Source organism: Pleurodeles waltl, chromosome 2_2 (genome assembly GCF_031143425.1).
Source record: "Pleurodeles waltl isolate 20211129_DDA chromosome 2_2, aPleWal1.hap1.20221129, whole genome shotgun sequence".
NCBI lineage: Eukaryota > Metazoa > Chordata > Amphibia > Caudata > Salamandridae > Pleurodeles > Pleurodeles waltl.
In genome coordinates, this window is record NC_090439.1 from 442,162,892 (window position 1) to 442,307,070 (window position 144,179).

Genomic DNA, 144,179 nt, shown 5'->3' on the forward strand with positions numbered 1-144,179 from the left:
CCAGACACAATACCCCAGGAGGAAAGAGAGGGCATGGAAAGCAACTATGAGACAAATGTAGCCACTGGGAACCTCTATGGTTAACGCAAAGACTGGAACCAGTCTGGCTATTAGGATGCAAGCTCTTTCAGGAACAAACATGAACAAGGCAAATACACAGTGAGCAGACTCTGACTGGGACAAGCAGGAACAACACTGTGGGAACAAACAAAAAACAGTATCTGCTGTGGTCTGCACTGTTACACAATCCCCCCAGGGCTCTAGTACACACGTGATTTGTATGCCAATGCACAACAAGGAGATTCAGAAAATGACAGCTTCTAAGCAGTTCCAGGCTGCAGCAAGGGCAGGGCAGGTCCAAATGGCTGGTCTGCATGGAAGTGCTCATAGGTGTGTGCAGCTTCAGTCTCTCACAAGTCCTGGAGTTGAGAATCAAGTTCAAAGGGCCAACTGGACCTTTCACATGGGAAGCAATGAACAGCTGATTACAGGTCTTACAGACTACCAGGCAGTGCATTATCGGACCTGAAGTCCATGCAGACTGATGAACTATGACTATGGCATGCCATACTGAAGAGGGAAGCACACAGGAGTCAGAATGGGAGTCTGGGTGTGCGTAGATGAAGATTCTCAGGGTACAGATAGTGCATTTACAGCGCCCCCTAGAGAAGGGTGGGAGAGACTTAAAACATGGCAGTGGCAGGACTTATTACCTGGGATGGACTGCGGAGGACATGTCTTGTGAGCAATGCTTGTCATACCTGGGGCACTTGTGCTATCCATTTTCAGGTTTGAGGCATTTCTTGTCACACATGCTCCTTGCAGAGATAGCTGATGTCACACTTACTGCTGTCAAGCGTCTGGTCATACATTCCTGTTACCAATGCAATTGCACATCCACTGCCAAATGTATGAAGCACTTTTTAACCTTATGATTGATGGTGTCTTAGTTGGGTGTAATATGCTGCAATGGACCATGTTGGCAACATGGATATGCCTCATAGCTGTGGTCCTCTGATATTGCCCTTCAAGTGGGAAATAGCCCGGATATATGACATTAACACTGTGTGTGATTTTTGCTGTACATTCATACCCATCAAATGTGATGTGGCTTTTTCTGTATGCAAATTTGGATTTCTGCAATGCTCCATGAGGCAAAACTCTGATTATGATTCCTAGAGATCATGGGGGTCATTACAACATTGGTGGTCTTTTTACAAGACCGCCGAGGGACCACCGTGCTGAGGACCGCCAGTGCAGGCGGTGTTCCGCTCGGCGCATTATGACTGCTTGCAGCCCTCCATCCTTTTCTGGATGGAGAGCCGCCAGCAGCCATACTGGCGGTCGGTGGGGAAGTGGAGGTTGCTCCACCTCCACCGCCACGTCAACAGAACACCGCCCACCGAATCACGTTCTGTGATTCGGCTTGGCGGTGTTCTGTTGACGGGGTGCTGGCGGCGGAGCAGCCCCCGTGGATCCCGTCCCCTCCCGGAGGATCAACGGAGCAGGTAAGTTGATTGTTCGTTAGAGGAGGGGGGTGGGTGAGGGTGTTGTGTGTTGTGTGTGTGCATGGGGTTGTGCGTGTGGGTATGTAGAGGGGGTGTGTGAGTGCTTGTATGCATGCTGGGGGTGTTGAGTGTTTGCAAATGTATGTGTGGCTGTCTGTATGTATGTCTGTATGGATGTGTGCGTGTATGTCTGAGTGTTGGTGTGTGTGTATGACTGTGTGTGTGGCTGTTGGCATGTTTGTTGGTGTGTGTGCGGGTATGTGTGTTGGTGGTGCCTGCGTGCGTGTCGGGTGTGAATCAGTAATGTGATGTTGGGGGTGGGGGAGGGGAGGGGAGGGGGTCCTGCCACCTTTGTGGGGTGGCAGGGTTGTGGGGGGTGTCGGGGAAGGACTCGGGGTGGGGGTGGGGAGACCCAATCAGTGTCAGGGAAGGAATTCCCTGGCACTGATAGTGTTCACCGCCATGGATTTCATGGCAGTTCCCAACCCCATGAAATCCATGGCGGTGAGCTAGGTCATGATACCGGCGGCGGTATTGTGACGACCACCGGGCTGGAGAACCAAGTCTCCAGACCAGTGGTCGTCTCCGCCCTGGCGGTCTGATCAGAGAAGTGGCGGATGACCATGGCGGTAACTGCCATGGTCATAATTCCCAAAATTTTAACGCCAGCCTGTTGGCGGTAAAACCGCCACTTCTCCACCAACCGCCATGGTTGTATTGAGGGCCCATGTGATGCATAAATAATTACCCAGATAATGATTGAGTGTTGAAGTGAGGTGTTTAATAACATATGATAACAAAGTGGTGATGGTGACTATAGTTATAAGAAGTTTTGTACGATGTGTGGTCTCCGACGCAATCCTGCAGCTGTGTTTGGATGTTCCCCCTCATTTTCACGGACAGCATCCTCCTCTTCCTCCTCTTCAGGCATTTGTGGATCCGGTTCATAGAGGGGAATGTTCCTCCTCACACACATTTTGTGCAGGATGACACAGGTCAAAATGATCTTGCAGACCATTTCAGGGGAATATAGGAGGCTGCCTCCGGTGATGTCCAGGCACCTGAATCTGGACTTCAGGATGCCAAAAGTCTGCTCAACTATGGTGCGTGTCCTACGATGTGCCTCATTATAGGCACGCTCTTCTGCTGTGCCTGGGTTGGCAATTGGGGTCATGATCCATAGCTGGATCCCGTAACCCTGATCAGCTGAAAGAGAAAATGAGGGTAAGTATTTGGCTGTTGGTTGCACCGTGATTGTCACTTTCCATGGCAGTTGTTATCTTGTGTCGTTTGTGACTCATCTGTGTTTGTGTATTATGTGGGATCCTAGGCTTCTGTGATGTTCCCTTTGCATTGGATTGTTTGACTATCAAAACAGGTGTTTGGCTGGTTGACATGATATCAGTGGTATATTTAGAAACCTGCTGTTCAGTGTGTATCTCCCATGTATTATGTAATGTGAAAGAAGTGTCCATGTGCCTTCACTGGAGGTGACATGATACCCCCACACACACAATTGATTCCACTGTAGTGGTAACATTATTGCACTATATGGCCTGAACATCCCATTCAATTAGACATATAGAATTGCAGGAGAAATGCAACAGTGAGGCCCTTTGATTTGGCTAGGTGGCAATGCACAACACATCTCCATAAGTTGGCAGCACTGAAGTGTTCACAATTGACAATGCACAATTATCCCATGTGTTACAAGTTCTATAGAAAACCTATTTTTGTGCCCTCACTGAGTTGGCTCATGTGCAAACGTGTACCTACACTACTGAACTTGTTCCAGGTAACCTGGCTAACTTGGTTGTGGGGGTGAATGTTTTAGTGTAGGAACGTCCATCTGCCTGTACATCTGTTATGTATATGGGAAATTATCTCAATCCGTAGGTGTAGCAGTGTGCACGTTGCATTAGTGTCACATCCACATGTTTTCATAGCACAGTCCACTTCCTATTTGTTAGTTGGAAATGTCACCCCAGGAGTGATGTGAGATGTTGGTACTGCCTTAATAATTCCATGTCACCTTCATTGAGTCATGCTATGTGTTTCATGGTGTTTGACCTGCAGCAACACACAGTACACACCCCTTTAAGGACGTATTGCTTTGAAGGGTGTGGGATTGAGTGTTATTGATGTGATATTGAAAGGTTCATCTTCCAAGTTGTACTGCCAGTTAAGGCCATGTCATTGTCACTGTGTGGTTTTAAATTGGTCCTGTGTGGCTCTAGAGTGTCATCTCTTGTTATTTGCATCTGTCATTTGTCCATAGGTGTGTATCCTATTGGGTCAGGATATCAAACATGACTATCAGTGTCACACCTCAGTGTCTTCATGGCCATGTGTCAATGTAGTGGTGTATGTGTTGTGCGTCCTACAGGGTTGCTGTGCTGTGTGTAAAGTACTAGGTTTCTGTACTTACCAATAAGTAGGCCATGGCCATATCGTCCATCCTGGAAGTGCTGATTGATTGTGCTGTGGCGGAATATGAATGAATCATGTACACTCCCTGGATACTTTACCATGATGTTGGTGAACAATCCCCAGTGATCCACAATGGCCTGCACATTGATGGAGTGTGTGTGCTTCCTGTTGTGGTAGAGGTGCTCAGTTGCAGCAGGTGGCACAGTCCGGACATGTGTGCAGTCAATGACATCAAGCACGTGCGGGAAGCTATTGATTTGGTAAAACCCCTGTTTGATCTCCTGCTGCTACTGCTGTGTGTTGGGGAAGCTGATATGGCGGGGTGTGAGGGAGATGATGGCATCAAGTACTTTGGGAAGAAAGGCAGAGAATGAGGGCTATGAGATCCCGGCAACCAGGGCACCAGTGGTTTGAAAAGAGCCACTTGCCAACATGTGCAGGACAGCTAGCAGCTTGGTCTCCGGTGGAATGATGTGGGGTGTGTGCAATCTGGCTGCCAACTGTGGCTCAATGTGGTGCAGCAGCTGCTGTATGGCTGCCAGTTTAGTCTGTACCTCTGGATGATGTCATGTTCCCTGAGGCCCTGAAGGGTGGTCCTGGTCCTGAATATCCTCTCCTGCCTTCTGGATTGCCTTTGGGGTCCATGTTGGTGTGGTGGTAGCTGATGCTGTTGCTCCTGTGCTCTGCGTCTTCGTGCATGCTGCATGAGTAGCACCTAGATGTCTTCCTTTTTGAGCAATGATGTTGTTTGTGTGAATTTTCCTTAAGTAGTGGTGTGTTTGCCCCATTTTAACGCCTGCCCTGACCCAGGCATTAAAATTTGGCGCAAATCGGGATTTGCACAATTTTCCGGCTCCACCTACCAGACGTGTGCCAATTTTGCACGGGTGGATAAATATGGCGCACAGGAGTTTAAGTAATTTTTTGGATGGGAACGCCTGCCTTGCATCTCATTGACACAAGGTGGTTTTAAGCATCCAGAAAATGGCACACACTAGGATATTTTGTCGTTAGACGGGTCTAGCGTCAAAGTATAAATATGGTGTTGCGTTTGCGCCGGATTAGCGTACAATTTTTTTTTACGCTAATCTGGTACAAAGGGAATATAAATATGGGCCTAAGAGTCTGATTTATATTTTGGCGGATGCGCTACTCCGTCACCGTACTGATAGTTTTGATTGCAAAAAAACAAATTGCAGTGGGTGGTCATTTAACCGACATCAGGTATAATAATGAGGTAATGTTGTAAATTGGGTTTTTGGTTGGCAGAGGTATTCACTCTGTCCAATCTGGAACCACAGTACTAGTCAGGGTAAGTCACCAGCACACCCTAAATTAACCTTTGCTCACTCTGTGGTAGCTTGTCACAGAGCAGCCAGGCTTAACTTAAGAGGCAATGTGTTAAGTATTTGTACGGAAAATGTTGGACAGTGGATTACTTGCAAGGGCAGGTAAGTACCTACACTTAGCAATAGGCCACTAACCCCTACTGGGTTCAGTTAGGTCTCAAAAAATTAACCCGAGCTCAACCCCTGGTAGCTTGGCAACGAGCAACAAGGGTTGACTTAAGAGACAAAGGGGGTCATTCTGACCCCGGCGGGCGGCGGGAGCCGGCCGCCTGGAGGGAGCCGCCATATGGCCGCTCCGCGGTCGAAAGACTGCGGAGGCCATTCTGGCTTTCCCACTGGGCTGGCGGGCGACCGCCAGAAGGCCGCCCGCCAGCCCAGCGGGAAACCCCTCCCCACGAGGAAGCCGGCTCCGAATGGAGCCGGCGGAGTGGGAAGGTGCGACGGGTGCAGTTGCACCCGTCACGAATTTCAGTGTCTGCTGAGCAGACACTGAAATTCTTTGTGGGGCCCTCTTACGGGGGCCCCTGCAGTGCCCATGCCAGGGGCCCCACGACACCCCATACCACCATCCTGTTCCTGGCGGGCGAACCGCCAGGAACAGGATGGCGGTATGGGGTGTCGGAATCCCCATGGCGGCGCAGCAAGCTGCTGCGCCGCCATGGAGGATTCCTCAGGGCATCGGAAAACCGGCGGGAGACCGCCGGTTTTCCTGTTCTGACCGCGGCCAAACCGCCGCGGTCAGAATGCCCTGCGGGGCACCGCCAGCCTGTTGGCGGTGCTCCCGCATCCCTGGCCCCGGCGGTCCTTGACCGCCGGGGTCAGAATGACCCCCACAGTGTAAAGCATTCAAGTACCACAAAACAGTAATTGAATAAAACACAGGAAACAATGGAAATATCCAAAACCAATTTATAAAAGTAGGAAATGTTTTTATCTTTAAAATGACACCAAACCGAAGAAAATCGGATAAAGGGAACACGAGATATGAATTTTTAAAGAATGAGTGTTTTTTAGCACATAGGAACGAATAGCGCCAATCTGGTTAGCTGGTCTCACCTCGACCGGGGCAAAGACAAAGTTTAAGACCGACCGCGATGGAGCCCTGCTCAGCTACAGCAACCGGGAGGCCTCAGTATAAAGTTTACCTTCGGACTTAGTTGATTTCTAGAAGATTTTCTTCAGCCGGATGAAGTTGCCAGTCCGATCCGACCTCCCTGTAGCCCTTCCTTGGATACATACACATTGTGGGAGCCCTCGGTGAAGATTTCCATGTTCGGACTTAGATGATTTTTCGAGATGAAAATCCTTCAACTGGGGCAAACCTGAATCTTGATCTGACGTTCCTGGAGCCCTCTCTGGATAAATTTCTACGTTCGGACTTAGTCACTTTTTCGGGGATTTTATTCAGCAGGACATACCTGCTGGGTAGCAGTTGAGGCAAGCCAGCTAGAGTTCCCGGGGTGGGTCGGTCCCTTTACAAAGCTTTTTCCAAAAAGTTCTCCAATCTTCTCCAAGCTTCTGGATCTTCTTCCAGAAGGCCTTTTAAGGTTCTTTTGGAGTCCACAGCTCAGCCCAAGGTTCCAGAAGCTCTGAGTTGGTCCTTGAGGGGTGCGCCTGGCACAAACTCCAAATTGGCCACTGGACAGTTGGTCAGCTGGTCACTTTCTTCAGGATCTAAGGCAGGGGACTCTGGTTAGCACTTTTTTACCTGTAGCAAATAGGTAGTCCCTCCTTGAATCAGTTGAAGCCAGGCAAAGTCCTTCTTGTGGTGAAGCCCAAGTGTGCAGCTGGTACAGTCCTTCAAAGTGCAGTGTCCAGGTGCAGATCAGGGGTCCAGCAGGCTAGTCCTTCTTCTCCTGATGTTCTTCCTTGTAGATATCTGAGGTGTGGGTGCAGCTCTGCCATATTTATCCTGGCTCCTGGATGAAAAACAGGGGGGTCCTGGTTCTCCAGTCAGATGCAGGGTCCTTCCCCCTGTGAAGATCGCTTCCTAGGAAGTGTGGCAAAAATCAATCTCAGGAAACAACATTCTTTAAAAATCCATCATGGCTGAAACTGATTTTTGTACGTTACATCTGGCTGAGCCCACCCACTGGTGTGGCTAAAAATCCTAAACACACCCTTCTCCTGCCCTCTCCTAATCTAATCAAGAGGGCAACTAATTATTGTCTGTGGTTGCAGGATGTGAGGGTGGTGCTGGGTTGCGCCAAATGTCTTTCCCTGCCTTTGAAGACCAGCTTGCCAGCTCCCCACTTCCTGCTTCCCCATCTGCTTGGGTAGTTCTCCATCCCAGGCACATCCTTTGTGATCAGCTCAGACCACTTCACACCTCATCAAGTCAGCCTGAACAGGCTGCCAGAGGCTGGCCAATGAAATGACGGCACTACAGAGCTGAAGCTGGCAATTTTCAGGTAGAGTTCAAAACTCTTTACCTGAACTAGTTCTATTCAATCCCCCAATTGTAAGTTGTGGGATGTATTATATCAATTAATTTGATACCAAACTTGAGTCATCTGACACTACAGTGAGGAAAAAACAAATTTTGCTATTTTACCTAACCAGGGCATATAAAACAATTTGTATAAGGTCCCTGCTTATAGTTACATGGCACCCAACCCTAGGGGCACATAGGGCACACCTTAAGGGTAACTTATATGTAAAAATAAGGTAGTTTAAGACTTTGGAAGTACTTTTAATTACAAAGTCGATTTTGCCTATAACTTTAGTTTAAAAGCAGCCAGCAAGGCAGGCAGGCGTTTACAATAACACTGGGCACCTCAACAGTGCACCTGTGGGTGCACTACCTATGCTGGGGTCCCTAAACCCACAGGCCCTACCATATATTAAGGACCTATAGGTAGGTTGATACTGCCAATTTTAATTAGCCTAATTTGCATATCCACTTTACACAGAGCACTGGCCCAAGGACTGGTGAGCAGTACACAGGGCACAGCCAAGAGTCAATAACCACCAGTATGTGTCCAAAAGGTTTGGGGGTGACCACAGCAAAAAGGAGGACTTTCCTACACTGCCCCCCCTCTCCCCCAGATGAAAGGTGATGGGTACTAACCTACACCCCGGTAGTCCTCATCAGCTAAGTAGAAAAATCTGAAAGACCACCTGCATTGGCATAGGCACTCCCAGGTCTATGTTCCACTGTGAAGTCCATCCCCTGTAGGAAAATGGACCACCTTAGCAGTTATGGGTTCTCCCCCCTCATTTGCATCAACCATCTGAGAGGTCTGTGGTCAGTTTGTACACAGAAGTGAGTGTCAAACAGGTATGGCCTCAACTTCTTCAGGGACCAGACCACAGCAAAGGCCTCCCTCTCAATGGCACTCCATCTTTTCTCTCTGGAGAGTACTCGCATGCTGATGAAGGCAACTGGCTGATCTTGGCCCTCTTCATTAACTTGTGCTAACACTGCCCCAATCCCTTCTTCTGAAGCATCTGTTTGTACTATGAACTCTTTGCTATAGTCAGGGGTCAGTAACAATGGTGCTGAACACATAGCCTGTTTCAAAGTGTCAAAGGCTCTTTGACACCCTGGGGTCCAAATGGTTTTCTTGGGCTGTTTCTTTGAGGTGAGTTCAGTCAGAAGAGCCACTAGGGTCCCATAGTTTTGGACAAACTTCCTGTAATACCCAGTCAGGCCATGACAGGCCCTGACTTGAGTCTGGGTTTTGGGAGCCTCCCAATCCAGGATAGTCTGGATTGTGGGCTGGAGAGGCTGTACATGGCCTCCACCAACAAGGTGGCCCAGGTACACAACTGAACTTTGCCCTATCTGGCACTTGCTTGACTTGCTAGTCAGGCTTGCTTGAAGCAGGGCCTGAAGCACTTCCTTCCGTGGGCCTGGTGGTCCTCTCAGGTGGAAGTGAATACAGCTTTATCACCCAGAAAAGCTGTACTGAAAGATTTCACCCCAGACAGGACTCTATTCACCAACCGTTGGAAGGTAGCAGGAGCATCTTTCAGGCCAATGGGCATCTTTTAGAACTAAAAGTGGCCTTCTGGTGTGGAAAATGCTGACCTCTCCTTAGCTCCTGGACTTAAGGCAATCTGCCAGTATCCTTAGGTTCTTGTCAAATGTACTCAGGAACTTGGCAGCCCACAACCTATCAATGAGCTCATTAGCTCTAGGTACGGGGTGAGCATCAGTCTTGGTGACTATATTTAGATCTCTGTAGTCTACACAGAATCTCAATTCCTTTTTCCTACCTTGGGGATTGGGTTTTGGTACCAGTACCACTGGCCTGGCCCAAGGACTATCAAAGGGCTCAATTACCTTGAGATCCAACATCTTAGCCACTTCAGCTTTGATGTTGGCCTTGACCTGATCAGACAACCTGTACAACTTGTTCTTGACAGGTAAGCCATCACCAATGTCAATATCATGGACACACCAATTGGTGAGTCCAGGGGTCAAAGAAAACAGACCAGTAAACTGTTCCAAAACGTCTTTGCAGTCTTTCTGCTGCTGGGCTGTCAACTTAGTAGAGACTACCACTCCCTCCATTGACCCATCTTGTGCATTTGTGGAAAGGAGGTCTGGCAGAGGTTTACTCTCCTCCTTCTTCTACTCATCTGTGACCATCAGCATGGCCATGTCTGCCCTGTCCTGGTGGAGTTTTCAGTCTGTTTACATGCAGAATCCTATGAGGATTCCTGGGGGTGCCAAGGTCCACCAGGTAGGTGACCTCACCCTTTTTCTCCAAAATTGGATAGGGCCCAGTCCATTTGCTGAAGTGCCCTAGTAGCCAAAGGCTCCAAAACCCACACCAGCTGACCTGGGTGATACTCAGGCATGTTAGCCTTCTGGTCATGCCAGAGCTTCATGAGCTCTTGGCTGGCCTCCAGGTTCATGCTTGCCCTCTTCATGTACTCAACCATGCGTGACCGCAGGCCCAGCACATAGTCTAGCACATTCTCCTTGGCTTCTTTGAGAGCCTTCTCCCAAGACTCTCTCACCGAGCATAATGGGCCTCTTATGGGTTGCCCAAACAGTAACTCAAAGGTGCTGAAACCAACCTTTTTCTGTGGCTCCTCTCTGTATGCAAACAGCAGGCATAGTAGGAGAATATCCCATCTCCTCCTGAGTTTGCCAGACAAACCCATGATTATGCCCTTCAGGGTCTTTTGAAATTTTTCTACCAGGCCATTGGTCTGGGGATGATAGGGGGTTGTGAACTAATAGGTAACACCACACTCATCCCACATCGCTTTCAGATAGGTTGACATACAATTTGTGCCCCTGAGACCTCTTCCTTTGGGAATCCCACTCTGGTGAACACACCAAGTAGGGCCCTAGCCACTGTGGGAGCAATGACTGTTCTGAGGTGAATTGTCTCAGAGTACCTGGTGGCATGGTCCACAACCACCAAAATGTTCATGTTTCCTGAGGCAGTTGGTGGGTCTAGGGGACCCCCACCCTCTCAAAGGGAGTCCCAACCACTGGTAGTGGTATCAAGGGGTGCCTTTGGCTTTCCCCCTGCCTTGCCACTGGTCTGGCAAGTGACACAGGAGCTGCAAAACTCCTTGACTTTCTCTGACATTTGAGGCCAGTAGAAATAACTGACCAGCCTGTTCCAGGTCTTGGTCCACCCCAAATGTCCAGCTAAGGGAATATCATGGCTCAATGTAAGGAGAAATTATCTATACTTCTGTGGGACAACTACTCTCCTGGTTTCCCCTGGTTTGAGGTCCCTGACCTCCGTGTAGAGAACTCCATCCTCCCAATAAACCTCCTGGGTCCCACTGGTATCCCCTTGTTCTTGCCTGGCAGCAGTCTGCCTTAGGCCCTCAAGAGTGGGATACTCTCTTTGTCCCTGGCACAATTCTTCTCTGGTGGGCCCATCTGCCCCTTGCAGTTCTGTCAAGTCAGGCAGAGCTTGCAAGAGAAGGGGCCCTCCCTCAGAGGTCAGATCCTCCCCCTCAGGTTTGTATTCCTCCTGACTCTCTGTACTTGTTGGGGCTGGCAAGCCAGACCCAGTGCCCTTCCTCTTCTTCTTGGAGGCTTGGCCCATTGTTCCAGGGTCCAAATGTCCAGCACTTCCCTGTTTTGCTACCTGTGACCTGGTCACAGCACACATCCATTCAGGGAGGTCCAGCATCTGTGCATAGACCCTTATTTCCACCTCTGACCATTCAGATGCTTCCAGATCATTTCCCAGCAGACATTCTACTGGGAGGGCACGAGCTACAGCTGTCTTCTTAGGGCCAGTCACACCTCCCCATTCCAGGCTCACCATGGCCATGGGATACAATTTGGTTCTACTAGCTGCATATATTACTTAGTGGAAGACACCAAGTAAGACCTGCTCTGGAGAAACACACTTCTCTGTGGCCATTGTCACACTAGCCTCCTCCCCACTTAGGGTCAGAAGCCTATCCCTCCCAGAGTTGGGACCAACTCCCATAGAAGTGAAACCCTGTATTGAGGCTTACCTTTCCTCAGCTGGAGGGACCTCTCAAAGCCCCCCAGCCACTTGTCTATATCATCCTCCTCTACATAGATAAGAACCACCCCCTTCAGTAAGCTGGGGCAAAACCCCCACCAATGGACATCTCAGCTTCTCTGTCACTGCCACCATCTCTTTTCTCTTCCCTTGCCCACTTTTTCTTTTCTAGGGCCACCTTTTCTGCCTCCAACGCAATGTATGCTAGCTGGGCCTCCAGCTCTCTTTCTTTAAGGGATAGGGTCTCTCTTTCTGAAGGAAACCCTTGCTCCAGCTAGCTTTGAGACACTGTTGTAGATCAGATTTTGTGACTCGCAAATTGCAAGTTGCTCTGACTCGCAATTTCGAGTCGCAAAACCTGATTTTTGAACATGTGGCCCCTAGTGATTTTCTTGAAGATTTTCTTCAGCGGGACGAAGTCGCCAGTCCAATTCGACCTCCCTGGAGCCCTTCTGCAGATATGTGTCGTGAGAGCCCTCGGTAAAGATTTCTACATTCGGACTTAGACAATTTTTTTAGATGAAAATCCTTTGACTGGGGCAAGCCTGAATCCTGATCCGATGTCCCTGAAGCCCTCTTCGGATACACTGTGCGGCAGGTCCCGGTCAACTTTCTACGTTCTGACTTAGTCACTTTTTTTGAGATTTTCTTCAGCAGGATGAACCTGCAAGTCAGACTGGGTTGTGGTTGAGGTGAGCCGGCTAGAATTACTGCGGCAGGTTTGTCCCTTTATGTAGCTTTTCCCAAAAAGTTCTCTAATCTTCTCCAAACTTCTGGATCTTCTTCCAGAAGGTCTTTTTAGGTTCTTTTGGAGTCCACAGCTCAGCCCAAGGTTCCAGAAGCTCTGAGGTGCTCCTTGAGGGGTGCGGATTTCAACTCTCAGAATGCACCTGGCCTGGCAAAAACTCCAAATTGGCCACTGGACAGTTGGTCAGCTGGTCACTTTCTTCGGGATCTGAGGCAGGGGTCTGTGGTTAGCAGTTTTTCACCTGTAGCAAACAGGGAGTCCCTCCTTGAACCAGTTGAAGACAAGCAAAGTCCTTCTTGTGGTGAAGCCTAAGTGTGCAGCTGGTACAGTCCTTCAAGGTGCAGTGTCCAGGTGCAGGTCAGGGATCCAGCAGGGTAGGTCTTCTTCTCCTGATGTTCTTCCTTGTGGGTATCTGAGGTGTGGGTGCAGCTCTGCCATATTTATCCTGGCTCCTGGATGAAAAACAAGGGGGAGCTGGTTCTCCAGTCAGATGCAGGGGCCTTCCCCCTGTGATGACCGCTTCCTGGGAAGAGTGGCAAAAATCAATCCCAGGGAGCAATATCCTTCAAAAATACATCATGGCTGAAACTGATTTTTGGAGGTTACATCTGGCTGAGCCCAACCATTGGTTTGGCTAAAAATACTAAACACACCCCTCGCCTGCCCTCTCCTAATCTAATCAAGAGAGCAACTAATTATTGTCTGGGGTTGCAGGATGTGAGGGTGGTGCTGGGTTGCTCCAAATGTCCTTCCCTGCCTTTGAAGACCAATTTGGCTGCTCCCCCCACTTCCTGCTTCCCCATCTGCTAGGGTAGATCCCCGCACCAGGCACATCCTTTGTGTTCAGCTCAGACCACTTCAGACCTCATCAAGGCAGCCTGAACAGGCTACCAGAGGCTGGACAATCAGAGAAGGGCACAACAGAGCTGAAGCTGGCAATTTTTCAGGTAGAGTTTAAAACTCTTTACCTGAAAACATTCTATTAAATCCAACAATTGTAAGTTGTGGGATTTATTATAACAATTAATTTGATACCAAACGTGAGATATCTGACACTTAAGGGGACTTTGTTAATTAAAATAAAGTCTCCCCATTCTATCCAATGGAGGTCATTCACTACAGTGAAGGAAACATGAATTTGGCTATTTTACCTCAGCAGGGCTCATAAAACAATTTTTATAAGGTCCCTGCTTATAGTTACCTGGAACTCAACTCTAGCGGCACTCAGGGCACACCTTAGGGGTGACTTATATGTATAAATAAATAAGGTATAGTTTAAGAGCAGCCAGCAAGGGAGTTCTGCTTTAAAAATGACACTGGGCACCTCAGCAATGCACCTAGGGGTGCATTACCTATGCTGGGGCCCCTAAACCTACAGGCCCTACCATATGCTAGGGACCATTAGGTAGGTTGATACTGCCAATTTTAATTAGCCTAATTTGCATATCCACTTTACACAGAGCACTGGCCCTGAGACTGCTAAGCATACCCAGGGCACAGCCAAGAGTCAGTAACAACCAGTATCTGTCCAAAACGTTTGGGCGTGACCACGGCAAGAAGGAGGACTTTCCTACAGACACACATAAAGGGTTTGGGAGGAATTGGATAGTCTGTGTACAACCTCCCTAAACTTAAAAATATACAAGGTACACAGTTCAGAGAAGGGTCCACCCATCGCCAATTCGGGGGGGGGGATCTCCACAGGTCAACAGACATCTCAGAAGTTCAGGATCGCATGCAACATATTTGTACAACACTTCAAACATTGAAACAGTGAAAACACTACAAAAAAGATACCACACCTGGTTAGATGAAATGTACTTAATTTAAAGAACAAAACACGATCAAAATGAAATAAAATCCAAATAGTAGTAATTTAGTTCGAATTTTTAAAGTATACAACTAAAATGTAGTGCTTGAAAGCACCAACCGGGGCTATCTGGGCATGTTTAACCAGGTTAAATCTGAAAAGTCAGGCTGCCCGTGATGGAGCACGGGTCAGATACATGGACCACACTTAGCCCACTGAAAAGTACCTTGGTAGCATCAACATCAAGGAGATGCAAGGAGTAGAGGTAGTGACATGTCATCATTGATACCTCGGATGTAGGGGACGTGTAGTTTCTGAGCCGAAAAAAGTGTAAGATGCATCAAAACTGGAGGTGACGCACCATGCCGATGGCAATGTGATGTCCTTTATCCTCACAGCAGTGGTAATGCTTTGGAATTGATGGAGATATGCTGGTTCCGACCGGCCAAACTGCATTAATGCATGGATTTGGACTTGAGCATCATTTTATACCCACTTCAGAGGGTCCAGGACTATTATTCATGGATATACCAAAATGTTAAGTCCTATTATTACAGGCCTCAGTATCCATGTTCCCCATCTACTCAACCAGGCAGCTAGTGAATCCCATAAACTCTTTCCATTATTTCCTGCGACTCTTTAGTGATGTAATGGATCATATCTATAGTATGTCAAATATTAACACAATTGCCAGGAAAGTATGTACAGCATGTCTCCCCAATTACCTTCCTCACTACACTCTCCTTGGCCAACAAGTTATTCAGTGTCATTCTGTTCTGAATAGCTGCAGTTTTTATGGCTGTTATTGCTCCTGAATAGTGTCTAAAGCAGCTGTTATGTAGTCAGACAGATCCTACATTAATTTGGTCAACTTATGTATCTGATGACAATTATGATGTTTCATAAGTGGTGGTATTATTATCCCAGGCCTGTTAACCTCCCACTAAGCCATCTTACCATGGGATTTAGCTTCACACTTGCTGTGGGTCGCACTTTAGGCATACATTGGACAAGGAACATAGTGGGTATAAGAAAATAAAATAGATAACAGCTCCATACCATGCCTTGGCAAGTGAATGTGAGATGTCTGTCCAAAAAGTATTTCCCTCTATATAATTTATCATCGGGAGAAAGACCTAGTTCCAGTTCTTGCACTTCACTTGATGTTTGTAGATCTATTTATTCTTTGTTTCTTACATGTATATTCTTATCGTGGGGTCTCTTCTTGGTCAGATGCACCAGCTGACTAATGGAGCCAGAGTTCATAGTGGTGATCTTGTTGAGGCCAAAATCCACCAGAACATAGGCAGCTTGTACTCATAGTTGTGATACCAGTTGCTGTATCAGAACTCAAGGACCCCCTGCATTAATCAGGTGCAGGGAAATTAGAACAGAAAAAAGAGGAAACACTCCCATCTTTCCTTCATTTCCTTCAACTGTTAAATGTTTTTTTTTTTTACAACAAGCTGGGCATACTTTGAGATGGTGGTGAGTAGTTGTTACACAGAAGGTGGAGAATCTTTTTAATTGAGTTACGAGTAATGATTTCATTTTGTTGGCTCACGTTCAGAAGATTTCAATACTATAAAATATATCTGAAAGTGATATCTTCAGCCACATATCAGGAATATATATGTGACCTATTGTCAACTATGTAAGGACTATACATGGTCTTCAACCATTGACGAATATATGAAAAAAATGTGTCAGGTCATTGAAGAAATGTATATGACCAATATGTATTGAAGGAAAAATTGTAAATTATTCTCCAATATTGCTTCAATGACTTGTTTCACTGTAAAAGATGAATTTTGTATTACAGGTGGATGTTTTTATTGCATGCAAGGTGGTAGTGAATGGGACGGATTGGTTGGTTGTGACTCGATGGTGGTGACCCAATGATGCTGATTGTTGTTGGAATGGATTTATTTAGTTAAGGTGATATGATCAGCAGATCTTTGTATTTTATGGTTGGTTACAAAGTTGTAAAGTTATCATCTACTATTGTCTTAATATGTGTAATGAAAATGGTGTAAATTGTGTAAAGGAAATTGTACAAAAATACTTTTCATATGCAATGATTTTGGAAAAATAATAGGTAATAAAGTAAATGCATAAAAATTCGGTTTTCTGAACATTGTAAAAATGTTGATTTAATGGTTAAAGTAAATAAAGGGAAGACAGGGGTGTTCTCTTTCTTTTCTAATGCCACCAGTTGCTGTTCCATTCTCAATTTAGTAAGTACCTGTCCACCTTCTGACATCCCCAAACTATAGCTCTTGATTCCTGCCCTGTCAATTCTATCACACAGGACTGTCACAGACATTTCTTCTGCTTTCATTCCCATTTATACACCCGTAGGGGACTTTCCTTATTGGCTAATCAGCTTTGTGACAATGGGTTGTACTTTTCTCATGGAGATGTGCTTTTTTGCATTCTAAAATATTTGTTGCATAAAGACATTGTACTACATAATAAGTCATGTACTCCTCAGTGCTTACTGGAAGATGTGTTCAAACATAACAACTTGAGACATTCATAACTGCAACATACTTTTCCAAAAGTGCAACATACTTATTTCCTTCATACTGCTGCCCGAACAGTAGGGAAGGTCATGCATTCATTCAGTAATGTTCATATGTCCTTCTCTTTCATTGATCTCCCAGGATATTCATATGTTCTTTAAAAATGATGAGCAAGGCATTTACTATTATTACTGGCACAAGGATAGAGAGCACAGCTTCCAGTCAGGGTCAATTTCTGGTGCTTCTTGCTGAGATCCCAACAATCAGGCATGGGAAGCTCACCAAGTACTTCGCATACACTTCTCTGACTCACTTGACCTTGATTGCAAACAAGAAGGCTTCTTTGTCCTTAGGTTGCAACCTGTTCATGTTGTCAAAGGGACAAGTAGCTTATCCTTAGAGCTAGTGGCCTGTTGCTGATGCTCAGATGGGACTGCTTTTTTTGTGTAAGAGCCATGCACCCAAGAGGCTATACCTACCAACTTCACTGCTATTCCTGTTGTTAAAAGGACCTGAAAAGGACCTTTCCAGCGAGGATACAGACAATAATGTCTGGTGTGCGCCTTGATGAAAATCTAATCTCCTGGTTTTAAGAATGTCCTTATATTGTCCTGGTATTCTCAGTGGGTTTGGAAGGACCTTCAGCACCTGGTGATAAAGACAATGTAATGTTTCTGTTAGTTTCTTGCAATATTGTAATACCAATTCATCAGTTATTGGTAATGGAACACAAGTCATGTGGCCTAAATAGTGCATGGGCAGCCCAAATAAAATATTCTGAGGGCTTAATTTAGTCACTCATTCAGAGGCAATTATTATTGTCATCAGAGAAAGTGGTAGTGCACCAATCTAAGACAGTTCAGTAGATGCACAAAACATTCACATTTTATTTTTCTGTACCCAATAGGTGGAAAATGACCTGATGCAGTGTGCATGCTCTTACCATATTGTATTGTACAAATATAATACAGTTTTGCAAAGTCTTTTTGCTTCTTGTTGGAATTCTGGGTCATACCAACAAAAAATCCTGATAATACCCTTCATGACCAACATGCCCAACATGTGAAGGTCTATGAAAGAATTATGTCATGCATGGAAGCAACTGCAACAACAAGAAAATGAATGGAATGCTTGAATTAATCTCAGTCACTGGCAGTCATTCAAGGCCACACTCCATGTCTTGCATAAATAGTCTCATCCTTTGTTTGAGTGGTATGTCTAATGTTAGACAAATGCACATGCTGTTCTGGCACATCCTTATACTACAAGTGAGATCCTCTTGAAATTTAGTAACAATCTGAGATCATGGCTAATTACCAAAAGTTTGCAATGGTTCTTCGGTAGGCCATTTCACTTTGTTTCCGCAATCCCTACATAAATCTTTGGGGACTATTATATCACAGGGAACATTTCAATCTTTCCAAAGGAGGCCCACATTGCAGTAAGTCTATTGAGCTCTAAATATCATTGCTGTGGTTCCTCCTGCAATTTGGGGAAATCCCTGGTAAAGGACATTAGATCAGTAGGTGCCCAATTGACAAGAATGTAGGTTGTGGCATGATCGTCTTCAATCCACAGGGACTTGATGCAGAATCTAGAGAGCATAGACCTTGTAATTCATTGTGGAGGACAAATAGGAGGGAACCATCAGTACAAATTTGATATTAATAGTTTCCAGTTTAAATTCTGTGTAGTACAACAGAAATCCTTTATTTTGGCAACTACGTGCTGAACTTGGAAAGTAACTTCTGAATGTCTAATGTGTGCAACTGGGCCCTACATCAATCAAAAACTTCAAATACCTATCTGGTATGTTTTGATCTGTAAATTGTGATTCTGATAACGCATCAGGGGTGTGGAGATTTGGGTCATTAATGAAATGAAAAAGAAAAGAGACAGCAGAGGCCCATTCATGTTCTATTTTGAATATTCAAGTCAGCTTGTTTTCAGAGAATGAGGGAGGCAATTTGGAAATGTCCCAGCCCAATTTGACAAATTTTTGTAAGAGTGCCTGTAGGAAGCTGGCCTGGTTTGTAGTGGGTACCACAGGTACTGGCACCTTATACCAGGTCCAGTTATCCCTTATTAGTGAAATGTTGTCAGTGTCTAGAAGCCATACTGTCTAGAGGTAGCTGTAGGCAGAGCAGCCAAGGTTGAACTAGGAGACATGCAAAGCTCTTGCAATACCACTGTAGTCGCAAGAAAGACAATACTCAGTGTTACCAAAAATAAAGGTACTTTATTTTAGTGACAGAAGCCAAAAATATTTTAGAGGCCATACACTCTTAGGAGGTAAGTATTATTCACAAAATATACACTAGTAACCAGAAACAGGTAAGTAAACAGTCAGAAAATAGTGCAAATAGTAAAGATCACAATAGGTTGCAATGGGGCTGGGGGAACACAAACCATGTACTTAAATAGTGGAACGTGGAAGTCGGTTTCTCACCTAGGCAAGTGTAGTATGTAGAGGGGTGCAGGGAGTGTAAGAAAACAACAAAGGTAAGTAAAATACCCCACCCCAGAGCCCAGGAAAGCAGGAGTGAAACACAGCAAGTTTCATAAAACACAATAGAAGTCGTGTTAGAAGATAATGGAAGAACCAGAAGGGACTTCAAGATACCAATGATGGATTCCTAGATCTGAAGACCTGTGGATGAACGAGACCAAGTCCAAGAAGCACTGAAGAGTCCTGGGAGAACAGGACCCCCTGCTAACCCGGATGAAGGTGAAAAAGAGGAACCACCGGTGAGAAGAAAAAGCCAGTATTGCACCGAAGATACGGGTTCATGGTTGGTGCAGAAGATGTCCCACGCCGGTTGGATGGATGCAGTCTGGTTTGATTTGCAGGATTCTGCCAACAAGCCTTGGTAAATGCAAAGCATGTGTTTTGTGAAAAATGGCGCTGCCCAGGCCAGGTCAACTCTACTCAGGACGAGGAGACAGAGGGGGCTCTCAGCAACTCACTGAGTCCTCAGAAGACCAGGCAGAATGCACAGGAGTCCCACCAAGGGGACAAAGGAGTTGCAAATGGCTGTCATTACAGCACTACACAAAGAGATCCCGCACTGCCGGGGAAAAACTCAGGGAGCTGAGCATCACAGGGTGGAGTGCTAGGGACCTTGTCTATGCTGTGCATGAAGGATTTCTTGTAGAAGTACACAGAAGCCATATGAGTTGTAAGACACTTGGGCCCATATTTATACTTTTTGATGCAAAACTGCGCCGGGGCAGTTTTGCGTCAAAAATATTACTGCCGGCTAACGCCATTTTGGTGCGCCGTGCAGGCGTCATATTTATACTTTGACGCACGGCGGCGCAAACAACAGGTGGGAGTCATTATTTTTTACGCACACCGTGGAGTCAAGTCTTAAAGGAAAACTACGTTAACGCAGCAGAAATGACTGTGGGTCGATTTACGACACCGCAAACCGGATATGCGCCGTTTTTTTGGACGCAATAGTGTCAAAAAACACAGTGAACACAGCCATTTCACCAGAGGAGAGCCAAAATGGATCCCAGACGCCACTACAGACCCCAGGAAGATGACAGCAGACCAGGAAATAGCCAGGAGGCCCCACACAAGAACCAGGACACTTTTAAAAGAAAATAAAGTGTTGCTTTAGTGCAGAGGAGCAGGAACTTCTGGTTAAAGAGGTGACGGAACACCAGCACCAACTGTTTGTCACATCAAAGTTGCCAATCAGTAGGAGAGAGGCTATATGGCAACAAATTGTCGACAAGATTAACAGTGTGGCTGAAGTACGCAGAACAGTCATCGAGTGCAAGAAACGCTGGCATGACTGCAAACGCAGGACCAAGGAAAAGATGGCAAGGAACAGGAAGGCAGCACTGCAGACTGGAGAGGGGAGTCCAGCACACCAGGAGGCCCTGGACCACATGGAGGAGATGGTTTCAGCCGTCATCCCTGAGGAGATCGTCACAGAGATTCAAGGACAGGACAGCGCAGACTACCAGGAGACAACGCACATGCACGGTAAATCGCATGGAGAATTATAATGCAATAATGTTAACTGCAAGCGGGGGGGGATACCGACGACAAAATGCATGGAAGTCAACATATACATGGAGTGGCATGGGTAAAGGGGCATGGCATTGGGGCATGGCCTGCACAGACAGAAGCTGGGGTACACCATTACACTACACCAACAACAGTCCCATGGGGGCATGCTGTCATGCCAACGATGGAGCAAAGGGAAAGCCACGCCAGGAGGGAAGGGCACAACGTCAAACTGACATCCTGCCACACGTCAGCCACCATACCCCCTACATTAACTAGGGCCCTATTAGCAATCCTCTAGCCAAACCGACAACTGCAATGTAACTGCGACAACAGTTGCCACTACCACCTCTGATCTGTGTGCACATACACACCTAAATTAGGGGGTGAGGATGACATCTGCAACAATCCCCTGAAACAAGACAAAGGCCCCAGTACACTCAAATGTCAATGCCCTTAGTTGTCACAAACATCAGCCAAAGTAAACAACAATAGGAGCGACACAGCACTAAGGACACACCCATGCTGCATATGTCAGGGTCCATCCTGTGCCTGGGTAACAATGCAACATCACAAATGTCATACTGCTCAGACAACAGCATTGAGGAGGGGACACATGTAACTGGTCACTGAAATACACCTGCACAGTCAGAGGATGAAATAGGACACTGATACAATTATCAGGGCAATCCAATGTAACACACATTCCCCACCATCAGCAGGACACATTACCAATGTCAACATCCATATCAGATCATAACATTGCCATGCATAGGATATGCCACATGTCAATTACATTTAAGTGGATGTGAAAGATCAGAGATTGGGGCAGGTCCAGTTTGTTAAGTGTGCTGCCAAGGCCGTCAGAACATCCACAGCCAGTTAAAGGTCTCACCATAAGAATGGATGTACACGGAGGGTCGAGTAGGAAAAGAAGGTGACAATTCTCTATTTGGCTAAAATCAACACCTAGAGGCGATGAGGCTGACAAATCTAATAACTCAATAACATACATGTGACACACAGGTGGGCCATAGGCCTCAAACAATGCCCATCTGAAGGACTGCAGATATTAACACAAAACAAGATCACAAAGTGAATTCATCAAAAGGCAGGCACGTCACATCAAAATTGCCACAACACAGACACACTAATTGTACCCTGTTTCATTGCAGAGCAAGATGGAACTCCTGCCGATATTCCTGTCCCAGATTTCCCTGATGACATGGATGACGAGCCGATAAACATTCCCCAGGAGACTATCCAAAAGGTCCTTGAAACCCTCCAGACCCCACCTTCTGTCACAAGGAGGAGAACAGAACAAGCAGCCATCGCAGAGGACCCACCCACCACCCCATTTGTAAGACCTGCCAGCTCCAATACAGCTGAGGACTCAGACGACACTGGCACCAGCTTTGAGAGAACTGTAGTTGGAGTACAGCGGGAGCTGGCCAAGGAGGTGCGGGTGGGGATGCAAAATATGGCAGCTAGCCTTGAGGGGGTGCGTTCGTGCATGATGTCATTTGCAGATCAGGCAGCAGCTATGCAAGCCCTAACATCTATCTTGCAGGAACTGCAGAAAACCCAGAAGGAAATCAGCACAGCTGTAATACAGTTGACCCAACACCTACAACAGCAATCCTGTCAACGCGTGCACGAATGCAACATTGAACCCCTCAGGGCCGACCTGGCTGCCTACCATCGTGATGTGGCTGCTATTCTCAAGAACCAGCAGGCCCTCCTTGCAGCAGTACTGCCCTTAAGACCTTCAGAGGGAGCAGTGACCGGGATGTCTGACTCCACATCTTCTAACACTGAGGTGTGTATTGCCCCTTCACAACCAACAACAACAAGGACAAAGCAGACAACACACACATCAGAAGAAGAAGACATGGAACAGATCACATTCACAAGGAAAAGTACCCGGAAGCACTAGTCCCTGCCACATGGCCAACTATTACCAAAGTCCTGCGTTTTGAAACATGACAGTCTTACAACAACTGTACTCAAGCACTGTTCTGCTAACCACTGTATATCTTGTAACCCAGCCCAGTGATTGTCTCTCTCCTACTCATTGGCTAAGTCTGTCCCACTGCACTGTCTGAAACAGCAACCCCAGCATGACAAAAGCATTTAGGTAAACCCTTGTGTTATATCACAATGGAAAATATCACTATAATGGACTCACAATCATGGACAATGTACATATAGCACTACAGCACTTTTCAATAAATAGCCCTTACACAACAAATCTGTCTCTGGGTAATGTGGCATATCAACTGTGGAGTAGATAACTGAAATGTGCCTACTGTCAAATTACGTAGCTTGTCAATGCAACTGTCCTGATATTATGTGGTTAAAGCAATCTGCACAGTGACCATGATTGCATCATACTCTGCCCATCCTGAGGGAAATATCTGATGAAGTGAGAAACCATACACCACCATGCTGTGTAGGACAGAAGAATGCTTCCTCAGGGGATAACTAATTCATCAAATAGTGCCCGCTAAATGTTGTCAACATGCAAAAATAACACAATAAACATGCCACACTAATCTAAGTAAATACAAAAACAAAACTGCCCAAATGAAGGTGTCTGAGTTTACATACAAATAGGTAATCATGCCGAACTGTGTCACAAATGATGTATGAGGGTCATTAAGACAAGAATACAAGATTGCCAATGAGAACTCATCTTATAAGGGTGTGCGTGATCATCACACTGCAGTCAGACCTAAAACTGTTTCCCGAATATCAAGTCTGGAGGCACTGTTAGTGACTTTGAAAACACACTTATCAACAGAAACACATTGGGAACCATATTAACTGTGATTGGTGGCTGCAACAAAGGGTAGACACTTTGCAAGGTAGCTCTGGGCTAGCTGCCAATCGTATAGCTCAGTTGGGATTTGTTTGTAGCATAGGACACAGATGTTATAGTACAAAATTGATGTACACTGAATCCAAACCCACGATCAAGTACCATTCAACACATACTATTAAGGGGTAACCAAATATTTATTAAAAGCTAACCATAGATGAGGAAACTGAAGGAAAAATCTTACCTACCCTAATCTACCCTGACTACTCATTACCCACAACTGTCCCTAGCTAACCTAAGCTACACTTACTAATCACATGTAACAAAACGTTCTAAACATCTACCCCCCACCCCCTTTATGAGATGGGACACATTGAGGACAACACATACTAACCTAAACATATACTACTCTATCCTAAACAAATATATATATATATATATTTTTTTTTGTTGTTGTATTTTTTCTTTTTTTTTTTTACACACAAGAACCCCAACATAGAAACAAGCAGGACCCCATACCCCCACCCACTAACACTAACTAAACTAACAGCCTATACTAACCTAACACTAAGCCCCCTAAGCCCACTAACTATTAGAACAAGGAAAGAGGAGGGAGGGGAGGGTATCATGTCCATCAATTCAACTGTCTGGAGGTTGGCCCTCCGGAGGGTCCTCTTTATATCCTTGACCCGCCGTTCAATGTGCCGCACGTCCCGGCTCAGGTGGCTCACCTTGCGCAGCACTTTGTCCATCTTATGTTCAAGTCTATTGAAGGCTGCAGGGTCAACAGCTGGAGCAGTGGCAGTCTGGGTACCGGTGGAGGAGGTCTGTGTGGGCTGTCCTGCACCGGGGGCAATGCTGGGGCCAGGAAGTCCAGCAGATGTTGGATCAACAGAGGCAGCTGTGGGTGGGGCCACCTGGCTCTGATTGGTGGTTGTTTCTGTGGTGGCTGTGGTGGGCAAAGTAGGCCCACCCTGTGGGAAGGCTCGCCTTGCCCCGGAGGCACGTTCATGGCGATATCGCTGGGCCATCCTCCGGAACCCCGACCCCACAAGCAGGATGTGCTGGTATCGCATGGCCCGACGCTGAAATTCACGGACCTGGTCTGGAGTCATGTTAGCTACTGTGAAGACAAATGCAGATATGCAACATTAGTAACTGCATTGTGTGAAACGGCACAGCAAGTTAATCAGACATTTCATCTACTGTACTTGTAACAGCTCATATCACGATACAGAGCATTGAATGTCCCTGAGGAAGTATATGGCAGGCCAGACAACAAAGGTCACATCACACAAAGCACATCCATAACCCACAAGATGGGTAACAACTGGCTTTGACTTACAATCTGAGTTCTGACAGTTAACATCTAAGAATCATGCTGCATATCCTCCACCAAGAGCTGAGCTACAAATGTCAGTGTACGGAAAGCAAAACTAAAGCCACATGGTCTGCAAGTTGTAACTGAACTTTCCAGTATGGTACCAAGTGCCAAACCTGAGTGTGTATACTAGTATGCAACCAAACCGTCACTTATTCACAGGTATGTGTAACATACTGGTAGCCTCAATACTAGGTACCCCATTCACAAACCCATGGCCGTGTTTGAGGGGGGGCGGTGGATACACAACCATAATTTGCCAACAACATGTACACCGAGGAGTGTATAGGCAACTCCACACATGTTTGTCTCTACAGACACACCACAGGTAAGGTCTATCTACAATTAGGAGTCAGCAAACCCTAGAGCACTCATAGGGTCAGACATGTTAGGAAATGAAGAACTTAGTACACAACATATACTTCCAGTGAGGCCTGACTTACATCATACACAGAGTTGCTAGAACACCCATGATCATGAATTGCATGCACACCTAGGCCATTACACTCAGGTTCCACAGACTTGATGCACTACATGTGGAAGTACATGCTGCTAGGAGGTTCTACCTACTGTTTCAAACTTACGTAGGTAAATAGTGAAGCAGATGTCTATTGGGAAGCTATTAGCTCCACCAATCTTAGAGAATGTGGGTCTGACAGGCTGACTAAATAGGCGCTGACTTCCATTGCGACTTTTGGTGATACAAGTGTCAGACACATGACTATCCCCTGTACTCACAGTGGGGACTACAGGGATGTCCTACAATCCCTACATGATACCATTGGATACGCATTGGCAAACTCAAAACATGTGAGAACTGCATTCCCACTCATGGAACAAGTGAAAAACTTGCCCAATGCATCACACTTTGCTATGCGTCCAACTCACACAAGCCCATAACCAGCAAACACAACACATAACAGACATATCAACACTTACTGGTGTGGTCGGGGTCCTCAAATGTCGCCACCTCTCCCTCAGAGTAGGGTGCTGGTCCACCTGTAAGGTATGGAAGGAAGAAATGTGCTCAAAATCTGTGCACAGTGCAACAATTTCATAATCATTTACAATGTGTAGGCTGAATAAGGACATGGCAGCCATTCAGACATGATGGTACTGCATCTGATCTTTCACGGCCAACTTGTATATAGCATGGGTCTCCTGTGACAGTTACACACATATCTGCACACATACATTCGCCCTAACTATCATGTGGTTGCAAACTTGCCCCATAATTGGTGAGCACTAAACAATATGGAGAGTAATCGTCTCATCATGTGCATCCAAGAGAACCATCCAACGCCTGGTTACTTGAGGACTGCATTACCAGTCAAACATGCCTTGTGGCCATGACACATTTATTGCACATAGGCCCAATGTACAGTGGGAGGGGCAGGGACTCCTGTAAGCCATCCTGTTGTTACAGAATAGTCAATTGATGTGGCCCAGCTGGGGGATTTGCACCAACCATAGAGATGTGAAGCCATGTGCTTACACTTGGACTGCCATCCATATTTGGATTGTGGCTCAACTAATTCCAACAAATATCTTAAGATGTTAGCTGAGGGCACCTTACACCTTTTCACAATGTTTTCAAATCATGAACTGACATGTATCCAAAAAGATCAAGAAACACAATAATCCCACACATTCATAGTACTTCTGTGAACACTTTCCTTCCACACTCACCAGACTAACATGAGACCAGTGTTTGAGCCACTTTGCTATTATCAATTGACGTGAAGGCAGCACTCATTTTCAGCATCATGTAGTGATTCTAAAGTCAGTCTAGCAATTGCGTCAACATAGTTGGCCTAAATGTTGGTACATCTGTACTTCTCTGTCAATAATACCCTATATAAACATGATTGGCTCCTATTTTGTTAGCTGTGCTGACAAAAAGGCCGCACCAATTTCCTTCATGGTAAAGTTACCTGTAAGTTTGCTGAGCACGTGCTACCTGAAAGCTAGCAATTGTGATCCTTGCCATAGGGCATCAATGATCCCCTTATATTTCCCCAGCATTACACACAGTCATCAAGTTAGCTGGCAGACATTGTACTAATCCCCTGATGTCACTACAGAGCATTTAATCGTGCACATCACCAACAGTGCCACCAATCATGATTCCCAGGTGGTCCAAGAGATCCTGCTCCCTGGTGATGAGGTCAGCCCACTGGTGCTTCAGCTGGTGGTCACTCCTCTTGCTGGCATACACATGCTGCAGGTGATGCAGCACCTTTCCCCACCGGATTCTGCGTGCCTCTGTCGGGTACCCCTGTATGACCCTGCCCCCTGCCTGGATCATGAGCGGCAAGAAATTTGTCACCAGCCAGATGAAGCCCCCCGACTCCTATTCCCCCATACTGCCAAGACGTGTCCTACCAGACATACTTATAGTTGAAGATAAGGAATAGGGGTAAAAGAAATAGAAAGGGGAAATGGGTGAAAGTAGGGGTAAAAAGACAGAAAAAAAGTAAACCTAAACACTAAAAGAGCCCAACTATCCCCAAACTAACACTACCCACAACAGACTCCCACAAACAAGAAATACACAAGATAAATGGACAAATGTAGACAAAACACAGTACTACAGTATACACGAACAACATTTATTTCACAACAGGACTTTACAGATAGCACACAGGACAAATACAGCACAAAATCTCTGGACAACACTCTCTACACAGCCACACAGTCTAGAAGGATCATAGACTGCGAAGTGAAAGTGAAAGTACACCCACTGTACATGATCTGTAAACAGGATATCCTATTACATCACTTCCTGTATGAAAAGTCCCACCTTTTTTGCGTTATGCGTCATTTTTTGTTGCACAAAACTGTATTTGCGTCATTTTTTTGGACGCACAGACGTGAATAGTAAACCGCATCCACATAATGATACATGGACTGTACAAATATCTGGATGCGGGCTAAATTTAACTCCTGTGCGTCAAAAAAAATGACACAAATACAGTTTTGGTCAACAAAAAATGATGCACACCGCTAGGGACGTCAAAATTACAGTGCATTAACTGGTTTGGGGCATTTTTACTTGTTTTTTGGTTATTTTACATTTGGAACACCTCAGAGATTGGCTAATTGAAGACAGTATGGTGTTGATGGTGTATGTTCACATGTGCGACATCATACTGCAGCGGAACATCATCCACTACACCCTTCACAGTATGTGTACAGTTGGCTGACGTCATAGATGGTCATAAGTGTGGCCTACATATATGTGTGGCACAAATTGTGCATGTTTGTCATAAGGAGAGGATAGCATTGTGACGCACATATCTACAATACCTAAATGCCTTTGGCTCAAAGTGTGTGCTTTGACAACTAATGTGTTGGTTGACCAAGTGTGTGTGTAGATCACATGAAGCATTATTGTACATATGGTTGTATGAATGTGACGTCCATGTGTACAATCCTAAGATGCAAGTCAAATTTGGAATGAGCAAGGGCATGTGTTAGTCATACATGTAACAACACCCGTAAAGTATACTTCCAAGTTTTAGGGTCACGTAGACACCACATGTGACATAGCATGCACCAGATGGATGGCAGACGCATGTTAATGTCAATGGTCCACATTTTATACATCCTATCTCCTAGAGTATTGGTAAGAGCTTCCTAGGCACTAGTTGACTAATCCCACAGTAAGTCATACACATGCATTGAGGAAGTGGGTACCATGTTGTTTGCACAGACAGACAAGGGTCAATCTCATATGTATGATGACACCACTGTTGAGGCCATAGAAGTAAGTCCCAACTATCAAGTGACTGTGGTGGACCAGCATACAAGACAGCACGTGTCCACATATTTCCAGTGATCAATTGCACATAGGTGTCTTGTTCATGTGTGTGGTCCAATGATGATCCTGTAGATTGTTTGGGGTATAATTTGTCACAGTTCAGACCAGGACTCATCATGAGTCAGTGGCAGCTATTCCTGTAACTACTGAGTATCCTTTGTTGATCAATGTGAGTAAAATAGATGTGGACATGTGAACCAACATGTGGATGGTCCCACCCTGTCACTAAAGACATGTAATGAGACAGTCAACAGGGCAACCTTGGTGTGCTGAGTGAGATAATGTCTCAATTGTCATGTTCCGGCAGGTGTCATTACAACATTTGTACACAGGTTGGCCTCTGCACTTCCCACTGCATCTGGGAACATCATAGCCTCTGTGCTGTTTATTCTCGCAGCTATTCACCACACACGGCCCATCACTATGTTGTGCGCACTGTGATGCTGTGTGTGAACTGTCATGGTTCTGACATTTGTGTATTATTCATGTACATTATCAGAGGTTGCTGGTTGTGCTGAAAACCCAGTACCCAATCCCTGCCTATGACCCTGGGACACTGTCACACTTTGTCATTCATGCATAAATGTAACCCAGACAAGGGATGGGCCATGAATTTTGCATTTCCAAAAGGATGTAACTCAAATGGTACAGTAAAAGGCAGATGATGCTATACAATGTATTTGGGTATGCATGGAAGAAGCCCATGCCCAATGCCCCCTGATGAATGGGAGGTTTTCTTACGCACGTGTGGTACATATGTAGACACAGGGATACTTTAGTGGGACGCACAGACAGTTGCCAGTCAGGCTGACAGAATGCAAGGTGATTCAGGAGCCAGCTACTGGACAAGTTACATAATCAGTGGTCTGACTGAGACTGTTTGGAGGACAAACTAGACAGTTGACATGTCAAACTGTGTACGTCCTGTGTTTTTGAGCTGACAAATGAACCCAAGGGCTATGTTACATGGCTTAATTAGTATCAATGGTTGACGGTGTATTTGACATAATGGCAACTCCTATGCTGTTCCAGGCATCATCAGGGGCAGTGCTTTTTGAAATGGGTGGTGTGCATGGAGGTGATCACAGGTGTGGGCTGCATCTGTTTCTCACCAGTCCTGTAGGTCAGACTTGCATTCTAAGGGCCAACAGACATTTTGACAAGGGGAAGCAATCTACATGTGCTAACAGGGCTTTGAAACTAGAAGACAGTGTATAAATCAACCTGACGTCCATGCAGTCAGATGTTCTATGACAATGGCATACCTTAGGAAAGGGTGTAGCACACTGGTTTGCTAATGTTGGTCTGTGTGTGTAGAGGAGCTATTATCAGGGTACCCATCTTAGTATTCCAGGGACCTCTTCCGACAGGTGGGTTGTGACCAGGTGCATGGGTGTGTTAGGAGTTAGGAAATGGGCTGACGTGCATGGAATGTCATGTGCGCAATGCATGTCATATGTGTGGCACTTGTGCTCTCTATGTTCTGCTTCTATGGAGCTCTAGTCACAGATATTCCTTGCAAATATTGGATGCAGTTGGACTAACTGCTGTCAAGGGTCTGGTCAGGCATTCCTGTTAGTGATGCCAAAGCACATTGACTGCCTCATGTATGAGGCTTGTTTTCCCCTTATTGAGTGATGGTGTCATAGTTGTGTGCCATATGCTGCGTTGGAGCTTGCTTTCAACATGTATGTGTGAAATGGTTGTGGTCCTCTGCTATTGGCCTTCAAAGGAGATATGTACATGATATATGTCATTAAGAGTGTGTGTGTATGTGACCATTGTATGTTAGGCATCACATTTGCTCTGGGATGTTCCGTGTCCTACTCAGTATCTCAGCAATGCTCCATGAGGCAACACTCTTATTCTGATAAGTAGAGATGAAGGTGTGCAAAAAGGAATAGCCAGACCATGATATGGTGATTATAATAGGTGTTTATTTAAATTAGTTAACTAAAGTGGTGAAGGTGAACATGTTCAGAAGAAATTATTTATAATCTGTTGTTGCCTGCGTATACCAGCAGCTGTGTTCTGTAGTTCCCCCTCCTGTTGCAGGCCAGCATCCTCCTCTTCCTCCTCTTCAGGCATGTGTGGGTCTGGTTCCAGGAGGGGAATGTTTCTTCTGATACAAATGTTGTGCAATATTGCACATGTGAGGATGATCCTACAGACCATCTCGGGGGAATATAGGAGGCTACCACCAGTGATGTTGAGGCAGCGGAACCTTGACTTGAGGATGCCGAAGGTCCGCTCGACAATGCTGAGTGTCCTTCTATGGGCATCGTTGTATGCACGCTCTGCAGCTGTACTTGGGTTGCCAAATGGTGTCATAATCCATGGCTGGATGCCATACCCCTGATCAGCTGCAAGAGAAAATTTATGGGATCATGTTGATGTAGCTGGCACTATTGAAAAGAACTTTAATGGCAGTAGTTGTCTTGTGTTGTCTGTGACTCTTTTGTGTTTCTAATGTGACATCCTATGCTTGTAGGCTGTACCATCTGCATTGTGTTGTTTCCTTGGCTGAACGAGTGTTTGTCTGCTGACCGTTTGTCATCAGTATGTTTTGGGATTTGCAGTACAGTAGGCCCTCCCTAGCATTGTGACTTGTGATACAGGTGTCCGTGTGTCTTCACTGGGGGTGAGATGATAGTTCCATGCACAGTTAAAATTTAAAGTGTTGTTAACACATTCATATCAAAGTACCCTGGACATCCCATACCTTGAAACTTATGCAATGTATTAATGTAAAGGTCATTGGGACACTTACAATTTGCAAGGTGACATTTAGGCAACCACATTCATTGACGTCTTCACATTAGGCTGTACAGTAATTTCCAATGTGTGACAGGTTCAATGGTGACTTAAGAAACATGGCTAGCGATGTCACGACCTCAGTGTGTTCCTGTTGACATGTTGCTGTTGTGGTGTATGTGTTGTGTGTCCTAGAGGGTTGCTGTGTAGTGAGTATATAAGTAGGTTTTTGTACTTACCAACAAGTAGTCCATTGCCATACCGTCCATCCTGGAAGTGTTCATTGATGGTGCAGTGACGGAAGATGTATGAGTCATGTACACTCCCAGGATATTTAGCCACGATGTTGGTGATCAATCCTTGGTGATCGACAATGGCCTGCACGTTGATGGAATGTGCGTGCTTCCTGTTGCGGTAGAGGTGTTCAGTTGCAGCAGGTGGCACAAGGCGTACATGTGTGCAGTCGATTGCACTAACGACGTGTGGGAAGCCACTGATTGGGTAGAACCCCTGTTTTGTTTCCTGCTGCTTCTGCAGTGTGTTAGGGAAGCAGATGTGGCTGGGTGTCAGTCGAATGATGGCATCCAGTACTTTGGGCAAAAAGGCGGAGAATGATGGTTGTGATATTCCGCCAACCAGGGCACCAGTTGTTTGAAAGGAGCCACTTGCCAGCATGTGAAGTATGGCAAGCAGCTTTGTTTCTGTTGGGATGGTGCGGGGTGTCACCAAAGTGGGGGCCAACTGCTGTTCAATGTTGCGCAGCAGCTGTCGAATGGCCTGCCAGTTCAACCGGTACCTCTGTATGATGTCGTGTTCCCTGAGGCCCTGAAGGGTTGTTCTTGGGCGGAATATCCTCTCCTGCCTTCTGCGCTGCCTTTGGGGTCCCTGCTGGTGTTGTTGTAGCTGCTGTTGTTGCGGCTGGGCTCTGCATCTGCGTGCACGCTGGATTAGAATCACCTCCATGGCTCCCTGTTGCTGCTCTGCTGCTCTGCTGTTTGTTCTGTGTGTTCTGATTAAATACAGGTGTGTTTGCCCCATTTTAACGCCTGCCCTGACCCAGGCGTTAATTGTTGACGCAAATTGGGCTGTGCGTCATTTTCTGGCTCCACCTCCTGGCCGTGCGTCATTTTTGCCCGAAAGCATAAATACGAAGCACGGCCGTTTAAGCCATTTTTTGGACGGGAACGCCTACCTTGCATATAATTAACGCAAGGCGGGTTGCCGCATCCAACAAATGACGCACACAGCAGAATTTTGTCGTCCGCTGGCTCGGGCGTCAAAGTTTAAATACGGGGCAACGTTTGCGCTGATTGTGCGTCAAACTTTTTTGACGTACAATCGGCGCAGAAGGAGTATAAATGTGCCCCTGGGTTCACAGGGGTACTGTCTGGCATGGGGAGGCAAGCTCTTACCTCTACCAAATTTTGACAGCTGGACCTTTGGACAGTTAGGGTCATTTTCGTCCACCACCTGTGTTCCTGGATCCACGCTCGTCATTGGGAGAGGGGGCCAAGAGTACCGGTGGTTTCTACAGAGAGGTGCCTGCTGAAGCAGGGAAGTGACTCAGTCACTCCACAGGAGATTCATTTGATTCTTCTGGTGCAGGATGAAGACAGGCAGTCCTCAGAGCATGCACAACCTGGAAACTGTTGCAGTAGCTGCCAGGAGCTAAAGTTACAAAGTTGCAGTAGCCTTCTTGGATACTTTGTTGCAATTGTCGAGCTCCTGGAGCACTTCTGCTGCTGATCCGATAGTAGAAGATAAAGTAAAGGATGCAGAGTATCCCTGCTGGAGTCGTGCAATTCGAATCTGAGACAACACTCAGAGGAGAGACCCTAAATAGCCCTCTCAGGGGGATTGGTCACCTAACCAGGTATGGACCTATCAGGAGGGGTCTCTGACGTCACCTGCTGGCACTGGCCACACAGATGCTCCCAGAGTTCAGTGACCATCCTGAAAACAGGATGGCAGAACCCAGGGACACTCTGGAGAGCTCTGGGCACCACCCCTGGGATGGTGATGGACAGGGGAGTCATCACTCCCCTTTCCTTTGTCCAGTTTCATGCCATAGCAGGGACTGGGGTCCCTGAACTGGTGTAGACTGGTTTATGCAAGGAGGGCACTATCTGTGCCCTTCAAAGCACTTCCAGAGGCTCTGGGAGGAAACCCCTCCCATGCTTGTAACACCTATTTCCAAAGGGAGAGGGTGTAACACCCCTCTCCTAAAGGAAATGCATTGTTCTGCCTTCCTGGAATTGAGCAGCTGGACAGAAAACCTGTCTGTGAGGTGGCAACAGCTGGGACTGCAGTGAAAATCTCAGAAGGCTGGTATGGCAGTACAGGGGGTCCATTGTGGAACCCCCAGGGTGCATGGAATTGGCCCCCAAATACCAGAACCAGATTGGAGGTACAATTTATCAATCCTAGACACCTCACATGGCCATATTTGGAGTTACTATTGTGAAGCTACATATATGTATTGACCTATATGTAGTGCACACTTATGAGGGCATCCCCACACTCACAAAGTCTGGGAAAATGGGCCGCAATGATGTGGTGGCACCTCTGCTCATGCAGGGGTGCTCTCAAACACAGGTACTATGCATCTAGCCTTCAAGGTCTGAAAGTAAGATTACCACTGAGAAACTGAAAGTTTTAATAAACGTGCACAATAATGTTCATTTATATTGCTTTCATGTGTTCATTATTCACATTTTACATGTACCCTTTAAGTTACATCTGTTGAAATAAAAGGTATTTCTTTTATTCATGTTTGCAATTAATTTATAAGTTGAACATGTACAGGTATAACCATGTATTTGAGATGCACATTTAGGGCCTCATTTACAAGAATCTGACACATCGGCTCCAATAATTCAGATTTCTTGCACTGCCCTGAGACCCCATAATGATGCCATTGATGCACTGTATTTACAATACAGAGCTCCATGGCGCACTTTTCCGCAGATAAGTCAGAAATTCAGATTCATCTGTGGTGCTAAACTCAGGCATTGCTGGACTAGCATAAAAAATTACCCTACCCCAGCAATGCAAGGAAGGCTCTCATGTTAAAAAGCCCTACGTCAGTTTAATGTCTACTCTGAGCTGGTGTTAAATCCACTACATTTTTGATGCACTGAAATTGCAGAACGACGCAAATGAAATGTAGTCAACGTCACTGCACCAGTTCTTTGTGACTCTGCCTGGGAATAGCTACCTTGCACACATTATACCTGACACAGGAATAATGTGGTCCCATTGCGCCAGTTTGTAAATGTGGGGCAGTGTAGGTGACTGCTTGTGCCACCGCAGCGTAAAAAAAAGTGATGCTTTGGCTGCAAAAGAGACTTGTAAATAAGCCACTTCGTCCCATATTTATAGTTTTTTTGCACCGCATTTGTGCCATTTTGTGTCTCAAAAGCGGTGCAAACTTACAAAATATAATTGTGTTTTGTAAGTTTGTGCCACTTTTGCATAAAAAAATTATGTAAATGCGGCGCAAAAAAGTATAAATATGGGTCTTAATGTTTGGTTAAGGTTAGCCTGATTAAAGGCCTTAAGTGTCAAATGCATTTTTTGTTTGGATAGCGTGTTCTTTCTTTGCAGGTGTGTTTTTAAAGCTTCAGTAGCTACAGAAAAGGACTATGATTCCGTGTATTGGATTCACTGATATTAAGTCCTGAAAAGAGAAATGTTGACAAGAGACACAAAAGCCTAATGAGCAGCTAACGTCTTCTATTCATTGTGTACCAGGAATGGAGGCTGTTCAAGGTTGCAGTAGCTGTCTAAAGTCCTGTTGGATAAAACATTTAGTTGATGTTGCAATTTCCCACAGTGGCCAATGAGATGATTTGTTCCGGAAGGGGAGGGAAAAAATACCATAGACGTTGAAGGTTCTGTTTTTTAATTAATGTTTACATTGTTAGAAGTAGAGGTAGATTCCCTTGACTTTTCAGGGGTACATGCCTCTCTGCTTCCTATACTTGCATATGTGAAGCTTTATGCTAAACACTTAGGGGGTCATTACGTCTCCGGCAGTCGGCGTTAATATGGTGATAAGTACTGCAACAGGGTGGTGGTACTTACTGCCTTATTATGACATTGGCGGGTTGGCTGAACCTAACCTGCCTATATACCACTCCGACCGCCACGTCAGTAACAGCCGGCAGACTGGAGGAATCCCTCTCCAGCCCGGCGGGCGTCATTGTTCCGCCTGCAGAATTATGACCTTGCCTACTGGCATGGTTTCTGTGGTGTTCATAACATTCCTTCCCTGTCACTGATAGGGGTCTCCTCCCCCTCACACTCCAGTTACCCCAACCTCTCCAAAGCCCCCTCCCCACCCCACTACATTCACACCCCCTTTCACACACACACACCCATTTCCACATGCTTACACGCATGCATGCATCCAGTCACACACACACTTTCAAACATACACGCAGACACGCATTCACATAACACAACATGCACACACTCACACCTCCATATATGCACACATGCATTCATTACGCAACACACACCCGCAGCCACGCACACAGAAACATTCACACACCCCCACACACACACACACTCAACACCCCCCTCCCCCTTTCCCGGTCAGAGACACAACTTACCTGTGTTCATGGGGTCCTCTGGCAGGGGACGAGGCGCTGCTGCCACCAGCAGCGCCCGCCAGCAGTACACTGACAGGCCATATTATTGGTCATAATATGGCTGGTGGCGATCTACTAGTGTGGCGCTGCTGGTGGCAGCAGCGCCACCTTACCGCCATCCGCCGGCATGGCCACAGCCGGATTTCTACCATTGTTGTGGCAGAAATCCAGCTGTGGTCATTATACAGTGGACGGCTGGTAGCTGCTGCGACGGTTTTTTGGCAGCCATCACCACATCGGTAGGCGGTTTTTACCACCAATGTCATAATGAGGGCCTTATTCCTTTCTTGAAGGCTTCTACAGAAGTCTTCACTATGCTGACACCTTCTAACATTTCCAGTTTTTCCAAAGACTTGTTTCAGACCATTCCTATTTCTTACTTAGAAAACTGATTAGGTGATTTTAGAATTATTTCATGTTTAGGAGAGAGAACAGGAGTTTCTTTATGAAATAACTATTAATAATTCTCAATTTCTGTATTTCCGTAGCTGTTATTGCTTTGCATCGTAATCTATTGAGTCGATTGCGACATTTCACCTTGCCAGCTTTATTTCTGTGTGTATTTAATTTGTTCATGACCTGCATATATATGATCATTGATTGCAAATGAGCTTCATGAAATTCTAATTGTTTTATTATTGTTATCTCCTTTTGTGTCTAAATCAACGTAAAAAAATCCATCAGATGAGAGGTTGTAAAATGATGCTCCTGCAATCTCTCAAATGGTAGCATGTTAGATGGTTCTATTATTGAGATCATGGGAGTTACTGTACTCATGTAAGAGCCCAGTTTGTCCCAGGTCCATTTCTGAACCCAAAGCCCATGTCCTGATTCTGAGGAGCAGTGGCATTCCAGAAGCTTGGAATGAAGTTGTAGCAGTGAAAGAGTGCGTATCAATAGGGTTAAGTGTTGCAATTGCTATTGTCTAACTTGCGGCATTTTGCTGAGGTTGCATGGTACGATGTGGTTATCTTTTAACTTGTTGTGCAGATGTGGAAGCACTTAATGCTAGGTTGAAGAGGTTATCTGGCTCGACATAGGCTACCATCCTGTGATAGTAATAAGCCATATTAATATTCTTCCGGACCTGGCACTTTGGCTCTAGGAACTAGATGCCCCTTCTCTTGCTGACCCCTTGTTTGGTGAGGACCTCCTCAATTAATATCTGTTCCTTCAAAAACTATGGTAACATCATCACCAGCACTCTGCAACCATTTACACCTGACTTTTCCCAGTAATGTCCAAAGAACCCTCTCTCAGCATAGTCCATTCTATATCACTAACTCCGTTAAACTGAATTTCTTTTTTAATTTCATAAGGTGTTTTCCCAACTAACTACAAACGCAGCCTCTGCACTCTTTATTAGTATGTGGTTTGAGGTATAATGATAAGGATTGCTGCTCCACAGGTTTGCTTCTTGGATCATCATAAAGGTGTTTTATGTTAGAAAAACTTCAGAGCCTGTTTAAGAGCCCCTAATGCCACGTTAGCGCCGCCATAGCATAATATGTGTTATGCTAAGGCGGCGCTAAAGTGGCATTTTCCCTGTATTGCATCACATTGTAAACCCTTTCACCAAATTTTGCCTGCACCAGGCATAATGTATGCAAGAGGGGCGTTCCCCAGTTAGGGGGGGGGGCAAATAATGGCACAAGGAAATCTAAGAGATCTCTATGAGATTTCTCTGCTCAGAGAAGACGTTAAAAGGGGGCATACCATTATTTGTAATGGCCCCTATGCACTCTGCAGGAGTAGTGCCAGAATTGTGGTGCTATTTCTGCAGAATACATCAATAGCATAAAAAAAATTATGCTATTGCCCCCTACCCTGTGCCATGGTGTGCCTTATTTTAAATACGGTGCACATATGGTGGCGGTAGGGGGGCTCTAAGAGGTGCAAGGGAAGTGGTGCTGCACTGGGTGCAGAGCCACTTTCTTTAAATCTGCCCCTTCGAGTGCACATACACCCAAGCATGTTTTGGTGCTGTGACCACGAGGAGGGAAATGAGAGAGGTCTCAAACTAATCGAAACCTTGTTTGAAGAGCCAGGCCTTCAAAAGCTTCATGAACCTCCTGAAGTTAGGCTCCAGTCTGATTGAGGAAAGGAGAAAGTTCTTTAATATGGTTGCCAGGTCAGAGACTCTCCTTCTCCGACTTTCTGTGACTTGATCTGAGGGATCCTCAACTGATTGTCAAACGAGAATCCGAGAGCTCGAGTAGAAACCTATCTCATAATTCTTCTTGCTACAAAGGCTAGAGCCCAGTCATGAATGGATTTGTAAATAACATAAGCTGTTTTAAAAGGATGTCTCTGTTTGATGGGGGCTATTTAAACTTTGTTAAGGCAGGAGAGAAATGCGCATGTCTATTCAGTTTACAAGAAATTCTTGATGCTATATTTTGAATAATTTGTAGTTTGTGTAAAGAAGTTGCAGGGAGAACCAAATACTGGAAGTTTGAGTAGTTCAAGTTGGGCACAATTACTGCTGCAATAGCTAATTTCAAAGCCAAGGGTGACAGTAGAGGAGCAACCCTCCTAAGGGATTTCAACAGGGAAAAACAGTTTGTCATGACTGCTTTGTTCTTGCGGATAAGGGACAGTTAAATGTCTTGTACGATGCCCAGGCTTTTGGCAGAGGCTGCTGAGACAGGAGAGACACCAACCTCAGAGGGCCTGTAGGTGGTGGCCAGAGACCTGTCTTGTGATTAAGAATGACCAGCATAGCCTGATCTTCATTTAGCTTGAGGGAGTTAGTGCCCATCTAGTTCCAAATGAAATTCAGGGTAGATTGAAATTCCTAATGGTATTAGGCAGCACCCTGAATCCATAGAATGAGCTGATAGTTATCAGCATAGTTGTAGAACTGGGATCAGTGGGCAGGTGTAAACATTAATCAGTAAAGAAAAATAAAATAATGTTAAGCCCTGGGTGACCCGACAGATAACATGGATCCTAGAAGAGGAAAATGGATCTAACTGCACATCCTGTGTGCATCCCCCTAGGAAGAAGGATATCCAACTCAGTGCCTGACCTGACAGACTGCTCACCTCCAGACGATTAAGCAGAATTGCAGGGTAAACAAAATCGAAGGCGGCTGATAGATCTAGGTGAGCTAGTGTGGACACATGTCCTGAATTCAATTTCCATTGTAGTTAATGAAAGAAGGAAAGTGTCACTGCTGGTGGACAGTGGGTTGGGTGGAAAATAGCCTGCAATTAATTTAAAAAGTTGGATGAATGGAGGAAACTCCTTAGCTCCTAAGTAATAAAACATGCTAAACTTTTGGCTGGAAAGTGAAGTGTGATAATTTTTCAGCAGCTTAGGATTGTCTGGCACCACAGTCCACATTCTCCCCAGCTTGTTGAGGCAGATAAGCAGATAATGCTTTCTTTAATGGATTTAATTTTCTCACTTAAAAAGGGCTAAGTGTTTCACACAGTTTGGGAGGGTTCTATCTAGTGTGCTACTTGCTCAGGACTAGTGATTTAATTTAATATCTTAAATGTTTCCTTTTGTTTTTTGCAGATCAATTAATGTGGTTAAACTAAAAAGAGGATTTAAGGTGAGGAGCAAGGTGAGGAAAAAGCTCTCATACTTCTTCAAACCCTCAAAAAAACATTTTAACATGCCAGAACCCTTGTGCCCCTCCCTTTCAATTTAGCGTAAACTGAGCTTTACCACTTTCAATTCATCACTGAACCACAGAGCTTGTTAGGAAGAAGTCTGTATCATTCATATATGTTCTGGGACTTGTACATCATGAGCGTGCTGCAGCCAGTTAAAAAAAAAAACAACAGAAGTCTGTTTAGCAAAGGGTTTGAGGACAGAGCAGGTATCACTGAGCGTATTGCCCCTTTCCTGGAGGTCAAACTGCTCTAATTACAGAAGGTGATCGGGCACACATTTCTCAATGTTGTGCCAGTCCTAAGAAATGCTTCCCATTTAATGTGGTGGTGATCTGAACGTATACAAGAGAAGACTGACACCTTCTTGATAGGTATTTAGTGTGACCACACCAAATTGAAAATATACCCCTTAGTATGAGTGGGTAATTGGACCAGTTGCATGAAAGATAAAGAAGACATAGGTCCAAGAACTCCTTGGAATCTGCAGAAGGATTGTTCTATCAAATGATAAATTCACCAATTGCCAACATATGGTTATATGAGATACCAAGGCTACATATTGATTCAAAGAAGGAGTCAGTAAAATTGGGCATGCAGTGTGATGGTCTGTATATGATCATTCACACTAGACCGAAAAAGGGGATTTAAATTTTCACTGTTATAATTTCAACTTGAGCAAAAGTGGTAAGAATCACAAAAGATGAGTTAAGGGCAGAGCAGGAGAAAATGGCAACCTCTGGTATTGAGCAGACCCATAGGTAGAGGATGATGGGAGTTGTAAGAAGGGCAGACATATGAGAACTGACAAAGGGGAAGTAGGTGGGCAAAGACCAGAGAGCACTCAGCAGGGGGAAGGTTTATAACTAAGCCTGCTCTCTCCACAGGGTATCAGCAAGGAGAGGACTGATCTGCTTTGAAGTGTGAAGCTCCAAGTCCAAATAGTAAAGAAAACTGGCAGAGTCCAAGGCCCATGGTTCCTGATGGGCTCGTTTTTGGTGTTGCTGCTGCACACATGTGCTGCCCTGCACACTTTGAAGGGCTTCTTGTTAGCAGTACAAGAATTAGACTGCTACTATCTTTCGTGACAGCGGCCAAAAAAAAATCTAAAGAGAGCAAGGTAAAAAAGAGAAAACAGACTTTTAAAGCACACAGTTACAAAAAATTGCCATTTGCGGATGAGTTGCACCATTGCAGATGTGGCGGATGTCCTGCCTCCTGTATTGCAATCTCCATAAGCTGTTATGGGATTGTGATGTAGTGAAAAGGATGTCCGTTGCTTTTCTGACGAAGTTGCCCCCTCCGCCAAGGTCTAAATCAGGCCTTTAGGCCCATATTAAGGAAAAATTAACTCCATATTTATATTTTGATGCTAGACCCATCTAATGTCAAAATATGTGAGTTAGAGTAATTTTCTGGAAGCCCCAACCCACCTTGTGTCGTATTGCAACAATGGTATGCAAGGTAGGCATTGCCTTCCAAAAAATTACGCCAGCCCCCTAGCGCCATATTTACCTCCCTATGCTAAAACGACAGATGGAGCCACAAAATTACGCTAATGCTGATTAGCGTCAAAATTTAACGCCTAGTTAAACCAGGCATTAAAAGGATGTTAGGCACATTTTCAAATGGACACACCATGGAGTCCACCATTGTGTCACTACTTTGGGCACATAGATGCCCACTCCAACCCACAGCATCACCACCCACACCACAGGAACACTACGAGCGGAGCGTGCCCATCCCAGGTAAGTATATGTGCTTAACTGCTGTGTGCCACTGGGGGCCACTTACATGGGGCCTCCGTGCTGGCACTGGTTCTGTTGAGGTTGTCCTGGGGACACTGGTCCCCTGTGGTGGACACCGTGGTGTCGGAAATGTCTTCTGTCCATGCTTGGACAGGTATCATTTTCTGCCTGCTTGTGCAACCAAAAAAGGACGCTAGCGAGTCTAATATCATTCTTGGCCCACTAGCTTCATTTCTCTGAACTCCATCCAGCATTTGCTAGCGTCATTTTTAATGACGCTAACCATTCCTAAGCACCATTGTGCATCTTTTTTTAAATATGGTGCACGGATGGCACTAAGGAATGGCGTTAGCTCACGTTAATATTTTTGATGCACAACTGCGCTAGAGCAGTTGTGCGTCATGTTCCTCAAATATGAGCCCTGGTGTCTCAGAGCACCAAACTAAGGGGCATATTTATAATCCCCTAGCACCACCTTGCGCCACATTAGCATAATTATTTTTGAAGTTAATGTGACCCAACAAGGTTGAAATCCCTGCACTGTATGTACAGAGTGGCGCAATGCATGCATTGCACCACTCTGTAACCGTTTGTTCTACATTATGCCAGCGCCAGGCATAATGTATGCAAAAGGGGCATTTTCCAGGTGGGGGAGCTGAAAAAATTGTGCAAGGAAATCTATAAGATTTCCTTGCGACACTTTTAAGGCACTTTAATGCCTGCTCAGAGCAGGGGTTAAAAAGGGGCTTCCATTCCTTAGAATGGGCCCACATGGACTCTGCAGGAATAGTGCCAACAGTTTGGCGCCACTCCTGCAGAGTACATCAATAGCGTCACATTGAATGATGCTATTGCCCCAACCCTGCGCCATGGTACACCCTATTTTAAATACGGCGCACACATGGTAGCAGTAGAGGGGCACTTGGGGGTGCAGGGAAAGGGGCTATGCACTCGGTGCAACTCTACTTTCCATAAATCTGCCCCAAACTGTCTCCCTAGAGTTTATGCTACTCTTTCCACAGCAGTCTTGATTCTACAGTTGTTTAAACAATAGGTACTATTACTGCTTATCTCACTTTAGCTTACTTTATCATCTCTAAACATGACTAAAATGGTTACAGGCATCTGAATTTATGATCTCCAAGGTAGATTTGTAGGTGCACCAGGAACAATAATCTAATGAGCTGTACTACTTTTTTTTAATTCTGTAGCACTGAGCATTCAAGACCTTCTTGTTTGTTATTGCATTTCTTTTTTTTTCATAGAGACCAACTTGTATTGCTCTTCTTTTTTCAAGCAGACATCACTGACTTTGTCTTTATGTGGCAGAGGTAATGCTGTTTTCGTAACGTGGAGTTTTATAAGGGATGCTTCTTTTAATGTAATCTGGAGGCTTCAGTTGTAACGTCTCACTGTGGGGTTTAATATGTTGTCACACCAACCAGCACTCAGAATCTGTGAGTTCTTAACTCCTAACTCTGTTATCAAGCTCACAGACTTCATTTTGGGTGGTGCTCATACATCGTCCCACAAACAGAAGCAAGACTTGACTTTTAGGTCTTGCCTACTGACTGCTTTTATCCGTGCTATTGTTGAATACCTATAGTGTACAATACCAATACTTAGCATTTGTCTGCATTGATGGCTTGTGTATTAAGTCCCCTGTAGGGGACCAGGGCTTTACAGGAATTAAATGAAGGAGTGTCCTGGTGGTGAAAGAGTTTTAAAATGGAGGTGGTTTACCCCTACTCGAGTATAATTCAGGTCTTATCTGCTGTTGGAAAATGGGTTATTGGTAAGGGAAGGTAGGTACCTTCACTTAGCAATAGGCCACTAACCTCCACTAAGGTCCAGTTAGGTCTCAGTAAATTAAACCCAGCTCAACCCTTGGTAGCTTGGCAACGAGCGTCAAGGCTTGACTTAGGAGACAGAGTGTAAAGCATTCAAATATCACAAAACAGTAATTAAATAAAACACAGGAAAAAGCTTAAAAATCCAAAACCAATTTATAAATATAGATTATATTTTTATCTTTAAAATGACACCAAAACGAATACAATCGGATAAGGGGAACCGGAGCTATGAATTTTTAAAGAATTATTATTTTTTTAGCGCCTTGAAACAAAAAGCGCCAATCGGGTCATCTGGTTGCACCTCGACCGGGGCAAAGTCAAAGTTTCAGGCCGACTGCGATGGAGCCCTGCTCGGCTACAGGCCGCAGGAGGCCTCGGTTAAAAGTTTACCTTCACACTTAGTCTCTTTTTCAAAGATTTTCTTCAGCGGGACGAACCTGCCAGTCCAATCCGACCTCCTGGAGCCCTTCTCCGGATACGCGATGCGGTGGAGATTTTTACCTTTGGACTTAGTCGTTTTTTCGAGGTGATAATCCTTCGACCGGGGTAAACCTGGATCTTGATCTGACGTCCATGGAGCCCTCCTCGGATACGCTGGCTGGGAGGTCCCGGTCAACTTTTTACCTTCGGACTTAGTCTCTTTTTTGGAGATTTTCTTTACCGGGATGAACCAGCAAATCAGGCCGGGTCGTGGTTGAGGCAAGCCGGCTAGAGCTGCCGCGGCGGGTCAGTCCCTCTATGGAGCTTTTTTGCAAAAGTTCTCCAAACTTCTCCAAACTTCTGGGGCTTCTCCCAGATGTCCTTTTAAGGTTATTTTGAGGTCCACAGCTCACCCCAAGGGTCCAGAAGTTCTGAGATAGTCCTTGGGGGGGTGCAGACTACAACTCCCAGAATGCACCTGGCGCAAACTCTTATTTGGCCACTGGACAGTGGTCAGCTGGTCGCTTTCATCAGGAGTTGGTGCAGGGGACTCTGGTTAGCAATTTTTCAACTGTAGCAAACAGGGAGTCCCTCCTTGAACCAGTTGAAGCCAGGCAAAGTCCTTCTTGTGGTGAAGCCCAAGTGTGCAGCTGGTGCAGTCCTTCTGAGTGCAGGTTCCATGTGCAGGCCAGGGGTCCAGCAGGGTAGTCCTTCTTCTTCTGTTGTTCTTCCTTGTTGGATGTGGTAGGGAACGGAGGTGTGGGTGCAGGTCTGCCAGTTTTATCCTTGCTCCTTGGTGAAAAGCAGGGGGTCCTGGTTCTCCAATCAGGTGCAGGGTCCTTCCCCCTGTGATGACCACTTCCTGGGAAGTGTGGCAAAAATCAATCCCAGGAGGCAACATTCTCTAAAAATCCATCATGGCTGAATCTGATTTTTGGAGGTTAAATCTAGCTGAGCCCACCCACTGGTGTGGCTAAAAATCATAAACACACCCCTCTCCTGCCCTCTCCTAATCTAATCAAGGGGGCACCTAGTTGTCTGGAATTGCAGGATGTGGGGTGTTGCTGGTTGCTCCAAATGTCCTTCTCTGCCTTTCAAGACCAGTTTGGCAGCCCTCCCCCTTCCTGCCTCACCATCTGCTGAGGGGAGATTCCTTCCCACAGGCACATTCCTTTGTGTGAAGCCAGGCCACTTCACACCTCATCAAGGATGCTTGGCCAAGCTGCAAGAGGCTGGCCAATCAGAGCACAGCAGCAAAAACAATGCAGGGCTGAAATTGGCAACTTTTCAGGTAAAGTTTAAAACTCTTTACCTGAACAAGTTATATTAAATCCAACAACTAGAAGTTGTGGGATTTATTACAACAATTAATTTGATATCAAATTCTTGGGATGCATCATTTAAGGAGACTTTAAAAATTAAAATAAAGTCTCCCCATTCTAGCCTATGAAGGCCATTTACTACAATGAGGGAAAAACGAATTTGGCTGTTTTTACCTCACCAGGGCTTATAAAACTATTTTTATAAAGTCCCTGCTTATAGTTACATGGCACCCAGCCCTAGGGGCACATAGGGCACACCTTAGGGGTGACCTATATGTAAAAATAAGGTAGTTTAAGACTTTGGAACTACTTTTAATTCCAAAGTCGAATTTGCATATAACTTTAATTTAAAAGCAGCCAGCAAGGCAGGCTTGCCTTTAAAATGACACTGGGCACCTCAGCAGTGCACCTATGGGTGCACTACCTATGCTGTGGTCCCTAAACCTACATGCCCTACCATATACTAGGGACTCATAGGTAGGTTAACTTAGCCAATTATAATTAGCCTAATTTGCATATCCATTTTACACAGAGCACAGGCCCTGGGACTGGTTAGCAGTACCCAGGGCACCATCAGAGTCAGGAAAACACCAGCAAAAAGTGGAAAATGGAGGCAAAAAGTTAGGGGGCCTCTGCAATCAGCCCTGTTTTCTCACATCTGCTCTCCTCGATTGTCTTTTGCCTCTTTCAGTTCACTTTCTATATGGTCATTGTTGAGCCCTTGATTCTTTTCTGGTTAGGGATGACCTATGTTTGATGACGCTCTATACTGGGAGTCTGCCTGCACCTCATTGGCATCCCGATGTGCTGTAAGTGCTTCTCCCATGAACCAGGACAAAGCAGAGTCTGAAATAGTGGCCCCCAATTGGGAAGGAGGCTCCTGACTTATGTCACGAAGGCACTGTTTGTCGCTTGCCTTTTCTGCTTGGAAATCATCTTGGATTTTGGATCCACTTTAAATGGAACTTAGATGTGGAGATTGTCTGGCAGGGCAATAAATTGGTGTCTCGAGGTCTATCTTGCAGCTGTTATTATTACTTTAATCCCTTCTCACCTGGACTGTGAGACTGGCCTTTATTTAGGTTTCTCGCAAGGCTACAGAGCATGCCTCAGAGGTTCATCTTCTGCTAGGACTCTAAAGCTGTGCCACACTTACTGGGGACGTACGCATATTACATTTAAGCCGCACTGTAAAAGTGCACTTGGGCACTTTCATCAAGATTTCTCCTTTATTGCTGACAGAGCAAGCCTAATTCCAAAGCCTACTTTTTTTGGTCAAACACCACTGGTGATTTCAGAAAAGAGCTGGTGTGCTGTCTGAGTTCATACTGGAATTCAGACAAGCGGTTTGGATTTAGCTTTAAGACCTTGCATAATATTAGTGGTTCTACGCTGAATTATTTATCTTTTGGAGATGTAACTTAAACAACTGGGCACATAATTTTACAGCTGCCTTTCTGCAACAATAGCACATGTACAGTGTGTCCGGTGTACGGGAATTAGTGCAATCAACTGTCTGTTACTTGTTATTTTCGTTCCTTTTATTCGTAATCAACACATATAGAAGTGATGCAAATCTGGCATTGGTGAATTATTTTCTTTTCTGTTAGAGCCGTTAACCATTGCGCCCACCATTCCGGAGCGTGCCCCGCAAGAAAAGGAGCAGAACTCAGGTAAGTGTTTTTAAGTTAGTTATAGTCACTCTCAAGGGTTTGTGCCCAGGTGAAGGATTTTGACCCTGTGCCCAATGGTACTTTAGTGCTACTGTCATCATGTGGAGAAAAGAAAGAAGAGACTGGGTTTTGTGATGGGGTTTCTGTGAAGGGACGAGTGATGTAACTTATTTCTAAGGTCGCAACCAGTAGTTAACATGTGCTATCTCAAGAAGCAAACCTACAGAGAGAAAAACATGTAAGCATCGCTCTTTTGAAAGATCAGCCATTTATGCAGAGTTCCTCATACCCCAAACATTGCCCTTTTAAAGACTACGGGACCATTTATTTAGCTGGTTCTTGTTAATTCCTTGTTCCCTCTAACCCTTCTTCCCAGGAGCCAATCATGTACCTGACTGAGTGAGCCACGTTCCTCCAGGAAAGTTGTGAGGTGACCTGTCTGTACCAGACCACCTGGCATCCTCATCTTCCCGTCTCTCGTTCCTCCTTCATCCCTGTCTCTTGCATCTTGTCCTCCTTCTTCTGTTTCCTCCATATCTCCTTTACCTCATACTTCCTCTCCTGCTTCCTCCGCATTCCTCAGGACATGACCCGCCCATTCCAAACTTCTCGGGCCCTTAAAGGGGGTATTTCCCTTTTTACCCGTCCATGAAGAACTAATCTGATGAGTCGTTGTCTGAAGTTCATTTCTGGAAGTGGATAGAGGGGTGGGGTTTTATACTGTCTTGTCCGATCCTGTCTGATCATCAGAAAGTGGCTGTAAACAGAGAAGCTATGTTCAGTAGTGGGTCTCCTGTTATCCCACACATACCAAGGAGAATTGTCCACTCCGTCTTGCCCAGTATGCCCATCTTCACCCTCCTTGTGACACTGTAATGAATTGGATTTTTTTATTTATTTTTAATTGCAGGTATACATCTGCCACATTTAGGTAACATGTTTTCTTTTTGTTCTTCCTTTAGTTTTGTGACTTATGCTCAAGGCCACTGGAATTATGCGGCAGGAGAAGGCCAAATTATGCAGCAGGGTTCAGTAAAGTATGCGTCAAGAAAAGGCAAATTATGGTGCAGATTGCGGCACAGTCTGTAATAGCATTACCTCATTATTTCATAATTTTGAGGCTCGGTAACACTATCCGGGCATTGGTTGGTTGCACCTCATTAGTACCAGTTTAACACCAAAATATAACAAGAATCAACAGGAAGGTGACCTGTCTAGCTATGCAAAGGGCCTCGCATGGTGCGTCAAGATATGCCGCTGCATTTTTAGTAACTTTTGAACCATTTGAGTTAGAAACAAGTTATTTTAGTTTTTTTTACTAAAATCTGCAGATTATGTGGCTGATGATGGATTATGTGACAACTGCGGCAAATCTATAACAATGCAAAAATCGCTGTGATCGCACAATCACCTAATTCTAGTGCCCCTGCTTATGCTTGGAATTAAAACATAATATAGACCAGAGCTTCAAGTGGGATGAAAAAAGTGTTGGGGAGAGGGTGTCCGAAATAGGGGCATGGCCCATATAATTAAAGGCTTAAATTAAACATGTATACTAAAATCCCCATAGAGTGCCATTCTACCCACACACTTGCATATAGGGGGTCATTCCGACCCTGGCGGTAAAACCCGCCAGGGCCGTGAACGACGGAAAGCACCGCCAACAGGCTGGCGGTGCTTTCCTGCCCATTCTGACCGCGGCGGTAAAGCCGCGGTCAGAAAAGGGGATCCGGCGGTTTCCCGCCGGATTTCCCCTGTCTGGGCTGAATCTCCATGGCGGCACTGCAAGCAGCGCCGCCATGGAGATTCCGACCCCCTTCCCGCCACCCTGTTTCTGGCAGTTTTTACCACCACCCTGTTTCTGGCGGTTTTTACCGCCAGGAACGGGATGGCGAGAACGGGTGTCGTGGGGCCCCTGGGGGCCCCTGCACTGCCCATGCCACTGGCATGGGCAGAGCAGGGGCCCCCTCACAGGGCCCCAGCATGATTTTCACTGTCTGCAGTGCAGACAGTGAAAATCGCGACGGGTGCAACTGCACCCGTCGCACCCCTGCAACACCGCCGGCTCAATTCGGAGCCGGCTTCTGTGTTGCAGGGCCTTTCCCGCTGGGCCGGCGGGCGCTCCCTTGGCGGGTGCCCGCCGGCCCAGCGGGAAAGTCTGAATGGCCCCCGCGGTCTTATGACCGCGGAGCGGTCATTCGCGGAGTAAGTTTGGCGGGCGGCAGTCGACTCAGAATGACCCCCATAATCTTACTACCTTCAACCCCAACTCCATTGTGGCCCATTATATCCATCTGGATGCAACTTACTTCAAAGTATGCCCTAATCAAGAGCAATGCACTACACAAAGGCAAAATTCACATCAGTGGCTCACCAGAATCTGTTTAAGAGACTGCTTAGGCTGCTTTATGGTTTAAACTGTCTTTGGAAAGTATATGTAACACTCATTTCTGGCTTAAAAAAGTGATTAGTCTAAGTGCACGAGAAGCAGTATTTTAGCAGCTTCAGAATTGGGCCTTACATGAAGAGATGAATTCAACAACCTAGAAAGTGCGGATTGAGCCAGTCTGTATCCAAGGAGATTCTGAAAAGAGCAGCACCTTCCTTCTCCCTGCACCAGTAGCCTGTGCTTGCGGATTGGCTCTCAAGCTTCCAGGCAACTCTGGACCCTCCTCCCACGCCTGCACTGGCCCTTTAAGCTGGTGGAGGGAGCCCCAAGACATCCACCTCCATTTTGTGACTCCAGCTTTCCTGTGCCCTCAACATCCCAGAGAGCAAGAAACAAACAAGATAATAAGAACACAGACTTTCTGTGTATTCCTGTTTTTCTAAAAAATAAAGTGTTTCTTCCCTTATCTGTGACTGTTTAATTTACCACTTGGGCAGAGAGGACAGTGTCAGCTGCCTGTTTGGGCCTGTTCAGGCCGGTTTGGGCATAGGTCCACAGATCTTGCCTATTTTTTTCCTTTATCAGCAACCACTCTAAGCTTAACAGCCCCTGTTCTATCAAAACAAAACCTATACTCAGCCTTCCATCATATCATCCACCAACTCCCCCTCCAAATTTTACCAAAAACACACAATCTTTACACTCCACTCCACCACACATACTACCTCTTCCAGTGATCAACTCTAATACAAACACACATCATGTCAATCCTTTCCTACATGCCACAATGTCCAAAACACCTCGCCACCCCTGTAGAAATAAAACACCACTCACAAACAGTAATTTACATACAAATTATTCTTAGAAAATCACTACATCAATATCTCCACTCACTACTCAACAAAAACAAAAAAACACATACCCCAGTACATCCAAATCACACACACACTTATATAATGCTTTCTGTCACAAATTTAGAAATATACACCCAGTCCCTCCCTTATTACTCCACAAATAATGCACATACTAATCCATCTTTAGTCACAAATTTTCTGTCTTCACCACCAACAACAACAAATACACCAACACAACAACTCTCAATCACCCGCCTCTCATCCATTATACAATTTAGAGCCTTAGAATATGACGCACATGCTACACCACCACCCCAACCAATATTCCTTCCACTCTAAACAGACACAGACAAAACAAACATAATGCCACTCTTCACAACTTCACACCCCAATATCTAGTACACCAACAAGGCTACTCTACAAAAACAACACAACTCACCATCTCACTCTCAACCACCATGTCCACCATCAACACATGCAGACCTAACAAAATGTCTTCTAAGCCTGCTGGATGAAGAACACGATATAGAAAAACAACACTCTTTCGACCCTCATACAGTTAATACCAGCACTAATGACACAGCTGCTGCAAGTTCAAAATATACTGCTCACTCTTCTACAAACAAAGTCACACCACCACAAAACCACAATCTTTAAACTGCCTACTAATACATGCTCAATCACTCTTAAAAAACAAGCACCACATCTACGACCTACTCACTGACACAACCAGACTTACTCTTCATGACTGAATCATGGTTGGGAGATGACATGGCTCCAGTATACAAAAAACATATAGGCAAAAGAGGAAATGGACTAGCTGTTATTTTCAAGCAAACAATAAATCTCAGCAAAACAGACAACATTTCCATACAAGGTTGTGACACCTTCACCACCAGATACAGCACTTCACCAACTTTCCCCTTTAACTTCCTCCTCCTTTACAGACCATCCCTAACAATGCAACATTTCCAGACATGTTTCTAAACACGGTTTCAAATCTTATAAAGTTATACTGCAACCTTTGCATTCTTGGGGACCTAAACATTTGGCTTGACAAACCCAACAAGCCCCACCCAAAAACTATCATCACTGGCCTAGTCACACTGAACCTATATCAGATCGTATAAACTCCCACACACGTTACTGGACACATCCTAGATGTCATTTTTGCAACCCCAGAACTAGTAACCTTTGAAAGGATCACTCTAGCAGGTGGTCAGACCACCATTTGGTAGCTTTTCAACATAGAACACCATAGACCAACACATCAGATGACCTTACATGCATCCACCTATCCACAGTTGAACAAACTCCGTTTTGAATGCTTAGAAGCACAGCTAACATCCACACAGATCTAGACACAATACATTCTGTTCAAAACATTTATGTGTTGCTAAGGGAAGCTGTCAATATCCTAATATCACTCAGAACAACAAAACAGGACAAAAGAAAACAAGCACCTTACAGAAATACAGAACTAAAAAAGATGAATACAAAATCAGAAGGCTGCAACAAACCTGGCTCACAACAAACAGTAATCAAGACAAACTTAAACTACGCAAATTTAACAGAATATTAAAATCAACAATCAAAAAAGCTAAAAAAAGAGGTACTATTCAGAAACAATTCAAAATGTTAAATCTGCAAATAAAGAATTTTATAAAATTCTCACTGAGTTTTGTATACCTAAATGCATAGAAGAAACTCATCCCAGTTCTCAACAATTCACAAACTGGCAAATCTTTACACAACCAAAGCAGACACATTGGACTCCTAATTAAAACAAAGGAAAACCACCAACACTAACTCATTTCTAAAACTACCCTCCAAAGGTAAGCCAACCCAGCCTCTGCATTTCTTGAAACAAATAACACAAATTGATATTATGGATCTGGTTAAAGTAAGTAAGCCCCTTTCGGCTGTCCTTCTGACCCTTGTCCACCACACATTTTCAAGAACATACTTTTACCTATCTCTGCTGCCACTCCAGTTTGAAGAATCATCAGTAATTCTTTAACTAAGGGAATATTTCCAGAAGACCTAAAAAGGCATACATATGCCCATTGTTAAAGAAAACAAACCTGGACCCGCATGACCCCAACAACTACAGACCGATTACAAGTGGACCATTCTTGGGCAATCATCCAGATTTCACAATTCATTGAAACAACTCCATAGTTTCAGACTACCAAACTGGATTCTGCCCAGAAACAGTCACAGAATCTGCCCTCATGACCATCTGTGGAGACCTTAAAAACACAGTAGACTGCAATGGAGTTGCCGCACTGCTTCTCTTGGACCTCACAGTTGACGAAGACACCCTAATACAAAGACTCAATGAACCCGGCATAGAGGGGACTGTTCTCAAATGGATCACATCCTACCTTCAAAACAGAAGAAATGTCATCCATACTTCCCCTTTCTCATCCAAACCGTACATCACAAAAGCTGGGGTCCCTCAAGGCTCAATCATTCCACCCACGCTTTTCAACATCTACATGAAGTCATTACCGGCAATGAATTTCAGCTCACATGCTACAACTATATAGATGACACACAAATACTCATTAAACTGAAATGCCCCAATAACATTGGAAACTCACAAATCTTCCGTTGCCTCAAAGTCGTTGATCAGTGGATGACATGGAGCCATCTCTCAATAAATGCTTCTAAAACAGATATTCTCACATGTGGAGATTGAAAACATTATGACCCACTCTGCGCCTGGCCTGACAATCTGGGGCCAACTCCTAAAGTATCTAAGGTTGTAAGAAACCTTGGAATTACCATTGACTCCAAGTTAACAATGAGTGGACAAATTAGCAAATTAAGCTTCATAACCATGAAATCTTGCTGACACATCTTCTACCACCCGGGATTTCCACACAAGGTCCTGGCTATTATCTTTCTTGTATTGTATAAACTGGATTACACCAACGGCCTCTAGCATGGATCATTTCTATTTACTATGAAAAAACTACAACAGATTCAGAAGTCTGCTGCTAGACTACTCCTAAATGTAAAGCCACAAGCCTCCATCTCCCCTATCTTGAGGGCCCTACATAGGTTACCGGCTGCTTTGTATCTCCCACAAATTATACACGGAATAGGACCACTTTTCATCAGAAATAAAATCACCAAATACATTTAATACGGGAAACTGTGTTCAAGATTCACACCTTGCCTCAAAACCCCACCATACAATAAATAGCCAATAGGTGGTCATTTTTTCTCTGTTCAAGCAACTATGGAATTTATTACCTCCAAATATAAGATCCACAGATAACTATCTTATTCTCAAGAGACTACTCAAGGGTTGGCTCTTTCCTACTTAACCACCATACTCAAAGAACAATGTACCTCAAATCCCTGTGCATGTAAATATTTATAATCCAATTATATGTTTAGATGTGTATGTTTTTTTGTACAAATATGTATAATAACTATGTTTTTTTCTCAAAATATATACATACTCTTTAGGCCTGCTTAACAAATGTATATATATATATATATTTATGTATACTATTCTACACTTAACATGTTCATAGACCATTGCATATTTCTATAAAACATTGATTGATTAGGTGAATATGAATCTATGCTTTAATTATCCATCACAATAGTTAAATATTATCTTAACTATTTATCTACAAGCATTTCACTATTGAAATATTGAGGAAAAGATCAACAATAATGCTATAAAAAGTACACAAATAAATTAACTTCAAATACTGCAATACTTGAAAGTCTGAGTTTATACAATACAACTTTAAATCTCACTATATCATCTTCCTTATACATATAGGCCCTCATTCTGACCTTGGCGGGCGGCGGAGGCCGCCCGCCAAAGTCCCGCCGTCAGGTTACCGTTCCGCGGTCGAAAGACCGCGGCGGTAATTCTGACTTTCCCGCTGGGCTGGCGGGCGGTCGCCTTCAGACCGCCCGCCAGCCCAGCGGGAAAGAGGCTTCCACGATGAAGCCGGCTCGGAATCGAGCCGGCGGAGTGGAAGCTGTGCGACGGGTGCAGTTGCACCCGTCGCGTATTTCACTGTCTGCACAGCAGACAGTGAAATACATGTAGGGGCCCTCTTACGGGGGCCCCTGCAATGCCCATGCCAGTGGCATGGGCACTGCAGGGGCCCCCAGGGGCCCCGCGACCCCCCCTAACGCCATCCGGATCCCGGCGGTCGGACCGCCGGGATCTGGATGGCGGTAGGGGGGGTCGGAATCCCCGCGGCGGTGCAGCAAGCTGCGCCGCCGTGGAGGATTCAATGGGGCGGCGGTACACTGGCGGGAGCCCGCCAGTGGTGCCGGTCCGACCGCGGCTTTACCGCCGCGGTCGGAATCCCCATTGGAGCACCGCCGGCCTGTCGGCGGTGCTCCCGCGGTCCTCCGCCCTGGCGGTCTTTGACCGCCAGGGTCAGAATGAGGGCCATAGTCTGATTCTGTGTAATCATGTAACTATATATTTATTGCTTAATCCTGCTGTACAAGAGAAGAAAAGAAAAAATCACTCTCTCCACAGCACTACTCTGTTTCACCCTATACCTCTATAAATTTATCATCTATCTCCACTCTCTAACTCATCCCAAACCTCATTCTAATACCATGATCTCCAAAATACTGCTTCCTACACACTTACCTCCTCTATTCCTCCTGGCTCACCCCAAATCACAGTGTACTACTATGATCACACAAACAACTCCACAAATTTCTGCCTTATGTACCTCTCCTTTGACTCATCCTAAACCCATTTTCCTACTTTGATCTCCCTGATCCCTTTCTACAGGCTCTCCTCCCCTCCATGTCTCCTTTACTCATCCCAAATCTCATTTTATTACTATAATCTCTCAATTAACACTTTCTAGATTCTCCCCTCAATTATTCTATTCAATCCAGCTAACAGATTCACATGTCCACCGCTCAAATTAACTCAAATGTCCCTGTACTAATACTATACTCACATTTCATCATACTGACCCGCCACTAATCTTTTTGGGTTCCAGAGTAGTGTTCTACTCGCCAAAAAGCACTTTGATGCCTCGTCAGGGGTAGTAAGCGCTATATAAATACAATTACAATTAAAATTACAAAGCTATCAGTTTTAAATACACTGTGTTGTAATTGTCTTCTAAGTTTTGTGGTGCTAACCGTGAGGTGCCGTCCACTACACAATTCAGATAGAAAAAAAACCTTTGTATGAGAGTAAGGTGTGGTTTTTGTGGTGGATCCTTTTGCGCAGGGGTGAAGCTACACTATTCCGGGTGATTCCTGACTGGTCGAAATTTCACTTGAGATTGAGTCAGAGTAGGCGGAAAAGTGTCACTCAGCACCATTTCTTGTGTGATTGAACACTATTGATTGTTTAAACAATCAGAAACAATTGTTGAATTTTCTTTGCATTTGTTTTGTGCTTGTATTGCAATGTTCTTGAAGAATTGTAAAGGAGGGTGAGTCACTGTGAGGAATGAGAAAGACGTCACAGTGTGCCATTCTGAGTTTGGATGGTTGACTTTAGTGCTGCGCTATTATTTGGGAATAAATCATATTAGTTGTTATCATTGAACACAAATTTTGAGTAAAAAAATCCACGTCAAAATTGAAATTCTTTTTATGATTATTGTAAATGAAATTATTTAAGGCAATATGAAATTTGATTAGAGGAGAATACCTGTTTGCGCTGGAGAAGAATTACCACCGAAGACATGCAAGGTCATTATATGGTTATAAATGTGGGGCTTCATACATGTATTTGGCTTGGACAATGGCATAGGATCCCAGAGAAAGATGGTGACCTGAAATTGGCATGGTATTGCACATTCAGGGGCATATTTATACTCCGTTTGCGCCGAATGTGCGTCAAAAATTTTGACGCACTTTCAGCGCAAACGTTGCCTCATATTTAAACCCTGATGCCCGATCCAGCGCACCAGGAAAATGGCGCTATGTGCGCCAGTTTCTGGAAGCGGCACCCCGCCCTGCGTTAATGACATGCAGGGTAGGCGTTCCCGTCCAAAAACAGACGCACATAGCGCTGCGTCATATTTATGCTTCCGGGCAAAAATCACTCCCGCGCGGCAGGCGGCGCAAAAAAATCACGCAAAGCACGAATATCGTGAAATTTTAACGCCTGGGTCAGGGCAGGCGTTAAAATGGGGCAAACACACCTGTACTTAATCAAAACACACAGAACAAACAACAGAGCAGCAGAGCAGCAGAGCAGCAACAGGGAGACATGGAGGTGCTTTTTCTTCAGCGTGCACGTAGACGCAGAGCCCTGCAGCAACAACAGCAGCCACAACAACAACAGCAGGAACCCTAAAGACAGCGCAGAAGGCAGGAGAGGATATTCCGCCCAAGAACAACCCTGCATGGCCTCAGGGAACGAGACATCATTCAGAGGTACCGGTTGAACTGGCAGGCCATTCAGCAGCTGCTGACAAATATTGAACAGCAATTGGCCCCCACTTTAGTGACTCCACGCACTATCCCAACAGAAACAAAGCTGCTTGCCGTACTTCACATGCTGGCAAGTGGCTCCTTTCAGACAACTGGTGCCCTGGTTGGTGGAATCTCACAACCATCTTTCTCCGCATTCCTGCCTAAAGTACTGGATGCCATCATTGGACTGACACCCCGCCACATCTGCTTCCCTAACACAGTGCAGAAGCAGCAGGAAACTAAACAGGGGTTCTACGCCATCAGTGGCTTTCCGCACGTCCTTGGTGCAATCGACTGCACACACGTACGCCTTGTGCCACCTGCTGCGAGTGAACACCTCTACCGCAACAGGAAGCACACACATTCCATCAACGTGCAGGCCATAGTCGATCACCAAGGACTGATCAGCAACATTGTGGCTAAATATCCTGGGAGTGTACATGACGCATTCATCTTCCGTCACAGCACCATCAACCAACACTTCCAGGATGGACGGTATGGCAATGGACTACTTGTTGGTATGGACAAAAATCTACTTATATACTCACTGCACAGAAACCCTCTAGGATAAACAACCCATACACCACAATAGCAACACCTACACAGGAACACACTGAGGTACTCACATCACTAGCCATGTTTCACAAGTCACCATTGAACCTCTCACACATTGGAATTTACTCTACAGCTTAGTGTGAAGACATTCATGACTGTGGTTGCCTAAATGTCACCTTGCAAATTGGAAGTCTCACAATAACCTGTACATTAATACAATGCATAAGTTTTAAGGGATGGGATGGCCTGGGTATGTTCAATTGAACGTTTCTAATACACTTTCATGTTTCAACTCTGCATGGAACTACCATCCCACCCCCAGTGAGGACACACGGACACCTGTGTCACAAGTCACAATGCAAGGGAGGGCACACTGTACTTGAGAAACCGATACATCCTGCTGACAAACAGTTAGCCAACAAACACTTGCTCAGCCAAGGAAAAAAAACAATGCCAAAGTTTCCACCAACAACCATAGGTTGTCACATTAGTACACAAAATAGTCACAGACAACACAACACAACTACTTCCATCAAAGATACTTACAACAGTGCCTCCTACATCTAATTGATACCATTCTGTGTTTCTCTTTCAGCTGATCAGGGGTATGGCATCCAGCCTTGGATAATGACACCATATGGGAACCCAAATACTGCTGCTGAGCGGGCATACAATGACGCCCACAAGAGGACACGCAGCATTGTGGAGCGGACCTTTGGGATCCTAAAGTCAAGGTTCCGCTGCCTTGACATCACTGGCGGAAGCCTACTATACTCCCCAGAGATGGTCTGTAAGATCATACTCACTTGTGCCATATTACACAATATTTGTGTAAAAAGGAACATTCCCCTCCTTGAACCGGACCCAGACATGCCTGAGGATGATGATGAGGAGGATGCTGGCCTGCAACAGGAGGGGGAACAACCTAACACGGCAGCAGGAGTGCGTAGGCGCCAACAGCTTGTGAACAATTTTTTTACTTAAGTTATTATAATCACTTGTATTCCACACTTGTAAATAAACACAGATAACAAACGCCACATCATGCTTTGGCCTATTCATTTCTGACCACCTTTAGTTTGAAATAGCTGAAGATAATGTCGTCTCATTGATCAAGAATGCCATTAAAATTCATCACACCAAAAATAAACATCACAACTGTATGCACAGAGGGTAGGATGTGACATGATACATTACCATACACAGAGCCCAACAAGAGTACAAATGTGACAATTACACATGCCGGATCCAAACAACTGAAACAGTCTCTCATCCAGCCCAAAATTGGAGATCATTTGAAAGTCACATTACACGTGTTCAGAGACTGGGTGGGACCATCCATGTGTACATGACCATGTCATCAATGGCTTCTCTCAAGTGTGTGATATGAGCAATACACAATAGCTACAACATCAGCTGCCACTAACTCAGGAGGAGACCTTGAAGTTACAGTGACAACATACACCCAGACAGGTGATAGTGGATCCACATTCCCACACACATGTACACATATGTCATACAATCAATCTAATATTTGAAAGTAGACCATCACAGTTGTGTCCCAGTCTGAACCTAGCAGGAAGATTGTAACATGACACTAAACCAGTTTATGCAGAAAGGGACACAGACAACCAAAATATTCTTCTCATTATCACATCGGGAACGCTGAGAGTCTTGCAAACATAGTCATAGGAAAATGGTATGCAAGTTTGCTCCAATTCATCATTACTGCAAACGTCAAATGGGCTAATGAGATCAATGAATGGTCAAAAGTCATTCATACCATATGGCCTTACATTAGCCCGCTGCTGCAGGTTTGCCATGATATAATAAATATACTCCATGGATACAGTAGCTACTCTGGATGGTCAAATCCTAGGGTGCTGGGGGCCTAAGTCCACCTCTACCGCCCCCAAAACATACAAGAATCATGTACTTGTGAACTAAACACATGCATAAGGCACATGTGTGGCCTCCATGTCACAAGTCCAACACAAATCTGAAACACAAAATCATAATGGGACATGCTCAGCCCCATAAAAACTGAAAGTGACTCTCCCACTCCCTGTTAGGACTACAGATAAAAGCATCACCATCATAAATGTGGACCCATTTTGGAGACGGAATACATAATGGTATCCCATCCATCATTTCAAAATAGCCATCAGCAATTACACCAAATATGTCGTCAAATATGGTCAATACATTAGTTAACGTATCCCAAACATTACAGTGTGAATGCCTTCCATACATAAAACAACGGACATGTGTCATATACAAACACATATGTGTATCACATCGCACCGTTTGACCATGACAAATCACCTTTCCAAAGCTAAAACATGAAGACATAAGGATAAATTTGCTCCATATTCTACGCATACAGCATGGCCGTCATAATTTGTTCACGTACATGTGTGCACACAATGCAGAGTCAAATACAAATGTATCCAAAAGTGTCTTAATATTTCGCCTTCAAAGTATAATTTACATCCACAATATTTTTGACTCTGCATCATGTGCACTACTGTACGTGTAAAAAAAATGACGCCCATGCTGTATGCGTGGTAAAATTGACGCTACATGGACAATATGTTGGTCATCTCATGTACATTATAAAATATTAATATTCATATCATATTTTTTCACTCCGCATCATGTGCACTACTGTACGTGTAAAAAAAATGACGCCCATGCTGTATGCGTGGTAAAATTGACGCTACATGGACAATATGTTGGTCATCTCATGTACATTATAAAATATTAATATTCATATCATATTTTTTCACTCCGCATCATGTGCACTACTGTACGTGTAAAAAAAATGACGCCCATGTTGTATGCGTGGTAAAATTGACGCTACATGGACAATATGTTGGTCATCTCACGTACATTATAAAATATTAATATTCATATCATATTTTTTCACTCCGCATCATGTGCACTGTAATGCGTAAAAAAAAAATGACGCACAACTGTGTATGCGTGAAAATATGACGCAAAACGGGAAAATAAAAACGGCGGCCATTTTCTGCAGGAAGTGATGTAATAGGATATGCTGTTTACAAAATCTGTACTGGGAGTTAACTTTCACTTTGACTTTGCAGTCTCAGATTTATCTAGACTGTGTGGTTGTGTGAAAGGTGTTGTCCTGTGTTTTACTGCTTTTGTGTCCTGTGTGCCTTGTATTTTGTCTTAGTGTCAATCTATTATTGTTGTATAACATTGTCTCAGTCTGTTTAGTGTTATTTTGTCTATACCTGTGATAGTTTGTATTGTCAGTGGGAGTCTGTTGTGGGTAGCATAGTTTGGGGGGTTAGTTGGGCTATTTTTCTCCTTCTTCTTTTTCTTTCACACCTCTACCTTTACCCATTTCCCACTTTTACTTTCATATTTATTTTGTCCAGCATTAGTCCTCTCAATATGTCAGGTAGGCCTCGCCTGTCCAGGATGGGTGAAGACGAATTGGGGGGGTTCATATGGCTAGTAAGCCATTTCCTCCCACTAATGCTGGAAGCTGGGGGCCGTGTGATACAGGGGTATCACACGGAGGCGAGGAAAATCCGGTGGGAGAAGGTGCGCCATCACCTGGTCCGGGTCTACGGGAGTCTGAGAAATGTACACCAACTCAAGCACCGCTGGGCAGATCTGATCACCAGGGAACAGGACCTGCTGGACCACCTGGGACTCCGGATTGGTGGCCATGTTGGTGAGTAAAAATCTATTAAATGGGAATGATAGAAATCTGTGTGTGAACATGTGATGATTGTTAGCCAATCTGCAAAATAAGTAGCTGACTGTGTGTAATGCTAGGGAAACCTAGGCCCATGGTTATACACATAAATCCCCATATTTTGCAACACATGTACACGCAATAACAGCATTAAAATCCAACATCTATTTGTATTTTGCTAAGTCGCCCCCTCTCTGCGTCACAAAATGTTGCAAATGCTGCGCTACAAAGGTATACACATGTGTCCTAATTGTATTTGTTGCAGAATGTGTATGAAGACCTATGCTACCAGTCCGATGGCTCATTTTTGCAACACATACCAGATGCCTGTAGCTGCATGTAATGTAGTGTTGCATTTGTGTCAGAAAAGCAACACGTGAACTGCTCTATTTGTACTCCACTGGTCATAATGGCCAGTGAGTACGTCATGTAGAAACAACATACCTACATATGCAGACGCCATAGCTAGACAGAAAATTGGAAACACATCATGATGCTATACATGTGTGTTGCCTTCACGTCACATGAAGTTAGTCATGTTGTTCACACATATGTCAAATGTGTGTCTGGTTGCTGTGTGTTGAACCTGTCCACATAGCCTGTTTGATTGTGAGTGGTCATGCAGTCCTCATGGAACCAGTTTTGGAATGTCTCTCTGGGATGCACATGCTGAGATGTATGGTTAACATTATTGTTGGGGCATACTAATGGAGGATTAACTTGGACGACACATGACTGTCCTGGCCACTGCATGAGTGTAGTAGGGTGTGACACTGGAGCAGGAGACTCATCCAATGATAATGTTGAATACAAAGTCATCCATGCAGGATGAGCATGTGTGAAAGTCTATCATTACCATGTCATATTCACACAGTGTCATTGTAACAGAAATTATTTGTCCGTTCACCCAGTCTGAGTATAATCTTTGTTTCATGCTTTACAGGTGGACCAGCCCCGTACACCGTGGGAGAGGTGGCCCATTTTGACGACCCCGATACCTACAGTGAGTGTCGCCTGAGTGCTATTTACATTGTTTGGTAATGAAGCATGATGGATTACTGTGTGTTCAAGAGAATTCATGATTTGATGTGCTGGCCGTTCATTGGCTTTGTTGTTTTAGTGTGATATCAAATTTGAATAATGTTTCTGTAAAGCAATACCTGGTCATCTCTCAGATTGAGGGGTTGTAGCCCATTCAATTAGGGCGGCAATTGGGAATGGTATGACTCATTTGGAATACACTGGTCAATGTTAGACTTGGTCAGGGACTTGCCATCAACTGAGTCTGCATATCAGACTGACAGTCTCCCAGATAGCTTAGGCACATGGCTTTGATGACAAGTGTTTCTTCCTAGTTGAGGATGGACTGTGTACACTGTAGGTCGGATCTTCCAGGGCCATGTACTTCCACAAGGTGAACTCGAAGTGTATGTGACTTGAGTGCAATGGACTAGGTGTTCAGTTGAATCATGTGAATGGGTGTTCTACCTCCTCTGTGTGTGTTGTTAAACATGCCTCACTAATAGTATGTTATGTTGGGCTAAGTCATATCATTTTGACATGTGTGGACCTGGGATGTGACAAGGTTGGGCTGACTACAACGTGTTGCTAGCCCTTCATAGTTGTTGTGTGTGAAGGCACATACTTGTTGAACTTTCTGTACACTCCTGGGTGTGCATTGAACATGGGATTGTTGGTTGTTCTTCCCACACCACCCACAAAGACTGGGATGTTACTGTGAAACACATTACCTAGGACTGTAGCAACCAGTATGTTACACGTACTTAGCACCTTTTGTGACTTGAGTTAGTACCTAGGGCCAGAGTGAGAAAAATGTCTACACGTTGCAAATGGCATAAATATATGTTTGTGATTTGCAAACGTCTGTTTCCTATTCCAAAATGTATTTGGTGGTCATGTACATATTAGGAAAATGCTTTTCAAAATGGAAATGATAAAGGGGTTTACCAGACCTACTTGCAAATCACAGTGGTAGGCAATCCCATTTGCAACCGAGTACGTGGTTGCAAAGTGAGTAGCTGTTATCATCCACTTGAAGTGGATGGTAACCAACTTGCTGACTGGAAGGGGTCCTCATTGTAAACCTTCACCTTTGTGAGTGGACCAAAATAATCCTGCACAAAACAGCCAGTGGTCTAAGGGACCAATAATTACCGTGAAAATTTCCTAGTTGAATTGTTGTGTTTTTAAACTAATTGCAGCTCATTTTCCTTTCAGGTAAACGGCCTACACTTGGGGAAAAATTACTTGCTTCATTTAAAAGCAGTCACGTCTATGGATTTCTGCTGGTACCAGCAGGCCTCCATCCCCGTGAGTGCCCATAGTCGCTACGGTGGGGCAACTTGGAACCCACATCATTGATGTTCATGAGGTGGGTTTTCGGGACCCCATAGCGACTCGCAGACGGTGTCAGAGACACCGTTCTGCTTTGCATAATTGCTAGTTGGTATTTCAAGATTCCTACATCTGACCCCTAGTGTGGACATATGATTCTGGGCCAGGGGTTCAATCTTAGCACACAACTAATTCCAAATGCCATTGAGTGAGGAGTGTGATTGTTATCACATAGAATGACATATGTAGTGAAGTCAGTATGCGGAAGAGCTGGTGCCATAATGTCTCATGCCTTAGGTATGATTTGGTTGAGTAGTTTAGGGTGATGTCATCCATCATGTAGAGACATGTATATGCTAGGTGTGATATGCCCTTAGGTATGCAGGATTCACATGTACTTCCTCTGAGCCTTTCCGTGAACTATGTTGTAACAATTGCTGCAAAAAATACATTTCTAGTAATGGACAAATGACCCATGGTGGTATTCAACCCACTGTAAATTCAATGCTCAATATTTCCCTTTTCTCTTCACAGCTGCAAACCTGAGTGCCGCAGAGCGCAACCATTTCGAGCGCCGTGCAATGAGGTACAGCCACATCCTGCAGGTGCAGTGTGGGTATCGGAGGATGGCCCGCAGATATAATTCGGATCGGGCCTCCGGGGCGTGGTATGCCACACCACAGGCTCCCCCAATGGTGCCACCAACAACCACCGCCACTACATCCACCAGGTCTGCCCAAGGGGACACAGCAACGGACCAGGCATCTTCATCCAGACCTGGACCCAGCCGTGTGTTGGGAGCAGGGCTGTCCCGTGGCCACTCCACTCCAGCAACAACCTCCACCTCCACCGGCACCCAGACCAGCACTGACCCTCCTATTGACCCTGCAGCCTTCCAGGCATTGTCCAGAAAATTGGACAGGTTGATCCGCAAGGTTGACAACCTTGCGGAGGACATGAATGAGGTGAAGAAGAAGGTGCGCTCCATCCGGCGCACACTATGGAGGGCAAATCAGTAGTCATTTTGCCCTCCTGAACTTTTACCCCTCCCCTCTCACCTCTTTCCTTTTTCATACTGTTAGTTGGGTTTGGGGGGTTAGTTATAGGATAAGTATAGGAAATTAGCTTAGTTAGTGTTAGGTAAGAGGGTGGGGGGTCCTTATTCTTTCTATGTAATATTTTTGTGTGGGTGGGTGGGTGGGGGGCAATGTTGGGATTCCTGTTTAATTAAAAAAAAAAAAAAAAATATTACAAAAAAATATATGTTTGTTTAGGATAGTATAGTATGTGTGTAGGTTAGTAAGTGTTGTCCTGCATGTGTCTTGTCTCTTAATGGTGGGTGGGGGGTTGATGTTTAGATCGTTTCGTTACATGTGTAGAGTAAGTTTAGCTTAGGTTAGTTAGGGACAGTTGTGGGTTAGTAGTAGTCAGGTTAGATCAGTGTAGGTTTACCTTTCCCTTAGTTGCCTCTTTTATTACTACTTTGAAATAAAACATTTGTTAACCCTTTACCTGATGCGTTAGTTGCTACCTTTTCATAGCCTTGACATCAGTGTAGCAGAAAGTTTTAGTATGACATTTGTGTTCCATGCTCGCTATCCCCAGGCTAATGAGGTTTAACATGCCAGCTACCCGTGTGCTAACTTGGTAAGTATCCACCATGTGGGAGAGCCAACATTGGTAGTGTGCATTGATCATCAAGGTTTGTGGTTGGTATGTATCCTACTTCACAAAGAGTGCTTCCCGACTTGTTATTGTAGGTAAATAGATAGGTCGGACAGCATTGTGAAGTTCTGGGAGAGCTTTGTAGATGAGGATTTGTTCACACTCTTGTCTTGTTGCTGTCATTGCTGACCTACATCATGTGTGTACTGATTCAGCATGACTTTCCTTCATGGAAGTATACGCCGTAAGGGTGATTGATGCAGTGTAATTTGTTTATCATTCCTTTCATTGTACAACATAATTTTCAATTTTAGTATCGCATGGTGCCTACATTTCTCAGCCACCATTAGTTGTCTAGAATAGCTGTAGATGGTGCATCATTCTGTCCAACACAGCATGATTGTGTGTGCTTAGTCCCTTCATCAGTTATTTTCCTCAGTATAGTAAAGCTATGATGCAATCCTGGCCACTGCACAGATGTTTCAGTATACATGAAATCAGGACAGTAGTATAGAGAATCTACATGGTTGCCACACAGCCACTTTGGAGTTATCTACTGCACAGTTGAAGTGTGAAATGACACAGAGACACAATAGGTGTGCAAGTGATATTTATTTGTAGGTGGTGTAATGCAAAATGTCCATTCACAATGTTAGCTGAGTCCGTTCTGGTGCATTCTTACATGGTGATCCTACAGACGGGGTGTGGATGATGCTCCTGACATGCTGGGGTGAGGTCACAGACGGTGCAGAGGAACATGAATTGCCAAATGGTAGGAGAGAGACATTCACTGGCAATGGGGACAAGTCATACAGTGGATTGCCGAACAGTCATTGAGGGTAGTTGTAGTGAGACTGGCATGTGTCCAAACGTAGGACCTTGGTCAGAGTAGGCCATGGTGCAGGGACTAGGGCTTCCGGGTACTCTTGCGTGTGAATGTTATCTGTTCCATGTCTTCTTCTTCTGATGTGTGTGTTGCCTGGTGTATCCTTGTTGTTGTTGGTTGTGAAGGGGCAACACACACCTCAGTGTTAGAAGACATGGAGGCAGACATCCCGGGGGCTGACCCCTGTCGAGTAATGAAGGGCAGTACTGCAGCAAGGAGGGCCAGCTGGTTTTTCAGAATGGCAGCCACATCCCGATGGTAGGCAGCCAGGTCGGCCCTGAGCGGTTCTATGTTGCATTCGTGCACAGGTTGACTGGCTTGCAGTTGAAGTTGTTGTGTCAACTGGATGACAGCTGTGCAGATTTCCTTCTGTGTTTTTAAAAGTTCCTCCAAGAGCGATGTTCTGGCTTGCATTGCAGCTGCCTGATCAGCAGTTGACAACATGCACGAACGCACCCCCTCAAGGCTGGCTGCCATAGTTTGCCTCCCCACCCGCACCTCCTTGGCCAGCTCCTGCTGGACCCCAACAACAGTTCTTTCGAAGCTGGTGCCAGTGTCGTCAGAGTCCTCAGCTGTGTTGGAGCTGGCAGGTCTTACAATTGGCGTGGTGGGTGGTTCTACTGTGGTGGCTGCTTCTTCTGTGCTCCTCCTTGTGACTGAAGGTGGGGTTTGGAGGCTTTCAAGGACCATGTCAAGGGTCTCTTGTGGGAGGTTGATGGTCTCGTCATCCATGTCATCAGGGAACTCATGGACAGGCATATCGGCAGGAGATCCGTGTTGCTCTGCAATGAAACAGGGTACAATTAGTGTGTCTGTGTTGTGACAATTTTGCTTTAAGATACAAGCCTTTGGATGCCTTAACTTTGTACTCTGTGTTTGTCTTGGTATCTGCTGTCCATCATAGGGCATTGTTGTAGGCCTATGGCCCACCTGTGTGTCACATGTATGATATGGATCTTTCAGACATGTCTGCCAGGTCTCCTCTAGGTGTTGCTTTGTAATTATTTAGAAATAGGCGTTTTTTTGTCCTACTCCTCACTCGGTGTTTCACTATTGTTATGGAGGGACATTTTGTTGGGTGGGCTCTCATTATCCTACATGTGATTCTTGGCTTTCTAGGCAGCAGGATAGCTAATGGTGTGGGGGACTAAGTTTGACCCACTTGTATATAACTCTGTCACCCAGATATTCAATTTAGCTCAGACTAACTAGCAGTGCCTCTGGTCTCCCACATCAAAGGAATGTTTAGACATCCGAGCGCATGACATCTTTGGAACTTCTCAGGGAAGTGGTGGTCACTCAGGTCCTACACATTTCTATCTTTTCCGGTATGTTCCCATACACAAATGACAAAGACAGTATTTGTTTGATATGAAGTTTCATTGTACAACTGACTTGTAGGAATTTAGGTGTGAGCCCCAATAACCCAAACAATACACACTGTTAGAATTGAAATAGTCCGCAGGAGACTAATACATTAGTACACAACTATCATGGTGCCTAACAGTTTCTACTCTCCCTCTGCTTGTTCTATGTATAGCACAGCATGTTAAGTTTGGAGCTTGCCTGTCTGAATCACAGGGGAGACATCATCCCTCATATCAGAGGAATGGGCTGGGATCTGGTTGTGCATCAGCAGCAAGGCAGGCAGCATCTAGTTGTGAATTTATGTTTGGAAACTCCCCCATGCGTGTCTTGGGACGAGGAAGTGAATTTAAAAGACATATGTCATGGTGATGACAAGGTTTCCCTACGCAGGAATGCCAGACCTTCAACCCTACCACATCTATCAGCAACGTACCAGACGGTATCCTTGACTGGGGCACAGAGTGAATATGTTCTGGCAAACTCCAGTGCAGAAGTAGGCAAAACAGGGTGATTTGACTAATTAACAACACCCTAGGACTGACTATTTGCTACATTAACTGATAGGAAGGGCAATGAGAATCATTTAGTGCAAAGTGCTCTGAGGCTCTTAGATGTGAGCAAATGAGTATTAGTACATTCAGGGTAAGATGCACAAAGGCCTCCAGCCTGAGGCTAATGCGCAAAGTATACGTTTCACTTGCCACACTACACTTTGACTGACTGTGGGTGTTGTGACTGCCCTGCCAGCACACTTGCCTCTCAGGCCCTGCCCCATACACTTTTTATTCACATTGCATGAACTGTACATGTTACGTGGCATTACCTATGCATGTCAATGTTAGGATGTGGTATGGATGTAAACATTGTTGATGTTTGTATATGATGGGGTATAATGTGTGTCTTACTGGATTGGCCTGTTTATCGTATGAATGTCCTATTTTTTTGTAAGACTGTGCAGATGTGTTTCAGTGACCAGTTGCCTGTGTCCCCTCCTCAATGTTGTTGTCTGAGCAGTATGACATTAGTGATGTAGCCTTGTTAGCCAGGCACGTGAGGGACCCTGACGTATGCAGCATGTGTGTGTCGTTAGTGCTGTGTGGCTCCTATTGCTGTTTACTTAGGGTTATGTATGTGTCAGTTATGGACATTCGGCATTTGAGTGTACTGGTACCTTTGTCTTATTTCTAGGAGTAATTGCAGATGTCATCCTCACCCCCTATTTTAGGTATGTATGTTCCAGGGTGGGGTTCCTGCCATTTGGTGCTATAGCTGCACAGAGATGAGAGGTGTTATTGTCAACTGTGGTGGCAGTTAAGTTGCAGTTGTTGTATTTGCTACAGCATTACAGGTAGGGACCTAGTTGATGGGGAATAGATTTTGCAAGACAGGTGCCTGGATGTGGATTTGAGGTAGTGTCCTTCCCACCTGTCACTGCTTTCCCTTGGCTCTCTTGTTGTAATTACAGGATGTCCCCGTGGGACTGTTGTGGTTGCTGTATTTTGTCGTGCCCCAGCTTCGGTCAGTACTGGGCATGCCCCCCTGCCGTGCCCCTTTCCCCATGCCACTTCATATATGTGCTGACTTACATGCATTGTGTAGTAGGTATCCCCCCCTGTTACAATCCTCATTATTGCATTTGAATTCCCCATGCGACTTACCCTGCATGTGTGTTGTGTCGTGGTAGTCTGCGCTGTCCAGTCCTTGAATCCCTGTGATGATCTCCTCCGGGATGACGGCTGCGACCATCTCCTCCATGTGGTCCAGGGCCTCCTGTTGTGCTGGACTCCCCCCTCCAGTCTGCATTGCTGCCTTCCTGTTCCTGGCCATTTTCTCTTTGGTCCTTCGTTTGCAGTCATGCCAGCGTTTCTTACACTCAGTGACTGTCCGGCGTTCTTCAGCCACACTGTTAATCTTGTCCACAATTTGTTTCCAGATGGCCTCTCTCCTACTGAGTGGCAATTTTGAGGAGATGAAAAGTTGGTGCTGGTGTTCCGTCACCTCTTTCACCAGGATTTCCTGCTCCTCTGCACTGAAGCGACACTTTCTTTTTTTTTTTTAAATGTCCTGGTTCCTGTATGCTTCCTCCTGGCTGGTTCCTGGTCTGCTCTCATCCTCCTGGGGTCTGTTGGGGCATCTAGGATCCATTTTGGGTCTCCTCTCCTGAAAGGGCAGTTTTTGCGCAAAAATGTAACGCAATAGCGTGAAAAAAAACGGCGTTTTCACGATTGCGCTGTCGTAAATCGACCCACAGTGATGTGCGTCGCATTTACGTTGGTTTCCTTTACGACAGACCGACGCTGTGTGCGTCACGAAATAATGACTCCCACCTGTTGGTTGCGCCGCCGTACGTCATAGTATAAATTTGACACCCGCATGGCGCTTCCAAATGGCGTTAGACGGCGCAATTTTTTTTGACGCAAAACTGCGTTGGTGCAGTTTTGCGTCAAAAAGTATAAATATGGCCCTCAATGTGAGAACCATTGAAAACATGAGAAAGTGATTGTACCAAATGAAGCCACCTCTTAGACCTGCACAGTTCAAAGCACCTAATGCTTGGTAGTACACAGATCCTGTTAGGGAAATGGAAAGATATCAGGAAAGAGCTTGAAAGGCAGTGTGTAATTGTGATATTAGATGGGATTCAGGACGGAAGCAGTGGAAGACCGATACGATAGAGAGAATTAGACTGTACCCTGCATTGACGAGTGAAGAATAAAGAAAAGGAAAGAAGAAGGGGGAAAAGACCGAAACATCTGAGATTTCAGGCAACGACAGTGATAGTGATTGGTATGTGCACCTCCATGTGAGGTGGCCCAAACTGAGGGAATGGATAGTGCAGTAGCCAGTGTAAAGTCTGGAATAGCTACCACATCAGTAAATATGAGTCAGATCCTGATGGGAAACAGTTCAGGAATTGGTGCCCCTGTTAACTCCACTGTTTCCTATGGTCCAGATGTAATCACTATCCTGGTCACTATTGGTCCCGCAATTCCTTTGTATGAATCAGAGTCAGAAGGAACTACGACACATACTTTGACAGTCCCTGCTGGAGCTGATATTTCTGAATAATACTGTGGTCACAGGAATGCGAGGAACTCCTTTTGTCTTGTCTCAGGGTAATACCCCTTGTGCTGCCTCTCCCTCATTAATTATGAATCAGACAGGATTTATTCCTATGGGAGAATCCACTCCAAGATCACAACATTCTATTATGTCTAATTGGAATTCACCTCAGGGTGTTACCAACAGTAATCCCAAAGAAAGGATGGGGCTCAATACCCTGTAAAACAAAATGGTATTAATCCCCGAGCCCTAGATGATTTGATTAGATTCTAAAATGGGCCCCCAAGAGAAAGTGAACGTTTAGGATCGGGGCAGAAATCATTCATTCCCCTGGCGAGGGAAAATGCAGTGGATGTGGTCAAATTAAAGTTAGAATCGGATGTGATGATACAAGGAGAACTTAACCTTTCCAGATTAAATACCTACCAAGAGAACAAACTTGTATTCATGTATAAAGATGTTACTAAACATGCTGTACAAGCTCAGGATCATTTGTCTGAATTTGCTTCAACTTATGAGGTAGATTGATTCTGACCAAAGCTGTTGTAGAAAAGCTATCATGTATATCTTGACGAGAATGACACTTGCACTATAAGAACATTGGGATTGCGAAATGCAAATTAAGGAAACAAAGAGGAGCATTCAAGAATTGAGTGAGTTGGATAAATGGGAAAATAGAAGGAAGAAGAACAAAGAACAAAAAAACAAAGGGAGAACTGCCTCTGTCTTTAAGGGATGAAGAGGGTGTTTCAAATTTTCCATTGAGGGAAGTGCCTGGTGGAGTTTATGTCCATGTGCCTTGGAATAGAAGTGATCCTGTGTCAGTCACTAATGGTTTTCCAAGATTTAAGAGGAAAACCATTGGAATGGTATAAAAAGGTTGAGATGTGTGAAGATTTCACAAGTTCTATGGGTAGATTGGAAGACCTTCTTTGACATTGTGGTACTGAGTGACTTGTGGGCAGGTTGCTGTAGAGTGGCCAGAAAGGGAACATGAAAAAAAACAGAGAAGGAATCCCCCTTCACTATAGGCAATGAATAAGTATCAATAGGTGATAAGCTTTTTGAAAGGGAAAATACCAGCAAGGGATATTGATTGAGTTAAGAATTACAGGATAGCTTAAGATGCCTACAATGACCCATTGGTGCAGGTGTTTAAGCAGTGCATTGAAATATAGACTCTCCAAGCTAAATACATGGGACATTTTGGGCCATATTTAAACTTTCTGACGCAAAACTGCGCCAATGCAGTTTTGCATAAAAAAGTTTAACGCCGGTTAACGCCATTCCTTTGCGCCACCCGGGTGTCAAATTTATACTTTGACACTCCGTGGCGCAAACCATGGGTTAGAGTCATTTTTTTTAGTCTAACCATTGCGCCACGTCGTAAATAAAAACAACGTTAATATGGCGAAAATGACTTTAATACGGTTTACGATGTCGCAAACCGGATACGCGCCATTTTTCCCCGCTGTTGCGTCAAAAAGCGGCGCAAACACAGCAAAATGTGCAAAGGAGCCCCAAAATGGATCCCAGAAGCCATGAGAGATCCCAGGAAGACTCCAACCGACCAGGAACCAGCCAGGAGGACCCAGAGAAGACCCAGGAGAGGGAGAAGAAGAACAGGAAGTGTTGGTTCAGTGCAGAGGAGCAGGAAATACTGGTGAAAGAGGTGACAGAACACCAGCATCAACTTTTTGTCACCTCAAAATTGCCAATTGGGAGGAGAGAGGAAATTTGGCAACAAATTGTGGACAAGATAAACAGTGTGGCAGAAGAACGGAGAACAGTCACTGAGTGCAAGAAACGCTGGCATGACTGCAAGTGCAGGACCAAGGAAAAGATGACAAGAAACAGGAAGGCAGCACTGCAGACTGGAAGTGGGAGTCCAGCACCGCAGGAGGCCATGGACCACATGGAGGAGATGGTGTCAGCCATCATCCCAGAGGAGATCATCACAGGGATTCAAGGACAGGTCAGCGCAGACTACCAGGAAACCACACGGAAGCAGGGTAAGTTGCATGGGGGATAAATATGCCTAAATGTTAACTGTAAGCTGGGGGGCATACTTACTACACAATGCTTGTCAGCCATGAAAATCAGGTATGGGAAAGGGCAAAGGGGCACAGCACGGGTGCATGGGCTGTGCAGGGGAGACCAGGGGCACAGCACAACACTACACCAACAACCTTTTCATGGGGGTACTCTGCCATGCCAAGGATGTTGGAAAGGCAAAGGCAGTCCAGGAGGGTAGGGTACAACGTAAAACTGGCCTGCTGTTACACAACAGCTGGTATTGTCGCTACATGAACTAGGGCTCAATTTCCAGTCTCAGGCCATATCCGCAAGTGGTATTTACCATTGACAACAGTTGCCACTACCACCTGTGCTGTGTGTGCAGGTCAAGAAGCTAATGGCAGTTACGTGCCCATGGATCAAACACACCCAAAATAGAGGGTTCAGGATGACGACGTTATCAATCCCCTGTAATTCCTAACAAAGTGCAAATCCTGTCAAATGCTCATGTCTGTAGGCGCTATAAACATCAGGTAATGTTACTTACATTATGAAGTACACAGCAGTAATGTCATACCCATGCTGCACATTTCAGGGTCTACCCCGTGCCTGTGTTACAATAGCTACAATGCCACGTTGCAACATCCCAGCTGTCATACTGCTAAGACTACAGCATTGAGGAGGAGGACATCTTCTTCTTCAATACTTTATTCGGTACAAAAAGACCATAAAAGACATCCAAAAAATACAATCATTTAAATTTGTGAACGTTAAATTAATACAAATATATTTTTAAAACCTATTTCAAATTCCAAAAGCAGCATAAATGTAATTTAGCATAGCCTGTATTGTCTCTGCGTTTTCCAACTTGTGTAAATAAGAGTAGGCAGGCTGACTAGTTCTAATACTTTTAGTTAAAAGAATAGGACGTAAAAACCTTTTTCTTGGGGTGTCATAAAACTCACAAAAAAGTATAAAGTGCAATGTGATTTGAGGTGTCTTTCCATCACAACAGCAAGTTTGAAGAATCTTGAACCAAGTTCCGCAGGAGGGGAATGTTACCAGGTAATGTAATATATTCAGATGTAACCTGGTAAGTAGGAATCTTTGTCGCTTAGAGCTAGTAATAACCAAATATAACATTGGATATGATTGCTGTGGCTGACACCACTCCTGGTTTTGGTCTAGACTTGAGTTTGACTTTTGGTCCCATATTTGCTGCCAATATATGTCCTTTACCCTTTTAATATCCCGTTTTGCCATAAGGTCTGGCTTAAAAAAGAGTTCCCCTGATCCAAAGGAGAGAAGCAATGAACGAACATATATGAGCCAAGGTATGTCCATTGATCTTGATAATGAGAGGCAATCCTGTATCACCTTTCTACATAGATGAGCTTCCGGTTTTAGCCAAATTTTTAACCATAATAATACAAGTTGGAGCTTTATGTAGTCGTATATATTTCTCAAGCCCACTTCTTCATGACAAAACTTTACTGAAGTTGATTGCGGGACTGCTAATAACCTCCTTAGAAACTTGTTTTCTGCAACCTGAAGGCTCGAGGATTCAGCATAACCCCAAACCCCTGCTCCAAATGTCGCAATAGAGAAACATTTACTAGAAAAAATCTCTAGTAATCTAGTAAAATGGGTTTATGTCCCAACTTTTTTGAAAATCTAAAAACAGCGTCTATGGCTCTTTGAAATAGTGTTAGGCGTATATTTACTAATGTTTTCCAGTTAAAATCTACATCAATGGGGACCCTCAAATAGGTAATATGTGGAACCTTGAGTTTTTCTTCTACCTTCCATAATACATTTTTTAGTTTTTGCTAACTTTGGCCCACTCTTCATCACAAATGACTTTGATCTATTAGTTTTCAGACCAAGATTTCCCATAAATACATTAAAAACATTCAATAAAGTTTGAAGGCCATTTGATGTCCTTGAGATAAGTACGGCATCATCCGCATACAACAGTACTGGGATTGGGGAATTATTAATAGTTGGTAAGTCCTTCCCCATTTCACAGAGATATTTCTCTAGTCCTTTTATATAAAGAAGAAAAAGAAAGGGGGCAAGCACACAAACCTGCCTGACACCCTTTAATAGAGAAAACTTCTCTGGTAGATCACCCTCCTGGGAGTGTCGAACTCAGGCTGAGGTACGTGCATGAAGTCTACTAAGTAGGACAATTATGTCTTTATCATCCCCCAATTTTGACATAACAGTCCACAATTTTTCTCGATTAACTGTATCAAAAGCACATGACAAGTCCATGAATGCTGGATGTACACACCCCTTTTTAGCTTTTGTATATTTCTGGACTATCAAGGTCAAATTAAGTGTTTGTTCGACTGTTCCCAGCCCTGGTAGAAACCCAAATTGCACTTCTGAGAGACAGTTAGTCTCCATTGCCCAATTTTCCAACTTATTTAGGATCACTCTGCCTAGAATCTTAGCCGAGTTGTCCAAGAGGGAAATTGGTCGATAGCATAAGGGGTCTGATCTATTCCCCTTTTTGAAGATCGGGACAATGATGCCTCTCTCCAGGTATCTACTAATGGGCCTATCATGGCAGATATCAAAACGTTAGTAAGCAGTGGTCCCCAAAAATCTGTGAGCACTTTATATAGATCGGCTGGGATTCTGTCTGGGCCAGGAGCTTTCTCAGAAGGGCAATCTGGAATAGCCTGTTTTACGTCAGCTACATTTATAGTATTACTAAAGGCCACACTAGTGATAGCATTGCTTAATGTCATAAAGCAACTCATATCATCCTGTGCAACATTATTCTATATTGTAAAGGTTTTTGAAAAGTAGTCCACCCAGGTTTGTGCTGGAATAACAGTGTCCATGGTCATATTAGCCTTGTCGTTAAGTAGTGGAGAATTGACCACTCGCCAAAAGGCAGCTGTGTCTCTACTTTTACTCGCCAGGAGGAGGACATATGCGTCTAGCTAGTTAAACACACCTGCACTGTCATAAGAGAAAATGGAACACTGCCAGGACCATCACTGCAATCCAATGTAGCACACATTCCCCAACATCAACATAACACACTACCAATGCTGACACCTGTGTAATGCCATGCCAATGCTATACATATTATATGCTAGGTCTCAGCAACATATAGGTGTATGTGAAATATCTGTGACTGGGTCAATTCCATATTGTTAAGTGTGGTGCAAGTGGCATCAGAACACCCATAGCCATTGCAAGGCCTCACCATGCTAATGGAAGTAGACGGACGGAGGGTTGAGTAGGACAAGAAGGTGGCAACATACAATTTGGACAGAACCTACACCTAGAGGATGTGATGCAGACAATTCCCCAAACTGCCCACACTACATTTGACATGCAGGTGGGGCATAGGCCTGGGAGAATGCTAATATTCATGACAGGAACAATGAACAGGAACCAAGATTACAATGTTCCAATAATAGGAAGTCAGTAACGTCACATTACAACTGCCACAACACAAACGCACTAATTGTACATCTCATTGCAGAGGACGATGGCTCTCCTGGGGATATGACTGTCCTGGACTTCCCTGATGACATGGACCTGCCAGCTCCAACTGAGCTGAGGACTCTGAGGACACTGGCACCACCTTTGAGAGGACAGTAGTGAAAGTACAGCGGGAGATGGCCAAGGAGGTCAGGGTGGGGATGAAAAATATGGCAGCCAACCTTGAGGGGATGCGCAGGTGCATGATGTCATCTGCAGAACAGGCAGCAGCCATGCAAGCGTTACCATCCCTCCTGCAAGGACTACAACAGTGTGCAAGGGAATTCACCACAACAGTTAGGGAGTTGCCACAACATATGGCATTCCAAACCTTTCACTGCGTGCACGAATGCAATCATCACCCCCTCAGGGCTGACCTGGCTGCCTACCACAGTGATGTAGCTGCTATACTCAAGAACCAGCAGTTCTGCTGCAGTAATACCCTTAATAGCCTCACAGTTGTCAGCTACCGGGAATTCTGGCTCCACGTCTTCAAACACTGAAGTGTGTGTTGCCCCTTCAAACCCACCACCACCAAGGGCAGAGGAGACGACACATACCTCAGAAGATGAAGACGTGGAACAGATCACCTTCCCCCATAGGACTACCCAGTAGCACAAGTCCATGCTACATGGGCACTGATATCCTAAGTCCTGTGCTTGTTAACATGCCAGTCTTGCAACATTTGGTCACATGCACTGTTCTCCAGCACACTGTTTACCTTGACACTATGCTCTGTAATTGTCTCTCACTATCTCATTAGCAATTCATGTTCCTCTGCACTGTATGATACTTCACCCCAGCATGTCCAATGACATGTCCCATTGCACTTATGTTGCATCACAATAGAAGGCATCACACCAATGAACTCACAATCCTGGACTATGTAAATACTGCACTACAGCACGTTAAATAAATAGCACTTACACAACCACTTTGTCTCTGTGTAATGTGACACATCAACTGTGTAGGAGATTAGTGATGTATGTCACTGTCAATGCCATAGAATGTCAATACAACAGTGTAGAAGAATGTGGGCTGATAACTATGCAATGGGGTCTGGATGTTATCATCATCTGGGCTTCCCTAGGCTTATTTCTGAAGTGAAATGAAAACAAACAGTATAATGCTGTGTAGGACAGAAAAAGTCAGCTTCAAGGTATGTATACGCTGGAACTCATTGTGGCCAACATTCCCTTCAAGACAATCTTTTTATAGGTGACATCTGACTATAAACTTTCATCACACACACACACACCATACAGCAGGAATGGATGTGTACGAGTGTGTGGACAAATATGTAACCTGGGAGTACAATGTAAGAAATGATAGGTGTGATTTATGTATACAATACTACATAAGATTATAACACCACTCAGCTTATCAGGGCTCACATGAACATCAGACTGCAGGCAGACATCCCACAGTGCCCAAGACTCCAAATCAGGACTCAAACAATGGCAGATTTAAAAACACATCCAACCTTCACAACACATTGGGAACCATAATAACCTTGAGTGGTGGGTGCAATGGATGGCAGATGAATGGAGAAGTAGCTTTGGTGTAGCTGCCAATGTGACAGTTCATTAGGAATTGGGAATACCCATGTCAATAATGGGATTCTGATACAGGATGGAACAGAAATGCAAATACTAACTTGACACTGTACACCCATGCCAATGCCCTGATCACCAAGCATATGACACATACTATAAAGGAGTACTTAAAACTTTATTTCACAGTAATAAAGGAAACTTAAACTAGGGGAAACACCTTAACTGGCCTAACCTATCCTAACAACGCATTACCCACAACTGGCCCTAACTACCCTAAGCTAAACTTCCTTATCACATTTAACTAAACACTCTAAACATCAACACCCTACCTCCCTTATATGATGAGACACATATAGGACATCATATACTAACCTAAACACATACTAACTTATCCTAAACAAATATATATGTTATTGGTATTTTTGTTTTATATTTTTTTTTTATATACACATAAACCCCAACATCATCTACCCACAAGACAAATGTAATAACATAACCCCTCCACCCTCAACCCACTTATACTAACTAAACTGACAGCCTTTTCTAACCTAACACTAAGCCCCCTAAACCCACTAAAGATAAGAACCATGAAAGAGGAGGGAGGGGAGGGAATCATGGGTGAGGATCCAAAAGTCACAAATTGGCCCTCCGCAGGATCTTCTTAATACCCCGCAGTCTCCTGCTATTGCGGGACACCTCCTGCTGCAGCCTGTCCTTCCTGCGCAACATCCTTTGCATGTCACATCTCAGTGTCTGAAACTCCACATTGTCTATCACAGCAGCTGGGGTTGTTTGTGTTCCACTTGTTGAAGCCACTGCTGGTGCTGTGGTTGGAGGGGTGGTGCAGGAGGTGCTGCTTGTGTGCCTGGAACAGATGAGGCTGATGACCTGCTACACTGGCTGTCATCCTTTTGCTGACTGTGGTCTGAGCTGTAGTCGTGGTGGTGTCTGTTGTGGGCAAGGCTGGCCCCCCTTGGGAAAATGCCCTCCAGACCCCGGTGTCTCTCTCATGGCGATAACGGCATGCCATATTGCAGAACCCAGCCTCCAAATCTAGTATGTGGCGATAACGCATTGCCAGCCTCTGGAATTCCCCGATCTCATGTGCATTCATGTTGGCAGCTGTCAAAATATAGAAAGCCAAACATTAGTGACAGCATTGTGTGATACATCTACAGATGACATTCTAACACTTCCTCAAAAATAGCACATTCAGTCCAAATCACAGTACAGATCATAGAATGTCCTTGAGGAATGACATGCCAACGCAGCCTACACATCTACTATCTAACAGCACAGTAATGCACAACAAGGTTTGTACCTAATTAAATGATCTGTGCATCATTGTACTGCTATTAGTCACATAACAAATGCTGCAAGTACTCCACATGTGTCAGGCCAACTAATGACTATCTTCTGGATGACAATCAAGACCCACAAGACCTGTGATTTGCAAATGGAATTGCCTGGACGGTATGCAGTTGCTAATCATAAGGAGGCATCGTAGGTTGGAACAAATGAATGTTTGAATTACATGTCTGTCTTCTACACTGGGATCCTCACACCTAGGTACACATAGGGGGTCATTCTGAGTCTGGCGGGCGGCGGAGGCCGCCCGCCAGACTTCCCCCCCTCCAAAATACCGCTCCGCGGTCGAAAGACCGCTGAGGGTATTTTGGCTTTTGCACTGGGCTGGCGGGCGACCGCCAAAAGGCCGCCCGCCAGCCCAGTGCAAAAAACCCTTCCCACGAGGACGCCGGCTCAGAATTGAGCCGGCGGAGTGGGAAGGTGCGACGGGTGCAGTTGCACCCGTCGCGAATTTCAGTGTCTGCAAAGCAGACACTGAAATTCTTTTTGGGGCCCTCTTACGGGGGGCCCGCAACACCCCATACCGCCATCCTGTTCCTGGCGGGAGAACCGCCAGGAACAGGATGGCGGTATGGGGTGTCAGAATCCCCATGGCGGCGCAGCAAGCTGCGCCGCCATGGAGGATTCAATAGGGCAGCGGAAAACCGGCGGGAGACCGCCGGTTTTCCCTTTCTGACCGCGGCCAAACCGCCGCAGTCAGAAGGCCCTGCGGGGGCACCGCCAGCATGTTGGCGGTGCTCCCGCCGACCCTGGCCCTGGCGGTCCGTGACCGCCGGGGTCAGAATCACCCCCATATTTCCTAACCCTAACCATGTGCCTCAGGGGGTGATGGACATGCAACACATAAGTTCAAACATCAAGGACAGCCAGGAAGCTTTGGGCAGCTGTCCATGGGTTTAGTAAGTCAACCACAGGTAAGGAGAGCTGCTAACTAGGATTGACTCAAACATTGGACAATCACATTCACATTTATGTTTCTAAATGCGAACAATTGTCAACATCATTAGATCTCACTGATACCTTTCCAAAAACAAGCACATTAATGCAAGCACCCATCTGGCCTTGACCTGCATGCACGCCTATGACATTTCACACAAGTACCACATAAACGGAGCACAACATGTGGAGCTAGATGCTGCTAGGAAGACAAACATACTGTCCTACATGTTCATTTGTTAACAGGGATGCTCAAGTCTGTGGGTAAGACTTCGGCATCACTGGTCTGGGTGAATCAGGGTATGACTTGCTGACTAAATCATGAAACTGGACACCTCCAAATTAATCATTGGCATACAAGTAGCCAAAAATCACCATGTTCACCTGCCCATGCCTATAGCACAGCACTCAACTCCCGATATATGACTCTCCACCACAGAATGTCCAACTCAAACATGGAACAAAATGTCAACCTCCAGTCAAGTCACATATCAGATCATGTGCCAGCACATCATACCTTGCAATGAGTCCCACACACAGGAGTCAATCACACAACACCCGCAAACACAACACAGGACAAACATATCAACACTTACTGGATACGTCTGGGTTCGCAAATCTGTCCACTTCACCAATTGTATATGGGGCGGGTCCACCTGTAAAACATGGAAGGGTGAAATGTGCTCAATGTCTGCTCCCTGTACAAAACTTGGATCAACAAATTACTGTGTGTGACATTTTATATGATAGAGCAGCACATCAGGCATGTAGACACCCCAACAGACATACTACTGTAAACATGCATTGACACTGTCACTCCAGTGAGTGATAGACAAACATATGCACACATGCACTGGCCCTAACAATCATGTGGTGCCAAACATGATTACTCAATTTTGTGCTGAATTATTTATAGAAGGTACTCCATTTCATCATTTGTTACTATGAGAGACATGCAAATCCACATTCCTGGTGCACTGCAATACCAGTGACTCTGGTATTGTGGCTTGTGCATCAAGGGACAAGGAGTTACTGTGTGATGCTCATTTGGGTTGAGTTTTGTTCTGGAATTAGTGTGCTTTCAATGGTTCATTATATGTGTGCCTGTGATGTATGTAGGTTACATATGCCACATTGGCAGTGTACCCAGAGCCGTATATTCCCCCTATGACACCATGATGTGTGTTACTTGATGACAATGTTACGCTAAACATGGATTGGCCATTTATCGAAATCAAAACAACAAAAAATATATGCTGACAATGTCTAATTTGATCATCCGTGACAGAATGCATGGGCACTGGTTTAGTCAAAGCACCTGAAATGTGTTTCTCTGGGACCTGTGTACCTATATCAGGTATTATAGATCACAGTTTGCCACATTCATTAGCTGACATTTGCCAAGTTGGGTGATATGTGGTTATGCAACCGAACTGACACTGTCCACTAATTGAAACATGGTTTAACAAATGTCCTACTTCTGCAATCTTGATGAGGTAGGTCTCTATTTGTAACCACCTTTGGAATGGCAGCACTCACAGGAATGCTGGCCTGCTGATCTTAGCATACCACCATGTCTGTGACAGCCTTCATACTGAGAACTTAACAATTGCACTTATGCTGCACTAGATTAGCAGGGGTGTACCAAACATAAACTAGCAAACTATTTTGTCACTTTAAATGTATGATGGAAGCAGTCAGTGGTCCCTTGCACAACATCATGCAAATAAATAATTTGTGACCATGCATTCACAAAGTTCAGGGATCCCATGATGACCCATTAACTTTATAAAATTGTTTGGCTATAAAGTAACACAGATGGCAAATGCACCAGCTCTGGACCAGCAATTGTGCCCGAGGCAAAAATGTTGTTGAGCCATGCTACTCATGATAGGATTTCTACACCTACTCTGAAAAGCCACAAGATGAACCTGTGTACTGCTACTGCAATCTGGTAGAATCCGAGCACAATTACATTTGGCCATGTGAAAGATTATCTGTCCAGACGTAAACACACAGAAACAATGAACTTAGGGCCAGATGTTCTTTTTTTTTATGTGTAACATTTGCTTCATTTGTAAAGTAGCACAAAAAATGTAGATATTATCAAGTGTGCATTACATTGGCATTCATAATTAATTTAAATGCTGCACAAACCAAGTCGAAATATCAGCCTAAGATATTACCAGAGGTTAGGAAGATCTTTGTACATATGGCCATGCATACTGTGCAGACATGTATTAAAACATTTGGGGACTACTTTGGTTACTTGCATTAGCATGTGAAATACATCTCATTGCTGGTACACTCACAGGCGATGAATGATACTTTTGTCTGTGGTGCATTATCATCATCTATTGACATCAAAGCAGCACTAATTTACAAGAAAAGTTGTCTTTTGTAAGGTTGTGCAGCATTTGCGTCAACAAATGACGGTAATGCGTAGCAAAAATAGTATAAATCAGGGCGACTGTTTGTTCATCTTGCATTCCACATGTCCACAAACATTGCATGCAGCATGTCACAAAATCTACTACTGTCACTACAGAGCATTTAACTGTAAACATTAGTCTAATTTGTTCTCACCAACAGGGCCACCAATCAAGACACCCAGGTGGTCCAGCAAGTCCTGCTCTCGGGCCACCAGGTCAGCCCAGCGATGTTTCAGTTGGTGGTCGTTGCACTGGCTGTTGAACAGTCTTTTTAGGTGGAACAGCACCTTTGCCCACCTGAGCTTCCTAGCCTCCATGTGATATCCCTGTATCACCCTGCCACCAGCCTCCAACATCAGGGGGAGGAAGTGGCACACCAGCCACACAAAGGCCCCCAGCTCCTCCTCACCCATTCTCCCCAGATGTGGCCTACCCAACATATCCAAAAAAATAGGTTAGGAAAGGGTAAAGAGGGAAAAACAGGGAAAGGAGGTATGCAAAGGAAACTTCAAGAACCCACAAACAGTCCAACAATACCCCAACTAACAATACCCACTAACACACTCCCAACAGTACAAAGACAAATCTAATCTAAAAAAATGACAAAAATACACTTACACTGATTTACACAGACACTTACAAAAACAACAGGTGACAATGGCAATAGCACACAGGAGACAAAAGCACAATATTCACAGACACAACTCTATACACAATCACACAGTCTAGAAGAATCACAGACTGCAAAGTGAAAGTGAAAGTACACCCACTGTACAATTTCTGTAAACAGGATATCCTATTACATCACTTCCTGTCTCAAATGCAGTGTGTTTTTATTATAAGGCGTGAAATTTTATGACGCTTACAGGCTTTGCATCAATATTTTTTTATGCTTAAAAATTCCCCCGTATTCAAGCATCTATACATTTTTAATGGATAACTGATTTCATAGGGTGCAGTGTTGGAATTAACACTAGGGACCAATCAATGTATTATGGGTATGAGTGTCATTTGTTAATGCATATGCCTCATATTTTGCTGCATATGTGTCTTTTTTGACGTTTTTGCATCAATAAATCTGTCTATAACTGTGCTTGTGTAATTTTTCTGTTTTTAACATACATGAAGGCTATAACTATACAAAGATAGGATGTTATGACCTGCTGTGTGTGCTCTAGTGTTTGGGCACATGAGGCAGACCACACTACTGCGGACCATAATAATCATGTTGTTGTGCTGGATTAGCTCTCTTAACTGACGCAACAGCAACACAAACTTTTGGAATAAAATTGGTATTTCCTAGTTTGAGCAGGTGTCGCATCAATAGAGGATATCAAGGCTACACAACTAAAAAAATGCACTCATGGCCTCTGTGTGAACATCACAGGAAGTGTTTTGCATAAGGTGCTTGTATGAATGTGTTGTAATTGTGGATAACCATCAGATGCCATTCATTGAGGTACATCAGTCATGATATGTGTTTGTTATATTTGTTGCTTCTTATGCTGTGTGAACTTCCCTGACTTTGGGGACAAAACATCTCCCATGACAAACTATACACAGGATAGATAGAGGGCGGTTGATAATGGCAATGTCAGAAATGTAACCCATCACATGTAATGAAATGTTGGATACCACTTCATGGTCACTTGTGTGTATACTACCCAAGAGTCAGGCATTTGAACATGCTAGGTAGGTACAGTGTTTGTGACACAGAGTCTCAAATTCAATCCAAAAATGTTTTGGTACACCACAGTTTGAGTCAGGTACATGACCTCTGTTTCTCCTGTAACTGTGGAGGACCAGCAGACCATGCTGCATGTGTTCACATATTTCCAGTATTTAATTGCACAAAGGCGTCCAGTTCAAGTGTGTGGCCATGTAAACCCTGTGTCAGTATTGGCCTCCATGTTGTCATAGTTACATGCAGGTCTAGTCATGAGTCTGTGGAACCATTCCCTCAATTAACAGAGTATACTTCAAAGCAGATTTGACCTACAGCCAAAGATCAACTAACAACACACATGGTGATAGTCCAGCAATGGCACTGGAGAACTTTAATAAGGCTGACGACAGGGCAACCTTGGTGTGCTCAAAAACTTTATGGATGAGTAATAGGTAACAGGCAACTTTCATCACAACATGTGTACACAGGGTGGTCATGAAAATTCCCACTGCAACAGGGAACATCAGTGCCTCTGTGCTAATTAATCTCAAAGCTAGTCACCACGCAAGCACCATCAAAAGTTGGCGGCAGAAGTGATTCTGTGTGTGGACCGTCAGGGCACAAATATGTTTTGTCCTCACATACACATTGGCAAGCCTTGTTTGTTGTGCTGGAGGCACCATACCGAATCCATGCATTCGGCCATAGCACACTGACAGTGTTTGGCTAAAATAATTACATGCAAAACCAGACAAGGGATGGGGGCTGGATTAAGAAATTTGAATACATGTCCCAGAACTGATTACGATGAGTAACATGATTAAAATATACTATCTTTTTGAGGATTCATTATAGGCCTACCACACACAATAACCCATGAGGCAAGAGAGGGCATGGAAAGCGACTATGAGACAAACGTAGCCACAGGGATCCCCTGTGTTTAACGGAAAGAATGGAACCAGTCTGGCTAACTGGATGCAGGCTCTGTCAGGAACAAACATGAACAAGGCAAATACACAGTGAGCAGACTCTGACTGAGACAAGCAGGAACAGCACTGTGGGAACTAAAAACAGTTTGTGCTGTGGTCTGCAATGTTACACAATCCCCCAAGGGCTCTGGTACACAAGTGATTTGTACGGCAATGCACAACAAGGAAATTCTGAAAATGGCAGCTTCTAAGCAGTTCCAGGCTGCAGCAAGGGCAGGGCAGGTTCAAATGGCTGGTCTGTATGGTAGTGCTCACATGTGTGTACAGCTTCAGTCTCTCACAAGTCCTGGAATTGAGAATCAAGTTCAAAGGGCCGAGTGGACCTTTCACATGGGAAGCAATGGACAACTGATTACAGATCTTTCCGACTACTAGGCAGTGCATCATTTGACCTGAAGTCCATGCAGACTGATTAACTATGACTATGGCATGCCATCCTGAAGTGGGAAGCACACAGGATTCAGAATGGGAGTCTGGGTGTGTGTAGCTAAAGAATCTCAGGGTACAGATAGTCCATTTAAGGGGCCCCCTAGAGATGGCTGGGGAGAGACAAAAAACATGGCAGTGGCAGGACTTATTACCTGGAATGGACTGCGCACAGCATGTTTTGTGAGCAATGCTTGCCATACCTGGGGCACTTGTGCTATCCATTTTCAGCTTAGATGGACTTCTTGTCACACATGCTCCTTGCAGAGATAGCTGATGTCACACTTACTGCTGTCAAGGGTCTGGTCATACATTCCTGTTACCAATGCAATAGCACATCCACTGCCTCATGTATGAGACACTTTTTCCTTATGATTGATGGTGTCTTAGGTGTGTGTCATGTGCTGCAATGGACCATGTTGGCAACATGGATTTGTCTCATAGCTGTGGTCCTCTGATATTGCCCTTCACATGTGAAACAGACAGGATATATATCATTTACACTGTGTGTGATGTTGGCTGTACATTCATACCCATCAAATGTGATGTGACTTTTTCAGTATCCTAATCTGTATTTCTGCAATGCTCGATGAGGCTAAACTCTGATTATGATTCCTAGGGATCATGTGATGCATAACAAATTACCCAGAGCATGATTGAATGATGAAGTTAGGTGTTTAACGACATATGATAACAAAGTGGTGATGGTGATAATAGTTAGAAGAAGTTTTGTATGATGTGTTGTCTGAGATGCAATCCTGCAGCAAGGTTTGGATTTTCCCCCTCATTTTCATGGACAGCATCCTCCTCTTCTTCCTCTTCAGGCATTTGTGGGTCTGGTTCGTAGAGGGGAATGTTCCTCCTTACACAAATGTTGTGCAGGATGGCACAGGTCAAAAGGATCTTGCAGACCATTTTAGGTGAATATAGGAGGCTGCCACCGGTGATGTCCAGGCACCTGAATCTGGACTTCAGGATGCCAAAAGTCCTCTCAACTATGGTGCGTGTCCTACAATGTGCCTCATTTAAAGGCACGCTCTGCTGCTGTTCTTGGGTTGGCAAATGGGGTCCTGATCCATGGCTGGATCCCGTAACCCTGATCAGCTGAAAGAGAAAATGAGGGTGAATATTTGGTTGTTGGTTGCCCCTTGATTATCACTTTGCATGGCATTTGTTATTTTGTATCATCTGTGACTCATCTGTGTTTGTGGCATTGTGTGGGATCCTAGGCTTCTAAGATGTTCTTTCTGCATTGGGTTGTTTAACTATCAAAACTGGTGTTTGGCTGATTGACCTGATATCAGCTGTATATTTCTATACTTACAGTTCTGTGTGTATCTCCCATGCATTATGTCATGTGAAAGAAGTGTCCGTGTGCCTTCACTGGAGGTGACATGATACTTCCACACACACAATTGATTCCACTGTGGTGGTAACACGGTTGCACTATATGGGCTGAACATCCCATCAAATTTGACAATTGCATGTGAAATGCAACAGTGAGGCCCTATGATTTGGCTAGGTGACAATGTACAGCACATCTCCATAAGTTGGCAGCCCTGAAGTGTTCACAATTGACAATGCACAATTATCCCATGTGTGACAAGTTCTATGCAAACCTATTTTTGTGCCCTCACCGAGTTGCCTCATGTGCAAACATGTAACTACACTACTGAATTTGCTCCAGGTAAGCTGGCTAACTTGGTTGTGGGGGTGAAGAATTTAGTGTCAGAAGGTCCATGTGCCTGTACATCTGTTATGTATATGGGGAATTGTCTCACTCCGTATGTGTAGCAGTGTGCACTTTGCATTAGTGTCACATCCACATGTTTTCATAGCACAGTCCTCTTCCTTATTGCTAGCAGGCAAGGTCTCCCTAGGAGTGATGTGAGATGTTGGTACTGCCTCAATGATTCCATGTCACCTTCATTAAAGTCAGCATCATCATGCTATGTATAGAATGGTGTTTGACCTGCAGCAAAACACATTACACACCCCTTACACAGTACCCATTGCTTGGAAGGGTGTGTGATTGAGTGCTATTGATGTGATATTGGAAGATTCATCTTCCAAGTTGTACTGCCAGTTAAGGCCATGTCATTGTCACTGTGTGATTTTAAATTGGTCCCTTGTGGCTCTGGAGTGGCATCTCTTGTTATTTGCATCTGTCGTTTGTCCATAGGTGTGTATCCCATTGGGTCAGGATTTCAAACATGACTACCAGTGTCACACCCTCAGTATCTTCATGGCCACGTGTCAATGTAGTGGTGTATATGTTGTGTGTCCTACAGGGTTTTTGTGCTGTGTGTATATAACTAGGTTTCTGTACTTACCAACAAGTAGGCCATTGCCATATCATCCATCCTGGAAGTGCTGATTGATGGTGCTGTGGCGGAATATGAATGAATCATGTCCACTCCCAGGATACTTTGCCACAATGTTAATGATCAATCCACAGTCAATGGCACCTAGCACGTGCAGGAAGCCATTGATTTGATAGAACCCCTGTTTGGTCTCCTGCTGCTTCAGCTGTGTGTTGGGGAAGCTGATGTGGCGGGGTGTGAGGGAGATGATGGAATCAAGTACTTTGGGAAGGAAGGCAGTGAATGAGGGTTGTGAGATCCCAGCAACCAGGGCACCAGTGGTTTGAAAAGAGCCACTTGCTAACATGTGCAGGACAGCTAGCAGCTTGGTCTCTGGTGGAATGATGTGGGGTGTCTGCAAGCTGGGTGCCAACTGTGGCTCAATGTGGTGCAGCAGCTGCTGTATGGCTTGCCAGTGTAGTCAGTACCGTTGCTGCTGTTGCTCCTGTGCTCTGCGCCTTTGTGCATGCTGGATGAATAGCACCTCTATGTCTTCCTTTTTGAGCTCTGATGTTGCTTGTGTGAGTTTTCCTTAAGTAATGGTGTGTTTGCCCCATTTTAACGCTTGCCCTGACCCAGGTGGTACATTTTGCGCACATCGGGATTAGCGCCATTTGCACCATTTTCCGGCTCCGTCTCCCAGCTGTGTGCCATTTTTGCGCCATTAGATAAATATGGCGCACAGGTGTTTAAGTAATTTTTTAGAGGGGAATACCTACCTTGCATCTCATTGACGCAAGGCGGTTTCACGCATCCAGAAAATGACGCACACTGGGATATTGTGAAGTTAGACGGGTCTAGCATCAAAGTATAAATACGGCGTTAGCTTTGCATTGAATTTGCGTAAAAAAAAATGACGCAAATCTGGCGGGAACAGAGTATAAATATGGGCCTTTGTGTCCTGGTTTGCAATGGGATTGAGACAAGAGATTAGCTTGATGATTCAACAGCAGTTTGTTGGCAGAATAAATCTGTTGATGAGATCCTGAGATATACAAAATACTGTATTGATGAATTGGAAATGAAGCAGAAGCGATTAACGTGCAAGATTATGGTGGCAAGGTGAAAGCTACACAGAGAGGCAGTCAGAGTTAACCTTTTTTAAGGAATATTGGTTCTATGCAAGAGTGTATCAGATGGGAGCTCCTATGATGCAAGGTGAAAATGGGTTCTAGCAACAAGGTAGATGTCATTGTGTTCTAACCGACCCGAGTACTAGGATTGATGTGGTAACTTTGAAGAGATCGATTCCTTGTCACTATTGCAATAAGCTTGGGCACTGGAAGCAAGAATGTCATCTTAATCCCAATAGAGTGATGAATGAGGACCAAGTTCAGAATTCAGGGTTTGCAACCACATAATGTACCAAGACCGAGAAAGAAAAACTCTAATGCAGCCCAGGCTCCAGTGATGCAGGTTCTACAAGCCTCAATGCCGCAACAAAAAGTAAATGGTTCCCAATTAAATTCTAATCAAGTCCCAAATTGAAATCACAATTCTTTCCAAAATCAGAACCCATTCCAGTAGTTTCCATGTTTGATGCCTTTGAGGATTTTGGTTTTGATCAGTCACAGTGCATGGGGGGGAGATTGCATACCTGATGCAGTCTTAGGAGTAGGCCGTAGTGGTTTATGTGTAGAAGGTGAGTTGAATGGCCAGCCCATACCATTCTTGATTGATACGGGTGCTACCCACTATACTGTTAGAACAGTGGCTGTTCCAAACCTCCCCATCTTGGCAAAAATAATTCAAGATGTCGGAGTGGCAAAAAAACAAATGACAAACTGTTGTGTGCCACTCATCTGAACTCCAGGTGGTTCTGATGGGAATACAATATTCTCTGAACCTTCCTGAGGACTAACTTGGAGAGCACCTCTCTAAAGAGCACCACACCACCATTAGCCCTCAAGGGGAAGGGGAAGTTTGCGAATAATCAAGAGAAATACCAATGTTTTCTATTGATCTGGTCTGGTCAGTATTAATAGACTCAGGAACAATTGCCATTGGGGATTCACCTACTCAGGTAATAGGATATTGGGCATTCAAGGGTGCACACAGGAAAATACATGAAATGAACAAATAGGAATTTTTATCTAAGAACAGATTGTGAGAGCACACAATACAAGTGTCTTATATCACATCATACCACAAATTACAAGAATTATTAATCTTTAGTAAATGTCACAACATTTACTCCATACGTTGATTTAGGTTTCCTGTGAAATTCAAAGTTCCAAGAGTTACTAACAAATGTGCTGTTTCCAAAATTCTTGAGTTCAAATAGATTTCTAAATAATGTCCAAAGATTCATCGCACAAGACTGGCCATGCCGATATTCAACAGTATTTATGTAGCGATCTGAGTAAAGTCTTCCAAGTGCTTGCGACCGTTAAAACCCAACTGTTGAGTTTGTATAGGTTGTGAGAAAGAAATAATCTTCAAATGTTTTCAATGTGCTTTTACCTTGTCTCTGTGGCTGTCAATTATAAGTGTCAAAATACCTCTGTTATTATTGGGAAAGGCGATGTTGATGTGCACCATGATACGATCACATATAACAACAAAATCACATCACTACTAGCTAACCCAGCCAACATGAACTCTCCATCAAACCTAATTACAAGATACATTGTCAGGCAGGGTCTGAACCCTGGGCCTGAGGTTACTGGGTGACAGGTGACAGGTCACAGGTGAGGCAGCACATAGCCAGCAAACAAAGACACAAACAGGAAACTCAAGATTAGTCCCACAGATGAGCACAGAGACACCACAACGATCCCAGGAGATTGACCCCAATAAAACGCACATGACCAGTGGGATGCACACATTCCCCAAACACCATAAAGTCAGATGTCACATGTAGTTAGGAACACTTAGCCAATCAGAGCATAATTCACATAGTACACGCAGCGATTATGCACCCTTCAGACTGGATATCTGGGCACATTACCCACTGGCCCTCATTGTGTCCACGCCAGGTCAAAGCTCACTTGCATATGCTAACATGACCTTATTTATGACCCCAAGAAAACCACTTACATTCTTCACCTCAAAAGGAATGTTGTAAATGTATTATGACACTCAAAGAAATGTATAAAAAACACTCAGACTGATTGTACATTGAGAGACAGTCCTGAGACCCCTTTTTTGTAACTTCTCTCCCGGCCATAATCTTTGAATAAATTACTGTTCCTGTTTTGCCAAACACCTCTTGTCTTTCATTTTTTTTCAAGGTCAATTCACATTCGACTAACACCTCTTATTAGGTCCTTTTTTTTTCTCTTTCTATTTTTTACTTTTGTAGAACGCATCGTGTTGGTGACCAGGAATGCAGACTGCCTGCAGCGGAAGCAGGAAGAAGAACTGGAGCCATAAGATGCCAAGGAAAGAGTTACAGAAGCCTGGACTGCTGACTGCAGATGGAGTGCAGCTAAAATAAGGAAAGTGAACTGGAGCCGCCGAGTCTCTGGAGCAGGTAAGTGGATAATAGCCAAATGAGGCTGAGCTGGGAGTATTCTTGGGGAGCGGTTTTTATACCTGCTAACCGCACAGGTGCACAGTCACACGTGTAGCACAGTAACGGTCTTTCCATGGGAACCGCCCATGTACATTGACTGAGGGACGCAGTTTGCATGTTTTCTGATGGAAGCAGTTTGAATGAGTTATGCATGCAGGAGCTGAGGTTGCCGGCTGACTCATTCTTATAGTCAACAAGTTCCTTAGCATCATATACAGTGTATAGTGCCCACTACTTATTACAATTGATGTTTAAGTAAAAACATACTTAACTGAAAACATGCCCCATACTTATTACAAGCTATTATTTAAGTGAAAAAATGTTTGAGCAGGATCAGCTTACGCAAAAGGTGAAATCAAATAATCATTATATTGAGCACTCTTCTGCAATCAGGGAGTAAGGCATATATAGGTGGAATATAATCAAATAGTCGGGGAAGGAGGGGCACATAATGATCATTAAGATGAGCTGTAGCATGCGTTTTCATGCAAGTGATGGGATTTATGACAGTCCCCCCTCCCAAAGGCCATCCTATTGGTCATGGTTTAGCGGTATTAAGTGCATAAAAAGGTCATACCAGACAAGGGGCATGAACAAAGGAAGCAGGCTCCCCAAAATGCTCAGATGGATTGTATCCCTTCTAGTCAATTAAGTAGTATAATTTTCCACAGATGCGTATTGCATCCAGTAATCACTGTACCTTGTATTCATGATTGTTCCCAACCAAGATTTGGAGTGATGGAGAATCCTTACGGGCCTTGGGTGGTAGGGCTTTATTAAAGATAAGTGGAACACTGGGTGCATAGTGTACTCTGGAGTGGACGCAGAGAGACTGTGGCCAGGATTAGTGCCTTTTCAATGGTGACCTATGAACTGTGGTTGTAGTTTTCTTGGGCCTTCTAAAGTGATATGGCAAGTAGAGAGCCGAACAAGGTTCCCAATTTGCTAACTGGGTTCAGGGGTTCAGTCCTTGCCAGCCTGTATTTTCATTTGTTCTTTTGCTTTGACCAAGCACTATTTAGCTTTTGCTTGTATGTCTTATAGAGTCTGTAGTCTCACTGTGACAGACGGTACAAGTGTTGGTGAGCCTCGCTTTTCCAGTGGGAGTGTACATGGATAGGACCCTGTAAGATAATAAAATGGGGAGCCCCTATTGCGTCATGCATGGTATTTACTGTATGTGAATTCTGCTAAGGAAAGTGCCTGATCCCTAGAACTGGTTATAGTGGTCATAAGACGTCTGAGGGTTTGACCCACTCAGTTTGACCATCTGTTTAAGGATGGAATGCTGATGACAGGGCTACCTCAATTTCCAATGAATAACAAAAGGCCTTCCAGAACTTGGATTTAAACGGGCTCCTATGGTCAGAACTAATTTTAGTTGGTAAGTCACGCAGTTGTACAATGTGTTAGAGCCAGCAAAAGCCTGTAACAGCACATCTGCAGCCTGAGAGGGGTCTTGATGAACTAACAATTGAGGAGTCTTGGCCTGAATCATTACCCGGGTCGCGGTGGTGTCTTTTGTGCATGAAGGATCGTGTTTACAGATTAAAGAAGAAGCGCATTCCCAAGCGCTAATTTTGGCAAGCATTTGAAGCACTACTCGTGTTTCAGGGTCAATGCAGGGGTCTTGGGCAACAGCACCCTGCCCCTGGGGAGCAAAGTTATCAGAAAAGGCCCACAGGTGGAGAGCCCAACAACAGGCCAGCTCTAGGAATGTGCAGCAAGTGGAAAGTGCTCTGCAGTGACCAAGCAGGTCACCGGTCAGTCCAGCAGCAGTAGTCCATGGCGGTTCCTGGTGAGTCTTTCCAGTATTTCTGTGTCCAGTTTCAAGATGTTTCAAGAGTCTCCAAATTGTGGGGAAAATTCCCCTGTACTTATAGTCAGTTCTTACAGTGTTTTACAATGGTAGGGAGAGGAGGTTCCAACCAGTTACAACTGGTTCTGAGAGTGCCCCCTCTCTCCTTTCAGCACAGGCTCCAAACATCAGTGGGGGGTTAACGACCCTATTGTGTGAGGCCAGGGCACAGCCTTTACAAATGTAGGTGTGCCCCGCCTCCCCCTTCTCTCAGCCCAGGAAGACTATTCAGTATGCAGATGCACCTCTGTGACACCTCCACCCTCCCTGTGTACAAGCTGTCTGAAAAGTATGCACAAAGCCCCAACTGTCACTCTGCCCAGACGTGGATTGAAGTCAAGCTGCAAAACACCAGAGTCATAAGCACAGATAAATGCGCACTTTCTAGAAGTGGCATTTCTGTGATAGTAATAAAAAATACACCCACACCAGTAAGCAGTATTTATCATCACCATCACAACCATACCAAACATGCCTATGCTACCCCTCATAAATCAGACAATACCCTTTACAAATAAGGAAGGGCATTTCTAACGCAATCCTATGAGAAGGCAGCACTCACATCAGTGAGACACCACATTAGGCTGCTTGTCACTACCAGGACAGGCCATGCAATATGGCACATGTCCTGCCTTTCTACATACATGGCACCCTGCCCATAGGGCTAGCTAGGGTGTACATTAGGGGTGACTTACATGTAGTAAAAGGGGAGTTTTGGGCCTGGCAAGTAAGTTTAGATGCCAGGTCCCTGTGGCAGAAAACTGTGCACACAGGCCCTGTGCTAGCAGGCCTGAGACAGGTTTGAAAGTCTACTTCAGTGGGTGGCACAAGCAGCGCTGCAGGCCCACTAGTAGTATTTAATTTACAGGCCCTGGTTATAGAGATACCACTGTACAAGGGACTTATAGGTAAATTAAATATGCCAATTAGGTATAAGCCAATCATACCAACTTTAGATGGGAGAGCACCTGCACTTTAGCACTGGTCAGCAGTGATAAAGCGCTCAGAGTCCTAGAGCCAACAGCGAGAGGTCAGAAAAACCAGGAAGAAGGAGGCAAAAAGTCTGGGGATGACCCGGCGTAAGGCAAAAAGTCCAACAGTATTTATTATTGTTGTAGTATTATTTGTCCTCCTTGTAGGATTATCTTCATCTACACCTTACAAAGCAGTCAAGCTTAAACCTAGTGTTACCCCTAAGACTCTGACTCCTACAGATAATAGTTTGCGTACACTTGATTAAAAGGTTTTGAATGTAGATGCATCTAAAGCAGATTATTCTTCAAATATTTATATTAAATTTCTCAATGAATATGATGACATTATGGATGCAAAGGTTTGTTAAGTTTGTATACGTCTGCTCAGCAGCAGAGGGAATTTCCTCCCATCATATTCTTCTTATGTACGGTGTTACTTGTAGCCTTCTGTTAAGTCTTTTTTATGGAATGGGACATTTCCAAAATTATTTTCAGAGCTATGATTTGGTATTTTCTGAAGTTTGTTTGTTGAAGAATTTGAAGTTTTTTCCATGCTAAGACAATGTAAACAGTTGGCAGTTTCTTTAAGCTGATTATGACTTTAGACACGGCTTATGCTCATAAAAACAAGTTCTTTATCTGAGGTTGAGAAGAAATGTTTCTCAGTAGAAGACAGGAAGAGACTGATAGATGAAAGGGGGAAAATAGGATGATATGAGAAATACAAAAGAAAGTGGGATGAAAAAGACGTAAAAAACACCAAGATTTAAGAGTTATACCTGCACTGTTTTTAGATGAGCACCATAAAGGGAAATTATGTGTAAGAATCAATCTTCCCTTAACACTAAGTTAATGGGTAAAAGTGATTGTGACCATACTTTTAAATATGGATATATTTGGTTTCTCTTCTTGGAAGGACGTGACCTTGTTTTTTGTGGAGTTTATTTTGCTTTCAGGGATCATGCATATTTCAAAGGGCCCAATTTTTGGCATGGTTTGTGTTAATTAGGCATGTTTTTCCAAAGATTTATCATGTTCTGTGGATTAGTTTCACTGATAGTAATACTGAGAAGAGAAATCTTGGCAAGAGACGTTAAAACCTAATGAGCAGCTGAAGTCTCCTTTTTGTTGTGTACCCGGAATGGGGGTGTTCAAGGTTGCATTAGGTGTCTGAGTTCTGTTGGATAAGAAATGTAGGTGATGTTGCAATTTTAAACAGTGGTCAATGAGCTGATTAGTTCCTGAAAGGAAGAAAAAAGATGCCATTGATGTTGAAGGTTCTGTTTGTTTTCATTAATGCTTACATTGTTAGAAGAAGAGGCTGATTTCCTTGACTTATGAGGGGTACATACCTCTCTGCTTCCTATCCCTATAAGTGTGAAGTTTTGTACTAAACAATTCAGTAGAGGTCTTCCCTATGCTGACACCTTCTTGCATTTCCAATTATTTTCTCAAAGACTTGTTTCAAGCTATTCTCTTTCTTACTCAGAATTATGATCAGATGATTTTAGAAAATGTTTCATGTGTAGGAGAGAGAACAGGAGTTTATTTATGAAATACCTATTCCTAATTCTCAGTTTCTGTATGGGCTGTGGTTGTTATTGCTTTGTATTGTAATCTATTGAGGCTGATCCAATTGTAATATTTTAGCTTGCTAGCTGTAATTTTAATATTTTCATGACCTCCATATATATATTGGATTGATCACTGATTGGAAACAAAATTACTTATTTTTAATCACTGATTCCTGGTCCTTATTGTGGGGCCAAATGAGCTTCCTTAAATTTGAATTGTTTGACTATTGTTACCTTGCTTCATGTCTCAATCAACGTAAAAAGTTCCATCAGATGAGAGGTTGTATAAACTATGCTTATGTGTGCTCTCAGCGGTTAACATGATGCAAGGTAGCTGCATCTGATATAAGGAGAAAATCACCATATTTAATTTCCTTGCCCACTAGTTTGGCAAAAATCTAATTTGGGACTATTTTGAAAAGATATGGTGGTTGTAAAATTCAGTTTTCACATAAGGAGTTGATGTATTTAATGGACCAAGGACTATATCATTCAGTAAGAAGTCATACATAATCCTCTCTTTCAGGATCTAAACGAGAAGGATAAATATCTGTAAAGGCCACTACATTTTTGTGCTACAATTCCTTATGCTTAAGAACCTTACCCTGCATGTGGGTGCTGTTACAGATGCTAACGATTGGGGAACTTTTAACAACAGTTGTTATTTAACCCCTTTGCTGCCAGGCCTTTTCCCCCTCAGGTGCCAAGCCTTTTTTTGACTGTTTGGGGCAGTTCGCGCTTAGGCCCTCATAATTTTTTGTCCACATAAACCACCCATGCCAAATTTGCATCCTTTTTTTTTTCAACATCCTAGGGATTCTAGCGGTACCCGGACTTTGTGGGTTCCCCTGAAGGAGATCAAGAAATTAGCCAAAATACAGCAAAAAAAAGTTTTGTTTTTTTTTTAAATGGGAAAAAAAGGCTGCAGAAGAAGGCTTGTGGTCCTTTCCCTGAAAATGGCATCAACAGATTAAAAAAAAGGTGCTAAAATCAACATCTTCTCCGCTTTCAGGAACAGGCAGTCTTGAATCAGAAAACCTAATTTTCAACACAATTTTACAGGGACATACCCCATTTTTACTATTTTTGTGCTTTCAGCCTCCTTCCAGTTAGTGACAGAAATAGGTGTGAAACCAAAGCTGAATCCCAGAAAGCTAAACATTTCTGAAAAGTAGATACAATTCTGAATTCAGCAACGGGTAATTTGTGTAGATCCTACAAGGGTTTCCTACAGAAAATAACAGCTGAAATAAAAAAATATGGAAATTGAGGTTAAAAAAACTTCAGTTTTTCTCGACATTTTAGTCTGTAACTTTTTCCTGCGAAGCCAGATTTTTTAAAGCAAAATACCGTTATATCTTCTGGACTCTTCTGGTTGTGGGGATAAATAGGGCTTGTAGGTTCATCATGAATCCTAGGTACCCAGAGCCAATAAATGAGCTGCACCTTGCAATGGGTTCTCATTCTATACAGGGTATACAGAAATTCATTTGCTGAAATATAAGGAGTGAAAAATAGCTATCAAGAAAACCTTTGTATTTCCAAAATGGGCACAAGAAAAGATGTTGAGAAGCAGTGGTTATTTCCACGTCTCTGAATTCCGGGGGTGCCCATACTAGCATGTGAATTACAGGGCATTTCTCAAACAGATATCTTTTTAACACACTGTCTTACATTTGGAAGGAATAATGTAGAGAAAGACAAGGGGCAATAACACTTGTTTTGCTATTCTGTGTTCCACCAAGTCTCCCTATAAAAATGGTACCTCATGTGAGTGGGTAGGCCTAATGCTCGCGACGGGAAACGCAACAAGGACTCATCACATTTTTACATTGAAATCTGATGTGTTTTTTAAAACATGCTTAGCTGTATATTTAGGCCCAAGATGGGGTGACTTGTGGGTTCCTCACCAGGTTCTGTTACCCAGAATCCTTTGCAAACCTCAAAATGTGGCCAAAAAAATACTTTTTCCTCACATTTCGGTGACAGAAAGTTCTGGAATCTGAGAGGAGCCACAAACTTCCTTCCACCCAGCATTCCCCCAAGTCTCCCAACAAAAATTGTACCTCTTTTGTGTGGGTAGGCCTAGTGCCCACAATAGGAAATGCCCCAAAACACAACGTGGACACATCACATTTTCCCCCCAAAAAACAGAGCTGTTTTTTGCAAAGTGCATAGCTGTGGATTTTGGCCTCTAGTTCAGCCGGCACCTAGGAAAACCTACCAAACCTGCGCATTTTTTTAAAATAGACACCTAGGGGAATCCAAGATGGGGTGACTTTTGGGGTTCCCACCAGGTTCTGTTACCCAGAATCCTTTGCAAACCTCAAAATTTGGCCCAAAAAATACTTTTTCCTCACATTGAGAGGAGCCACATAGTTTCCCGATAAAAATGCTACCTCACTTGTGTGGGTAGGCCTAGTGCTCGCGAAAGGAAAGGCCCCAAAACACATGTGGACACATCAAAATTAGCAAATACAAAACTACCTGTTTTTGGGAGGGGCACCTGCGTTTTTGGTCCTGGGCTCAGCAGCCATCTAGGGAAACCTACCAAACCCAGACATTTCTGAAAACTAGGGCCCGTATTTATACTTTTTGACGCTAAACTGCGCTAACGCAGTTTAGCGTCAAAAAATGTTGCGCCGGCTAACGCCATTCTGAAGCGCCATGCGGGCGCCGTATTTATTGAATGGCGTTAGCCGGCGCAAGCAGACCGGCGCTGCCTGGTGTGCGTGGAAAAAAACCACGTACACCAGGCAGCGCCGGCGTAGGGAAAAATGGCGTTAGGGCGTCTTAAAAATGGTGCAAGTCAGGTTGACGCTAAAAAATCGCCTCCACCCGATTTGCGCCATTTTTTACGACGCCCAGACGCCATTTACATGACTCCTGTCTTAGCAAAGACAGGAGTCATGCCCCCTTGCCCAATGGCCATGCCCAGGGGACTTATGTCCCCTGGGCATGGTCATTGGGCATTGTGGCATGTAGGGGGGCACAAATCAGGCCCCCCTATGCCAAAAAAAATTATACAAAAATAAAAAAATTATACTTACCTGAACTTACCTGAATGTCCCTGGGATGGGTCCCTCCATCCTTGGGTGTCCTCCTGGGGTGGGCAAGGGTGGCAGGGGGGTCCCTGGGGGCATGGGAGGGCAGCTGTGGGCTCATTTTGAGCCCACAGGTCCCTTAACGCCTGCCCTGACCCAGGCGTTAAAAAGCGGCGCAAATGCGGGTTTTTTTGACCCGGCCACTCCCGGGCTTGATTTTTGCCCGGGAGTATAAATACGACGCATTTGCGACGCAGTCATTTTTTTGGACGGGAACGCCTACCTTGCATCTCATTAACGCAAGGAAGGCGTTCACGCAAAAAAATTACGCTCTTTACTCATAGTTTGGCGCTAGACGCGTCTAACGCCAAAGTATAAATATGGCGTTAGTTTTGCGCCGAATTTGCGTCGAAAAAAAAACGACGCAAATTTGGCGCAAACGGAGTATAAATATGCCCCTAGATAACCGAGGGAGAACAGGGAAGTGTGACTTGCATGGATCCCTCAATGTTTCTTACCCAGAATCCTCAGCAACCCTCAAATTTAGCTAAAAAATCATATTTTCCCCACATTTCTGTGTGGGATCACCGCACCTGGACAAATTTGCTACCACCCAACGTTACCCTCAGTCTCCCAGTAAAAATTATACCTCACTTGTGTAGGTGGGCCAAGTCCCTGTGACAGGGAAGAGCCAAAAACATGTCAAAATTGAGGGGGAACCAAAGCGGGTCCAAAAGGGAAGTTTGAAAAAAAAAACATTTTAAGGCTGACAAGTACAGCAGAATTTCTATCGGTATAGATGAGACAAAGCTGGGTGGTGGGAATTTTGTGGATTCCTGCAGATTCCGGAAGGTTCCATCACAAAAATGTGGGAAAAATGTTTGATTTCCAGCAAAGTTGGAGGTTTGCAGGGCATTATGGTTAAGGAAATGGTGCGGGTGCATGTGAAGCACACCACCCTGGAATCACTCAGATGTTTAGTTTTCAGATGTGTCGATGTCTTTTGGATTTTTCTACATGGCAGCATCCCAAAGTTCAAAAAGTTCAGTCCTCACCATTCCAAGTGGGAAGATTTTGAGAGTTAGCCAAGCTCTCATGGCCCAAATGTAAAACCAAAATCCCAAATAATCAACTTTTCTCTTGCTTGCTGTGGTATAAGATGTTTTAGTGCGCGGGGGAGAGCTGAAAGACTGTTAACCCCTTCAGTTGGGGTGGCAGTAGGAATCAGAGGACAAGCAGTGGATCCTGGACAGCAGTGGCCCGGTGCACAGAATCAGAAATCTACCAGCATCAATCTAAAAACTGTGGGATGACTGCACAAAAAGGGATAATTTCTCTTACTCATCTTCATAAGACTTAGGGACATCGCATTGCGATCGGGCAGCAGAAATGGTGAGAGAGACATGAAGGGAGAGGCAAGGCCTTTCATGCCTTTCTCAGCCACTCCAGTGATCAGAGGAGAAATGCAAAAGCATTTCTCCTCCGATCCGTGCTAGAAGGTGAGCTTCCAGCGCAGAGGGGCAGGCCTCTGATGAGATCAGCGCGCAATATCTACGCTGTTGTTCAACCTTCAGTTTCAAAACCTGTTTCCCTTTCTGCACATCCTGTCTAGCTCAGTTTGGATATCACAAGGCTTGATGAGAAGGTACAGTGCTGCACGATTGGTCTCGTAGTGGGTCAGATTTACTGCTACCCTATGGAGTTGTACTGTGGCCCTAATTCTACATAGGTAGAGATGGAGAAGACATTTTGCTTTTTCAGGGGTTATCTCTTGGGATAAGTTAAGCCTATCTGTGCCTAATGCATGTGGTGTCACCGAACAGACATAACATGACCCAACTGATGTTTTGGAGCCTACGGCGGTCATGTGCTGATGCCATGAGTTGCATAAAGAGTGCTGGGTAGTGCATGTGGAAGAATAGTGTTAGGTGCAGTGTAATTATAGGTGACATGGGAGAGGTCCCACGAAAGTGCTGTGGTACTTTCTGAATACACTCCATTAGACTAGACTGCTCTCTGAAAATGCATGGATGTGGTAGCATCCCTAATAAATAGAGGATGCATAAATGCATAAAAACACATAACTTATGAAACATTGTGGGCCGTGAGATGATTCCAGTGGAGATGTCAATGGTCTTCTTGGTGATGGGAGTTTGTTGGTTGAAAACAGGTAAAAAGAAGACTTTGGAACAAGGTGTGGGTTGGGATCCTGTTGGTGGTATGAACGTGGAAAGTTCTTGGGCTGGGTTTGTGGCTCTTGATCCTGCTGGGGTACTGGTACAGCTGCTAAGAAGGAGATGATCCACTTATGAGGTTGTGCACCTAACGGTTCGACAGCAGACCTGTTGGGCAAGTGGTACGTTTGTTTGCTATAAAAGAAGGCACATTACATCCTTGCATGTTGCCTATTAGTAATTCCTGCATCATTGTGATTTTGGTAAAGCACCAGAAGATGGCTCCACTCGGGATACCTGCTGTGGAAAACAACTGTTATTGTTTAGCCATCTTTATGGGTTGTTGGGTCTCCCCCCCTTCTGTACCTGACTAAGCGTACATCTAAATGGTATGCTTTACGGGGTGATTCTTGAGAATGTGGTTAATTTTAACTTCTGGCTGCTGCTCTGTTGGTGTCACCAGCCCCCCAGTACTCGAGTGTGAGCATGGGGGTGTCATCGGTGTGGGCAGTGTTTTTACCCAGCATGTGCATGGGGGATGTAAAAGAGGAGATGCTGAGCATTGGTCGATGATCACAACGTGCTCTGAGGTCACTTGTGTACCCCTCTAGTCACGCATATGACATGCAATGTGACCCTCCCAAGTGGCGCATGGTGTCTTGGCTGTATCATTTTCTAGAGGTTTCCTCTGGGCTAGCTTCGGGCTTCTTTGTTTAGTTTGAGAATTTCCCTAGGCCTCTAATCTTTGCTGTCATGAACTGTAGGGAGGTCAGAGAGCTATTCCACATCCCCTGTGTGCCTCTGATTGTGGGGTTCGAAATTGGCATTGTTGCTCCTTTCAGACAGTATGTGAGGCCTTGCATTTTTCCTGACTGCTTGGCCTTCTGCAGGGTGAGCACATTTCTGCATTCTACTCTGCTCAGAGCCGTGATGGTGTTTCTAGACTCTCTTCCCTGGCACCACCCTCTACCTCAGACCATATCTTTTTGGGCCTACTGTTCTTGGCTACTACTGGGAAGCTCTGGAGCAAATATATCTGTGCATGGGGAGTCTGGAGTAAAGCCAGGAACTCGTTAAAGTTTGACCAGATTATGGGAATGAACTGGGATGGCTGGTTGTCCTGGCAAACCCCCGTTTACTGACTCAATGCCATGCAGCGCTCTGTAATCTGTTGCAACTCATGGGTGTGCTATAAAGGTTATTGGGTCTGTGCTGCCCAAAGCACACGGGAAGCCTGGCTCCCAACAATGAAGGACACCTTTGGAACAAAAAGGGAGCCTCCATTTTGGCTGGAGGTCATTAACCTTCAGTGGGCTCTATTGCTGGGACTACATGCCAAAAGGAACTCTTGATCCTGGCTTGGTGCCTGAGAATAGGGACCTTTTTGCTTGGTAATTGGAACCATCCCATTTGACTGATGGGTGCTGGAGTCTGGGTGGCTGCTTTTTAAGCAATGTTCGGGGAGCCTCCCTGCCCCCATTCATCTGCCTGCCCTCCCCCTGGGTTGTGGCCAACTGACCCTGCCCTGGAGGATCAGCAGCAGAGTGGGGCTTAGGCTTCTGGTGGCATCAGAAGTGGCAAACTCTAGTAAGGATACACGATCGATGACCGCACAGCAACCCTGAGGTTTCCCAAATGCAATAAAACTTTAAATCCCTAATCTACTTTGCTTTCCTCTTGAGTTTTTTCTGCAGTGAATTTTAAGGTGTGTGCAAAATGGATGATTTGCTTTGGGGATATTAGGTTTACTGTGCATTTGGGTTCTGTACCAGTGTGAAGGCATTGCTTTCCCAGTTACCCCTTCCTGCCGAGGCTGTGGCCTGGTCCTTGTTGGGTTGGGTTCCCTGTCTGTGGTTGCTGATGCCATGCATTGGTCTCATTACCTGACCCCTGTTAAGGTGGTGAGTCACTGGATTGACTTCTCTGCAGTTGAATGTAAGGTGCAGTCACATTTCCCTGGGCTTGACTTTGAGGATGGGAATTTTGCAGGGGCTGGCCCTGGCTCATTGACTTCTTTTTTTTTTAAGTTTTAAAGGTTTTATTACGAATATGAGGCGGTAAATACAATATATAAATAAACTGTTTAGTTTTCAAAACATTGTTTTTGTTTTTTGCCACAATTATTTCCATTATGGACATATGTGCACATACAGTCAAGCAAACAAGAGTTCCTAATTGCATAGTTGAGATTTGTACCCTTATTTTTTGAAGAAAGAAAGAAGGAGAAAACAGGTGGGTGGGTAAGGGAGAAAGGAACGAGGGTAGGGTAGTGTGGAAGGGTTGATCTTAGGGTAAAAGAGAAATGAGATTGTCATATGAAGTGAGGGATGGGGGAGGGAAAAGAAGAAAAAGAAGAAGAAGAGAGGTCTGGGAGGATTGTAAAAGGCGGAAAATGGAGGATATGTAGGGAATCCTTGTATCCTGAAGCTAGCCTGGCCGGATCAAGGGGCAAATCGTTCTGTAGTTCTCCGTCTGTTGTAAACTACTACCTAGGAGTAGGTAGTGTATATGTTAGTTATGGTGAGGTCAATTAAAGAGTGGCTACTTCTTATATGAGTTGGTGTCTCAGTCATTATTTGTGTTAGGGAGCGATGTGCGGTGTCAGGTTGGTTAGTCCAAAGTCCTGAGCGTATGTCAAAATGAGGGGTTAATAAAGAGAGAAAAAGAAAGGGTAAAGGAGGGTAAGAGAGAATAGCTAGAGGGAGGGAGAGGGAGCAATGGGGGATTAGATACGTTCCAAGGTTCTAAAGTTCTCAGAGGGTAATTGATAGTCAATATTCCCTAGCCATTGGTCATTGGCCGTTGGTCTTCCACCAGCTGCTTCATGGTCTTGTCAGGAATGGGCGCCAGACCTCCGCAAATAGCTCTGCCTGGTCCTATAGGTTATAAATCACTTGTTCATGGGTGGCCATTGGATACATGGCCGTCATCCATTCTATCGGTGTGGGGGCAATACTGGATCTCCAGTGCCGGAGTATGCATATTCTGGCCGTGGCAAGTGCCGTATGGAGTAATCATTTGTGTGCCCGTGATAGGGAGGGATACGGGCGAGTGTCATGTAGAAGAATGAGTGCTGGTGGGGCCGGTTTTGGTATCTGTATGAAGTCCGATAGGGCGAGGCGTACCGCATCCCATAGGGACTGTATTGTTGGACAATGGCATAGGATATGAAATTGGTCACAATAGGGCTCTGTGCATCTCCAACAGTTCGCATGCGGTATCAACCCTGCCCTAAAAAGTTTAACGGGGGTCCAGTACCACTCCTGAAGGATTTTGAATATGCAAAATTTCAGGCGTGCTTCACGTACTCCCCTGTCAAGGGCTTCTAGTATGTCTGGCCATTCTTCGTCCTTGTAGGTTATCTCTAGTTTGTCCTGCCATTTTAAACGTAATCGCTCAAGTAGAGGCTGCGAGTAGAGGTGGTTTGTTAATTCGGCATAGAGGCCAGCCATGACGCCTTTTTGTCGGCCCCATTTCTGGAGATAGGTGACGATGGGTGAGGTTTTAAGCATCCACTGGGGGGCTCCTAATGTGCTGCGCATACAGTGTTTAAGCTGTAGATATCGCCACTCCTGATTACTGTGGATACCGAACTCTTCCTGAAGGGAGGCGAATGTGCAGAGGCTATCTCCATCTATAATGTGCGATATATTGTGGATACCTGCCTCGGACCATTGGGGCCATCTGAGAATATTCCCTCCCATTTTTATGCTTTTATTCCCTGCTATGGGGGCCTGGGTGTGCAGGGAGGGATGTACTCCTAGTAGTTGATGGGCTCTGCGCCACGCTGTGTTTGTGGCCTTGAGGATGGGGTTAACTGAGAGAATATGGTCAGCGTATATCCCTCCCCTCTCCGTATGCTGTCCATATAGGAGTTTCTCTGTGACCACCCATTGTGGTGGTTTGGGTATACCTGGAAGTGTTTATGCTAGCTGTGAGAGTTGTAGGGCTAGTGAGTATTGTTCTACCAAGGGTAGTCCTAATCCTCCGTAGGGCCGTCGTGCCAGTATAGTTGCAGGTTTCAGTCTTGGGCGAAGGAGCCCCATACGAAGGTCCTTATGGATGCGTCGATCAGGCGGAGTGAGGAAAGGGGTATCTGTAGGGGGAGCATGCCTAGTACATATGTAAAACGTGGTAAGGTGACCATTCTGACCGCCTGTGTCCTGCCCCACATGGACAGGCCTAATAATGACCATTTGGCAAAGTCTTGTTTCATTTTAGATATGAGGGTGTTTATGTTGTCCCTGACCATATGTTCCAGACCTCGGTTAATAAACGTTCCTAGGTATTTAAGGCGAGTCGGGGTCCATTTAAATTGTAGGCCATGTATCGCTGCCCTCGTCGTAGTGCGGGATAGTGGTAGTTGCTCACCTTTATCCCAGTTTACCCGATATCCGGATAGGAATGCAAAGTCCTCTATAGTGGAAAGTAGTGCTGGGAGAGAGGTTTCCAAATCGGATATTGTTAACAGAATGTCGTCTGCATAGAGATACATTTTGGATATGCCCCCGGTTATATGGATCCCCTTTATCTGGTGAGAGTTCCGTATGGTGGCGGCTAGGGGTTCCATGGCCAATAGGAAGAGAAGTGGTGACAGGGGGCAGCCCTGGCGTGTACCTCTTCCAATAGGGAATGGGTCTGACAAGATGCCCCCACAGTTGACCTGTGCCGTTGGGTGATCATATAATAAGCGTACTTTGGAAATAAATTGTTCCCCCAGGCCAAAATGCTTCATGGTTGCAAATAGGTAGGACCATTCAATGCGATCAAATGCTTTCTCCGCATCTAGGGACAGAGCTAGGGCTTCTTCAGGTAATTGCAGGGATTCTAACAGCGTATGGCAAAGAGTTCGCATATGGTTTCTGGAGGTGCGGCCCGGTACAAACCCCACTTGGGTATTGTGAATCAATGATGGTATCACCTTGCGGAGCCGTGCTGCTAGAACACTGGCTAGATGTTCAACATCCCGGTTCAAAAGGGAGATAGGACGGTAACTGCCACAGAGGAGGGGGTCTCTCCCTGGCTTAGGCAGTATGACAATCCAAGGAGTCTTCCTGACATGCTTCCGTCAGTGCTTCATGTACTGCAGTGGTTGCCTCTTCCCCGGCCCATTTATAGAATTCCGCAGGGACTCCGTCTTCTCCTGGAGATTTGTGGTAGGGGAGGTTTGTTATAACTTGAGTTATCTCTTCTTTGCTTATATCGCCGTCTAAGAGAGCCCTACCTGCCTCTGACAAACGAGGTAGGTTGGCCGGGGTAAGGAATGTCTCCATTTGTGTCTAATCGGTAGTTGTTTCAGGAGAGTACAAATGTCGGTAATACTTGGCATACTCATTCACAATATCTTGTGGACGAGTTAACACTGCTCCTGAGGAAGATGTTATGGTTACGATGGCAGAGGCTGCCTCTCTTTGTCGGAGTTGTGCCGCTAGGAGACGTCCTGCTTTTATTCCTTGTTCGTAATGGCGGCCTCGCAGTTTTTGCAGTGCATATTCCGCCTGGGATGTATAGAGTTCATTGTGTGCCATGCGGGGCTGTTCTAGGGCGCGTCGTAGCCTAGGGGATGGTTGGGCGGTATATTGTTTAGTGAGGTCCTGGATTGTGGTCTCTAAGGTGGTTTGGCGGGCTATTCTGTCTTTATTGGCCAGTGCTGCATCTCGCATCATATTCCCTCTTATGGTCGCTTTTGCCACCGCCAATAGGATCCTTTTGGAGGACACTGTGCCTGTATTCTCAGCCATGTATGTAGATACGTGAGCTTTTAATTGTTCCTTTCCTTGGGGAGAGCGGTATCTGTGTACAGCTAGGCGCCATGGTTTTCGATCGGAGAGGGATAGTCCCACCTGGATTTGGATTAAGATTGGCGAGTGATTTGAGAGGCCGCTGTCTAGGATGCAGGTGTCTTGCATATGGGGAATTACAGTGTGTGATACTAAAAAATAGTCCAGACGCGATTGGGTGCCATGGACGGTAGATAGGAAAGTATATTCCTTATCTTTCGGGTGTTGTATTCTCCAGCAATCCACTAGACCGACGTCGGTGGTCAGGTCCGTCAGGAGCGCTCTGTCATGATTGTTACATACATCAATGGGGCCCGTCCTATCCATTATGGCATCTTGGGCGAGATTCCAATCTCCCCCAATTATGTATCGAGTAGTTCCAATTTCTGTCAGGAGGAGATTTAACTGTAGAAGGAATGAGCGTTATGGGCCGGTTGGTGCGTAAATGGAGCCCACGCATAAAAAGGTGTCCCCTAGTTTTAGTTTAGCGAATATATACCTTCCTTCCGTATCATTCCAGGTTTTAATGATAGTGAGCGGAAGGGATTTACGCACTAGTATCGCCACTCGGCATTTGCGGGGCCCGCTGCTTCCAGATTCCTGATTCGCTGGGCAGCAGCTGAAGGCAACCCTCCTTACCCAATCCCGTTTAAGTTTACTGGATTCCAGGGTGTCCAGGTGGGTCTCTTGGATCAGAGCGATATCTGTTTTTTTGGATTGGAGATAGGACAGTATCTTTTTTCACTTAACATAGCTCGCCATGCCATGTACATTCCAAGAGAGTATCCGTAATGGACGCGTCGCTTGAGGGTGGTTCTTCGACATCTTGGATAAGTGTGAATAAACACCCTTGTTCCAGAGTTGGTGTTGGTGGGAGGGGAGGGAGGGTGGGGAATATTGACTTTGTTGTTAGAGTGGGAGTTGTGCTTCGGTATGATACAGTGTTTTATACGGGGGAGTAGCAGCTGGTGGAGGCCAAGGGTGTCCTTTGGAAAAGGGAGAGAAAAGGAAGGAGAGGGTGGAAGGGGAAAGAGCAATATAGGTAGGACAAGAGCCAGATGTGGGGGAGATGTGGAGGGAAAAGAAGACAAGGGAAAAAGAGGGGAAGAAAAGAAGAGGAGAACGAAGGGGTAAGGGGATGGATGTATGTGCTGAGGTTGAAATTGAAAATATAGCAAGAGAGCGTGCAATTGGGGGGGGGAGTGGAGGGGTAAAGGGATGAAGGAGGCTAGGAGCCCAACCTCCTTTGTTCGTTAGGTCTGTAAACGGCGGGTCCGATGTCTCTCGGAGCTCACGTGCCATCGGGGCGATCTGTCAGGGGAGGCGAGGGGGGAGCTAGAAGACAGCCAGTCGTCAATATGTCGGTGGTAAGGAGGGGTGGTGAGTACACGGCTGAGTTTATGTTTATGTGTCGAGGAGCGGGTCTGTTCGTCGGTGGTTATTGACAGGTATCATATTTATACGGCTAGAGTGTATATTGGTAGGAGTGATGAGTGGTTGGTAGCTATGATGCCTGGGCGGTACTGTCGTGGAGTGCTGCTGATCGTCCAGGAGAGTCAGCGGGGGGGGGAGGAAAGAAAGGAGGGGGAAGGTGTTGAGTGTTGATGGAGGGTGGTACTTAAGGTGTTATGCCTAATACTTGATGTTGTGTGGTATCGCAGGGTGTTTTGTGGGCATATAAGATAGGGTCGTAGGGTATAGTAGGGGCATGGTAGATAAGAGGGCCGAAGTCAGTTGGCGGAAGGAGATCAGGGCGAAGGAGGGGTGCAGACCGGGCAGTACAATTCTCGTACAGGTAGAGGTACATAAAGATACCAATATATAATATAATATTATACATCCTGAATATTTCTTCTCAACTATAACACTACTTCATCACGCTTTACAACATTTCGGCGACATAATGAGTTAATCAACATTTCATATCCTAGTGTCCTAGCACATTATCATGTTAAAAGTCATCATACTAGGCGTCTCACTATTTATCTTAGGATAGGTGATGGGTGCCAGTGTCCTACTTGATATGCGCCACCGTCATGGTCGTTCTGGTTTAAATGGTAGTTACGGATAGTAACAATGATTAGGCTGGGGACGGGTGCAAATGTTCGGGAGAGGGATAGCTAATAGTTTGCATTGTGATACTAAAATGTGGTGTGGTGTGATAGTGTAAGATATCATATTGTTTCGCTTTGTTGTGTGGTGTTGTATTATATTGTGTCTTGGTGTTCTGTTCTTTTATTTTCTTGTAGTAAAATAAAGTAAAGTAAAGTGGAGTAATGGGGGTGTTGATATACCTCAGGTTATATCGTGTTGTGTGTCCCTGGGTTGAAATTGCTTTATCATTATGTGGTCTAGTCCCGTCCTTTGGGGTGATAATGGGGGTTAAACGGTTCTATTGTTGGTTCTAGTCGTGTATGGTGTGTGTTAGGGTGAGTCCGTATATTATGTTATTTACTGCTATGAGATGTTCTGTAGAGTGTGGGAATACGGGGCATTTTCTATAATAGTTGATTATTGTTTGTTGTCTGTTATTTAATGCCCCGTTACTTTGTTATAGGGTTACAGGGTCGGGGCTAGGCCCTTACTTGGTGTACAGGGAGGCGGTGGAGTCTGGTCCCTGTTCTAGTAATTATCCCCTGTCGTTCCCTGAGGACAGATAACGATTTACTGGTAACTTCGCATTATAGGGCCTCAACTCTAATCATGGAGAACATGGACTTTTCAGTCACCTGGTTTTAACATCGATACTAGCAATCTTAGACAGTTATAATTGTAATACACATATGATCTGGGAATGTACTCATCCGTCCTCGAGGTCTACAGCTATTGTTTTCGACTTTCAAGTGGTAGTCCCTCATATTGCCGCCTCGCGTCGTCTTCTCGAGAAGATCCAGTTGTTGGCTTTAAAGGGGAGCGGGATTTGTCTCTCTCCGATAGTTGGGTATGGGTTACTACTGCGTGTAAGATCTGACCCCGTCATCATATGATCTGGTTAGTCTCTCCATGTCTCTACCTCTGTGACTGGCTCCAGCATCGTATAGAGCCGTATTCGTCTTCTCCTTTCCCAAGTGGGGGGTTTCGACACCGCCGCTGCCTCCTTCATTGCCATGCACGCAGTCTGTGCTGATAGAGTCCATAGGCTGAGGTTGGAAAGAGTCGAGAAAGAGTCTCAGTTCGTCGGGGTTGTAAAAGTCCTTGGATACTCCATTTTTGGTAACCCACATTCTTGCAGGGTCAAAAAGGCCGTATTTCATCTCTAGTTTGTGGAGCCGGGGTCGTAGAGCCAGGAAGCCCTTTCTACGTTCATTGGTCTCCTTGGAGTAATCAGCAGTTATTCGGATCTCGTGCTGATCTATTCGGAAAGGGCCGTGGCTGCGCGCTACTTGGAGTATTTGACGGGTTTGATTATATCGCAGCAAGCATGCGATGATTGGACGGGCCTTGAGGAGTTGTCAGAGTGTTTTGGGCCTATCCTGTGTGCCCGTTGGAATTCTAGCGGTGGGTCAAAGTCCAACGAAGTCATCTTTGGAAGAGTGGAGCTCAGAAAAGCCTGCATGTCCGAACCTTCTTCATTTTCCGGGATCCCAAGTAAGCGGATATTGTCTCTCCGGCTCCTGTCCTTCATTTCCGTTACTTTGCTCCTGAGGTAGAGGAAGTATTGTTCTCGCTCCTGTGACGTGTTGATCTGCGTCTCTAGTGATCCCATGCGCTGTTCCAGCCCCGTCACTCTAGATTGGAAGCCTGCAATGTCAGATCGCATGGATTTAATTTCCAGTGTTAGCGAAGTTATAGAGGCGTCCATCCCCTCTATAGGGCGACTGACCGTGGTGATCTCCTGTAATATCCTGTCCATAGTTGTCGAGGGATCTTTATCAGACATTGTGATAGACTCATTTAAAGGTGGCAATGTTTGTGGGTTTATCTTTGTGGGGGTTAGGCGTTTGTGTTGTAGCGCTTCTGAGAATAATAGCTGTTGTGCAGGCTTGCTGACGGGTTTATGGTTCGGTTTATTACTGGGCATCGCCTAAACTGTCTGCAGAGTCTGTCCACGAAAGGCCTTGGTCTCCCTCCGTGAGGTCTGATAAGGCTATAGATGTTCTGTGCCTGCCAGTTCTCGTGTTTGTTCTGTCTCTTCTCGCTTTTTGGGTCCTTGATTGTAGCCTTGGTTGTAGGTATTCGACTTCTTGGTTTCCCTCTCTTTCCCCTCTCCTGTCTCTGCGTCCGCTTATTTATTGTTCTCCATTTTCCTTTTGTCTCTCATTCTCTTAAGTGTATCCCCCTAGCGCTTTTTGCGAGTTGCGGAGGTCTATCAGTGTCTATGGGGCAGAAGAGGGTATGTTCAAGAAGAGGTCAGTTGTAGAACCTGCTGTGGCCCTTAGCGTCGAGGAGCTAAGTCCTGCCTCTGCCGAGGTTGGTTCTTCAGTATCTGGTGTTGTTTGCGGTGAGTAGTAGAGGGGGGAGGAGGGGAGGGGCTGGTTTACTTTCCTCCGGGTCTATTGCCGACTGTCCAATCTGACTAATCTGGACAGGGGTATGTGTGATTTTGCGGCTGTCCTCATCAGTATCCCCCTGATGAGTGTGGGAGGCGGTTAGAGCGTTGGTTTCTTACTCTGGAGTCTGGATAACCTGAAGGGGGGGGAGAACCTTCTCTTCAGTATATCGTTTCGCAACTGATGCCTTGTCTTTCTCTTATTGTCATTCCTCTTTGACTTTGGGCTTTCTTGTCTTGGGGTGTCCTTCCTGTGTTCTCTGGTTCGTTCTTGTGGGGAGGAGGGAATATGATAGTTGTCCCTCTCTGGATATAGTGGGTTTCTCGTCCCTTCTCCTCTCCTCTCCCTTCTCCTGTGTCTCTGCTCCTTTGGCTCCCTCTGGCTCCCTCTATTCACCCCTCTCTCCTCAGCAGCAACTCAGGTCGCTCACCCTCCGCACCTCTCCATCTCCGCGTGTCTTCTCCGCTCCCCTCAGTTCTCCAACCTCTCTCTCTACCCGTCCTGTCGTTCCACTCCGCCCCCTCCTCCGTTGCTCTCCTTAATATTAGCTGTCTTGTAGGAGGGGAGAAGGAGGAGGGTTTGTTATGGTGCACCAGTGGGGGGGTTTTATTGTCCTTCGGTAGTGGAGAAGAGGGGAGGGGAAGTCGTACCTCTGCCTCCGATTATGCTCTCCTGTCGCACTTGCCGCTCCGTTCCATCTCCAAGAGTTTCGGTCCTACCTCTCTGGCTGAGTTCTTCTCCCAGCCGTCGGGGGGACTTCACCTCTCTGTTACGTCTCCCCGTAGGGAAGCGAAGGCCCATGGATGCTTCCGGCATTGTGGGCAGGTGGGCGCGGGTCGTAACGGCTCCCGTAGTCCCCGCGGCCTGCTTAGCTGTCTCCCTGCTGTTGCGGGCGCGCCATCCCCGGCCTCCCGAAGATGCAACTCCGCCCCTCTTGCAGGCTTTGTCATCCTGGGGCGAGTCACAAGTTTTCTGTCTTCTGTCCAGCTCCTGTGGGGTCCCCAGGCATGAATCCGCGTCGCCGCTGCTGCGGAAGTGGAGGGCTTCGGACACAGTGACTTGTCCGATTGTCTCCGCGCCCCCGTCGCCCCCCCAGGATCGTCGCGGCCCGGAGCACTCGCTCTAAGCGGCCATCTTAATCCGTGGCCCGGCCACGCCCCCTGGCTCATTGACTTCTGCTCATGATGTGCCTTTAGTCGGCATCTGCCAGCCATATGGCACATTCTGTGACAATAGTAGCATTATATGGCCCTTGGCTGCTGGTTTCTATCGTTACAGCTATTTGGATCCCCTGGGGTCTTGCAGTGGCACTCTCTTCAGGACTGGTGCCATTTGAATTATTGAGGTCAATGCGGTACCTTGAGGGAGAGCTTCCCAAGCTTATGTTGGATCAACTTAGTGGTGTCCCTCTGGGACTGCTCCTGTTTTTCCTTAGCCTTTTTCTGTTTCCTACTGTGAAAATGCAAAATGTGTGCCGTATCTCCTCCCAGCATTTGGGCCCATATTTATACTTTTTGACGCTTAACTGCGCTAACGCAGTTTAGCGTCAAAAAATTTAGCGCCGTATAACGCCATTCTGAAGCGCCATGCGGGCGCCGTATTTATGGAATGGCGTTAGCCGGCGCTAGCAGAACGGCGCTGCCTGGTGTGCGTGGAAAAAAACCACGTACACCAGGCAGCGCCGGCGTAGGGGGAAAATGGCGTTAGGGCGTCTTAAAATGGGGCAAGTCAGGTTGAGGCAAAAAAATCGCCTCAACCCGATTCGCGCCATTTTTTTCGACACCCAGACGCCATTTAAATTACTCCTGTCTTAGTAAAGACAGGAGTCATGCCCCCTTGCCCAATGGCCATGCCCAGGGGACTTATGTCCCCTGGGCATGGTCATTGGGCATAGTGGCATGTAGGGGGCACAAATAAGGCCCCCCTATGCCACAAAAAAAAATTAAAAATATAAAAAATTATACTTACCTGAACTTACATGAATGTCCCTGGGGTGGGTCCCTCCATCCTTGGGTGTCCTCCTGGGGTGGGCAGGGGTGGCAGGGGGGAGCCCTGGGGGCAGGGGAGGGCACCTGTGGGCTCATTTTGAGCCCACAGGCCCCTTAACGCCTACCCTGACCCAGGCGTTAAATAGTGGCGCAAATGCGGGGTTTTTTGACCCGCCAACTCCCGGGCGTGATTTTTGCCCGGGAGTATAAATACGACGCATTTGCGTCGCCGTCATTTTTTTAGACGGGAACGCCTTCCTTGCATCTCATTAACGCAAGGAAGGCGTTCACGCAAAAAAATGACGCTATTTGCCCATACTTTGGCGCTAGACGCGTCTAACACCAAAGTATAAATATGGCGTTAGTTTTGCGCCGAATTTGCGTCGAAAAAAACGACGCTAATTCGGCGCAAACGGAGTATAAATACGGGCCTTGGTGTCTAGCCTAACTACTACACTGTCCAAACCACTTTGTATTTCAGTGGGCAGCCCCTTCTTGAAGCTATTGTAAAAGGAGACAACTTGAGGGCATGCATCCATTCATGGCTGCCCTGTCTCCAGTCCCTACCGCTCTCTTATCCTCTCTAGAAAATCTTTTATAGTTTCCCCAGGTTTAATGGTTTCTGCCATCAAACCTCCTACATCCGGACATTCAGGGAACATTTCCCTCAGAGACATCCATATTTGCTGCCTGTATGAATTGAATATGGCCCAGTCATGCTCTGTGTTTGTCAGAGTGACTGCTGGAATTCGGGCTAGGGTGAACACTATGCTAGTCTGTTCTCCGATGATGCTTTTAGCATCGCCTAGTGTTATTCCCATGATGTTCTTCTCAAAGCATGAGATCCATTTCCTGACCACATCCAACAAGGGAGCAGTTTGTCTCTTAGCCCTTCCTTTTCCATCTGAGCCCATGGCACATAGATGGTCCCTTCTGTGCCCTTCTGTAGTAGCAGAAATATTCTTGTTTTTGGCAGCTCCACTGCTTTTCCATCAACAAATACGTTCCCGCTTCTTCAGACACTCCTGCATGTTAGGGAAGTTCCACTTGGGATCTCCCAGTCCATGTCAAGTGCTGTCTTCCACAATCAATATGCCCTCTGGTTCAAAGGATTCCTCCTCCAGGCAAGGTCTGTCATATTGATCACTTCTCTCGGTCCAGCTGGCTAGCAGGTGGCAAAAGGGTAAGGCAAAGATCTTGACGTCTTCCTGAGCTATCATATCCCTTGGGATTAATTTACCTGTCTTGGGCACTGATGAGGAGTAGTGGATGTCGTCGTCATCGCTGCTCTCCTCTTGCACACCCAAGGGTGCCATCTTGGTCCTCCTGTGTCTGAACTAGGTTTGCACCAGGCTGCCTTGGTTCCTAATTTCCTGGGCAGACCCTCTCCTTCATTGGTGCCTGGTGAGGTGTTTTTCAGTTGAAAGCTTCCCTTCTGATTCTACCTGAGATTCACTGCTCTACTCTATCTCTCTTGTCTTCCAATGTGTGAGCTCTCTCTCTCCTTAATTAGTTTGCACCTTTCCTCTGACTCCCATTCAGATTGCCTCCACTGCTCAGAGCTATGGGATGTTCTTCAAGGTCGAGCCCTGCCCTGGAGCTCCCTGATTTCCAAGGCTATATGAGCGTACCCCTTCCCCCCCCCCTCATCACCATATCCTGGAGTGCTGGGACCCCTTCCCTTACATCACTACTGTAGTTGTCTCATTGTAGAGAACTGCTATGAATCTCCCTGTTTATCAAGTGAACTCCCCAACTCCAGTGGGAGAAAGTGCTGTCCATGTCACTGGGGTTCAGTGGCCTGAATGCAGCATACGGGGGGGTCGAACTCTGGGGAGCTGTAGTACTGGGGTGGTGATGCATCAAAATAAACATTTAACAAACACACACATCAGTGCATATGAAGAACCACAACCTAGGAAAAAGTGCAATTGTTAACTCAACAACTTGAAATTTGGCATCAAAATAGAGAGCCTTACTTTGGCATCAAATAAGAATGTGTAAGAATCAGCAATATCTTCATACCACATTAAGTAATTGACAAAACACAATACTTAAGGCAAATACCAATTACATAAAATGTCCGATACAGCAAATTGGGTCACCAATAAACAAAACACTCAAGACAAGGCATAGTCATATTAATTTGCCAGCATCACAATATCAAAACAACACCCTTTCAACTGGCACAAAGAAAGTTGACAAGGCACAAAAAAAATAAAGGGAACAGCCTGTCAGAAATACAATAGCCCGCTCCTAACACATGTCATCCTGAGACCAGGCGAAGCTCTGCGTAGTGCTCAGGACTAAATGAGCCTGATAATCTTGTTGATATAAGCTCCAGGGTAAGGATAACAACAATTTATGTGGAGGAAGGAAGGGATAAATTGAACAGCCAGACACAAGCTATGTCTAATCTCCTGGATCCCAAGTGTTCTAGTTCCCCAATGTCAGAATTACACTCTATGTCACACTCATGTGTCCTGCATATAATCTTTGTCATGCCCAGTGGTACAAGCAAACACACCTCTCACGGCTTTCAGATAATTGCAGTGTTAAGAAATGGTTAGCACTGAAAAAAACCTCTTTAGCCTAGTAAGATCGAACTGTGGGCCCTATATCACACCCATAGCCTATGTGTACTGTTATATGTCATTTTGATCTTGTTTGATTTTGGTAAATATTACCTATTTTTCCAAACTGGTGTGGTGTCCATTTTGTAGTCGTTCACTGTATTACTGTGTGTGTTGGTACAAATACTTTACACATTGCTACTGAAGTTAGGCCTGCCTGCTCGTGCCATGCTACCAAGGGGGGACTGGTGGTTAAGTGAGGGGGATTCTCCTTTACCCTGACTGGAGAAGTGTGGCACAACGGCTAGAGTGGCAAACCCTGATGCAGAGATCTGGCCCGGGACCAGGGTTCAATTCCCCCCTCAGTGGCTCTTGGGCTCAATTCCCTTGGACCAGGTAATTCTCACCTTGGTACCTAATATAATTATTGGGTCCCACTCTGGGCAATAGCTTGCTTAATCTCCACAACGTCCCTCACAGAGCTTGGATGCCTGGCTTAACCCTGGGGCTGTCCAGGAGTGGGCGCCTCACAGGGAAAAGCAAGGAGGGGTTCCACAGCAGTATGCGTACAGCACCTTGAGACACTAACGGGTGAGTAGTGTGCTATACAAGTGCGAAGTTTACAATTTTTTTTTAACTAAAATGATGGTCCTTGCATTGACAGGGGATAACCTGACTGCCAACCAAATACCTAATTTCTAACATTGGTGGCAGCAGTGGGAATGGACTTATATTCAACTTGACATACAGTGATTAAGTATACACTACTGTTTTCAGTGCAGACCATAACGTGACCACATACAGCTTGTTTTTGCTTTTTGTCTTTTTGATTTTTTTCCCTACTTCCATAATTTTGCTGATCTGTTCTTCACTTTTGAACTTCATTGGGAACTCTTTTCTGCCTTGGAACTTTGCACTTTTGTTGATTCTTCATCATGTCTCAATCTGAAGATGCATCAGCTGGAGCTGCATTTGACTTAGGGAAACTGGACAGCTATACTGTACAGTTGCTCAGTTGAGGCAGTTCTGTAAAAATATTGCCTGTCCCTTTAAGGGCTCTGTAAGATGGTCGGCGGAGTGACAAACGAAGGTGAGAGGACACTTGCGGATGTTTAAAGAGGTGAAGGTTTATTCTGAAATAGGTTACATAAAAGGTCCTACACCAACCACGTCCTTATCTCTTCACGTCGACTCTCTGTCTCAACGGCTTCTCTCCCTAACGCCTCCCACCATTCTAGACTTCCCCCAACATTTTTCATTCTCTCTCATTCTTACACTCGTGCTACAGCACCCACACAGAACGCCTTCACAACATAAGGATACCACACCATCTTCCTGATATCAACTCGAAAAAGAATAAATAAATAGTATATTAACGGAACTACATGTTAATTTCACTTGAGTAATAACCAGATTACGTTGCATGCAAACCAACGTAAACAGCCTGAAATTAGCATCACAAAATCCATGAAGAAAGAGCAAAGTTCGGTGTTCACATTACATAGTCTTTGAACCATGACGGCGTTGATACATTTCTCTTTGGCCGAGTCTCAGTTGGATCTCGTATGCTAGGAACACTTAAGGCATTTCGAGCCTCTCGAGCAGTAACTTCTGAGGACATGCTTTGACCTACATTAGATCCCAAACATTTGGCCACCCTAAAATTTAGATAATTTCCCCTCCTTTCTTGGAGACTTTATTTTAACATAATCGCCTTCACACAACACTGTTTTTTTACAGCTTTATGCTGGTCATACCACAACTTTCTTTTCGCTTTCACTTCTCTCTCTCTCTCTCTCCAACCTTCAATGTTATCTATCTGATCATTGACCTCCTTTCTTTTCTCTGTTACCCACCTAGGTTCCATCTCACTGTAGGGTGCCCTACCTTTAAACAACTGTAAAGGAGTCACCCCTGTTGTAGAATGTGGCGTTAGACGATATTCTCGAACCTTTCTCTTTACATCACTCTCCCACTTGACACCATTAACAAGCGCTAATTGCATGCATTGCTTCAACACCTTAATAAAGTGCTCAACAACTCCATTGGACTCTGGGTGATAAAGGGCTGTTCTTTTATGTACTACATTTCTTTCTTTTAAGAAGGACTCCGTTGCTTCAGAGACAAATTGCACTCCATTGTCAGTTAGCAAAGTAGAGGGGAATCCCTCTCTTTCAAATAAGTCATCCAGAAAATTATTAATGTCTCTCGATTCAACCGAATTCACAAATTTGACTTCAGGCCAACGAGAAAACATGTCAATGCAGACTAAAATATAACGGTCAGCAGATTTCAGTCTTTTTGGACCTAAAATGTCCAAAGCTATGTCAACCCAGGGACCGGAGGACTCTTCACGCATGACCATGGGTTGAATCCTACATTTTAATACCTTATCAGAACACACGCACTCATGACAATTCCTCACTACCCTTTCTACCATCATGTCCATGGCAGGCCACCAGTAGGCATTCCTTAATCTCTCCTTTGTTTTGGATATGCCCATTTGACTTGAGTGAGCACGATTTACGAGTTCCATTCTCAAGCTAACTGGGGGAACCAACTTGCTGCCTTTCATCAAAAGCCCTTTAACCACAGACAATTCATTTCTAACCTGCCAGTAACCTGACAATACTTCACCTAGTTTTTCTTTGACACCCCAACCATTAATGACTTTATTTAGCACTACATGCAACGTGATATCTTTAGACAACTCTTCCACCTATGTTGGTTCTGAAATAGCTCCCTCCGTAACTATACAGACTTTTATCTCCTCATCAGCCACAATGTCTGCAAAACACCCTCCTTCAATAATCTCATCATCTTTTCCCGTGTCTGGGTAAAGTCTTGAAAGACAATCAGCCTGAATATTTAATGTCCCAGGCATGTAGTAAATTACAAAAACAAATTCTTGCAGTGCCACTACCCACTACCCACTTCCTGATTCTATGTGAAATCATCTCTATTCCTTTTTTAGTAAATACCTCTATGAGAGGCTTGTGGTCCGTCACTATCTGAAATTTATGTCCCCACAAAAATTTCCTCAGTTTTCTCACTGCCCAAAAGACACTAAGCGCCTCTTTTTCAACAACAGAATAATTGAATTCTGCTCCCTTAAAACATCTACATACAAATAGAATTGCGGAGCGTCAAACGAAGGTGAGAGGACACTTGCGGATGTTTAAAGAGGTGAAGGTTTATTCTGAAAAACGTTACATAAAAGGTCCTACACCAACCACGTCCTTATCTCTTCACGTCAACTCTCTGTCTCAACGGCTTCTCTCCCCAACGCCTCCCACCATTCTAGACTTCACCCAACATTCTTTCATTCTCTCTCATTCTTACGCTCGTGCCACAGCACCCACACAGAACGCCTTCACAACATAAGGATACCACAGGCTCCACCAGGAAGGAGGAGCTGCAGAAGGCACTGAGGGCCTGGGTGACAGCTAAAGAAGCTGAGTGGCACACAGAGGAGGAGGGGAGAGATGAGGATGAGGAGGTGCAATCCATACATAATGGTATAGTGGGTGGGCCTGTTATGTCCAGGGAGAGAGTCTCCAGGGCAGTTAGTAGTGTGTCATCCAAGGGTCTGACCCCCTGAAGAGTTACAGGACAGAAAGGCAGAGATGGCTCACCAGTTGGAGTTAAAGAAGTTTAGGATGCAAAGGGAAATGGAAGAAAGGAGGATGGCCATAGAGGAGAAGAAGATACTGCTGGCTCATGAGCTCAGCATTAGGGAGCTGGAACAGAGGAACCAGTCCAGTAGGGATGGTGGCAGAAATATCACGGTGCAGCCTGATAGGAGGGTGCACATTCCTAAAGATTTTTTGAAGGATTACAAAAGGGAGGATGACATATTCTTGTGTTTCAAGGGGTATGAGTTGGCTCTCCATATGAATTTGATCCCTTAAGCTTATTGGGGGTTTGATCTGTGGAAGCACTTTGAGGTAGAGGGGAGGTATACTCTAGAGGATCTTCAGGGGCTCACTTACTCTAGCATGAAGGACGCCCGACTCACAAGGTATGGTCTCACCCCGGAGGAGTATAAGGACAAGTTTAGGTCCTGTAAGAAGAAGGAATCCCAAACATGATATGAATGTGTTATTTCTTTTTTCAGGTCACTGGATGGGTGGGTGAAGGACAGTAAGGTGACAATGTATAAGGGGCTTAACAACTTAATTGCTTTGGAGCACTTGTACAGTTTATATTTTCCAGAGCTGGACCAGCACCTGATTGATAGCAAGCTGACTGATCCCAGGAAGTGGACCATTGGGAGACCACCAGGGTGCAAAGGAGGTATGGGGAGAACAAGCCAAGGGTGGGCATGGTCCCTCTCAGAAGAAAGAAGGGGTAAGGATAAACACGGGGAGTTTTCTAAAGGACCCCAAACTAGTTCCCAGGGCAAGGATTTCCAGCCCCCCAGTGTTAAAAAAAACATGGTTTTCCAAAGGGAAACCTGTGGAGGGGGGGTCCCCCTGTAAGTGTTATGCATGTGACCAAGTGGTTCATGTGAGAGAGGATCCCAAATGTCCCAAGGATACACCGGCACCCACTGGTGCTCTGTCACAGGGTTTTGCCAGTATAGCACTTGGGGAGGAGTTGGTTCCAGGTGGGTGGGAGACAACTAAGATGACCCATGTCTCACTAGGGGACAGTGATGGCCCAGAGAACCCTAGTGCCTGAGAACACTGACAAGTACAGGCAGTGGGTGACCATTACTGGGCAGAGGGTGGAGGCTCTGAGAGACACAGGAGCCCGTGTGACTACAGTGAGGAGTTACCTGGTGTCTGAAGAGCAAATTGATCTCTGTGTACTTCATCAAGTAGTTGCACTGGACAACTCAGAGCGCCTGTGCAGCGTGGCGCAGGTTCCCTTTGAATGGGGGAAGTCTCAGGTTCCTTGAAGATAGCTGTGAGTCCTACCATACCTGTGGATTGTTTGGTTTGCAATGACCTGGAGGATTCCCATGAGAAAGAGGTGGAACACAGGTCACACTTAGATATGTTAGGTCTCCCTGGGTGGGTATGCGTATCTACCAGGAAATGGCAGCCAGTCAAGGTGGTCAGAAGCCTCTAGAGCCTGAAACAGTGGCCCAGGAGACTGCCAAAAAGAGGAAGGGCAAGGGAAGTGGGAAACCGGCCCCAGAAGTTCTCAAGGTCAGGGAGGAGGTGAGCCTGAGCGTGACAGGGAAACAGGTGGCTAAGCTAGGGGAGGTCTCTGCGCTGTCGCAGTGGCAGCAGGAAGGGGGCCCACCAGGGAGGCATTCTGGGAAGAATAGAGGACATGCCCTACTCTAGTAGCTTTGCTGCTGTAGGCTGCAGACCAGGCGGCTGGGAAGGTGCCAGGATCTCACCTGATTTATTGGGAGGATGTCCTCCTGTATAGTGATCCTAAGGTTGCTGAGCCTGGGTCCTTCCATGTGCTGGTGGTACCCCAGTGCTTCAGAGCCTTCCTACCGGGTGTGGCTCATGATGCGTCTTTTGCTGAACATTTGGGGCAGGACAACACCTTTGAACGGCTTGTCACCCACTTTTACTGGTCCCTAATGCACAGGCACTAGGATGCTCATTGAAGGTCTTGCCCAACTTGTTAGGCAAGTGGCAAGAGAGGGGGGAAACATAAGGCTCCCCTCCAAACTTTTCCAGTGGTTAGTACCCCCTTTGAAAGGGTCACTAATTGACCTTGTGGGGCCTCTGGATCCCAAGACAGCCATGGACCATGCCACCCGGTACCAAGAAGCCATTCCTCTGAGGTCAATCACTTCCCCTGTGGTGGGTCATGCATTGATGGGGTTTTTTACCCACATGGTGTTCCCCAAGGAAGTGGTATCTGATAGGAGGACCAACTTCTTATCTACCTATATGAAGCCTCAGTAGAAGGAGTGTGGGGTAATGTATAAGTCTACCACTCCTTACCACCCCCAAAGCAATGGTATGTTTGAGAGATTCAACCGCACCTTAAAATGCATGATCATGGGCCTGCCAGAGCCCTTGAGGCAGAAGTGGGACATCATCTTGCCATGCCTTCTGTTCGCCTACAGAGAGATGCCTCAAAAAGGACTTGGATTCAGTCCTTTTGAGTTACTGTATGGCCACCCTGTCAGGGGACCTTTGAGTCTGGTGAAGAGAAAGTCCCCAGTAAACCTCCCCAGGATGTATTTAGCTACATGCTGGCCTTCAGAAACCAGACTGCCCGCTTCAGAGCTCTCGCACAAGAGAACCTGGAAGCAAGCCAAGCAGAAATTAAACAGTGGTGTGACCAGAATGCCACTCTGGTCAAGTTTCAGCCTGGGCAAAAAGTCTGGGCAATGGTGCCAGTGAAGCCAAGAGCGCTCTAGGACAAGTGGATTGGGCCATTTGAGGTGGTGGAGCGCAAGAGCGAAGTGGACTTGCGGACTCCCAGTAACCCCTTAAGGGTCCTGCATGTGAACCATCTCAAGCCACACTTTGAGCGGACTGAATTATGCATGCTCCTAGCGACAGATGATGGGGTGGAGGAAGAGAGTGAGCCTTTTCCTGACCTCCTGTCAGCTGGTGAGAAAGATGGGTCTGTGGAGGGAGTAAAACGCTCCCCCTCCCTGACCATAGAACAACAGTGGGACTGTCACCAGGTATTGGGTCAGTTTGCCTCCCTGTTCACCTTGATCCCCGGGTAACACACTTGTGTACACATGATGTAGACACTGGGGACAGTCTACCCATTAAACAGAAGGTTTACAAGGTGACTTATAAGGTCAGGGATAGCATCAAAGATGAGGTGTCTAAGATGTTATCCTTAGAGGTAATTGAGTTTTCCATCAGTTCTTGGGCCAGTCCTGTGGTCTTGGTCCCAACAGCTACTGCTCCTGGTGCCACCCCACAACTCCAGTTCTGTGTGGACTACTGGGGTCTCAATGCGGTCACTAAAACTGATGTGCACCCCATCCCTCGAGTTGATGAACTCATCGATCGGTTGGGAGCTGCCAATTACCTTAGCACATTTGAGCTGACGCCTGGATATTGGCAGATTGCCCTAACTGAGGAGGCCAAGGAGAGGTCAGCATTGTCTACCCTGGATGGACACTTCTAGTTCAAAGTGATGCCATTTGGGATGAAAAATGCCCCTGCCACATTTCAGAGGTTGGTAAACCAGGTGTTGACTGAGCTGTATGTCTTCAGTGCAGCATACCTTAATGGCATTGCAGTGTTCAGTTCCACATGGTAGGAACACTTCCAGCACCTCTGCAGAGTGTTGGCGGCCCTGCAAAAGGCAGGCATCACCATTAAGGCAAGTAAGTGCCAAATAGGACATGGTTCAGTGGTGTATTTTGGACACCAGGTAGGGAGTGGTCAGGTGGCACCCCTACAGCCAAAAATTGACACTATTCTGGCTTGGGAGCCTCCCAAGACCCACACTGCGGTGAGGACCATTTTAGGCCTCACTGGCTATTACAGGAGGTTTGTCAAGGGATATGGCATCATTGTGCCCCCTTTGAATGAGTTGACTTCCAAGAAGCAGCCAAAGAAGGTGATCTGGACAGAGGCTTGCCAGACTGCTTTTGATGCCCTGAAGGCTGCCACGTGCACAGCACCTGTGCTGAAGGCACCTGACTACTCCAAGGAGTTTGTTGTGCAAACAGACACCTCAGAGCATGGTTTAGGAGCTGTACTTTCAGAGCTTAATGAAGAGGGCCTAGATCAACCTATAGCCTTCATTAGCAGGGAACGCAGGTGGAGTGCAATTGAGAATGAAGCTTTTGCTGTGGTGTAGGCGCTGAAGAAGCTAAGACCCTACTTGTTGGGGACTCACTTCCGTGTTCAGACCAACCACAGGCCCCTCAGAAGGTTAAAGCAGTTGAGGGGTGAGAATCCAAAACGGTTGAGGTGGTCCATATCCCTACAAGGGATGCACTTTACTGTGGAACACCGCCCTGGCACAGAACATGCCAATGTTGATACTCTGTCCAGATTCTTCCGCCTTATTGATGAGAACTTCCATGAGGTTGGGTAGTTGCTCCCCACTTTCAGCTGGGAGGGACATGTGTTAGACTTGTCATCCTTGGCGTGGTCTCCCCTAACTTTTTGCCTCTGTTCCCCAGGTTGTTGATGTGTGCTGGGCTCTGTTTTTGCTGTTTTTGATACTTTGAGCACTTTACCACTGCTATCCAGTGCTAAAGTGCAAGTGCTCCTCTGTAAAATATATGAGTAATTGGCATTCCATGATTGGCATATTTGATTTACTAGTAAGTCCCTAGTACAGTGCACAAGAGGTGCCCAGGGCCTGTAAATTAAATGGTACTAGTGGGCCTGCAGCACTGGTTGTGCCACCCACATTAGTAGCCCTGTAAACATGGCTCACACCTGCCACTGTAGTGTCTGTGTGTGCAGCTTTAAAATGCCAATTCAACTTGGCAAGTGTACCCACTTGCCAGGCCTAACCCTTCCCTTTTCTTACATGTAAGGCACCCCTAAGTTAGGCATTAGGTAGCCCCATTGGCAGGGTGCAGTGTATATTTAAGGTAGGACACATACTAATGTGTTTTATATCTCCTGACAGTGAAATACTGCCAAATTCAGTTTTTACTGTGCAAGGCCTATCTCTCTCATAGGTTAACATAGGGGCTGCCTTTAAATATTATTAAAGGGCAGATTTCCTTTGGGAGCAGATAGAAATGTGGAGTTTAGGGTCTTTGAAATCACAATTTATAAATACATCTTTTAGTAAAGTTTGTTTTTTACATTGTGTGGTTGAAAATGTCACTTTTAGAAAGTAGGCATTTTCTTGCTTAAACCATTCTGTGACCCTACCTGGTTGTAGATTCCCTGTCTGGGTCACCTTGACAGTTGGGTGTTTGTACCTCTCCTCTAGACAATGAAACAAAGGGAGCTGGGATGTAGCCTGCATATACTGATGAGCAATCTGCGGTAGGAGGGAGGGGAGGAGTGGTGACTCACACCTGAAAGGGCTGTGCCTGCCTTCTCACAATGCAGTTTCCAACCCCCTGGTGTGTGTCTGGAGCCTGCCCTGGGAAAGGCAGGATCTTACAAACAAGAGAGACTTTCCTTAGAAGTTTGCCTACTTTAATGGCAGAAAGCGGTATACGTAGTGGATACCAAGCCCCTGAAAATCAGGTCACTTCTGGAACCAAGAGGAACCTCTGCCAAGGAGAAGAGCTGAAGGCTGCCACGTGCTTAGCTTAGGAGAAGTGCTACCCCTACCTGTGATTGTGTTTTGTTGGGCTATCCTGCAGTTGCTGCTTCTGCCTGTGAAAGGGGACAAAGACTGGACTTTGTTGTTCATTCCTGCTTGAGAAGAATCTCCAAGGTCTTGAACTGAGCTTGCCTTCTGTTGTTGAAGTGTCAGGGCCATCAAAAACTTCCCTGCCAGCACCTGGACTATCTTCTGAGACTCCTGCCTTGCCAAGTAGAACCCTATACAGTCCCTGGGCCCTCGAAAGGTGAAGTTTGCAGACAAGAACTGAAAATCCATGCACAGAACACCGTGTGGGGAAATTTCCAATGCACCATCTGCAATGCAGCTGTTAAATGAAGCGCTGACGCATTTGTGGCTGAAATTGATGCTCCACAAAATCAACAAGAGGGGGAGGGACCGGGAGGTTAAAGGTCCAGTGTACGGTCTCCCATATTAATCATAAACACATAAAGAGTACACTGTTCATAAAAGACAAAAAAGGTCTAGGGAACCTGGATATTCAGGAGCAAAGCCCTTACGCATCACATTGGATGACAGGCATCATCATAGGGAATTGCTCCACGTCAGGTCAGCACTGCAATGCCTGACGTGCTCCCAAGAAGGGAGCTGTCAGCTGTAATTACTAGTATTAAGACTAGTGGAAAGGAGCAAACCACCAGTCCAAAAACAGGAGAGCAAAAAGGATAGTTTAAAATTGGCTAATCATTTCCAACCTTCATCATAATTTTAATCAGAAAAGGAAAAATGAAGATCAAGGTTATAAACACAAAGGGAAAGTAGAAATTGAGTGTAATGCTCAACAACTTTCAGAATAGACATAGAGGGTCCCAAAAAGTGTGGTGCCTCAGTTTTGTCTTTTAGGAACAGTGTACTCTTTATGTGTTTATGAATTTGATGCTCCACCTGCATCGTGGCTGGGAGATCGATGCATCGTGGCTGGAGAAATGACGCACAACACCTGCTTATGGGGGCTGAAAACGATGCAAACACCACACAGTACAGTTTTCTGATACCGTGAGACTGGAGTTTCCATGCATCATCCTTGGGCATCCAAGTCAACCCAACTCTGCACGGATCTGAGGTGTCCTGTCCAGAAATTGACACAACACTCTCTTGCGAGGAAGAAAAACAATGCATTGCTGACCAGAGAAGGAAATGATGAACTGTCTTACTCGCGAGTTAGGAATCGATGCATTACTGACTTTTCCAATGCACTCTCGCACGTGTGGCTTTATTTTTCAAGCTAACCAGGTACTTTTGTAACAACAGCATTCTCACTGTTTTCTAAAGGCCCTCATTATGACCCTGGCGGTGAGTGATAAAGTGACGGTAATACAGCCAACAGGCTGGTGTTAAGTACGGCCAAATTATGACCATGGCGGTGATAACTCCCATAGACAGCCAATGTACAACACCAACCACCAGGGCAGAAACAACACTCACCACAGCGGTAGTCAACAACAGCCAGGCAGAAGACAAAGTACTGCCCACCATATTAAGACACATCACTGCCAACTTTTCCGGGGTGGTACCAATGCCATCAAAAGCCTGGCGGAAACGCATCACTGAAGAGAAAGGCCTCCCCATCGGAGACACAAGGAAGAACAATGCCACCATGGACCCGATTTGCAAATCTTTCCGATGATCTTCTACGTAATGCTCCACCTGGAACAACAACGCCGACAAAGACAATGATGGTGAGTACAGCCGCCTAGCACACAGGGAGGGTGGGAGGAAAATGAGAGTGACACACACACACAAAACACACATCCGACACACACACCATACACACAACCAGCTGCACACGAAAAACAATTTGTCCCCGAAAAACTGCAGAATAATGCAAGGACCACAGGAATGAACTAAAGAGTTTGTAATCGGTTCAGCATCAACATTGTCAATGAAACAGATATCTACACATGTACACAAAGGGACACTGCTCAGTCCAATGTTCAAAGGGCCCACATGTCCAAAGGGCACAGTCTAAGGCCCAACTCGAATCCTGACCACATCCGGATAGTACACTGCAGGGGCATCAGTTTGCAAATAGGCAAGCACCTGGGGAGGGGGAACCTCAGCCAGATGCGGGAACAAGCCCACTGGTTCTGGAGGGGGCTCCATGCCCATTGCTCTGTCCTGGGAAGTGCAAGGCCACAGTCTCTCAGGTGGGTGACTACCCCAATGGTTCTGGAGGGAGGTCCATGCCCATTGCTCTGTCCTGGGGAGTCCAAGACTTCAGTCTCTCGAGTGGGTGACTATCCCACTGGTTATGGAGGGAGCAACTCTCCCAACAGCCCCTGGAGTGTGGCCTACATGGCGTGCGCTGGCGGTGATGGCAGCAGTGTGATTGTGGATGGAGGAGCCTCCTGGGCAGCCTCTGCACTGTCTGATGACTTCAGTGTGGTGGTGGATGGAAGAGCCTCCTGGGTAGCCTCTGCACTTTCTGATGGCTGCACTTCCTCAGCTGGTGGTGGGGGACCCGTGAAAGCTGGCAGTGGTGGAGGTGTCAGCCTGACAGCCTCCGATGGAGTAGAGGGCCTTGTCTCCTCCAGGACATGGTCCATGTAGCCCTTACCCTTCCTGGCAGGGGTAGATGGGCTCTTCCCCTTCCTGCCTGGTGGTGCAGGCTCCTTCCCCTTCTTTCCTGGTGCTGCAGGCTCCTACCCCTTCTTTCCTGGTGGTGCAGGTGCCTTCCCCATCTTGCCTGGTGGTGCTGGCTCCTTCCCCTTTTTCGATGGAGGTGTGGTATCCTTACCACCATGAGTAGGTGGTGCTACCACTGTCCCCGTGGATTTTTTGGCTGAGGTGCTGGGCTGTGTCCTTGGTACCCTGCTCATATAGGCAGGATGGGGGGAGGAGTAGGGAAGAGGTTAACTTTCGAAAGGAAAAGCTTTTTAGGGACGTTGGTGGGGGAGGAGGGTGGGGTAATAGGAGTGGAGGTTGAGGGAGTGGTTGTTGGAGGTGTATGTCTGCTGGACTTGGGTGAAGGTGCATGGGCTGTATGCTGATGTAAGGTGGATGGCTATTGGGTGTGTGAGTGCTTGCGTTTGTGTCCTTTGGGGGAGTGACAGAAAGGGTGGGAGAGGACAGAGGGAATGTGTGCATGGCTGTTGTGGAGGTGTCTGCCAGTGAGGTCTGTGATCAGCGTTGTGGTGATGCTGAAAGTGGATGTTAATGTAGTGCATGCAGGTGTGAGTGTGGACGTGACTGGGAGGGAGGTGGTGGAGGAGGAGGAGGGGGAGACAGTGGAGGCAGTGGAATTTGTTGTGTCTGCAATTGTATGGTGTTTGCGTGAGTGCTTGTGGGATGAAGTGTGGTGCTTGTGTTTGCCTATGCCACTCTTGGGTATTGTCTTGTGAGCATGCTCATCTGTATGTGTGCCTTGAATGGGTTGGGGTTGAGGAGAATGGGACTTGGAAGGAGTAGATGGAGGGGACGCGATAGAAACAGGGACAATGGCTGCCATCAGAGAGGAATGCATTGCATTGCTGCATCTGGGATGCCAGTCCCTGGATGGCATTCACAAATGGTTGACTGCCCTACAGAGATGGATTGCAGGAGGGCAATAGCCTACTCACTAAGGGTAGCAGGGTTCACTGGGGCAGGGCCTGAGGTGCCTGGGGCGAAGGAGATGCCCACCCTCCTGGATGAGTGGGCATTGGCAACTCGCTGAGGGGCTGCTGGGAGGGCGATGCCGGTATGGGGGTGGCGGCTGTACCTGCAGCTTGGGTGGTCACAGAGATGGCCACCACCACCAGGGTGCTCCCATCGGAGGAGGTATCTGAGTCTGTGTTGTCTCCTCCAGTCTCCGCCATAGTGCTCCACTCGCCGTCCATCCCACTGGTTCCCTTGGCGTTGGTGGATTCTGCCTCCTGGGTCATGTGGGATGCAGCTCCCTCCGTCGCAGGTGCCCTTGCTCCTCCACCAGATGATGCTAATGCACACAAGGACAGGGTGACAAAACAAGACGGGGGAGAGAGACAAAGGATACACTGGGTCAATGACTGCACCAACACCACAGTTGGCATACATATCACCATCACACACAGGGAACAGGCTTAAGCACTATTCATTGCACTACAAGGGATATGGCTAGTCACTAAGCCAGGATGAAGACCACACCCCGCCATCTGCAGCACTGCCGGGACCCAGGATGCCTTGCCTGAAATGGACTGCTAACAAGCTAGGTCACCTGTATTTGCCATACATCCATTACCCTTCAGATGCCCCACGCTGCAATGTCTGGCCTGTCCTTAGGGGAATCCACTAACACACATCCACCACCCAGATACCACCCCACCAGCCAAAATATGTATTGATACTCACTGTACTCACCCCCTTGTGGCTGCTGGGATGTCATCAAGCCTCAATCCAGCTCAGGGTAGGCCACCACCACTATGCGGGCCAACAGGGGGGTCAGGGTCTGACAGGCACCCCTTCCTCGCTGGGTCTCCGTGGTCTTCCATGCCCAGCATCGTAGGTCCTCCCACCGTTTCCAACAGTGGGTGCTCTGCCTGCCATAGACCCCCAGGATCCGCACGTCCTTGGCGATGGCACACCATAATCCCTTCTTTTGATGGGTGCTGACCTGCAGAGGCAATACAGACAGGAGAACCCCATTAAACAAACAGTCCAGCCTGACACACAAATGGCCCACCATAACCATTTCCATCACCATTGGCACACACATAGACCAGTGCACAACATGTACACCACCAACAGACAATCCCCCCACCCACCCTTACACAATGCTTTCACACACATCTCCATGCATCCTTGCCACAAGCATCTTGGCCAAAGTGTACTCACCTGGAGGCCCATACAGCTGTCCGTACTGGGGTAGGACCCCATCCACCAGTCACTCCAACTCCTCCGAAGTGTTGGCAGGGGCCCTTTTTCCCAGTCACACGGTCCATGGTAGGTTCCAGACACAGGTCACAGCAGAACACGCAGTGTAGGTATCCTTCTGTTGAAGGTTAGGAAACAAGTGAGGACTGAGATACAAAATGGCGGTCACGTCCCTGGCGGTGTACACTGTCACTACTGGCGTAGATCCCCATTGGCCACTGTACTCCCTAGAGCCCCATATTATCCAATGAGGAATTGCACAGCGGTGCAAGACTGCCTTCCGCCGCGAGGCCCAGAGTTTTCAGAGTTAGCTCACTTCCACCTGTCCCCAAACACAGGACAGGCGGTCACTATTTCAGGGGGGAACAGGCATATTGATAATTGCTGTGTGACATATTAGATTGGCACATACTTCGACATTAACACTATCCCAATACATAAGTGCACCATTTGGACTGCTGTTGTGGTTTTGTTGTTCAAACTGTGACAGCCTGCTCACTCTTGTGTCCCTTAGATACCTACCGCTATGGATGAATAGGAGGTGGAGACATACCCCTGTGTACAGACCCCAGGTGGACTTAGCTATACTGGAGGACAGGCACATTATACTCAAATATAAATGGACAGCGCCACAATCAGAGAGCTGTGTGCCCAGTTGGAGCCAGACCTGATCTCATCTATCCGTAATCTGACTGGGATCCCCCTCTTGTGCAAGTGCTATCAGTGCTCCATTTCCTGTTGACAGGTTCTTTCCAAGTGACAGTGGGCTTGGCAGCAGAAACGTCACAGCCAATGTTCTCAATCGTGCTGGCAAGAGTGTTGTCTGCCCTGGTAAATCAAATCTGCAGCTACATTGCTTTCCTCCATGTGGAAAATGTGGCCACTGTGAAGGACGGATTCTATGCAATGAGACATATCCCCAATATTATTGGGGTGATTGATGGCACACATATTGCATTTGTCCCCCACGCCAAAACAAACAGGTGTACAGGAATCATAAGAGTTTCGACTCCATGGATGTGCAGATGGTGTGCGTAGCAGACCAGTACATCTCCCACGTCAATGCTAAGTATCCTGCAGTCGGTGCATGATGCCTTTGTCTTGAGAAATAGCGGCATCCCAAATGTGATGGCCCAACTACAGAGGCACAGGGTGTGGCTAATAGGTAATCCTTGGTCCCCACCCACTGTATGTTAGTGTATGCCTCGGGTGTTAACCTCATTGGATAGTTTGTGGCTAAATGTTGTCCCTCAATACCTGCAGGTGACTCTGGCTACCCAAACCCATTGTGGCTGCTGACCCCTGTGAGGAATGCCAGGACAAAGGCTGAAGAACGTTATAATGAGGCACATGGGCGAACCAGACAGATCATCGAAAGAACCTTTGGCCTCCTGAACACCAGGTTCAGGTGCCTCCATCTGACAGGTGGATCCCTGTGCTACTCATCTGAGAAGGTCTGCCAGATAGTCGTGGCATGCTGCATATTGCACAACCTGGCCCTCAGGCGCCATGTACCTTTTCTACAGTAGAAGGAGACAGGAGATGCCCCTGTGGCTGCAGTGGACCCTGATGACAGTGAGGATGAAGAGGCTGAAGATGAGGTAGAGGACAACAGAACATCGGTTATACATCAGTACTTCCAACGACACCCAGGTGAGGCAGTGCAACTTCACATTTCTATGACTATTGGTGTATTCTGTGTGGCTGTGGAATGATGGCATTAACTACCTTTTACCTCCACTTAATGTCACCTATGGTTCATCATTTTACAGATGTTGGAGCTATGACAACTGTGTACTGATGTGCTGACTACAGCGAGCTACAGGTCATTATTTCTATGCTCTCACAATGTACAGTTTGCTTGCAATGGATGTAACTGTTTCCATAAATACACTTTTTCAACACATGACATACAAGTATTCGAGTTGTGTTTAAGAGTGTTTATTTTAGCGCTCACAAATTGAGGGAGAAGTGCAATGGAATGAGGTGATGATGGAGGAAAGTCCCGGGTATTGTTCCAGTCTGTTTGTAGCACAGGTGCAGTGCCCAGGTGGCCATAGGAAGGGGAGCAAAGGCAGTTCAAGGTGGACAAGGTGACTGAGTGGGACACAAGTGGGACAATCAGGAGAGTCTTCGTGGTGGTGGTCCTGGCAAGTGTCTCTGCCTTCTGTCTGGGTCGCAGGGAACATTTGTTGGGTGGTTCCCCTTCTGCAGGGGAGGGATGCTGGCGGCCTGTGGGTCCTGTGGAGGGGTCTCCTGCCAGCACCCATGCTATGGAGATTAGGGTGGTGTTAATGGCCTGCAAGTCCTCCCTGATCCCCTGATACAGTCCCTCCTGCAGCAGCCTGTTCTCCTGCACGTTGTCAAGGATCTGATCCATCGTGTCCTGGGAATGTTGGTAGTCTCCCAGGATCTCAGAGAGTGCCTCCTGGAGGGTTGGTTCCCTGGTCCTGTCCTCCCCTGGCACACAGCAGTCCTCCCAGTGTCCCTGTTGGCCTGTGCCTCTCTCCCCTGAACGGTGTGCCCACTGCCACTGATCCCAGGTCCCTGATTGTCTTGGGTATGAGGTGTGGCCTGGGGTCCCTGTACAGGTGGGCACACTGCTGATTAAAGCGTCCTGGGGACAAAGGTGTGGGTACATGAGTAGGTGCTGTGGTGTTGTATCCTGATGGGGGAGGCTCTGTGGGGGTCTGTGAGTAAGCTTGGGTAACCGGCTCTCCAGTGGTCCCTGCTGGGCCAGGTAGGTCATCCAGATCCAGAAGTCTAGAGTTACTGTCATCATTGGGGGCATCTTCTGTTGGGGGACTGGATAGTCATGGCACCTCCTCTCCACTGACATTGGCTGGGGTGCCTGTGGGGATGTAAGTGATGCATAATGCTTCATGTCTGTGACATAGTGTGCATCCCTGGCTTCCCCTCTATCATTGGTGTTTCCTTGCCACATTTTGCTTGTGTATGGTGATGTATTGTGGGAATGTAAGTTTCCCTATGCTGTGCATGCTTTAGTGATGGGTGTCCATGCAGGGCTGGGAGGGGTGCCCATGCATTGGTATAGCATACAGGCCATGGCATTGTGGTTAGTCATATGTGTAGGTGCAGTGTGTGGGATGGAGTAGAGTGATGAGAGTGAGGGTGAGGGTGTGAGATGGCATGCAGGTATGGGGGGGTGATAAGTAGTAAATATTGACTTACCAGTGTCCAGTCCTCCGGCTACTGCAGTGAGTCCCTCAGGATGCAGTATTGCCAGTACTTTCTCCTCGCATGCTGTGAGCTCTGGGGGAGGAGGTGGGGGTCCACCCCCAGTCCTCTGTATGGCAAGCTGGTGCCTTTCTGCAATGGAATGTACCTTCTCCCGTAGGTCGTTCCACCTCTTCCTGATGTCATCCCTTGTTCTTGGGTGCTGTCCCATGGCCTTTACCCTGTCCTTGATCCTCCGCCATAGCTCCATCTTCCTTGCAATGGATATCTGCTGTACCTTTGCTCCAAACATCTGTGCTCAACCCTGGCAACTTCCTCCACCATTACCCTTAACTCCTTCTTAATGAAACGGGGGTGACTTTGTGGTGCCATGGATGTTGTGTGGTGTGTGTTGGTAAGTATGAGTGTGTTGAGTAATGTGGTGAGGTGTGCAATGTGGGGTACGTGAGTGATGTGTGTGTGTAAGTGGTGTGTGTCTAGTTGTCTAAGTGGTCTTTTGTCAGTCTGGTGGCTATGATTTGTATTCGTAAAGGGTTGTGGGTAATGTGGGTGTGTGTGTTATAGTGGTGTGGGTTTGTGGGTGTGGTGTGTGTATGGGTGTCAGGTGTGAGTTTTTCATATTGGCCAATGTGGTGTTGTTTTGTATGTAGGTGTCCATTCTGAGCGCGGCAGTATGTACTGCCAAAGGTTTACCGCAGTTGAATACTCGCTGTGGTGATTCGCGTGTCATAATGTAGTGGTTGTTGTTTTGTTGGTGTAACGGTATGGGTTTTGGGACCACCACTTTATCACTGACCTTTGGTCTGGCGGATTTGTGTATGTGGCTGTGTTCTGTTGAATTGGTGTGTGTGCATCATAATATGGTGAACGGATATTCGCCACAGCAGCGGTATGTTGGTTAACATGAGTTGTGTATGTTGGATTTTTGTAATTTTTATCTTGTTTGAATTAGACAAATATTACCTATTTTTCTAAACTGGTGTGGTGTGCTTTTTGTAGTGGTTCACTGTAATACTGCATGTGCTGGTGCAAATACTTTACACATTGCTTCTGAAGTTAAGCCTGCCTGCTCGTGCCAAGCTACCAAGGGGGTGAGCGGGGGTTAACTGAGTATGATTCTCCTTTACCCTGACTAGAGTGAGGGTCCTTGCTTGGACAGGGTGTAACCTGACTGCCAACGAAAGACCCCATTTCTAACACGTGCCATCTGTGTATTGCCCAGAGGTCCAAGCCAAGACACCTCTTAAAACAGATGTTGACTCTATATCACGCTCAGGGCCTATGCGTACCGTCTGTGTCACACCCAGCCTTCCAATCGATAAGCGTCCCAAAATTAACAAACCAAATAAATAAACAATATTTACTTTCCTTGATGCTGATGATCAACAAAAGTGACCTACACGAGTTATGCGGGTATGCTTTTTCCTAGTTTGTCACACGTCAAATGCTAGTACTAAGGGTCTGATGTAGTCTCTTACCCTTCTGTTGGAGGCTTCAGAATGGATCTCCAACCTTCAAATTCAGCTTAACTTTCAATCAGTTGCGGCATCTGCTCACCTTTCTGCACAAACGTGAATCTGTCTTGGCTGTGTACCCTTCCTTTGGTTGAAGTTGGGACCAAAGTACCAACAAACCCCTGTATGGGTTGCCAAAATGTTGCTTGAATGACAATTTTAGCTTATAAAACAAAAGACAAGAGGCGTCTGGAAAAACATCTGGAAAAACAGAATGGTTCATTTAATTAAACATTATGGCTGGGAGAGCAGTTACAGAACTGGGGTCTGAGGACTGTTTCTCAACATACATCAGGTTTTTATATGTTTCTCTGAGTACAGAAAACAATAAAAAAACATTCCTTCCTTGGAAAAAATGTGGCCAGTTATCATGGAGTCATAAATATAGTTCCAGATAGTAAATGCAGAAGGGCCTCAACCTGGCATAGACCCAAATTGGACTAGGGAGTACATGTCCAGATGTCCGGCCTGAGGGGTGCATGGTCATTGTGTGTGCTGTGTTCTGATTGTCTAACTGTTCCTAACTACATGTAGCATCTAACTTTATGGTATTTTTGGGAATGCATGCATCCCTCTGGCCATGAGAGTTTTATTGGGGCCAATCTCCAGGGACCATATTGCTGTTGCTGTGCCTATCTGATCTGAGTTTTCCAATTTTGCTGCTTGCCTGCTGGCTAAGTGTTACCCCACCTGTGCCCTTTCAGTTATTAACCTCAGGCTTAGGTCTCAGAGCCTGCCTGACCACATACCTACGTGCTGAGTTGATGGAGAATTCACTACAGGGGAATCCAAAAAAGGGGATGCAACTTTGTTCGTGTTTATAACTGTAACGCTGTGTGCATTATCATTGATTCATCCAGTATTAACATGCCCCAATATTGGATGAGATAAACATATTATGGCATTGCAGAACAGGGTGTATAATGTTAATTGTACCATTCTTGTGTTTAAATTAGGCTTGTGCTTAATTTTATTTCCATCAGCAAAATTTAACAAAATTGTTAATTTTACATTACCCAAAATGTCATTACATTTCAGTTTTGGGTAAGTTCTTCACACAGAAATTATCATGCTGGAACACAAAATGTTCCTGACAGAAACGTTTTACATTTTAGCCAGACTCATCTTAGTAACTTCCTTGACTTTTTTATGAAAAAATTATCCTGGCACACAAGATTCTCTCAAAATACTGACAAATCAGGTTTACCCTAATGTCATGTAAAGTTGCATATTTTTCATGAAACTATGATAATGAAGCCAATTTAACCAATACCACACTTCAAAACATGGTTGGTTCTTCATTGTGACTGCTGCAGTCACTCCACTAATGACCTCGTATTGTCTGAGACTTCAATAATGGCCTCATATAGAAAATTTGGTGCTAGGGAAATGTAGAGCCCAAAAGACAAACTGTGATTTTGCCTGTAACTCAGAAAATCTTAGTATTTGAGCTCAATGTATAACCTTGTCCTGTACAAATTTTAATGTTCAAACCTGATCATTGTGTGACATTCTCCTCGCTTCCTGGGCCTAGAAAATCTAAGAATGCATTATAGAAAGTGTCCCGGGGCACAACTAGCATGTGTGCCTGATATTTGCAGGTGGATCACTTTGTCGCGTAGGCTCTCTTTATTCTAATGAGACTACTGGATTTTGAGCAGCAGAATCGCCTGCGGTGTGGGAGACTAAGGGGGTCGTTATGACCCCCAGCGGTTCAGACCGCCATGCTGGCGGCGGGGGAAAAAACCTCCACCGGCATGGCGGTCTGAAACGCCATATTATGGACACAGTGAGGGCCACCTATGGTGGCCCTCCTCCACCGCCAGGCTGCTGCCGCAGGTTTTAACCGCCAAGATCGTAATGAGGGCCTAAGTCTAACCCACTTGTGGTGACACCTGTCGCTCCTATCCGGGTTTTGCTCCGGCTAATTAGCAGTGCCTCACCTCTACTAAAAGGCAGGGATGACTGACCAGCCGAGTGCATGAAATGAATGGTCACTAAGTCTCATCCGTTTCTCTCAATTACATTAGTCTGATATATACAATGACAAACGGAACCAGTATATATTTCAATAATGATTTTAATGAAGCAACTGCATCTGAGATAGCAAAGCGTGAGCTGCAATTACCAGGATGACACAACATGACAGTATTAAAATTTTGACAAGGAGAGTGAAGCATAAGAATAACGCCACCATATTGTCACTACAGTCAATAGACTAACTCCTACCTAGGCTATGATAGAGCAAAGCGTGTTAAGCTCTAGTTCTGTCCTTCAGGTTCCCCTGGGAATACATCATCCCTCATACCTGAGCAAAGGTATGAAGTCTGCAAAACAGCTGTAGTGAAGCATTCGGCAATCAGCATACAGTCGTGGTTCTCTGGCTGGAATCTCCCTCTAATGTGTGAGGGACAGGGAAGTGTTTTTATAATAAAACAGCTGATGTTCTGAGAAAATGTCCCTACGTAAGGATGTGTGTTTTCTATGAATGTCGGAGACTAAACTTATACCACTTTCACCGGCAATGTACCTTGCTGTAGCCTTGAAAGAAGCACAGAGTGAGCATGAATGTCTTGTTTGAGAACAGAGTGCTGGGCTAGGCAAAACAGTTAGATAAACAAAGAATAAAGCAAGACCGTAAAAGTGGCTATTATAACAATAATAAAATAAAGCTGAATAAAATATATCTAGGTTAGAGTGCACAGCAGCATGACCTAGTGTGTTAAAACAAAGTGCATGGAGCTATAGCTAAAATGGCTACACAACACCCTCCCCTTGTCGGTTGAAGGTGGTTCAAAGCCTAGTTACGTATAAAATTGCTACTAAAAAGCTCAACCTAAGATATACATAAAAAAAATTATGTCAATCATGACAAGTCGAAGGGACACGTGAGCATATAAAAGGACAATTTAAATGTGAACATGTGGCATAAAAAGACTGAATTACAAAAGTCAAAGTTATTTTTTAAAATTTCAAATCGATTCCGGGACCATAGAGGACAGGAAATCTTCCACTTTAGCAGGTGTTAAAGATGGAAAGGCATAGCCAAGAAGAACCAAGGAACAGTGGTGTTCCCATTCCGTGGTGTACCCAAAGATGAGTTAAGAGCCACATCCTCCAGGAAGGGCATCTCATAAGTAGCTTCCCATAGCAAACGCAACCTCAACGTACATGTCTGGTAATGAGCCCTCAGCAAGATCATCAACAGATCAGCGTCCAATGAAAGCAAGCACTGTGTAGAAAGACAGACTTCCAGTGTGTATTCAAAAGAGCACCAGAGGCACCGAAACACGGGCTGCACACAATGCAAAACCGGTCTGAATGACAGAGACTAGTCACACTCCAATGGCTCCAGGAGTGTTGCTCCAAAATACTGCATCATGCATTCACGACACAGCTGTGTTGATGGGTGTGCTTTCATTCCTCCTTGTTGCGGCGAGACAGCCATTGCACATAAAAAATAGCAATAGCAAAACTCCAACAATTACAGCCAAAGTTATTGGAAATCTCCTGAAAATACTGGAGAAAATTGAATGAATGGCTGTTGGTATTAAACCAAATATGGAGGAGAAGGTGTGAACGGAACCAGAACCAACAGCCTTAAAGACGTTTGCGATTCCATTTGTACTGGACACATTAAATATCCATTGCACGAGTTCACCAAAGTGTCTCGGAAAGTTTGTACTTAAAAGGGACTTTATCTCTGCTGACGACCTTGCCAACTGAAGTGCATAGGTCTCGCATACAGATGTAATGGCCACATGCTTCTGTAACAATAAAGCCTTGAGTCTGCTCAACTCTAACATTAGAAGTAGCAATGTGAGGCTAAATGTCTGCCACCTCTTTTATTTTAGTAGGAGGAAACAGTACGTTCCTGCAGCATGTAACAATCTTAGAGACCGAAACGATGTAAACTATTCTGGCTCGCATCCCACAACAGTCTTCACCATTGAGGAGAACATAGCTGCCGTTTGAAAGCACCTGGAACGTAGGTCTAATCAAAGGGACAGGAACTCCCTTCAGATAACAAGCTAAATTAGCTGCAGACGCGTTACATGCCCCATGCAAGGACAGCTGTTTACAAACCATCAAATGGCTGACTGAAGTCCCACATTCACTACCGCTAAGAAAAACCTCTTTCATGCCACTGAGACATTTGTACGAGAAGGGTAGCTCCCACACCTCATGGATGTAACTATCTCCCAGCCTTTCATATCTGCCTACCGGAATACAGGAGGTGAATTGAAGTGTAGAAATAGGCAGATTAATGACCCTGTGTGTTAGCCACTCAGCAGATGGTGTTTCAGCCACAGTAAAAGGCAACTTTACTAATTTCTCAATGTTTATTCGGACATAAATCTCTTCTTTCTTAGCCATTAGTTGTTGCGTTAAATTAAAGGAATAAAATATTTCCCTCGTGCTGACATGTTGCCAGGGAACACGACCCGCCTTCAATGTTTGAAGTGTCCAACTCAACTGCATAATAGACCTTAGCTGACTCTGTCCATGGTGTAAGGAAGACATATCGGTTTGTATAATGTCTATAGCAGAGGATATTATATTATTTAAGGTATTTATCCGGTAGGACAGGGTATTAATCCCATTATCTTCAACAGCTAATGCCTTTTTTTAATTTTCCTGGTCTATTTGCCTTAACCGGGCAGCTGCTTCTTGTTGGGAAAGCTTCCAAATTTCACTACATACTTCATAAAATAAATGCTTTCTGCTGTGTTTTCTGGGGCCTAACAGGAAGTCCTGTAAATCAGTATTATTTGATAGGAGACTGAGGTGTTCTTTAACTGCGTCTAGTGTGGAAGTCCTTAACCTTTGCTGGCACAGTTTCCCTACAATGTATGTTGTAACTATACCCGCATGTTCAGATGATATATAGCGAGGGTCCGGCCTATTAGTTCTAAAACCCCCCGAGGAGTTGATAAAACGTTGGTGACACCCATTGGTATCTAATGGCCACAATAACCACCGCCAGGACGTGCCAGTGAAACATTAAATGTACCATTCTGGACCCATTCATCAAGCTCATTTTCAGTTGCATTTGTGTATTTTTGCCATTTATAAAATTTTACAGGTATACTGGGCGTGTTCAATTCCTTAATCTTTGATAAGCCTAAACAACTTGTTTGTTGTACAGTTTCATTTAAGAATATCATTTGTACAGGTATCAGGCATGCTTTGAATAAAGCTTCCTTCCCCATTATTTGCCAATGTCTAGTTCCCCACACAATTTTTAAGTCAATAGACTTCAGCCAATATTCATAGCTTTCTATAGTCAGCCAGGAAACAAAGGAATCCAAATATATCAATTTTGTATTTCAGTAGGTGGCAATTTAAAATAATACGACTCAGCATTTTTAACATCATGCACAGAAAAATATGTAAACTTTTCAGAATAGGTTTTGGAACTCCCTTGTGGTGGAGTTGGAAAATGTTCCCACTGTGTACAATTAAAAACAGTTTGGGGGCTGCTTGCTCTGTGTATGAAATGGTGCCTATAATAATTATAGCAAAACATATCACCATAATTTTCTTTAGATTGATAAACATCTTTGTTTTCAAATGCAGTATAAAACTGTAATTCAGTCATCATAGAATCAACTGTTTTCACATCCCACTCATCAGAAATAATGCCAGGTATTACTATATCATTCATTGAGAGTTTGAACACCGATGGTATTTGAATGACCTCCGTAGGGCCATATGCATCAAACGTTACTTTATCCCAAACAATCCCTTCAGGAATTGGTACTGCGAAAATGTTCACAAAAGACACGTCTCTTTGGATCTTGTGTGATGAAAAATGGGGTTTTAGGACCTCATCCACCAGTTCAACTGCTGATTTTTCAGGAAGAAAATGACCATGTATTAACAAAAAGAAAGTGATGACAAAACCAATCCAAAGTAGGAAAGATAGTACAGTCAAGGAAAGCCACAGATAGTTCCTTGGAAAAATAAAGTATGTTATTTTAAGCCAGTTCATTAGCGTACGTGTTCTTGACGGTTCAGGTGTTGAAGAGGTAAATGAGTCTGAAACGTCACCATTGATGTCAGAAAAATATCCAGAAGCAGTTTGTGCAAAAACTGGAGCTACGTTAGTTGGTGGAGCTGGTGTTTCTCGCGATGGCACAGAATAAATCTCACCATCCATTTGTGTTGAAGCTGTATCGAATCGATCAACTATTTCTGTATTATTTGATGTTAGTAGAACCAATGCAAGATCATTTTCCACCCTCCCCAAGCTCGGAGAGGTATCGGTGTTGCTACTCACAACTTGTAGAGGAACTTCACGACCAGTAGTGAGAGGGATTCAGGAACTACTGGTTGTTCCCCTTGGTCTGCTGTGCAGGATTGGCCACTTGGTGTAGTCTCACATTGTCAATGGAGACAAAACGATTTTTCTTGGCACCTGCCAATGGTGGTAGAATTGCAGTTCTGGTACCGTAGATTCCCAAGACTGGGACTGGTGCTCAATAAGAAGGACCAAATTCCTTTTTCACAGCAACCTTTTCCCGTACTAGGTCCCCGACTCTAGGAATCCAGCCGGTAGGTGTTACAGGTACATCCTTGATTCCTGTGGAGGCAGCACTGATAGAAGAATTGTCTTAGCAGAACTGTTGTAATTTTTGTAAGGCAGTGACACGTTCATTTATGTCAAAGGGTGTTTCCGCCACCTCCACGCCAGGACCATCAAGATCTGGAACATACATTTGAGTTCCAAAAAGGCACTCATATGGAGTACGACCCCCCATGGACCTTCTAGGAAGATTGTTAAGGATTGCTTTAAATCACGGTTTAATCACTCCATGACACTATTTCTCTCGGGATGAAATGGAGACGAGAACTGGAGTTGGACCCCCAACAAACCCATGGCGTCCCCGAATGCCCTTGAGGCGAAAGCAGGGCCCTGGTCCGAGTGGAAAGCCGCAACTGCATATGTACCGATAAAGACTCGCATTCTTTAATAACAGTCCGAGCGTCAGCCAAGTGTTGTGGCCACACCCATAGAAATCTGGAGCAAGAGTCAACAGCGACTAGAATATACTTGTATGCACTGTCCGGTGTTAGGGGACTACAATGGTCCAAGTACACGCATTGTAAAGATTTATTTGAAATCAAGAGGGGTGTCTGCAGCAGGCGTTTGGCAGTGGAAACTTTCATTTGTTGGCAGATGTCACAACAAAGGACGTACTGCTTTGTCTCTTTGTAGAGGCCTGGTCACCAATAGTGGGCTTGTAGGATTAATATTGTAGCTGCCACACCAGCATGGGCAGATGCTACCCCTTTGTGCGCTGCTTTAATCAATTGTGGTCTTATATCTTTGTTGGGAATATCTTGCACACCTCTGCCTGCTATCTTAACTTCAGAATTCAGGCAGCCTCCTATTCGGTAGGAATATTTGTCAGGAAATGCTTTTGGATAGGGCTTACCATCAGCCGTAGCTTCACGGCGGCCCAAATGTCTGCGTCCGGGTTCATACTTAAACGAGTTACTGCAGCAACAGCAGCCACAGCTACTGCTCAATTTGCGGCTTCATCAGCCAGTGTATTCCCAGCAATGTGTATTCCAATGCACTGGTGTCCAAGTGTTTGTAGAACATAGACATTTGGTAGCGTTTCTTTCAGATCCGCTACTTTCCCCCACAGAAGTCTGTGTTTAATGGTGTTACCTTTAGGTTCTCTGAACCCATTCTGGTGCCAGTAATGCAAGTATTCATTGAAGGACTGGACACAATAGTACGAATCACAAACAATCAGTGTATACTGTGCAGTATCCGTATGTTCCAGTGCCATCACCAGAGCTTTCAGCTCTGCTAATTGTGCTGTGAAATCCCCTAGGGCTTGTGTAAATGTATGAAGTGGACAGAATTTATTGTCCTCCATCTAGCCGCTTACGACTGCACAAGCAGCATTGTATTGATGTTTTATGCCAATTGCAGGTTGTGCAGAGCCATCAGAGTACATGACTCTATGATATTGTTCAATAGGTATAGTGTTTGCTGGAACTGGGTATTCCAGTTCATCTTGCAAAAAGTCTTGAGTTTGTAATTTTGGGTCAAATATGTAGTTTATATCAGTGGCTGTCAAAGACGTGGCCCATGGTATCCAACGTGGATGTAATGCTTTAGCGTTAGGAACGCTTGCTTTGATGACAGCCTCTAGGACTGGAATTGGAGAAATGACAAAAATGCATTTGCCATGGGCTAGAGGTCTTTTTTTAATGACAGCCACCTGAACAGAAGTGAGAATGTTCTCTGTGGGAGCAAAGCGTTGTTCTGCAACTGAGTACAAATGTGATTTGTAAGCTATAGGGACGGTCTCACCCACATTAAAGGTTACATAAGTGAAACCAATAGCCACAGCAATTACTCTGATGTCCAAATGTGTTTTATTGCCCCTTGTGTGTAGGTGTTGTGCTGTAAGCATGTCTTTCTGCAGTTCCCTAAGTATTTGTGTGTGTTCGACTGTCCAGAATTTACTGGAAAAGTCAGGACGTATTAAGTCATACAAAGGTTTTATGTGTGTAGCATAATCTGGAATGTAAGTTCTGCCAAAATTTTGAAAGCCCGATAGAGATTGGAGTTTTTTTATCCTGTTTGGAGGTTGTAATTGTGTGCGTTTTTTTAAGAATTGTGGCGCACTAGGCTCTTTCCTTAACTTGATAGCTCATATCCCAGAAACAGGACGCTAAGGAAGGCTATTTTTTTTTTAAGTTGAATTTGTACCCAAATTCAACAAATCCTCCAACAATGCGGGCTACCTGTCTTAAATGTTGTAGCAATTCATCATCCGTAAGATAGATATCATCCAAATAGGACAATGCTTCAGGTTCAATGTCGTGCAAAATTGCAGTCACACGAGCTGCGAACAGTCCTGGGCTGTTCTTGTACCGCTGAGATAAACAACAGAATTTGTTTCTGGGAGCCTAGTGCACTGAAACTTGTTAAGTCTCTACTCTCAGGCACTATATTCTGGCAAAAAAAAAACATTGGAAATATTCAGTGTTGTGTTGTATTTTTTACTCACTATGTTGTTCATCAGTGCTGTGCTATGTGAGTTTTGTATAGCACATGTGCGTGTATGACTATTTAAGTGTTTGTAGTCTAAGACTATTCTGTATGAATGGTCCAGTTTAGCTACTGGGAATAAAGGATTATTCATTGGGGAGACACAGGGTTCAATTACGCCCTGGTACTCTAGTTGTGTGAGTATTTCTTTCACAGGTTCTTTTGCTTCATGTTTTATTGGGTACTGAGGTTGGGGCTGAGGTTCATTTCTAATGGGAATTACATGGTAAGAGGACTCTTTACCCCACCCTACATGATTGCAATATAACGCAGGTGCCTGTGCCACAGCCCAATCAATGGCATAGGATTCAGCGAGTTACTCCGGAACAAGGGGAGACAAAGAATGTTTAATAACCTTTTCTCAATATGGGCAGGTACGGACAAATTCAGGTGGCCAATCTTGTTCGGCCAACAAAACGTCATATATATTTACTACGCGATCCCAAAAGATTGCCTCTATTATGCGTTCAATGTACCCTTCTAACTGTAGCGCTACTTTATACACCCTATCAGGGGTGGAGACTCGCAAGTCCGCAGTTTCTACTTGTAGAAAGTCATCAGTTGCTTTCACCTCCAGATGCTCTAGAAGACTCCGGCGAACTATTGTGACCTCTGCCGTGCTGTCTAGCAGTGATAGTGTCCACTTCCTGTTCTTCAAGAGGACCCTCTTCTTGAGTAGCATGTCGTACTGTGACTGCTGCCACTTTTTTCTTTTTAAATTGGGGTTCCTGTTGGGGAGGTTTCTCTTCCTTTTTAATCGAAACCTCTGATCAGCGTTGTGATTCCTGTCTTGGTTTTACATACTCTGTTCTTCAATCTGATCACCCACCTCTCTCACTGCATTTTTCCAATGAGTCCTGAACGGAACGAGATTGGCGTGCAT